Source organism: Cryptomeria japonica, chromosome 2 (assembly GCF_030272615.1).
Source record: "Cryptomeria japonica chromosome 2, Sugi_1.0, whole genome shotgun sequence".
NCBI lineage: Eukaryota > Viridiplantae > Streptophyta > Pinopsida > Cupressales > Cupressaceae > Cryptomeria > Cryptomeria japonica.
The window spans coordinates 643,328,661-643,472,839 of NC_081406.1; the positions used below are offsets into that span (position 1 = coordinate 643,328,661).

Here is a 144,179-nt window from a genome sequence, read left to right on the forward strand (position 1 = left end):
TATTGATGGTGGGTGAAGATTTTGTATCCTTAATATACTCGTAATAGAATTAGAAATATCTCAGGGAGGTTGCAACATAAAATATTGCTAGGGATGTTTTATCGTCTGTATACAATAGAACTGATTAAACCATAACTACTGCCTCTTTACATGGCTTCTTTTTTAATAACTCGGGGGTCAGGGTAAACGAACCCTCCAAAGACATGATGTCCAGGGAAGTTTTCGGATTTTTAATATCAATGTTTCAGATCATACTGCAATCTATTATCAGAATAACGAAAAAATTACACATTTTATTGTAAATTATGAAAATCTGATAATCTAAATCATAAATTGTTTCGTAGTTTATTCAGTTTTAAGTTTTATTATTTTTAAAATATAAGGACTTCATAGTTGTAGAAACAATTGAAGATGCACCATTTTAAGGTGTATTTTGAACGAAAAATTGTTTTTGGAAGTCTGTAGGAATGGGATGTTTTTTAAACTTTTTTTATCACAAAAGTTGAAAGGGGAGGCTAAACAAACAAGCATATTCCTATACTAAATGCATCATATCTCTTAACATTCAAAGAGCCTAATCTTTCCAAAATGGTTCTCCAGCTTCCCCCCATTTGATCGCTGTTGTCGGTGCCTCTGGTTCAACAATGGTTTCTGCTTCTACGGTGTTATCTGCTGCGGATGTCTGTGGCGTTGCCTCGTTTTTTGACTCCCCACCCCCCTTCCTCCTTGTGTGGGGGCTTCTCCTCTTGTGATTCACGGTTTGTTCGATGCTGCTGCTGCTGTTTGGTCTGATGCTCCTCAGGTGGTTGTTGCTGCGGCTCCCCATGTTCCCATGGAGATTTGCTTGGTGCAACATCCATGCCTTTCTCCGGCTGTGGGTCTTGCTGTTGTTGGCTCTCTGGCTTTTGGAGATGTTGCTTTGCTGATTGTTGCTGATGCTGTTGGTTCTTTGCCCAAACCTGCTAGCAAGCGTAGTTTTGCTCGTGTGGCCATATCTTCCACCCAATCCTCGATCCTCGAAGGGGGTCCATCCTCTTCCTTGTGCTAAATTCTCCCCTGTGGTGGTTTGTGGACAAGATGTTGTGGACAACATTGGGTTCTACCAATGCTGTGCTCTTGTGTGCATATTCTCTGGGTGGCTCTAGCCTTCTCTACCGGACCTTCATCGTTGGGTAAGTGACTCTTGGTAGCCTTTGGTTGCTCACAATATTGAGCTTTTCCCTTGTGCTAAAGGTTTTTTTGTCGCTTCCTTCACATCTTCCGCTGATCGGGATTTGGTTTTGGGCATGTTGTGGGCTTGGGGAGTGCACTCCCTATCTGTCAAGCCTTGGACAACTTCTTTTAACCCTCTCATTGAACCACTTAATGTGCGTCCAGTTTGGGTCCGACTAATCAATCTCCCTCTTCATTTTTGGGAGCACTCTTGTTATGAGGCTATCGGTAACTCTATTGGCTGTTTCTTGAAGGTCAATGAAGCTACGTCCTCAATTGACCACACTACCTTTGCCCGCATTCTTGTGGACATGGACATCTCCTCTCCTCTCCCATGAGATGTGGTTCTTATGGTGGGGGATAGGCCTTGGTCACAACTGTTGGATTTTGAAGGCCTCCCCTTCCGCTGCAGGAGATGCTTCTCTACAGGTCATCTTGCTTCAGACAACTCTATTTTATGCCACAAAGGTGTTTCTACCTGGTGGAAGAATGCTATTGCTGATCACTTAACAGTCAATGCTCTTGACTTTGCGTCTGTTGGCTCCTCTCATGAGGATGATGTTGATGTCGTGCCCCTCACGGCTATTGATGCTCTTGTTGCTCCTTTTGTGGCCTCATCTCATGTGGTCATCACTTTTGCTTCTCCTGTTCTGCAGCCACGATCGTTTGCTGCTGGATCTGCTTCTACTGTTGTTGTTTCGTCACAACCTGCTATTGCTCTACAACAGCCTCCTGCTGTTCTGTTGTGGCACTCTGTTGACACCATTGTTTGTAACCCTACGGGGTCCCTTCTGGTTGATCTCTCTTTTGAAGGACCTAATGACAGCATTGCCTGGATTGCGGTTGCTTGCAGGTGGAAGGGGAAGTCTTCTCCCCTGCCCAACCCCCTCTCGTTGGGGTTTGGATGGCTCTCCCCCCCTTGAGTGGGGTCTTTTTTGTTCTCCGGTTGGATAGGATTCCTTGCTTGTCTGTCTGTGTTTGTTTCTAACTGCCTTTGGGTTGTTGTTCTTTTAGCCAACATCATCTCTCTTGATGTTGCTTGTTTTCTATTGATAGTTTTTTACTATGTTAAGGGGCAGCGCCCTAGTTAACGCTACTTTACTAATAAAAAGCAAGCATATTCCTATAAAAAAAAATGTACAAAGATTTTCTTATATTCTGATTTATGAATAAATCGGAATCTAAGAATTTTTTTGTACAAAATTATTTTCATAAATCAGAATCTAAGAAAATGTTTGTACAAAATTATTTATAGGAATATGCTTGTTTGTTTGGCCTCCCCTTTCAACTTTTGTGATAAAGAAATTTAAAAACATCTCATTCCTACAGACTTCAAAAATGTATTTTCCTTAAAATCAAAATATACCTTAAAATGGCACATCTACAATAATTTTCTACAAATATTTTCTTATATTTGAATTTTTCTAGCCTCATTTACACAGTATCTCTATTAATTTGGTTTATAAATACATGACAAATGCACGCTTGCATATCTCCATTAATGTTCGCCCATAACATCCACAAACAAGAGAGCATCCTCCTCTTACATAATCATTAATCTACAGAAGTTAGATAGACTCTGAGAGTAACAATTGATTAAACTACTTCCAAGGGATTCAGTTTTCAAACTCATTCAATATAGTAAATGCCCAAGCCACAAAAAACTTAAGTCAGACACTGAAAACTTCATTCAGGCACAAAAAAACTTCATTCAGTTTTGATTCCTCCAAACAATCCAATCAAATTTCCTACATTAAAAGGTGGTTGCATTTTAATTTCTTAAATAGTGTGCCTTTTAGAATGAGGGAAGATTTTGTACATAGTGCACACTTTGTCATGCTACAACATAACCTAATTGGTGTCATTCAAAGCTAGAGGGTGACCCATATAATCTACTGAATCAACTGAATCATGTTTCTCTTGAATTAGGGGGGAATTATGGACTTAATCAAATTTTATTTACTCTTCTGGTTACTTGTATTTCAACCAACAAATATACCTTTTGAATCATATATGCAGCTACAAGCATCAACCACGTCATTACAACACCTCTCCAAATAGGTTTTGTGGGGTCCTTTGCCAACTAGGAGTAACACCTCAAATGAATCCAATTATAGCCCCACATAAAAGGAAGAGTATTAAATTCAAAATAACCAATTCAAATGCATTTAATTATGCTTTTCATGCCATCAAATGTTTTTCTTCATCTCTTCAATTTTTGTTTAAAAATAGTTTTCTTCATATTAAATAACTTGCCTTTGCTTTCTTGTTGTAATCTTCCACATTTATGTTCACTAGGTTGGATTAGATTTATATTTTTTAGGTCTTAGAATTGATGGTTAGACTCACAATTAATATTGCATGTTAGGGTCACATTTATAAGAGGAAAGGAGAGTTTTTATTGTTAGCCACATGGGATTTAACTTCAACATGGGTTGTCACTTTAAATTAAGGTTTGAGTATAAATGTCATTCCTTGGATAAGACACCATAGTTGTTATGTATTTAGGGATATGATATTATGTTGTATATAAATAGATGGAGATGTTGGCATGTGATAGACATCCATTAAGTTAGTTATATTGGGCCATGAATTATATGAAGTAATTAGGAGAACCAAATGATTTTAGTGGTTTACCCCTCCATTATGTTATTAGTAGGTCTCTGTAAATGAGGTGAATATCATTATAAGGTATATGATGAGTATGATATTGTGCTTGTGTTATCTTGGAGATATTACATTGAGTGGCTTCTTCCATAAGTATTATTGTGTGGTGTTACCTTACCCTAAGAGATTATTCTATTTCTACATATATTGGATATTAGGGCATCTTGGCCCTGCATGCCTCTTATGTTGTGTGAGATCTATCTTCTACATTATCTTATTGTTGTTATTATCTTAAATCTTATCAGTGGTGAATAATGAGACTAGATGCCATGTGCATGCCTATCATTCGCTAAATAGCCATAGGGCTCAATGGTCTAGAGTCATCAGATTCAAGATTGATCATGGGGAAAAATAGGAAAAACAGAGTTGTATGGTGCTCATTATGCTACTTTGCTAAAGGTGCCAAGCCTTTATGTAAGTTATGTACTCGTTGAATAACTTGGATAAAAGAGTGAGATTTGATGGTGTTAAATCAAATAGGTTTGAGCCATGGGTGACACATCCCCAAAATAGGGCTTCCCCCACATAACTCCCAAGGTACTTGCAAATACAATAAAAATCCACTTGGTCAGCTTTCGATGTGCACACATGGAAGTATTTTATTGGTTTTCACATAATTCCACATCAAATATGAACCTTATCCTCCTAACCAATAAGGGCAACCACATGGGGTTTACTATATTTTAATTAAGGTTAGCATGGGTGCATGATATTAAGTTGAGGGACTATGTGCACTTAGAGCTTATGTCCATATCAATGGAATTCAAGAAACTTGTTGAGATTGAAGGTTGGGTTCTCATGGGCTAAGCAAGGTTGAACAACATCATATTTATCCATTTTTCCTTGGCATTGACATATGGTTTAGACTTAAGTAGTAGGCTTATTACACTTTGGCATTCAATAGAATTGGGCCTTACCAATTTGTACACATTAAGCTAAAGCACATTAGATTATAGATGGATCCAACAATGCAAATTCATCATGCTTAAGATTAGGGGATGTAGAGCATTGAGAGGGTGCCAAACATGCTTTCTGTTGATTTGACCAATACTCACAACCAATAACAACTAGCCATTTCATCTCACTCTTCAAAGATTTGTGACACCATGGACAATAAACAAAGATTTACACCTATGGATTGTAGAGGAACAAATTAGGTTGTGAGTAGCTAAGACAACAAGTTAACATGTGATTATAAAATAAAGAACATAGAGTTTAAGGTAGTATAAGAACTTAGGCATAAAACAAAGGCTCAAAGAGCTCTATGTAGGTTTAAAACTAAACAAAGCTATTGTGGGCGCTCAAAAAGGACGAGAATACAATTTTAAGTTTAAGCACACTTTACAAAGGGTATAGGGGAAATCCATAGAGGTCATCAATTAAACAGAGTATTTTTACATTATAAATAAATGTGGCTACAAACGCCTAGTAAAGGACCATAAGGGAACACTCTTAGGACTGAAAATTAGAGAAAGTGATAAGAACCATACAAAAATAAGATTCAAGAGTTTGAATTTAATAATCTCGAGTCTAACTAAACTTAGGCATTATTGAGGCAACAAGAAGTCTAGATATGAAATATTTAAGAAAACACATTATTTTCCTTTTACATTTTGATGAACACGTCACCTCTTACAAAAACTAGTTTTCCTCTAGGGTTTTCAAATTCACAAACTTTTTAACATCTTATTACCAAATTAAATCCTTCTTTCATTCTCTTCCTTTATTGACACATTTCTATTCTAGGGTTTGGTATGTTATTCCCATAGCCCATCTTTTTCATCCACCCTAACTTTATGGTTTAGATTTTCATATTTAACTTGGGATTAGTTTTCTAATATACATCAGATTTGACACCATTTTTATTTTGTATCATACATATATTAGGGATTTGAGCCTTTATTGAATACTTTTGTGAATTTTACACTTCTCATCCTTATATTGATCCTTCTTTTTACCTCATAAACTCTTATGGCCCTCTATCCTTGGCATCCTTTCATTCCTTTCTTATTGTTTTTGACACATTCACACAATTTGTGTCGTGATTCATTTAGGCATTATATCACACAAACAAGATCACCTTGTCTATGGAAGCATTATATCATTGCATATGCACCTTTTCTTCACTTATGGTTTAGTTATTGCTTTCCCTTCCCTATTAGATACTCTTGCTTCACTTTTCTTTGATTATCATATGTTGTGTACTTCTAGAGAAAGTAAGTGTTATAAGCTTGATTCCAATTGTAGACTACCTTTAACCACATTTCCTTAAAATGATCCATTTCATGATACATCTATTCTAGAGGATACCAATGATATAATTATACTTTCTATTGCTATGGATGACACATCATGTGACAAAGGTATATACCCTCACCATGTTAACCCACATGATGATAATATTTCTATATGACATGTAGATCCTATTATACACATGGATTATGCTTGCTCAAATTTTACATCTAAAACTTACCTAGTTCTATTCCTAATATTCATGTACCTTAATTGTACCAATGTTTTATCCTATGATTATTATGTAACTATGGAATATAATACATATACTCAACCTAATGATATCCTAGTCCACACAATTTTTTCATCTAATATTTATCCCAAGTTAGCTTTGTCGTCTCGACAAATACCTCAAAATATATGAAAATATCATTTATACTTCATGTGCTACCACCTCCACATGTGATTAAGTAATAGGCCATTATACATTGTGGTCAAGTATGGGGACATTAGAGCTAAAATTGTATTGGTGTGCAATGGATCTATATTGAGTAATTGTAGCAAACATTTTTTTAGATGTAATCTAAGTGAACTATTCTAACTTCTTGAAATCCAAGTTAATCATGTAAATGGTTATTATGTAGGAAACCCTTGGCTACATTACTTTGTCTATCACTTTAGGGCCCATTACCAATTAACATGATGCTTAGAACATTTTGCAATATATTATTTTAGGGAATCCATGGATCCATGCAATGGGTGTTATCCCATATAAACTTCATCACCAACTCAAGTTTACTCATCATAACAAGCAATGTAATAACCCACTTAACTTAATCCAAAAATCTCAATTGGTTTTTTTTTATTGATGATTACTTATTCCCACTTAATCTTAATTGTGTTTGATTCAATCGCATACTCTGGGCATCTATCCAAATGGGATAGGCATTAATCCAATCGAGATGGGCATCTAACCATATGGGTTAGGCATATGTCCACACGAGACAAAGGGTTTCATCTATCCAATTCGGGATAGACATCTACCCAAACAGAGTAGGCATCTATTCAAAGAATAGGAAATGCTCTGGCCAGAGACTTTAGACTCATCGGGACCATCTGGGTCCTGAGTCACTCTCTAAAGACTACACTCCCCCTACTAGGAATGCACCGAGGTCGCCGTCTTTAGGAGTATATACAAAAAATAAAAATAATCAAGCTTGAGTTTCGCCTTGGAATTTGGCCTAAAGCCTTGGGAAGTCAAGCAAATCCATACGGGATCCCTTCTGAGTATGCATGAAATTACTTTTAATCTTCCAATTAGTGTTACTATACCCTTTGATTGAAAGACCAAGGAACTTCGAAAAAACATGATCAACTCATCCTTAACCAAATCCTAATCCCCATCCTCGAATGCCTGAGTACAAGGGACACCTTCGTCCCTAGACTGCCTACATACCCATTTCGGCACAGGATCAAGGTGTAGAGTATTTAGTTCTGGTTTCTAACTATGGTTTAATGTAAATTGTATGGTGGGTACACAACCCTTTCTAGGGTCAATGTCCCAGACAGTTTCTCTGTGGTGGCTACCCACAATGGTAGCTCTATAGCAAAAAGGCTCAAGGTGGCCTTTTGCTTGTGGCCTAAACAACTAAGTCCTATTTCCTATCAAATACGTCACCCTTAATCTGTTATCATCCGTTGAATTTTCCATCAAGATAAACAATTTTCAAACATCACTCACAACCAAACCCTAATGGGGGTTTCCTAAGGCTAAATTGAGCGGATGTAAATTCATTTAAAATTTATCTTTTAGATTATTGATCCAAGGGGGATTACCCGCCCCTTGGATTTTAACTTCCAAATGAACCTTATTTCTCCCCAGCGATTTAGAGGGACGATGCCACAAACGTTGTTGTTGCAACTTTATTAGGCGTTAAGTGCAGTAGTTCAACATGACAACATTACCCGTAAGCATGTCCCAAAGGCACCATATATATCGAACACTGCTAAGGTTTTTGGTTTCAACTCTTCTTGTTTAGTTGTCTAACTGGGAATTTAACTTTGAATTCATGAATTTTAAGTAAGGCAATATACTAATACAACTATGAAAAGAAACTATTACATACAAGGAATTATTGCTTGAGATTTACAAACTAAGATATAAATTTACGTAATTGAAGGGAACATAAACAAATCATCTACTTTGGAATAGTATTTTTATTGAAAGACAACTATGATAATAATTAAAACTCTGAAACTTGAACTAAATACATGAAAGTACTAAATTGTTTGAAAACTATGATAATTGTAAGAGTGCTTGTAGAAATGATTTCTAATTACTTATAAGATACTAAATGCTTGGAACAAAACTATTACACTTTAAATCCTAATATTTGAAAGGTACTAAATTGCTTGAAGGAAGATTAAATGATTAAATAGAAAGACTTTGGAAATGAATTAAACACTTGCCTATTTGAAGGGAAAACTATTCAATAATAAGTAACATTAATGATAATAAAATAAAGAGTTTTTGTGGGAAAATTGATCGATGTCTTCAGGCTCAAAACCCTCGGCCTCTTTGCAGGCGCTTGCTTTGGGCGCCTCCGCTTCAGTGGGGGGTACTGATGTTTCTGGTAGCGTCCATGCTGGTGATGAAATTCTCGATGTGCCTCCATTGACGTTTGCTAGTGCTCCTCATTGTGTTGATTCGGCTGCCTGTGTTTCGGGTGCAGATTGCTCAGCTTTTAGGGTCTCTAGGGGATCTTATGCAAAGCATTTGGCTTTTAAAAGGGGTAAGGGATCTGATCATGTTGAGACTAATCTTTTTCTTGTTTGTCAGTCTATTGCTATTAATCTGGAAGAAGAGACGGTTAAAGAGATTGATCAGGTTGCCTCTGATCTTTCTTCTACTGCGGTTATATGCTGGTTTAGGGGTTTTTGGCCCAGTCTCCCAGGACTCCATGACTGGATCTCTAAGCGTTGGGAACCCCTCATCTCGGATTCGGTTTAGATTTTCCCTTTGGCCAAGGGTTTTTTTATTGCCAAGTTTGATAAAGTGGTGGATAGAAAGATTATTCTATGTGACCATTTTTTTTGGGAGAATCGTTCCCCTTTGATGATTAAACTCGACATGAGGATTTTAATCCCTATCATTCCCCTTTGATGATTAAACCCCAGCATGAGGATTTTAATCCCTCATCTGAATCCTTTTGTAAAATGTCGATTTGGGTTAGACTCCCAACCTCCCACTTCATCTTTGGGTGGACCAGCTCCTTGAGGAAGTGGGTGAGGCATTGGGAGATTTTCTTATGGTGGATGTGGAGTCCTCTGATATCCTTCATTCCACCCATGCTCATATTTTGGTAGATATTGATGCTTCTAAGGGGTTGCCAGCAGAGATCAAACTTTCGACTCCCAAAGGTTTTTGGATTCAACCTTTGGATTATGAAGGGATTCCCTTTAGATGTAGAAGATGCTTCAAAATTGTGCATGTTGCGGCTAAATGTAATTTAGAGAAAGTTAAAGTGAAGAATCCCTCTTAATGGTGGAAAGGTGCCTCTTCTCAACATTATACGGTATTCAAGAGCTCTTCTTAGATGGTTGGGCATGATCTTCCCATCAATGGCTCTAAAGTGCCCATGGTAGATTATGCTCGATCTATCCCCTTGGTCCCTGAGACGAGATCTGATGCTGCTTCAGTGGATGTTGTTGAAGGTGTTGTCCCTTCTGCTGACATTTCAAATGGTGTCCTTACATCGATTCTTTCTGAGCCAACTAGTGGCCCTGATGTATTACATATTGTTGGATTTGCCCCTGCTGTTGGGTGTGACAGGATTTTGGATGGTACGTCTACTGGTGTTGTCCCTATACCTGTTTTTGCTTTTGATGCGTCTGTTGGAGATGTCCCATTGTTTGTTTCTTCTTCCAAGGATGTGCTTGGCCTTGGATCCGCTGGTCCTGTTGGCTTTTCGATATTTGCTGGCCTCTCCTTGGGCGTTGGGTTTCCTGCTTTGGATTTGCTAGATTTGCAAGCTGAGGTTGCTAAGGTTGCTAAGGTTGAAGAAGGTTGGATTTCGGTTAAAAGAAAACATTCTAAAATGTCTTTGCCTTCTTTTGACATGACCCTTAGATCCCAAAAGAAGGGATCCAAAGGGAAATCCTAATGATGGTTGTTTGCTCTAGGTTGGGGGGGGGGGGCTATTGTTAAAACCCCTTAGGGCAGTCTTTTTTATTGCTCGTTGTTTCTCCTTTTGGATCTCATGCATATGTTTTTATTTGTCAGACAACTTTTCATTTTGGAGGGGTCAGTCTATTTCGATCCCCTTTCTTGGCTTGGTTCCATCTCGTCTTAGTTCAGCTCCGTTTAGTGGTTATTCTTGAATATCTTTAGATGTGGGTTTCAGGTTCCCCCAAATTAATCTATTTTGTAGAGGGTTTTGGGTCCCTTAAAACCTGTTTTCCTTAATCAAAAACTATTTAATAATAAGCTCATGTGAAGTAACATAAATTTAATCATTAATTATTCTCTACAAAAGATAACCTTACTTTAAATATGAATCCTATTACTTGAAAGTAACTAAATTAAATTATCAAATAATAATACTTTGGAAATGAATTTAATACTCACTTGTTTGAAGGGAAAAACTATTCAACAATAAGCTTTAAAATAACCACCTTATTTTTAATTTTGAAAAAGAGATTAGAAAAGAGTCTATACACTTTCTAGTCAACCAAAGCTCCATAATAAAATTGAAATACCGTATTAACTTTATCTTTATCAATTTCAAATTCTTTAAAAAAAACTATCGTTTGCTCCTAAAATTTGACTCCATTAAAATTGTTATTTAATTTTATTTGAATTTATTAATAATTAATCACACTTAACTCCTTGTCATAATTACTTATGTAAGCTAAAGCTCTATCTTTAATGTGAAATTTTTCCTATAATATAATTATCTTAAACTTTAAGTATATCAATGGTGGGATACCTATTTATATTACCTAATCTAAATTCCTAACTCCTAAAAATCTCCTTAACTTGGACCCACTAATGGGAAATAACTTTTCTAACATGCACTTTTGTCAAGTTTTTCTTAAAACAACTTAAACCTAGGAAAGTCTACAATTGGAGAAGGCACGTGATTAGTCTTAAATCGGTTAAAATTTTAGAACTTAAACTTGAAGCTTTTCTCGCTATATTTTAATACAATACTGTTGTTCGTTTTCCAGCGTAGTAATAGGATAACCTTAAAATATGGTATCTATTAAAACCAAATATTTCTTTAATAGTGCGAAAATGGCCTTCCAGCAATTATTTCTTTAATTTAATATAAAACCCTTTAAATTTTTATTATCTTATAAAAAAAACTTTAACTAAAAAATATAATACAAACATAAATTATAAATTTAACAATTTCTTTAATTTAAAATTTATTTATAAAACAAAAATTAAATTAAAAATAGAAAGAAACGTATTTATTATAACCTTAGTTAAATTTTAATAAACATTGGTAATTTTTATTTGAAATAAAATTTGAATCCCCAAGAATACGGGGAGGGAAGTGGGGTTCCCGCAGAGTGGGGGGGTAATTTTAAATTGAAATTTGAAATCAACATATTAACTTAATCAATATTAATATTTTTAAATATAATTTTGATCATTAAAAAAAGACATAAATTAAATTTAAATCTTAAATAAATAAACTTAAGTTCAATAACAACTTAAATCTAAAAATCAAGAATATAATTCTAATTTTTATTTATTTATTACTGTTATTATTTTATTTATTTTTAATTAATATTTATTTTAATTAATTTATTAATACTATTTTTATTTGTTTATATATATTTATTTATTTATTTATTTTTGTTTTCCTTATTCTAATTTTTAAACTATGTTGGCAATAATATTTGGTGTATATTATTTTATTCTAATATATATATTTCATTTTATTAATCAATTTTTGAAAAAAAATAAAAATTGGCTTATTCAAGGAGAAGGGTTTTCAAAATAAAGAACATAATTATGTATACATTCGTGAAAGGAAATCCACTAACTTATTAAACCAAAACAAAAGTAAGATATACTCATTTATTTCATAGATGCACATATATTTATTTTATCCAAAATCTGAAACAAGGAGACATACATGCATAACTTCTCTATCAAAATCTGAAACAAGAAAATAATATATGCATATGTATTTCCTCTATTAAAATTTGAAACAAGGAAATAATACATGCATATGTATTTCCTCTATTAAAATATGAAAACATGCAAAATATATTTCCTTTATCAAATCTAAACAAGGAAGGGTATATGCAATTATATCTTCTCTATCAAAACTAAAAACAATGAAGGATGAGAATGCAATTTCCTATATTATTTAACCCTCCCTCTTTTTTATTTAATCAAAATATCAAGATATTTCTCTTTTAAACTACATAATTTTTCAAAGAAAACAACATGCATGCAAATAATAATCTTCACTCTTTTCCCATTTTCAAAGAAAACATGAAGGTACAAGTATTTTTCAAAAGATTAAAAGAGAGAGAATTCTGGATCTACATGATGAATGAAAACCTTGTAGTTGAATCGACTCTCATTTCCCAGCCAACCTTCTTCATTCCTCTTCCTGTAACCTGGTAAAAGAAATCTTCTCCCAAATCTCCAAAATCCTATCTCATGTAAAATTTCTACAAAACTTATCGATTCAAGACCACTTTCAAAATCAATAAACTCTCCCCTTTTTCAAAAATCTTGTATTCAATATATAGAAAATGAGAGCCATTTCCCACTACAAAAGAATCAAATGATTCACATATTCTTTTTCCATGCAAAAGTGGGGGTTACATGCATATTAAATTTGAATTTGAAATTCTTTCATGCAAAACATATTCCTTACAACTTGTCATAGTGATGGTTACATTTGACCATGCATTTTGAATTCGAAAATTCGTTTCTATAATCTTCTTATTTCTCCTACACCATGTGCTCAATTGGAATATTGAAAAAAAATAAAAATTTCCAAGTAAATTATGACCTCATGTGTGAGTCACCACTATTCATTCTTCTTTTTAAAATAATTCCATCCTTATTCAATTTCTCATCTCCAACTAACATTGCTCATAAAATTAATAATAATATTAATAGTAGTAGTAATAATAAAAACTACAACAACAACAACAACAACAACAATAATAATAATGACAAGTTTTATCAAGGTAAAACAAGAGGGTTATGACAAGCAACATGTGCTGATAGTTGATAAGAACTCATATAGACTTTTTCAAGTAGTCTATAAGATAAAACATTGATCTCTCCAAATCTCAAAGATGATAGGGATTCTCTATATTTTATAATAAATAAATTTTAAGAAAGACAAATGTTAAAACAAAGATTCTTCCCACTTTCCCATTGGTCCCGTTATACATAACAAATCATGTTCAATTTCTCATATTGATGCCCATTCTAGTGAAGGTTATACTTCTTATGGATCCAAAATTAGCCTTCAATATGGGTCTTATTTATCTTCATCCAAATTGGCTAGACATCATGGAAAATGATATACCATTGTAAAAAGTCTTGGATAAAATGGAAAAGGGTTAGGTTTGAACCAATATGGTATTAACAATTCTATCAAAATTCTTGAAATTAATAATACTAAGGAATAGGTTCTTCATTGTCATTAGTAGTGATATAGGCCCACCATTAACTTTTCCTAAATTGGTCCTAAATAGTTGTACAAATATGTTCCTATGATGTGGGGAAAATTGAATGATGGAGGGATCAAGAGGAAAGTTTTTCTTCCATCCAAGGAGAGATGAAAGTTTCATTGCGGATTTCCGTTCAAACACTTTATCCACATTAGATTAAAAGAGGGGAGAAATTCACTAGATCCAATCTCTTAGGGAAGAGATTGAATAAGAAATGAATTGATAATGAGATAGAAATGACAAGCTAACCCCTCTTTTAGAATGGAAAATGGTTGAATTATGTGTTTTGAGACTAAGTGTAAAAGTAGCAAAGAACTGATTAAAATTGAAATAGAAGCGTGAGATGAAGTTGTGCATCTGGATTTGGCTATAATATGTTGAGATGAAGCCGCCCTGCTAATTTGAGGAAAAGTTGTCGGGACTGTGCTAAAAGTGCACATGGTCCTCCGAAAAATCCGCGAAACGAAAAGGGTTTTTCCACCTCTACAAATGGAGTCCAAATCTGCAAACACAATTGTGCACCTGCAACCTACACACATAAAAGAGAGGAAAATGGGTTGGGATTGGGGGTTTGCCTTTAGGTCAAACCTCAGTTTTGGAATTAACCAAATGATGGAAGAAAGTACTTGCAAGTAAATAAATGAAAGACTTAAATATAATTCACCTCAAGGGAGGTTGTAGATAGAATTGCTTGAATGGAATTGAATGTTGAAAGTGATCTCCTCTTCAATGGTTGAATCCTTGACTTGAATGCAACAACTAGCCTTGAAGGGAGACTTGAGAATGCTCAATGCTGGAAAAGGATGCTTGAGTGCTTAAATGCTTGAACTCATGCCCACTCTTCGCTTATTGAACTTATGTAAATGTGAGGACAAATGCGACTTATATATATTCATCAATTAGGGTTAATTGACTGATTTTCCGTCATAGGCTGACACAGGGAAAGTTTTCCCGCTTTAAGTGCAAAGACCAATGCAAAGATAGGACATAGGGGGACCCAAAATAGGGTAGGATGCCCTTGTCCTAGGAGGCTACACCCCTATCCTAGGGGAGACAGGGGTGCCTCGCCCTTATCCTGCCGTTGTCTCAGGACAGGAAGCAGGTTCAGGCAGTGCAGAGGGCAGAAAAAGTGCACGTTGCTCGGACTAGGACACCTAATGCCCCTATCCTGATGAAAGGAGCTCAAATTTTGAAGAATGGAAGTCAACCTAGCACTTAGCGAGAATTAACCTTGCTTTCTCGACCCTTTCCAAAAAATTATTTCAAAAAGGTGTAAGTTGCATATAAATACAACTCCCTCTCTCATTTCAAAAGTATAATGAAGTTAACAATCTAATTCTACATTCTCAAGCGTACTCAAACAAGCGCATATATGTACTCAAGGAGAAAAGTAAGCATTCAAGTCTACTACAACAATCATGATTAATTACACTGTGTTTATTCATATCGAAAGCGTGCACTAACATGTTGCAAGACTTCATGAGAATCACATCAAGCCTTGTGTGAGATTCCATGAGAGAGTTTCATACTTGAGGTAATATCTTGTCATTTTAGCATTCTATTATTTGTTTAGCATCTACCCTTATGAGGGCACATACTCATATCTCATAATTAGCTATTGTGAAAGTGGAAACACTAACACATGGTTTGAATTAGGCAATCCCCTAAACGACACCACTTTTTCCCCCTTTTTTGTGTGTGTAGGTGTAGATTTGGCAATGGGAAAGCTACAAAAAAATAGATAATACAATGACATACTATGAAAAACTTTGAAGAAACAAAAAGCCTCACACTTGAGCGCCCAATGCTACTATCCTACTACTTTAAGCTAGATTTTTGTGAGGCAGATGTGCAGAGCTGCCTAATTGCATTTTTGACCATCTTTTGAAGCCTTTGAAACCTCTTGAGTAGGGCATCCAATGATTTTGTCCTACACATCCAACTCCAGATTTTAGATCCAAGTTCCTCTCCATGTCTCTATTCTAGATTTACCTTATCGTTTTTGTTTCCCATTTTGTATTTGTTGCTTGTTGTCACATTTAATCATTTTTCCATTGGTAAACTAGTTCACATACAAACACTTTACTATCTCATTTCTCATCACAACAAAAAAGGAACAAGAACCACAAGCTCCTACCTCTCCTTTTGAGGATAGTAGTTAGGCCTATTCTTGTTTCCCAATGTTATGAGAAGGAATCAAGATCTTTAGATTGCATTTTTAATATTAGGATTTCACTTCCCATTACTTCATTTTAGTGAACCTAATGCTTTACATTACTTCTGATTTGCATTTAATTAGATAGTTCATTCTTGCGATCATTTTTTATTGCTTATTTAATTACATTTAATTAGGTGGTTAATTAATTGCATTAGTATTGTTTCATATTACATTTGCAATAATCTTTTGTGCTAAACAAAACACTAAAAAAGTATTCCCTTCTTCCAGCTTTCGTCTTTCCATTGCTTTTTAGGAGCACGTGTGTGTTTTTTAAGCTTCTACTTGTTTATAATTTTCATAACTTGTCGTTCTAAATCTAAGATTCTTGTAAGAAGAATTTATCAACTTGTGGCTTCCCATGCTTTAACCAGTACTAGTGTTTAGCCTGAGTTGCATGTTGACTTATTCCTTAGGAAAGTCCAGAGATAAATTATCTCTTAATCCCATTCCCACCCTTCCTACAATACCTGAAAAAATAATTCCCCATACGAATCTCATGATGAGGATAACCCTACAATTCAAGTGTCTCATGAATAATTGAAGAAGCTAGACAATGAACTAGAAGGCTTCCAACAATTTATAAGTGCGAAATACTTGGTTGGAGAGGTTGTCTTTCTTATTGAGAGTAAGGATATTGATACATGCGGACTTGCAAGGTGTGGATATTCTATGGAGAATAGCTCACATAGTGGATGAAAAAATATGATGATAGCTAGTTGTGTAGAAGTGCTTGGATATACATCTCCTAAACCAAATGGGGATGCATGTATCGATACCCATGATGGTACCTTTTATTCCTACATTCACTTCTTTCATCATGTCTACTACTACACAAAATGGTAATGCCACTCACATTGGTCCTAGGGTTGTGTGTAGGAATCCATAAATCAATATACTTATGTCGAACCCTTCTCTACTCTCCTTTTTGTTTCTCAAAATGTCCACCATACCATTAACCAATTCCATCCACCCATTACTTATCATAATGTTCCACCACCTATCATTAATTCCAAACCACATTCACATTCCAACCTTTCACAAACCAATTCACCTACCGATTCTTGGGATACTACAATGGTATCACAATAGTGATCCTTCTAGAGTGTAGGTTTTTTTAATGATTTGTGATTCCAAGATATATGAACTTAGATGCCAAAATAGAGAACTAAAGAAGTTGTAGAAAGAAGGGACAATGAAATAACATGGAAAAGAATTTAGAGAAAATACAAAGACCATGAAGGATGTGACTGAAGGAAAAAATCACCTTGTGGATACAATTAACAATTTTTTTCATTGTTTGAAGAACAATACCAATTGTGGCAATAACAATGAAAGAGCTAGTACATTAGATGAAACTAACAATAATGGAAGAGGAATATGAGAAGGAGGTGTTACACAAAACTTCGGAGTGAGACCCATCAAGCCCAAGTTCATCCAAAGAGTAGAATAAATTCTAGATGTAGAAAATAAATTTTAAGATGATATTTGAGTTGATCATGTAGGAGAAAAAGGATTCAAGGGGGTGGAGAGCTTCTTACCTTCTTCAAAACAGGTGCAAAAAAGAAGAGTTATGGAATTGGAAGACCGAGAAGACTCTTTTTGGTTTGTTGGTCATGGCGATTGTCCTCTATGGGTGTGAAGTTTGGTGGAGTAGCATATCAAATCACAAGTGGAGGCAATTATAAAGAATTAAAAAACACTTAATCACCAACAATCTCAAAGTCTAGTCATTGGTACCATATGAGATCCTTTTAGCTATTGTTGGTATGTTCTAGATGGAAGCATCAACGATCATTTGTTTGCTAAGTTACTTTAAAAATGTTGAAAGCATGGATAAGTTGCATTGCTGGCCCAAAATGGTTGAAAAGGAGCTAAACACAAAGAATAAGACTTGGAGGATACAAAGCAAGAAGTGGGTGAACAAATAGGACATTAATTGGCATGAATGTCTAAACACTAACATCGAAAAAGAAAAGACGGTTTTAGAAAAAGTTCAAAATTGTCATATGGACAAAACAAAATGGCAAAAAAAGGCACAATATGTCAAAGAATTCAACTCCATGTGGGAGCACGACGAAAAAGCTTATTTGAGGGTTGTAATTAATGGGAAGGTAAAATTTTAAAGCTCTCATCACTTTAGATGTGAAATGGGTAGATGGGTTGTACCCAAAGAAAAGTGGAAAGAAAGAACTTGAGTCTTTTGTAGCAAAGACATGGTTGAAATTGACTGCCACTTCATCATAGAGTGTGTAGCATATGAGGATATTCATAGCAGTTTGAAAATATTTTGAAGGTAGATAGTCTAAACGAGCTTTTTGAGGAGACAAGGCTTCACAAATTACCAAGCTTCTTGGACAAGATTCATAAAAGAAGAGTTGACATTGAAGGAAATCTGAAAATATGTTGATTTTGTGGCTTTTAGACCCTTAGACCGCTTGATCTTGTACACATCATTAAAATACATTCCTACATTTACTCATTGTAACTCTTAAAAAAAACCATCGAGGAAGTTATGTGAGGTGGTGTGGAGTTGAGTCAAAGGGACCTTTGATGTCATGTAGATAAGGCGTATGGCATGTTGGATGTGAAAGTTGTTGAAGGGTGCTTAAATGTTGATATGGGGAGCTTATGTTAAGCATCACATTAGGCACCTTTAGATGATTTGCTTGTTACTCTTCTAGATTTGACCGTGTAGATTTTGTTGTTGCCAACATTTCAGATCAAACAACATGATGCATCATCAAGACAAAAGAACAAATGAAAGATCAAAAGAAAAAAAGAAAAAAGAATCTTAGATGAATCCACAACTGCCACTCAAAGACCTCAAAATGAATCAACTATCTTACAAGACTTTCTCACCTTTGTCGATGCCCCTTTCTATGCCATCAGAGTTGAGGTTGAATCTGACGACTGGAATAAAGAGAGCACATGGGGCCACGTGGATTCAAAGATCAATACACCTCTTATGGAGAGGTGTTTCCTCCTCTACAGTCATGGAAATATCTATAATGGGGGGTAAAAAGGACCGGTGACAGCTAGAATGGGCATGCAAACTCAAACACCAGAGGAAAACCTTCAACACACCCTGCAACTATACGAGTCGATGTTGCAAAAATGAATCTGACTTTGCAGACTTTCACCCTTGTTGGTCAATGGATCTATGGTGACACAACTTGCTCATAGGAATGCCACGTAGCAAACAAAATCCTCAATGTACATGCTCCACAAAATGGTCCCTGAACATACCTTTGCAAGATGGATCACCCTTCAGCAAGATTTGGAACATGCAAAAAGAAGAGGCACTTTGAAAAGATCTGGCCTGCTTAAAAAACACTTTGGTACGATGTTTGACGTGGACAAATATAGGAAGGCGGTCTGCAAATTATCAACAAAGGTGCCAAAATGGTATCATATAATAGAGGATATAAAGTGCACTCAGCTATAATGTCTAGCATCAAACTCTTGCCATCAAAATAACTTAGAGATCTCACCCCCAATGTTGCAAAAGCTTGCCCAAATGGCGAAGAAAGTTGATGGAGAGAGTAGTGGCTGATGTTGTAATGGCTCAACCAATCCAAAATTTTGTGAATGCAGCCACATGACCCCCAAAAAAATTCTCCACATATCGCATAAACCAGGGTGGGTATGAGAATGGAGACGTGATTTTGGGCACAAACAAGCGTACAATAATTTTTTTTTTCTTTTTCGGAGTTTGATTCCACGACACTCTCATGATAGAGCTATGTGCAGAATCCCTTAGATGTGAGAAGGAACATGCAAGCAAAACTCTAATACCATGTTGGGATTAGCCACAATCAGAATGCACAATAACCTTCTATAAGTGAAACCAAATCAGCACAAATAGCAATATTTATCATATAAATTGAGTGTAAGTCATGTATATAGAAACTTTGCATATATAGACAAGGGTGATGAGGTGAGAAGGTAGGAGACAATGACTAACTACCCCTCCATATATGGAACACTTGTGAGCTCACTTGACAAGTGTGTGAGTGAGCTCACAAGTGGTGAATAAACATGCAATAGGTCTCACTTAAGTGAGGACACATGTCTCAACCACATGATCTAAGAAAAAACTTAAAAGTTTCTAAGTGGAGACTTAACAAATGTGAATAGGAATCTCTCAAGGTAGGCTAATAGCTAATGGGTTTGATAAAATCACTATTTACACCAACTTAAGAAGGTGATTTGCATATAAAGACTTGGTAGAAGTATTGGTTTTGATTGCATGATTTTAGAATCAAATGTGATAGTCAAAGTGTTAATCTTTTGCCAAGAATCTACTAAAAATGATAATTTTTAATGTTGCTTTATATGTAAGAAAAGGTTTATAATGGTAAGTTCTTGTTAGAGAAAATTGACACTCTAGATAATGTTGTAGATTCACATTTGACACTAGTGACCATGTATAAGTTCTCTTGGTGGAAAAAGATCATGGGCCTTGATACTTGTACATAAATAAGGTCTCATTCACCTTGTAATCCTATGTATAACCCATATGTCTCCAAAAAGTGTCCTTGTACACATAGGGTGTAATTAGAAAATAATATATAAGTTGGATGCCCAAGAATTGTGTCATTAGTTGTCATATGTATTCAAGAAGAAGAAAGGTACAATGGCAATTGTTAAAATTGACTTTGGACTCACTTATTGCACTCTCCCCATTCTAATTGCTAGGATTGAGAATAGGAGAATCTTGTATGATAGATGGACCCATATTAGTTGGCTACTCCATTTTGGAGTGCTATACTTAGGGATATGATCCATCTAGGTTTGTAACACCAAAGATGCCTTTGTGGTTACATTTTCTATTCTACTAGGCAACTGATTGCACCCATGTTATTTCCATGTGAAGTCATTGATACATTTGCTATTCTCATAAGATATTGTCCAAGGTGGGCATAGGGTTCTTGAATAATAACATTATTTTGGTAAACCATTTATGGTTTTTTCCTCTATCTTTGCCTCTACATGAGGGTATGAGATGGTACTTCATCGATCATAGTTGTTGCCAAAGTGTTTTCAAAGTGAAGAGAGTGTTAGAGTGTTGGACGTATCTGATTCTTGAGCATTATTACATACTTCTCATTTTTCTTAGGTGGGTTTTTTTCGTTGAAAGAGATTCCCCTTGTAAAATGTGTTTTGATATTGTTTGTTGATTTATGTCTCATTGCTGATTTTATTAACCACTTAACAATCTTACAATAATCTTTATCTATGGAAGAAGATTTTATATTTATATACGTTGGAGCCACCATGTACTCAATTTCTATGGCGCATAAGAGGTCTTACCAATTGAGGTTGAGCTACCATCATTGTGCATATCCTTGAGAGAGTTTGTTTCTGATGAAGACTATAGAGTGGCAAGACTAGCTCAACTTGATCTTCTTGATGAATAGCGTTAAAAAATTAAAAAAATACAAAAAAAAAAAGAAAAAAAAAGAAAAGGAAATAGCAAAAATTGTAAAGAGAAATAAATTCATCCTCTGGCGAAAACCACTTCTCGTGGTGTCTTGGGCATGCACATATGGTGAAAAACTGGGAACAAGCACTATATGTAAAGGGTGGTTCCATCATCCCTTAGTTTTTCGCATCCACCTTCTGCAACATGGTATCCATCACTACCCACCCTCATCCACATCTCCATTACATCCATCTTTTTCAATGCGGTATCCCACATTACCCGCATTCCCTCATCCATAGTTCACCTCCATTCGATCCCCCTTGTGCTTCGCTTGTCCATGACCATTTATAAAAAGCTTCTACATTGGGTTCTATGTGCATAGTGTCATACTTGTCCTGTATATTTCCTTTGTCTTCTCCTGGGTCATTGTGTCGATTGTATATAGGAGTGCCTTGTGTAAAGGTGTCGTTGTACATATGCTTGTGTCGGTCATGTCCTTCGAGATCATATCCCATCAACTCATTCTTCAACAATTATCCTTTAGCATCTTTGTCATCACAATCATATCAAGTTCCTTTTGTAGGTTAGTCTTATCGATCCCTCATCCAATCATTAGTCTGCGCAGGATGTATCCTTCCTCTAGTCAAATAGCATAAACTCCCCATCCGTCAGTCATCCTTTGACAAAAGCTATCTAAGACACTCGTGTTGGCTTTGATTCTTTTTTGATCTCTGTTTATCTTTTCGGAGCTCCTTTATTTTGTTTCCTCTTAGTCGCCATGATCCCTTATATCATGGTGCACTAAGAATAACAAAGACAGGGGTGCCATCTTGTTGTTTTTGGTTTTGCTTGGCGTGTTTTTTGGATGTGTTCCTTGTTGTACCCTCATGAGGTCTCGACTATCTCATGTTACACTGGGACATGTCTTCTTCTTGTGGTTTCTTCTAGCATCGTTTCCTACAACGTTCTTTGTAACTTTGTGTGGTGTTATACTAGCCTTGCATGCTTGTTTATATGTGTCAATCCATGCATTGGTTGTGAACTTTCACCTTGGTTTCTTATACCCTGGTGCAGCACAGACAATGCTAAATCAAAATAAGTGCTCACTACATTAGCATCCTGTTCCAAGGGTGCTCAAGCTCCATGATCTTTTCATTTGCATATCTCCATTGCATTGTATTGGCCTGATTCTTTTCCATTTATCGATTGCGACAAGGAATGTGCATCTATCTCCTGATTCTTTTGTCCATCTCGCCATCCTCACCTAATATCCCTGGAGCATTCTACGTTCTTCATCATGGTAGTCTTGTTTCACACATGGGTTGGCACATAATCCATACATCACACACCACTCATAAGCACCACATGTGACATTACCTATCAGTTAGTAAATAGTGCATCATTATCCATCACATAAGCATCGCATATACATTTCATACTGCATAGTAATAACATAGTTTCAATCATGTCGTATGCATCCATACATCCATAATCTCACAAGGCATACATCCATGTCATACCATAAACATAAATCACATCATAATCATCCTGCAATCATCGCATCCTACATGACGAATGGGTTAGCACATAATCCATGCATCACATACCCTATGTATTCATACATCCATGATATCATTATGCATCCATACATCCATGTCATCACATAAGCATACATATGAATCATTACATCGTAATACCATCCCATCCTGCATCACAAATCCGTCAATGCATGTCATACAATATCATATCATAAATCACATCATGTAGTATAATCATCCATGCATACATCACATCCTACATCACAAGCATGTTGGTATCTCATCTCATGTGCATCCATACATCATAAATCATACATACATGCATCATAAACATAAAAGTATCATACATAGGGTCCAAATCAATCTCCATCATATATATAAGTATCTAAATGTATGTCACAGAGTAATGTACAAGTGTATCAATATATATGTCATAGCGTACAACATGAATAAAGAATAAGTACATCTTTGATCATGAATAAAAGAATGGTGATCACCTCGCATGCTAAAAATACTACATGGGATGCAAAGAATCATGAATACATCTTGTATATGGTACATCAAAAACAATTCTTCGCATCTGCATCAATCTTCGTCAAAATGCTCTAGGGTGGGTTCCTATCCAGTGGGTCCCTATCCCTTATCCTGCCCCTGGGATCCCTGTGTGGATCCCGATGCCAAGCCTATGTTATGCCCGCTACCTTGTGTGTAGATCCTCCTGCTAGATTCGTCGAAGCTATGGCTAGATCTCCCTTATCCTCCATTGGATCCCCTACTGTGGGATGAGTTTGATCCTCTAGCTCGGGGTGGTGGTACATATGTAGTCCATTGCTATGGTGGGATGACGCTCTCATACTGACACCTGTACCAACCCGCCTAATGTGAAAATGCTTCTATCTTTGCAACTTGGTGCTCTATTATCCCTACCAATATAGCCTCTGCACCTTCGCCTTGGCCTAGCGTTGTGCCTCATCTCTCTCTCTGGTATTTGGGCAACGGTCTCCTCTATCCTCCTCTACACGTGCTCAATTGCATCTCTCATAGCTATCGTTGTGTCTCTCTCTTGTAAGAGTCTATTTTTCTCTTCCTATAGCTATATTTGGGCTTTCTCAACTGTATCCCTTTCTCGATGAAGGCTATCTTTATCAGTGGTAACTATCTGCACTCTCTCCTCTACACTTGCCATGGCCTCTTAGAGGGACAAGATCCATGTGGTTGCATCTAGGGGCACCACTAATCCCTCTCCCCTCTCCTCTCTCCGCTATCCTCGGGGTCAGACTTGTCTCAATGTGCTACCCCTATCCCCATCCCAATGTTGGTGTTGGTGTAGATGCTAGAGCATCCACATCCATCGCCTAGGCCCCATCTCCTCTTGCCCCTGCCCCATCTCCTCCAGTCCTTGGCACATCTCCTCCTATCCCTGTGCCTCCTCCTACCATTCGTTGTCTCCTCTTCATTGGAAAAGTTAGATTCGTCGATATCCCTCTAGCCCTCCACAACACTGTCGTTGTTGATGCCTTTGCTTTGCCCCAAGTTGGCTAATAGACATCCAATCCCATGCCCCTAGTGCATGCCTCCCTCCTCCCTAGCGAAGCCAATCTTGTTCTCCCAAATACAGTAGGCTTGTGTAGTGTCCACCATTCGTTGTAAGCATCTGTCACCCTTGGGTCTGCCACCCCTGCTATTAGGTTCCATGTTGTGGGCACCAATCGAGTCCATTGATCTACGAGGCCCTATCTATCCTTTAAAAGTGGCCCCCATTATGCGGCCTTCTCCCTAGTAATCCTCCTAAACCTACGAGGAGCCTTTAGTATGTCCTAAACAAAACTAAACTGTCGTCATACCCTATCAAGTCTATATTTGTCTATCACATGTTCTTGTCGGTCGATAATATACATAAGAGTAATAACATATGGTATATGGCGAGGATCCTCTAGCCAGTTGCTAGCCCCATATATGGTCATCATGTAATATGAGTCGCATCTAGTCTGTCAAAAATGACCCTCCAATGGTCAACATCCTTCCTCTCCTCATAGTGGAGTTTGTCCCTGTAGCTATATACAACAAACAAGTTTGCTGCCCGATCCGCCCTACCAACTGGTCAAGTCACCACAATGTGCTTCCACGCCCATACCTATAGTAGTCACATATCCAAAACCGCGGCCTCGCAATAACATATCTGGTGGAGCTCTCTGTATAACTCTGTTAAAACTAGAGTCCCCAGGCCTTAGGTCGACCTCCATCTACCGCATCAATGCAAACCTGGATCATCTCGAGTACAACTGTTTGGTCGTGTCTGTCTAGCAAAATGAAGTTGCTAGCTAGTGCACATACAAAAAAGTAAATGTGGCGATAAGGTGGTGCATGTCATAGTGCTTGATCCAGTGATAGCTGTCCATGTCGCACCTGTACCCCTACTCGAACCAATCTCTATATAGCATCATCTGATGGTTCCTTCTCTGCGGTCACTCTGACCCCCTGATAGGTAATCAGAGGATGCGATATGCATCCTATCTTGTAATGGTCATCTCCCTCGTTGGCAAGTAAAATGTGGCAGTGTTGCTCTGTCATCTCTCTACTAGAACCATCAACATGGTTATGTGGAACCTGATATGAGGCATGCACGCTAGGTATCCCAATCCAACTGCGTCAATCTAAGCTCACTCTGTGGCTTCAAATCCATCAACGACCTAGAGAAATGATGATCGCCTCTCCCGGCTCACTAGGATATCCATGCTCCATTGCATCCAGACAAAGCAGTACATGTCAAAAATCTTTCCCCTTCCTACTCTTTTTCTTCCTAGCTCTGTCTTCCATACTTTCCCTTTCTTCTTACAATCCTATCGTTTTTTGGCAAGATCCCCTAGCCTTGACAACAAGATTGCATTCTCGTTGGTCTTTGGATCGCAGGAAGGATTCCCACTATCCCTCTTCGCGTACTTGTTATCACATGAATGCTATCCCGTGATCCCCGTGTCGGACGCGTTCTTTTCCCCTCCCCTTGGTGGAGGGATTGCAATCTCACTATCCCTAAACCAACGAGACTACATTCCCGCTCTTTCCTTATGCGAGCCCACTATTGCAGGATGACATTTTCGAACCCATCCTAATCTACCCTTTGAAATCCCAAACCGGCTACTTGTTTGTGTTCTCGTCACTTCAATGCACATTCTCGCCTGACATACCTCACAATTCACTCATCGGCTCCACCTAACACTTGCCACCACATCCACGCGATGCCTCAGAGGTCTCCCTAGCTGCCATCTCGTCCAATGCTCACAAAGCTATAGAATGCACAAGGCAAATGCTAAGGGGCTCTACAATGCTCTAATTCTCTCTCGTCTGCAGTCAAAGTGAATAGTAAATTTCCAAATTTGCTAATATAGGGCCTTTGTGAGCCCTACTTTTCATTGTCTCGGTCCTTTGGAACCATTTCCCCTCCCATTTCTTCTTACGAACTTCGTTTTGCATGTGGTTTTTGCTTATTCGTCTTCTTCTTTGTTGTCATCCTCTTCCCATGTTGGGGCAACCTTTCAATCAAGATGTGGCTCGGGTCTCCATTTCCCATGCACCCTCTCAAGGGGGCATCGCTAACCCATCATTCCTTCATTAGATCAGCTTGGGCATTTTTCTCACTCCCCTTTTTTTCGAGTCGCTGGTGTCTTATTGTCTTTGCACCAACACTATTCTAGTGCCACAACAAAGAGGGGCAAAATGTAGACACCTAAATTTGATTAATCTAATTAATTGAATTTAGCTTATCCTAAACATTTTTAAATTAAATAATCATGCATTATTTAATTAATTAGTGGTCCCTCCTTTTAGCTTAATAATTATGCTATAGTCCCTTTTTAATTAATTATTTGACAACCCAAAATCACTTAATTAATTAAATATCCCCCCTTCCTCTATTAAATAAATCAACATGATTTGATTATTTAATTGTTTTGATTAATTGATTAATTAGTTAAACCAATTAATCATATTTCCCGCCATGTCTCCTAACCTAAACCCCTCATCTAACCCTTATGCTAGTCTAACCCTTGGGTTCTAACCAACACTATCCACTTAACCAAGCTTATCCCATCTAACCTCCCCTTCACATGTGCATGCACATCACTAATTTTCTAAATATTTGGAAAAGAATATTTATTATTTGGGTGGTTACCTCCCAAATAGACGTGTCCATTTGTCCTTAGGGACACATGTCATTCTCCTCCTTGACATTTGTCCTTTCCAAGGACACTTGTCATCCTTGGTTGAGCCACATGACAAGTGTGGAATCTCCTTCAACGTGGCATTTGGAGTATTGCCACTTGTCCTCTCTAATTTTCAAGCCCTCTCATCCCTCATTCATGTCTATTTAATCCCTCCCATGTCTATGCAATTCATTCACTTTCATACAACCATACCCTCATAATGTCAAAATATCAACTAATATTTTGCATAATCAAGCTATTTTGCAACCTCGTATCATTATCATTTACACCCAGTTGAGCTTAGTTTTGCATTCACAATCATGGAGCATATTCAAGCACTCTTGGAATCATAGCAATTGAGCACACATCGAATCAAATCAAGGACAAATCCTCAACAAAAAGGAGCTATTGAGTTTGTGCTTCCTTGCTCATTCATTGTCTTTTTAGCTTTCTTTTTATTGTCCAATCTTGAGTGTTTTGCTTGATAATTGTGTAGTTACATTGTTAATTAATTTTTTTATCACTTTATTACTCACATTTTCATGCACACAAAGGCCCATGTCACAAATAAGGTCCTAAGCAGACTTTTGTCGAGGGATGTTGCTCAAACCCCTAGCATTCCATGATATCACAATCATTTTAGAGGATTTAAAAAATGAGTATCAAGTCCTAATGGCCCCTACCTCCACCAACAATCCCCCATCAATTTCACTTTATCATGATCTTTCTTCCTACCTGCCTTAACAACCTTCGTGTTCCTCCTCTCTTGATGGTTTTATGTTGCAAACCTAACAATGGGACTTGAGCCCTATTTTGGTCATCTTTTTTGTCCAAGATATGCATTGGGCTAACAAAATTGTCATCAATGAACTCCAATTGGAAATCTCTCTTAGGGACAAAGAAATACCCTTTTAAGTTGTTGTAAGGCCCCTTGAAGCCCAACCTCTTTCCCAATAGGGTAGTCTACTTCTTGCAACCTTGCCAACATCTCTAAAACTCATGACGAAACAAGAATATTGGGCATACTTGAATCAGAAATGACCACGTCATGTCCATCCATGTTGACATCATGTTCCATTGAATACAAACCCTATGAAACTTTCAAGGACATCAAACTTGTTGCTAGAGGTCACTTTGAAATCTACTTTACTCAGTTGATTTCTAGTCTTCGCCTTTGACCAAGGTTTCACAGGAATGAAAACATTTGAGACTAGCACCCCATTCTAAACAAAGGCCTTTCCTTTTTCTTTATGAGTGTGACTTCTCCACAAGAGGGGTCTCATGGGACTTAGGGTCCCAATTTCAAGCAATTGCTTTGAAGTGACTGTATTCATGACATACATGGCAATGAAAGGGCAAAACTTCATAATCAATTTATTGAATCTAGTTCAAGTTTTCTAATCTAATCTCCACTGAATCCAAAGGTGGGTTATTGAAATTGATCTCCACAAAAAGATAAAAAAAGGTCACACACATCATGTCAAGGGTTTGGTGAGAAGGGCCCATAGGTTTTGCAATAACCACCGCAATATCATGCAAGATGTCTTGGCACCAAAATTCTATAGGAAGTCAAGGAAGGTGAACCCAAATGAGAATATTGGATTGGAGCTCCTCCATAGGATCAAACCTCAACCCTACATGCTAGGGTTTGATAAATAATCCTATGTGGTTATGAAAAAAATCACCTTTTGAAAATCATGTTTTGATCTACAATTTGAGATAGCACAATGAATAGATACCCATCCATAGCTAGTATGATTTCCATATCACCTTCAAAGTTTCACTTATTCCTAACACACAACTCCAAAAAATATATGGAGATACATAAACCCATGAACTTGCAAATGAATGCATGCTCCAATAAATATAGCACTTCCTTAGCTATGAATTCAAGGTTAATCACCGCAACAAGGTGATCTTTACATTTCTCCAAGCATTTGTTAGGCCATGGATGAGATCGAAAAGTTGGGCATTTTCAAACTCCTTTGTTGCATGCAAAAGAAAATTAACCACATGTTCATGACCAACCAATGAAGACTTGCCTCCATTAAGAATATCTGGAGAATATAGGTTTAGGGAATAGTTTGGACCCCTAATGGACACCATGCAAGTAGCATTCACCAAAGCACAAAGCAAAAACCACCAAAAATATTAAAAAGTGGGAAAAGAACCACACCCACTTCCTTCAAAACATAGCATACAAAAGAAAATCAAGGTGAAAAAAGTGTGAAAAGACTCTAGCCATGATCAAAAAGAGCTCATGGCCCTATCACAACAATGACATAGACCTTGGACACAACTGTTGTATTTTGAGGGCCTCCCCTTCCGCTGCAGGAGATGCTTCTCTACCGGTCATCTCACTTCGGACTGCTCTATTTCACGCCACAAAGGTGTTTCTACTTGGTGGAAGAATGCTATTGTTGATCACTTAACAGTCAATGCTCTTGACTTTGCGTCTAATGGCTCCTCTCATGACGATGATGTTGATGTTGTGCCCCTCACGGCTACTGATGCTCCTGTTCTGCAACCACGATCCCCTACTGTTGGATTTGCTTTTGTTGTTGTTGTTTTGTCACAGCCTGTTGTTGCTCTACAACAACCTCTTGCTTTTATGTTGCAGCACTTTGTGGACACCTTTGTTTGTAACCCTGCGGGGTCCCTTCCGGTTGATCTCTCTTTCCATGGACCTAATGACAACATCGCCTAGACTATGGTTGGTCGCAGGCGGAACGGGAAGTCTTCTCCCTTTCCCCAAACCCCCCCTTGTTGGGGTTTGGGTGGCTCTCCCCCCTCTTGAGTGGGGTCTTTTTGTCCTCCGGTTGGATAGGATTCCTTGCATGTCTAACTGTGTTTGTTTCTAAGCACCTTTGGGTTGTTGTTCTTTTTGCCAACATCATCTCTCTTGATGTTGCATGTTTTTTGTTGATAGTTTTTTACTATGTTAAGGGCCAGCACCCTAATTAAGTTGTTTTACTAATAAAAAACAATGACATAGACCTGTAAAACCGACAACACAAGTCACCAAGTCACTCTAACAACGCCAAATCCTACACACAAACGCCCATTCACTGTCATCACTCTTATCTCCCTCAATTCCAACCAATGAACTCGATTCCCGTTACTGTTGTAGACATCTAAAATTGGTTATCGTCATTGCCCCACGGTTTCCTCTATATATGATTGAATCTAACCCTAATTCGATTAATTATTCAATTTTCATCCCCTTACTACTTAAATAATATTTTGTCATTCAATTAATCAAATTCACTATTCATCCACTATTGATCACTATTCACCCACACCTACTTTTAGCCTAAACCATTTAATCTCCTTTCTTCTAATGTCCACCTTAGGCAAATAAATTCAATTATTTATTCACCTAAGTTCCCCCATCCTCATCCCAAAAAATTAAATAATTAATGTATTTATTTAATTTCCTATTTTCCTCCATTTTTCATTTAATGGGTTGATCCAATTAGCCTCTTAATCCCCCACATCCTCCAATGTGTACATGTGACATGGCCTTGGTACCATTTCACATGGGTCAAGTCCTTGCCCATCCCTCAAATCTATTTTTAAATTCATCCAATGGTACTCTAAAGTACCCCTTTCATCTAATCCACCCATTTCCTCCAAGGAGAATATCCATCTACCCACTTTTTTACCTATCATAGGAAACATAATACAAGCCACATGGTCTAGAAGGGCAATACTGTTTATTTACTAAGCTGAGTAAACCAACCCTTTCCATGAGAATCTAAATGGATTTGTCAATCTATGAAACCAATATGAGTTAATTATTTTCTTAAAATGGTTGACAATGGTATGGATGCTAAGTATTTAGTGAACATAGATTTAAAGAGAACATACCACCCTTGAGAAAACAATATGTAGCTCCACATATGTAACACTCTACTAGTCAAAGAAATAAACAATGATATACCATCAGTCTAAATGAGTCATAAAATCCAGTCGTTTCAAATAATCTATACATCAATATTTATAGTAATAAACAATAACTGTAAAGCAATTTTTAAGTGTAACATCGTGAGAAATCGCTTAGCATATTTGGGATTCACCAAACCATTGTACAATCTTTTTCTTTAGAAGTATACTAAGTGCAATCATACTATTGGAAACTAGGGCAAAGGCAAACAAAAAAAATTACACATAATATATTTTATTCAATATTTTATGTAGTTCAATATATTACACACATATATAAGACTTTAAACTCCTACATTATAGGAACCACTCCGTAATTATATGAGTTGTTCTTCTAACAACTCATATACCTAAAATCTCACATATAACTAAGTATATTATTCTATACATGATATTATAAAAAACATATCTTAACAAACTCATGTGAATATTAACTTCTAACACCATCCCTTAGTGTACACATGGGAAGAATGTACATTACATGAATTCAAAACATAACCATATGCTTGAACATGCTTTTAGGTCTACATATCGCTCTCTAGATCTTGCTATGCATGATCACCTACATACAAGAACTTATCTCTCTTTCACTTTCAGTGAACTCATCACCGACTAACCATACTTCCAAGAAGCCTGACACTCCAAGGATCTTTGTAGTCAAATGATCTCCTATACAACTACTTACAATATCGATAGTGTCTACGTTCTCCTCTTTTTGAACTTAACACTTTCAACTACAGTAAGCCCAACTCTTCTAGCTAGTAATCTTGATTCAAATGAAAAGCACCTCTCATCAACCTTTCATAATTTTCACATAGGATTACCACAAACCTGAACACGAACAATAACACACCCATTTGCTCACCTCATATGGGTTTTTGGATTACCACTAACCTTTTGAAGATCTATGAACTTCATTGCACTAGTGGTTTTGTGCAATACAATACTTTACACTAGGAGGTTACATAAGAAAATAACACACATGAATAGAAATAGCCAATGTTGTTGATCATGCCACTTGATCTCCAACAACATAGAGAGCTATCATTGTCACACAATAGAAAACAAAAGGCCACCAAATCTGAAAAGCGACTTTGTCATTGGTGATTGGCAAGAGGACTCTCAATGTCCTCCAATCTCCTCTACCTCTACCCTCCAGTTAATTTGAAAGAAGGCCCCATAAACCATTGAAAGTTTTATGAACTATATGCTCTTCTTCGATTAGAGACAATCCTTTTTCCACTTCATGTCTTCTTTTTATTTCATACACAACTTCCTTAGCTTTGGCGGTCAAACTAAAATATACCTCAACCATACCATTGAATAGCAACATGAATTCAAAAGAAGAGGAAATCAACAGTTTCATAGCTTAGCTTGTCACTTGATGACCTTGTGTGATCAAATATTCTATGGCCATTCAACATACCAAATATTTTGCAATGGAATTAATTGAACATATCTAACAGCTCAAAGAGACACAACAGAGCATAGCAAAAAATCATCATACGATTACAATGATCACAAGTCAGCAAAATGATATCTTCTTCATTGGGATCACTACACACCTCCAACACTCACGTATGGCAATTGCTATCTCAACCCCCATTTGGATATCATATACTTAAAAGTCCTTGATTTCCACCAGGTCTATGGTGATTGTCAACATCTCCACAATCATCAATCATTAGAAGGCAATCACAATGCTCAAATTTCAAGTACTCATCTTTGACCACTAAGAATTTCACACTTGGTAAGCTTTCCATCTTTAGATTGAGAGTACTGTGATCTTCCAACGGTTGCATGTCACATTCTGTCATTGGTCAAGTAATCTTCTCAAACTTGGGAGCTATATGCAAACCACGGTAATATGTTAATTGCTGAAAAAACAAACACCCAAAGAAGTCTTTCACAAACATGAATCATACAAGCCACAATAGCCTTGAAAATAAAATACATACGAATCCTCAGATCTATGGTTCCTTTTAGACTTTCAAACCAAGTCACATGTTGTAGCGTCCTAAATTGTACTCACTTAAAATTTTGCCCCCACTTGGACCTCACTTTGGCGCTTCAACTTCCAAGGCCTAACTAAAGTGTCGATTTTGCTCACATTACCTATCAAACATGCTTTTTCACTATCTCCACAGTCTCCCCCCAAACCTGGAGCCCTAATCATAACGGTCACATAATTTAGGCGGTGACCTAGATCCCATGTCAGCCTACTCAGGAAAAAAAATTTGTTTTTCAAATAGACATGTATAAAAAGAGGTCTATGCCTCTCATTTAAAACATAACGAATTGAAATCAAGATCTACACTAGCAAATTCAAGTGCGCAAGCAATTAGTCTTTCAACAAGCATTGGAGCGGAACTGAAATTAAGTTTCAAACATTGAAAATGACATCCATGATCTATGTTTTATGAAGACAACATACATGAGACCCTAATTCCTTTGTGAAGGTCAAACAAAACTTCATTGAAGTATATCATTAGTGTTTCAAGCATTTTCAACCTTCCCTCGAAAGGAAAGTATTTTACTGTAGTTTTTCTTTACATTTATCAATTCAATTTCATAGTTAATTCAAAAACCGGGGTTTGACCCAAGGCAAACCCCTATTCCCAACATATTTCCCCTTATCTCTGTGTACAAGAACAAGTACGAAGCTGTACTCAGGAGGATTGACAAAGTTCATAGTGATGAACAAGTTAAGTTTTCAACGGCGGAAAAATCAGAGGACCGTGGCGAATTGATACTACTTGATCCCAAAAAATCAGGCTGAACTTCTGAAAACATATTCCAGACAACTTATTTTGCCCAAATCCAAGTCAATGGCTTCGTGGGACATCTATAGCTTACTATTTCTATCAAAATACTTCACCTATTTTGCCCTAATCATCAATAATCAAATTCAATTCAATCCAAGAAGAAGAAAGGCCTTACCCATAGAGTCTAGAATCTTAACAAAATCTCAATCTTGTAAGGCTAGATCTATTAAATTCCTTCTCCCTTATAAATGTGTTGGTTAATTAGGTCATTTAGTGGTTTTATTATCTTAATTTAACCCTAACCCTAATTTTCCACCAATGCACTTGTGAATAATCCCACACTTTTCTTATGGTGCATTTAGATTGCATTATCGATGATTGTGCTGCAACTAATCATGACAACACACTTTCTTGGAAAGAAATTGTAATCAAGCTTCTACTCTAGAGAACGCAAGAGGCTTAGATCCATGTCCTCTACGCTGTAGCTTCTCAATCAATCAAATGCTACCCTCGGGTCTACACAACAATCTATCTTCAAAACATATTTACCTCAAAATAACCTGCTCTAATACCATATTGGAAATTTGGGCAGAAAATTTTACACACAATATATTCGATTCAATATCTCATGTCCTTAAATACATTACACACAGAATTTTAAACTCCTACATTATAGGAACCACTCCTTAATTATATGAACCTAAAATCTCTCGTGCAACTAATTGTATTATTCTATACGTGATATTTTAACAAAGATATCTTAACAAAACCATGTGAACATTAACTTCTAACACAGAATCATTTATTTGATCTTATTGCACCAAGAATTTAAGGCAACATGATTCACATCGGACTATTATGTCTTGCTCTCATAAAGAAGATGAATATTGCACATATAAGTGGCCAAACCATGGTAATCTTTTCTTCTTTTTCTGACACGTAGAGTTCATGTGAAGTTTCTTGTATAAGATTTTGATACTGCAATCATTTAATTGAGTACTGTCTATTTAAAGAACTGGGTTAAATTATAAAGATTGCTATTTATCAGTTTGATAAAAAGGGTTATTTTAAAACTGAGATACATAGGTATATATATTAGTATCTTTTCGGGGTAGCATCACAGGGGTTGTAATAGATTCTTAGTTGAGAATTAATCGTACTCTTTTTGCTGTGTATGATATCATTTAGTTGAAACCCACCTAGGCCAAATAATGCGGGTCAATGTCACAGAACTTTGTGTAATAGAAACTGAGAATTGTAAGGCATAAATAATTACTTAATAATAGATAAAAGTTAAAACCATTAGTCACCTAACGCTAAGCTATTCTGTTTCCTTTCTCGAAAGTCAAAGACAGAATTGTCCTATAGTTACACTGGTTATCTGTCATTTTGAGAATCCGGTAATTTTGACCCCTAGATCAATGAAGCATTTGTTTCAATTTAGTGGGTTAAAGTTCACTTGTTTATCAAAATATAGAAAATATACTGCAACATATAACAAAAGAGTATAACTTTTTAGATCTAAGTAAATCCTCACCCCTCAAATCATAGATAGGTCAAAAACCAAGTAAAAGTGAAATAAACACTAGAAATTGGAACGAGGTAGAGCAAATGAAGAAAAGTTGGCAGAAACGGTCAAGCATTTATATTAATATTTTATTGATGTACAATGAAGAGGATAGATTTGTGGCTCCTCAAGAAATTGGTACCAAAAGATCAACTCCATTCACACAACAGCAGCAAAACTCAGTTCCTTTCTGCATGTAATTAAAGGTACAGTGTTCTCATTTCTGATTAACTTAGCAGACCCAGTCTCATCAGGGAACCCTCCTTTGTTTCAAAATTTCCAGTACAAACATAAAGAATGGAATGGATAAAAAAGCCCGATTTTGAATATTGAACATCTCAAATTCGAAAGACTTGCATAAAATTCACATGATCCTAGCTCCTAGGTTCTTCCAATGGAAATCAGATCTGTTCTCATCAAACTTCTTCACTGTTGTTAATTACTTCAGTATACGCAATAAACCAAGGCCAACAGCAGTTACAGAAACAACAGTTCCTGTATTAACAGCCAAACCGTTATTTAGTTCATGGAAGGAAAATATTGAAATACATAATCTGCGCACCTTTTTCTACTTTTGTTTCCCTTTATTGACAGTACATATTAGTGCAAAAGGCATCCATAGGAAGAAAGTCGTGCATAGACTGACCTATACAGTATTTGATCACTTCATACTTGCCAGCTTCTAGTTGCGTCTTTAAAGCATGAATCTCCTGTTCATAAGTAACTTAAGAAAAGGCATATTAGAAAGACTCATTAACCTGTGAAAACCTGATCGAGATAATAGTTTACTCATAATCCTGAATACGTGGCAGTGGCTTACCCTATTAAGCTTATTTGTAAGATCTGCAGTTTCTGAGTTCTGCTTGGATAGCTCTTCTCTTATGTGACTGAAAACAGAAGCAAAATGTTAGAACACATTTTCAACAAGAATAGTTAAGAGTTTAATGCTTCATGAAGAAATAAGTTAATAACCAATACTCTATCAAATTCGAAATGTTGGAGCAGAATGATGAGCTGTGTTAAATAAAAATAGAAAAGAACCCATTCATTAAGGATCCAGTCATTCACAATCAAGAAAATTGCATAAATCAAGGACTTTCATACATACCATACCAGCACATCAAAAACGTATACTAGTTATGCAACATGACTGTTCAAGGTGTAACACTACTCAAATTTCAAAGTAATGTTAAATATTCTGTTGCATAAAATCATCATAAAAGTAGATGCTTCGGCCAGTTTTCTCTGCCAAATAGATTAAAGAATTGATGTCTGAACTGCTCTGCAGATACTATGTGTCATTCCCTCAAAGGAGATTGAAAGTTGCAATAAAAACATGATTCTTCACTACCACTGCCCCGATTGGGTTTCATGAATATCATCATATCAGACAGGTTAAAAACTTAATATAGTCAAGAGTTTAAAAAAAAAGATAATCCGTGGTATATCAGTCAGAAGTATTGATATCTCTATTTTCAGACTGTTTTCTGTGTGTTCAAACAAAAATATTGTTTGGTTCCAGGAATGTCAAACTATGAGATGTCCTTTCAAAATGCCAACAGCAAATTTTACTGACAAACAAAATGATATAATGCCTAAAATAGATTCCACTGCCAAACATCCAATTGGTAAGAGCTGTGTGCATTGAATGTCTGAACTATTTTTCTCTGGGAAATCTACCATTAGCAAGTAAATGCCATTAAATTTTACCCTTTTATTGAAGAGCGACCAGTTCATCAGTATTTTAGCACTTTTCTATTTATGGGCTTATTCACGTATAGTATCTGCACATTCAATTTTTACTGAGCAATCTCGTTGCAGATAAACTGCACTAAATCAGTATTCATAAAGTTGGTGGTTGCATCATCAAAGTTTCAACATTGTGCAGAGCTAAATTAGTTTGTGAGGTCAAAATCATTTACAACTCTCATAATATGATAATACAGTTAACCCGACAAGATATTTAGAAAATTTCTTGCATCTCCTTTGTATTGGCCCTCTCAAATAACTGTCAAAGATGCCGACTCTTGTTCTGCACCTGGCAATGATTAGACTAAACCCTTCCTCCCCATCAACTCCCTTCTCTTGGCTCCATTGGCAGTTCTTTTTGGTGGATTTTTTTGGTGGACAGCTCATTTTTTCTAGTCATTGGCTATGATAAACTAGAGCCTTGCTCCCCATCAACTCCCTTCTTTTGGCTCCATTGAAAGTTCATTCTAGCATGCAATGTTTCTTTCACAAGACTGTATATACTATTTGCATATCTTCTAATCCAGCAGCTTTTTTTTTTTTTTTGTACGCCAGTGGTATCCCCGCGACCCAGCCCAGCGCTCCACCCGCCTTACCTTGGTCTTACAATTGCCAAGTTGGGGACAGGAAGGGGCGAGCTGAGGGGAGACTAGTCCACTGGGGATGTATCCAACTGCCCGCAAGCCAGGTGCATCAATTAAGTCCAGGCCTCGGAGTCGAACCTGAGACCAATGGGGAGCAAACCCACGGCCCAAGCCAACTCCACTACCCGTGCAGGCTTCTTGTGATGACACTTAATGAGAGAGGCATTGGCCAGGTTCACACTCCTGATTTTACGAGTGATATCAATAACAGCACTTGTATTAAACAGAGTTGTCTTCTTTCACCTACTCCTGTTGGTCTCTTCATAGATGAATTAAAGGAAAATATCCAGCAAAATAGATGATGGTTGTAATCTATGATTATAATATAATCATCATTATTTCATTGTTAGGTCACATACTATTGCAGGCTTACAACAACATCCTGATATTCTGAGCTTATTTTGTAATGCTCATGGTCTACTTGTGAAATTGAGTAAAAGAAAGGGCATGGTTTTCAATACAACTAAGGACACATCGACAACTAACCTTATTCACAATGTCTGGTTAATTTGGTTTCCTTTTACACTTACATTCATGCGCCTCCCATGGACCTCACCTGAATGTGCTTCATGCTGCAAAAGAGAAATTATGCAAGAGTTATTTTGCACTTAGTACACTTAAAAGGCAATGCTTTCAGCTCCAATTTCATGATGCAAAAGCAAAATTGTGCATCTTCTAAACTCTAGTTTCACAAACAATTTTCTACAACTGTAAGCTTTGGGGTCCTAGATTTCACAGTGCTAGTTAAGATCGAGTTAATATGGTTCTTGTTTCTATCTTTCCTAAACTTGGTGGGTAATATGGTCAATTCCACAAGCAATTAATCTGACTGAATTTAGCATTCATCTTTATATTTCATGTTATAATGATGTTTCATAGACTATGATGTATGGCATATACAACAATTGCACATAATAGATGAAGCTATGTTTGATATCCTAGCATATGTCTTTAATTTTCATCGCATGTCAAAAAGAGATCCAAAGAGGCATTAGGGATCAGACCTTTAAAGCTTACATAAAATAAACTTGAACGGAACCAGTAGAACTATTGTTGATAAAAAATGCATCACTACTTCAAGCATCGTCTCCAAATTGAAGATGGCAGCATTATTCTTCCCAAAGTACATTCTGTTCTCATTTGATTTGAGATTCCCCTTGGGCCAATTTGCAGTTGTGCTCTCATAAGCTTTGCATGGAGTTGGAAGTATTATATTTCCAGCTATCGATGTACTTGCACACTTTGCAACAATGAACCACAATCAAATGAGCGCTTTTGGGTGTCCAGTGTACTACACGGTCTATGGCAGGTTTTAATGTTTCTTCAGAGAAACTCAACAATCTTTATAAGCTCTTATTCATTATGAGGATCAGTGATGTGCGACACTATTCATTAGAGAGATGACTCAACAAAATTGGTCTTCTTAAGAGTCACCGGGAGGATTCCTAGTCCCGACCTTCAACTTCCTATTCACTATTCAACCTTTATTTAGAGGTGCAAACAGGTTTATTGCTTCCCCCAGCAATTGCAGTTTGTCAAGTATCAGATCTCAAGAACAACATAACATCTTGACTTGAATTATTGTTTTTATCCACTTCTTATTTTTTCATTTCTTTTCAAAACTTGTCCATGAAGTGCAATTCTTTTTCAGTCCCATTAACCTATTATGATAACTAGTAGACAGTGGACAATAATATAAATTTCAAATTTCATTAGGATTTTTGATGAGAAACATATCAATTTTTAAGTAGTGTTTCACAAGATTGCTTCCCCACAAAATCCCTATGTTTCCGAGATGTGGATGTCCTTGAGATACATGAACTTGAAGGGGATGCCCCTCGCTATCCCATTTTGGGATCACCTTATACTTTGCCCTAAATTCACAAATCCAGAATGAAACATGGGCAAAACATAGTTAGAGATATAATCTTCACTTAAGAATAAGATGGGATAAGCCTGTTTTGGAAACTTGCAACCAGACTAGACAACAATGTAGATATAAGTCACAAAATACATCCAATTCAAGGGTTAGGATATATATATAATAATATATAGACAACAATGTAGATATAAGTCATGAAATACATCCAATTCAAGGGTTAGGAGATACACACACACACACACAACAAATCTCAATGATTACATGGAAGCTCAACCATAGCAAGGGTTGTGATGGGAGACATGATGAGGTTCCCCAAGTATCCTCTACCCTAGGCCCAACAGCAGGACCTTATCCTCTATGGCCTCATGTAGTCCTTAACCAATAGTCCTCAACCATCATCACGAGGTGATGTACCTAGTGAGGACTGTACACCGTTCCCCTCCATCATGTCAACCTCTCACCTATTATGATTGATTCACTTCAACAATTAAACTATGGGGTGGTAGTAAATAAATTGAACCTACATCTGCTTCTTTGCCACTAAGGGATGGGAGTCTACAAAGTTCTACTTCTACCACTTTGCAAAGGCCACAAGGACATATTCTAGTTTCTTCTAGTTCAAGGGTCCAGGCAGCAAAGTTTTAAGGGGAAACAGAGGGTGACTACTGATTCTCTAAACTCGATTCCAGATCTATTCAATATGCAAGTGAAGGATGAGGCAAACAGTGCCATTGGCAAATTCTTCTTTGCCAAAGGCATTCCATTTCATGCGGCTCACTCTCCTTAATATAAAGAGGCTGTGACAAAGATAATAAGTGAAAGACCATCATATATGCCACCAGGGGAGACTAAATCAAGTACAACAATCTTGGATAAGAACTATATCAAGATCTATATTTTAATGCATAAAATGAAGGAATCCTAGGTTCCAAGTGGATGTAGCATAGTCATGGATGGGTGGATGAGTATTGGCAATCGTCCACTCATCAATATCATGATTACAAATATAGAGAGCCATTATTTTCCTGGGGTTGTTGATTGTTCAAAGCAGTGATGAAAAAATCGTCCGAATCGCGATTTTTCACCAGTCAGTAGGGCAAGAGATTTAATCTCCATTAAAATCGCAGACCATTTTTTAAAAAATCGCGAACTTTTTGTGTTAAAATCGCGATAATATCACGTTTAAATCGCGAGACACAAAAAAAATCGCGTTTTTTAAAGCGATTTCGTTTTAACTTCATAAAATCCTAAAAAGCGACTTTATTTTTTTATGCCCGATAAAGTTCGCGATTTGGTTTTAACTGCGCACGAGTCTCACGCGACGGCGGCAGGAAACAAGGAATTTGCAGGCTGAATCAATAGTCGATGGGACAGGTAAGAGTGGAAATTTGTCTATCAAATTTATTCCTCACAAAGCATGGAGGTCGTAAGACCCAGACCTGACTAATATAAAGATAGAATAATCTCCATTTTGTCGAACAAATATAAATGTCACAAAGCAATGTCACAAAGCATAGACTCTAAAATAACATTTATAACAGTTCGTGCTTTACTTATTGCCCCTGTCACATGGTGTTTAATATTTAAAATGCTGAAGTTGAAGGCAAATGCTTATTACTTAAAATGACATTTACAATAGTTTGTTTTTAACTAGTATACGTAACAAATATAAATGCTCATTATTGTGTTCTATAAATTTAGTGTATATGGGTGTTTTTTTTTTAAAATATTTTAAGAAATTATATATTTTCAAATGTTCGATAAATTTGCTGATTTATTGCCAAATTTTTCCCGATTCCTGATTTTTTTTTAAATTTCGGCCAAAAGATTTATTGCCGATTAAGAGTTTTTCATCTTTGGTTCAAAGCATCACAAGGATGTTGATCTTCAATTTCAAATCCTTAAAGATGCTATGGAGGAGGTTGGGCCATAGAATGCGGTGCAAGCAGTGACGAATGCAACCATGTGTGCAAAATTGCACGAAAGTTAAAAAGACAACCTATAGACATATTTGTTGGACACTTTGTTGTGTGCATGCTATGAATAATGCACTCAAGAACCTAGGAAAGTTGGATCAAAACAATTGTTACCGATGCTAAAGATGTGCAAATGTTTATTTGCAACCACATTTCTCATGAACTCTTTAGGACCTTCTCAAAGAAGGAATTCTTGAAACCTATAGAGACCAAGTATGCATCATATTTCATTCTCTTGGAGAAGATGCTTGAGTTGCAAGAGGCATTGCAACTAACAGTTATGACAGTAGAATGGAATAGGTGGCCTGAGTTCAAAATAGAGTAGAAGACGATGAAGGATTTGATGAAAAGTAATTTATTGGGGGTGATGTGAAATATATTGTCTCCATCAGTACTCTAGTCTTCAAACTGGTTAGATATGGCAATGCTAATGCACCTAGCCCTAGAGAGGCATATAAATGCATTGATACTATGCTTGACCAAATGAAGGTTTTTGTGCGACAGAAAGACCCCACATTACAATTCTACAATGAACATATTCAGCCAATCATTCATCATTGGGAGAAGCTCAACACTCTCTTGCACATGGTACCAGTCTCCAGAGTCTACATTAAGGAATTAAAAGAACAACAAGAAGAATATAGAAAATGTGAATATCTTTTGAGTTTTGCATCAAACTGCAAATAGCCAAACGGCAAATACTTGTGGTCTTGTAAGCTCGCATTGACTCCTGCCCTGTGTTGGCTGTTGTTTTCCATTCTGTGGTGTGTTTGTTTTCCAGCTTCCCAGTGCATTTGACTTTTAATTTTTAGGGATTTTTGTTTTATTTGTGTGGCAGTCGGCGCCTTTTGCATGGGAGACAGCAGAATTCTTCGGGAGACCGTGGTTGTAAGTATCCTACAATTGGAGACGTCTCAGGCAAGGTCTCAGGTACTGGGACGTTTTTTGGTCTCCGAGATGTGTCCCAGGGTATTGGAGAAGGATCTCCATGCAACTATGCTTATTCCTTGTGCATCTTTTTATGACTAATTTTCTAGTACCATATGTATTTGCACTGCCCCCCCCGCCATCCCCAAACTTAAGCCCTCGTCCCCCGTCCCACCTAGGAATAGCAAATTGCTTTTTGTTTTTCTGTTTTTTCATTTTTCTGTATTTTGTTTATTCTTTTTTTCGTTTTTTCATTTTGCTGTATCCTCAATCTTTTTCAAATCTTGGAAGTGCTGTATTTGAAAAGCTACGTGTGCATGATGCATACACCACTTACGCCACTTTGGCCTTTAAACTCCATCTATTTTTTTTAAGTACGTAAAAGTCAAAATCATTATATAGAATAGATGAAAAATTAAGAGTCAATCAGATTTTGTTTCACTACAAAGGAATCTGATGTATTAGATGCTGAGATCCAAGACTCATTCATTGAATGTCCTGGGAACTTAAATGTTTTTCAAATTAATGACATAACAGAATCGACTTCGGAGCTTAAAGCCATGACGGAAAATATGTGTAAAAATATGACTATAAATATTCATGATTCATAACCATATGATACAAATACCAGAAAATTTATGGGTGTTTTCAACATGTGCTTACTTCTGGTATAAGGCCATCTAGCTGACGCCAAAAGTATTGGACATGATTAACAAAGTAGTTTCTAATTCATTGCAGGTCCATTGGAGGAAGCACTGTGTAGTTTTGAATGGTGTTTAAACCTGATTTTGGAAATAACACTTTGGGAGGGCAGATTGTACCAGTGGTGTGTTCATGCACTGGTCAGTAAACTTGACATTATGTAACCTGAAGTAAACCCACCATTTTCTCCAACAAAATCATCAGCCCACTTCCACCACTTGTCTTTAAGCATCAACTAATCTATGAAAGCGAATCTTCGTCTTTGTCATTGGTTGTTCAGTATGAACTGCTGAAAGCATTTGCTAATGACAACATGTTGCAACATATCCCCATGACACTGATGAGTGTTTTAATTCCCATGTCCATGGATTGCAAAGTGGGGCAATCTGAGTTTGTAGAAGATTCTCTGAGTACAAGGACCTCTTCTGTTTTGTTGATTTTTGGCAATCAATCCTAGGGTCAACTACATTGGGAAAACCTCTAGGATTGATGTTTCCTGCTCAAAATGTGGGATGCACAAACCATTTGAAAGGTAGAGGAGGGGGAGGAGTTTCTTGTCATGCCCCCATCATAAAACATTTTCACACCATCCTTAAGCAAGAAGAAAACAAAAATAATTAATGAATTCATATATATATATATTCAGAAAATTGTCTTATTAAGACTTCACAATTTCTCTAATGTTGAAGTCGACAGTTACACAAAGGACTTAATCATTTGACGATATTATTTCCCTTCGAAAAAGGGCTTGGGGCTTCTTCACATGATTGACAACTTGTTGAGCATAAGGACGTTAATCTTAAACAAATCATAAACAAGCCTCAATCACATCAGTTCCAGGCAGCCACGTTTTTATGAAGGAAGAGATATTAATTTAGAAGAGATACCTCTTTATGGAGAATGATATCCTTCGCAAAACTTGTGACCCTACACCTCCTCTTGAAGGCTATATAAGGCACATTCTCATTCGGAAGAAGGCATCAAACCAGATCAGATCTTATATGAATAATCTGCATTCAGAAAACAACAGACTTGTGATCTAGCAAGTGATTGGTATGCAATGTGATTGAATATATTGTTTAATATATACTCTTTTTAAGTATCTTTAATCTAGTTATTAATGGGAATTGCTAATCTATTTAGACCCTTATAATTATAGATTTGATCTATTTATCTTCCTACAAGCAATCATGCATGGATTAGCAATGAAACACGTTAGGGAGAGGCAGTAGACCAGTTCCCACAATGTAAGTAGGCCACCTCTTGTTGGATAGACGGGAGTTCCTGCCACTTGTGGGCAAAAGGGTGTTATACTACTCTTGGGCTTAATTATGACGAACAATTTTCGGGCGCCCTATCGCGCTTTCCTCTCCAACCCCTACAATGATTGGTTGTTGGAAGTGAAACTATAGAATAGAAGCAATCATGGATGGGTTCGTAAGGAGACACAATTGGGAGAGGTAGTAGACCGGTTCCCACAATCTAAGTAAGCCACCCCATGTTGGATGGATGGGAGTTCCTACCATTTGTGGGTCAAGGGATGTTATACCATGCCCTTGAGCTTAGTTGTGGCAAATAGTTTCTGAGTGCCCTATCGCGCTTTCCTCTCCAACCCCTACTATGGTTGATTATTGGAAATGAAACTATAGAATAGAAGCAATCATGGATGGGTTAGTAAATAGACACGATTGGGAGAGGCAGCAGACCAGTTCCCACAATATAATTAGGCCACTCCATGTTGGATGGATGGGAGTTCCTGCCACTTGTGGGCCAAGGGTTGTTATACCACACCCTTGGGCTTAGTTGTGGCAAACAATTTCCGGGCACCATATGGTGCTTTCCTCTCCAATCCCTACTATGGTTGGTTATTGAAAATGAAACTATAGATTAGATCCAAATAGGTGATGTTATTCATCTTAATTGTTCATTTACTATTAAGTTCAACAACTTTTATATGATTTAATTATAGAATACTATTTGTAAAACGAATTATATTGTTGAAATTGTTGCTTTTGGGCAAAATCAGGCATACCCCAATCAAGGAACATTACATTTCGGGCATAAGGAACCAGAGAACCTAGATCACCAAGGTTCTGAAATTGCATACAGGAGCGAGAAGACTGAGAAAGACTAGTGTAAAATTCCCTTATTTACCTATTGGATTTATGTCCAGTTTATCAGTAATATCTTTTTTAACATGGCCAGTGAGTGATTGGCAGATTAATGGTTATGTACAAACAGTGATATTTTTCATAAACACAATCTTAATTTTCATTCCTTTGGCTAGTATACAAAACAAACATTCATCATTCTGGGAAAATATGTAATAATGCACCTAGTGGCCATTGCATAACTGTAGATGTCTTCAAGATTTCATCGTACGCATGATAGGCATTCTTCGTTCTGCTTCTGATCGCTGACCTCCTATGTTGAACGCCTTAATTACTTCTACTACTCCATGGTATAACTATATGTCACTGTCCTCCCGTCGTGGCCTCAAGAATACCCTCAAGTATTTGCTGTATGTTTTGGTTACTCCTTCGTGATTGCAAGGTACTGGAAATATACCCAACAACGGAACTCGATACAGTGTTACTCCCGATAGCCAACTCTATTCCATTTACGGTAGAGTATCTCCATCTTACCACCATCCACGATGCTTCTGTCACTTCCACTGAGTCTTCATAAATTCAATCGGAATTACTCCGGACGTCGAACTCTTCTGTCGCTCCTCTGAGCATTCGCGAATGCAATCGAATTTACACCAAACCCGAGCCTCTATTCCTCGTGGACGAACAAGAGTTCGTATTGCACTTTACCCGATATCGGTTCTACTGTCGCGATAGAGAGGATAGGTTTTTGTGTCGCTCCTGTTGAATCACGATAATCTCTACGATGAGTAAACATGGCGTGCCTCCCCTGTGAATCACCCGTGCACCATGCTTCCAATAGGCCAGTTAAGCTAGCGAAAGGAACCTACTTTCCCGTCTGATATCTCACGAACTATATCTTCACTCCAAATATTTTCTCCCATATCAAAATTCATAATCTTCCTCTCGAGTGCCCATTCTTATTAGCATCAATTGGTTTGAGAATTCCCGTAAGAATTCCCATAATAGTTAGTAATAGTTAAGATTAACTGTTGAGAATATTAATTATTTATATAAGTGAATGGGCTTTATATAAAGTAATTAATATCTTTATGCATTCAACAATTACTTATTAGGGGACATGACAGTCTCCCTGGCTTCATGTTGCTTGCCCTCAAGCAACTCCAGAACTCTTTCATTTTCTCGAGTGGCATCATCCTGAGGCAGATTTTTCCATTTGATGAGATATTCCCTGATAGTTCTGTTCCGCAATTGCCTGTCCCGTGTTTCCAAAATGACTTCGGGTATCATCTTGAGCTTCCCTTCATCATTCAAGGGAGGTAAATCTTCGAATACGGACACCTGCTGGCCCAAAGCTTTCTTGAGACAAGATACATGAAATACATTGTGTATTTTGCTATCTACCGGTAAATCAAGTTCATACGCAATTGTACCCACCTTCCGTACTACCTGATAGGGACCATAAAATCGAGGCTTTAATTTTTCAGAACCACTACGTTTGAGAGAAGATTGCCGATAAGGTTGCAATCTGAGAAATACCAAATCTCCCACTTCGAAATGGCGTTCAACTCGCTTTTTATCTGCATAGATTTTCTGTTGATTCTGAGCACATTGCAAATTCTCCTTAAGAGCTGTCAAAATGTCTTGGCTTTCTTGAAGCCAATCACGAGTTCTAGGTATATTGCTCTGTTCAAAAGCAAGGTCGAGAAAAGAGAGTACATCATAGCCATATAATGCTTTGAAAGGAGACATACCAATTGAAATATGAAAGGTAGTATTATAACAATATTCACCCAGATATAGCCAACGAACCCAAGCCTTCTGATGATCGGCCACATAGTTATGAAGATAACCTTCGATCCATTTGTTCACTATTTCCGTTTGTCCATCAGTTTGCGGATGATAGTTGGTTCTATGATTCAACTCTGTACCTGTCAATTTGAAAAGCTCTTCCCAAAATATGCTCAGAAATCTACTATCTCTATCACTGATTATAGTCTTGGGTAAACAATGTAAACGGAAAACCTCTCTGAAGAATAACTCTGCAATTTGAACTGCTGTAAATTTTGTAGTGATAGAAAAGAAGTGTGCAAATTTAGTTAGTCTATCAACTACAACAAAGATACAATCTTTACCTTGGGATCTTGGTAAACCTATGATAAAATCCATTGATATACTTTCCCATTTCTGATCTGGTATAGGCAGTGGTTGTAATAGACCTGCAGGATACATTTGCTCTACTTTATTTTGTTGGCAAATGGTGCATTCCTTGACATAACGTAGGACATCGTTTTTTAATCCTTTCCAAGTGAACCTTTCTCTTACTTGACGATATGTTTTGAAGTATCCAGGATGCCCTGCTAGAGGAATATCATGCATAGATTGGAGAATTTTTTCTTTCAATTTCGAACTTGGAATTAAATAAATCCTGTCCTTGTAATAAATAACATCATTGACAACTTTATATTTATCATCTTGTTTATTACCATCTAACAAATCACATGCAAAAGAATCCTTTGAATACTCGACCAGCAATAGAGATTTCCAATCAGCTGTTACTACAGATATCGCATTGATTTCGGGCCTTCTAGATAAAGCGTCTGCAACAATATTATTTTTATCCTTTACATATTCAATCTCAAAGTCATAAGCTTGGATCTTACTGATCCATTTCTGTTGCCTGTCATTTAAATCTTTTTGTCCCAAGAAATACCACAGACTGTTATGGTCTGTTTTTACTACAAATCTGCTACCCACCAAATATTGTCTAAATTTTGTTAGTGCATGCATGATTGCCAACATTTCTTTATCAAAGATGGAATACAATTTCTCAATGCTATTAAGTTTCCTACTTTCATAAACTATAGGATTCTTATTTTGCATTAAAACTGCCCCTATTCCATCACCCAAAGCATCACATTCCAATACAAAAGGCTGATCAAAATCTGGAAGAGCAAGTACCGGACAAGAACTCATTACCTCTTTAAGTTTCTCAAATACCTTTTGAGCTTCCTTAGTCCATTGGAATGCCCCTTTTTTGGTAAGATCTGTCAAAGGTGCCCCAAGCTGTGAAAAACCTTGACGAACCTTCTGTAATAACTACATAAACCAAAGAAACCCCTTAATTTTGTAAGGTTCTGAGGTGGTGACCAGTCCAAAATGGCTCTTATCTTTTCTTGATGAACTTGTAACCCTGTTGCACTGATCATATGCCCTAAATACAAAATTTCAGTCATTCCAAATTCACATTTAGATGCCTTGGCATACAGCGATTGTGATTCCATAATACCAAAAACTATATCAATATGTTTCAAATACTCCTCCCAAGTTTTTCTATAAATCAATATATCATCAAAGAATACTAGCAAAAATTTCCTTAACTGTTTGTTAAAAATATGATTCATACAGGACTGAAATGTTGCCAGAGCATTTGTTAGAGCAAACGGCATAACCAAGAATTCGTAATGACCATAATGACAATGGAAAGCAGTTTTATGAATGTCCTGTTCTCTTAGCTTAATCTGATGATACCCTGATCTCAAATCAATTTTAGAAAAGTAAACAGCACTATGCAATTCATCTAACAATTCATCAATTAGAGGAATTGGATACCTGTTTTTGATAGTTTTCTTGTTAAGCGCCCTGTAATCAATACACATACGAAGAGTTCCATCCTTCTTTTTGACCAACACAACAGATCATGCAAAAGGACTAGAACTAGGTCTAATGTGCCCCATATCCAATAATTCTTTAATTGCTTTTTCTATTTCATCTCTGAATGTTTTAGGGTGTCTGTAAGGAGTAGTAGTAACTGGTTTAGCACCCTCTTCTTATTCAATATTATGTTCAAATCCTCTATCAGGTGGGACTCCTGGAGGGATATTGCTAAAAACCACATGATCTGAATCTAATACTGTTAACAAATCATTTCCATAAGACTTGGATTCAAAACCTGATACCTTGTTGGAAATTAAACATTGTGCTGACCATGCCACATCTCCATGTCTGAAAATAGCCTCCATTCTCTTAGTACTAACGATCTTGGAGCCACTGTTAGACATACCACGAAGGACTACTTTCTTATCATCAATTTTAAAAGAGAATTCCATTCTTTTAAAACTCTGTGTATATTCATCTAATGTTTCCATCCACTCTATGCCCAAAACAACATTAGTGTCAACCAAATCAATCACATAGAAATCATCAGTAACAGTGTAATTGCCAAGAGTAATATTCAATTTAGGAACTTTATGAGTGCTAGACAAATTAGTTCCACCTGCTACTCTAACATCAAATCCTTCACGTTTTTCAGTTTGCAAACCACGTTTTTCCACAAGTGTTGCATCTATAAAATTGTGTAGAACCATTGTCAAGCATAACAATTACACGTTGTCCATTCAAAACTCCTCTAATTCTGAAAATATTATAATGTGGGGTTCCTGTCATGGATGCTATTACTCCTCCTTGTTTGGGACCTATTTCTGACTCAGTGTTTTGTGGTGCTCGTTCTATATTAGGGTTAGCATTCTCTTCATCCTCACTGTCAAACATAACCTCAATATAATGAATTTTCCCCTTCCCTAAACATCTGTGTCCAGGCTGTCATGCTTCCCTACAACTGAAACATAGTTTTTTCCTTCTGAGTTCTTCTCTTTCCTCTTTATCTAGCCTGTTTTTAGGAAAATCATCTTTGTTGAAAGATTGTTTGTCTTTTTCCGATTTAGGAGGTGGTCCTTTGTTAAAAAAATTTCCCTTTGAAGATAGTTCCAATTCTCTTGCTCTTTTGACAGTTGTTTGTAAAGTAAGGGGGTTTAAGGATTTAACCCACACTTTGAGGGAATCAAACAACCCATCTTTAAATATCACAATCTTGTGTCTTTCTGAAATTTCAGTAACTAAGACAGCCAATTTTTCAAATTCAAAAATATATTGTTCAACAGTTCTAGTTTGCTTAAGCTGAGTTAAATCCTTAAGGTGTAATTCAGGATCTTTAGAATCAAACCTATCAATAAGTTTCTCAGTGAACTCAACATAAGTGCCTATCAAATTATGACCCAAGGTTATTTGTCCATGATGCCACCATTCATGTGCTACACCGTCAAGATGTAACGTAGCATATTTAATTGCCTCTTCTTCCAACATAGGATTTAATTGGAAGTATGTATCTAATTTTTGCACCCAAGCCCGAGTAGTTGTCTTACCTGAACAATCAAAGTAAGGAATGGACATTTTCCCAATTTTTTTTTGTAATTCACTGTTATTCTCTCGCTGTCCTCTTGGCCTATGTTTCATTCTAACATCTAAATATTCTCTAAATGTCATCGATGATCTGAATTCTTCACCGGAACCTAACCAGTCCTGATGTATTTCTGCCTGTATTTCTCTTATTGTAGGTTCATTTTCAGGTGGTTGGTTTCTAGCAGTAAATGTAAGCATAAATGGTCTAGCTGTTATTGTTCTTTCTGGCTGATTATTAACTAACTGTTCATCTCTACCCCCATTGTTTCCCCCATTATTTTGATGTTGATTATTTTGTCTTCCATTATTTTGGTGCTGATTAATATTATTAGCCATAAACTGGGTCATCAAGTTGGTCATTCTGTTAACATTATCCTGCATATCTTGCTAACTTCTGATCAATGCAGCCAATAGATCCCTATTGTTATCCGGGTCTCCCATGTTGGTTTCAAAAATAAATTCCTCGTCTGTTTCTATGTGGCTATCCTCAATTTCAAATGGAATAGATGAACTATTTTGCGCTAAAGGAGAGTTTGCAAATCTGTTTTGATGGGCCCTAGTACTTCGGAAATTATAATTTCTCGAGTGCATACTCAATTGTGCATTAAGTTTTCATGAAGTTTCAATACCCTACAGGCTGGCAGGATACAAAAAGCTCTGATACCACTGTAAAATTCCCTTATTTACCTATTGGATTTATGTCCAGTTTATCGGTAATATCTTTTTTAACATGGCCAGTGAGTGATTGGCAGATTAATGGTTATGTACAAACAGTGATATTTTTCATAAACACAATCTTAATTTTCATTCCTTTGGCTAGTATACAAAACAAACATTCATTATTCTAGGAAAATATGTAATAATGCACCTGGTGGCCATCGCATAACTGTAGATGTCTTCAGGATTTCATTGTAGGCATGATAGGCATTCTTTGTTCTGCTTCTGATCGCTGACCTCCTGTGTGTTGAACGCCTTAATTACTTCTGCTACTCCACGGTATAACTATATGTCACTGTCCTCCCGTCGTGGCCTCAAGAATACCCTCAAGTATTTGCTGTATGTTTTGGTTACTCCTTCGTGATTGCAGGGTACTGGAAATATACCCAACAACGGAACTCGATACGGTGTTACTCCCGATAGCCAACTCTATTCCATTTACGGCAGAGTATCTCCGTCTTACCACCATCCACGATGCTTTTGTCACTTCCACTGAGTCTTCGTAAATGCAGTCGGAATTACTCCGGACGTCGAACTCTTTTGTCGCTCCTCTGAGCCTTCGCAAATGCAATCGAATTTACACCAAACCGGAGCCTCTATTCCTCGTGGATGAACAAGAGTTTGTATTGCATTTTACCCGATATCGGTTCTACTGTCGCGATAGAGAGGATAGGTTTTTGTGTCGCTCCTGTTGAATCGCGATAATCTCGCGATGAGTAAACACGGCCTGCCTCCCCTGTGAATCACCCGTGCACCATGCTTCCAATAGGCCAGTTAAGCTGGCGAAAGGAACTTACTTTCCCGTCTGATATCTCACAAACTATATCTTCACTTCTGATATTTTCTCCCATATCAAAATTCATAATCTTCCTCTCGAGTGCCCATTCTTATTAGCATCAATTGGTTTGAAAATTCCCGTAAGAATTCCCGTAATAGTTAGTAATAGTTAAGATTAACTGTTGAGAATATTAATTATTTATATAAGTGAGTGGGCTATATAAAAGTAATTAATATCTTTATGCATTCGACAATTACTTATTAGGGGACATGACAACTAGACCTTATATTATGAGCATCATGTAACATAGCAGTTACAGTGGTGGCAGATGTACTTGGTGGAAGCTAAATAAAATGCTTGAGGATGCATGAGTTTACAAACTTGCACTCATTCTAGTCAATTTTAATAGGCTTATTTTGAATTGCAGGCTACCAATCAAGACTTACAGCATGCAGCTAGAGGTTCACATATGGCTGCATCTTTGCCATAGGTTCCTTAGATTTTATAAATCTTAGATTTTGAAGAATTCCACTTACACTTAAAGAACTGACAAAAAGGATTTATAGGCAAATCCTTCAATCTTAGACTTTACTGAGAGGAGGCGTCCCAAACCCTAGATTTAATCTCTATGCAATGATGGCATGGAGAAAGGGAAGAAATATGGAGGGAGGATGGGTCTCCACAATGCACATTGTATGCTGATATATGTGAATATGTGGACTGTCGGATTAAACAGCAGTGTGAAGAGTAAATGGACATGTTGCAAACAGGCGAAATGATTATATGGATTTATTAGATATTGAAATCATGAATGGGGTAAGTCAGTCTTAAAAGGTGGTCAGTGAATTTGTAACCCTAGCCAAAGTCAGAAACCTAACAAGATAAAATAAAGATAAGCCAAACTTGGTAGAGCCAAATGATGGTGGTGTGCTCAACATTAACACGGGTAAATTCCTTGGGTTGAAGAATATTTTACAGAGGATTAAAAAGCATAAAAGAAACTCAAGCTTGGGAAGTGGAGTATGACCTTGTCTAGTGGTGTTTACCAAAATGGCTACATATACTCTTCAATTTATTCTGACTGATCATCATAATGTTTGTTTTACTTTTGATATTTGCAGGGGTCCAAGCTTACTCCATGGTAATTGAGACTCTCAGGTGCAATGGAACTATTAAAGTAAAATTGTCATTATTAGCATGTAATGGTCATCTAGTTAGTTTTAGGAACTTTCCTTTCCGTCTTTCATTAGCAACCGTTTCTTTTTTAGAAACATCATTTGTAATCTTTATTTAAGGAGTCTCTCACTCCTTTGTAAATAACAAATTACCATTTCATGGTATCAAAGCAGAGGTTAATTTTTTGGCAAATATTTTATCAATAAAATTTGTCGACTATTGTGAAATTTTTAGAAGTTTTTTTGTTCCATTTTTTTTTTAAAATAAAAATCATGGTTTTTTCTATGAAATTTGTGCATTTGATTCCAAGGATTTTCAAGAGTTTGTTATCTACAAATTTGCAGGTTCATTTAAGGAAAATCATGCGACTTTTCTAAGTTTTTTTTGGGACAAAAATCAAAAGATTTTTTTGGCAAATATCTTTCAAGAAAAAAATCAAGACGCAATCTTCTACAAGCGGTGAATTTTTTTTGAGATCACAAGCCGTCAAGATTTTTCCAAATCGTGTGACAAGTCTATTTTTTTCACGCAACAGATTTGTATCTTCTCCACGCAACGAGAGGGTTTTTTCCTACTTTTGTCTACTGGAGGGTTTTAATAAAAATTGCAACAATTCAAGGGCTCTAAGGTTTTGCATATGATTTGGGGTCTACTCTTGCACAAGATTGTGGGTTATGTTCTTGCACGCAACCCAAGGTTTCTACTCACAAGATAGGGTTCTACAATGATTCTTTTTATCTCATTTTTGGTGCCGCTTTAAAGCAACAGAACTATGTTGCATCTTGGGACATACTTTTCCTGTCTTTTCAAGTGTGCAACCTAGGGTTTGAAAAAAGTTATTTTTATGATTTTTTGGACAAAATCATTCTAATTGCCTAGGGATTTGTGCCAACTACTCGCTGAAGGGTTTGATTGATTTTGACCCAAAAAATCAAACTTTTTCATAAATCAAACTTCATTGTTGCAATTGGTTTTAACCTCTTTGTTTGTGTCATTAGAAAACAGGAGGGATGGCGTCTTTGACCAACAACATGTTGGAAGGAAATCAACAATTTAACAGCACAAATTACAACACCTAGGAACAGCGGATGCTCACCATTTTTGAGTATCGATGCCTTGACCAAATTGTCCTTGGTGCATACATTCGTCCAATTGTTGCAAATAAAGACCAAGACAAATTCGATGAGTGAAATTGAGAAGTTGTCATGCTCGTCAAGTTATTAGTCATAGGCGAGCTTCTTCCAGAAGTGACATCTTAACAGACTACTATAGAGATTTGGACACACCTAAAGAGTCTGCATGAGATGCCTGACTAGGGTAGAGCATGCTTTCTTAAGAATATGTTGTTCTCAATTATGATAGATAACAAGATGTCTTTGCAGGATCATCTCATGAAGATCAAAGACATTCGCAATCAAGAGGCCATTGGTCGCAAGATGGAAGAAGACGATATGGTGTTTATCACGCTGAAAAGCTTACCATGATCCTATGAGAACTTCATCAAAACTCTCAACATTACATCCACCAATGTTGACTTGAAGTTTGATGAACTGTGCAACAAGCTCTTGCAGCAATACCAGTAGAAGAAGCAATTTGGGAGCAATAGCAAAACACCCACTATAGAATAGGCTTTTACTACCAAAGATAAAGGCAAAGCCAAGTCCACTTAGCAGAAAGGACTAGGCAAACCTGAGGAGAGTTCCAAGAAGAATATCACATGTCATTATTGTGGTAAGCTTGGTTACATGAAAAAACACAGCAAGAAGAGGTTGGCTGATTAGAAAAACAACTAGGGAGGTGTTGTGATGTTTTCACACATCGCCCCATTGCAAATGGGGACCCCCTACTTTTTAGGTTCTCTTGGTGTTTTGATTTTGGTTCTTTGGGTCTTTTCATGGCAATCCCTTCGATCTCCTTGGTCTGCAAGTGTTTTGCGTGAATTTGATTAAGTCTGCAAGTCATTTGAGCAAATTTGGCTGTCTGGAACTCGTTTGGTCCATTTTAGGGTTTCGCCCTTCAAACTTAGATTTGAGGTATTTTCCTTAGGGTTTTGAAAAAACTGAACATTGCATTGGAATTAGACCCTTCAAGGAAGCTACCAGTGAAATTTGAGCGAATTTTGAGCAACTTTCTATTTTTAGAAAGTTCTTATTTTTTAGGGATTTCAATACCTCCCGAATTTCTTTAATTTGCTAAAAATCAAACTTACTATTTTTAGCAGTTTCTATTTTTAATTAGTGTTGTCTTGTCCTATTTTGCCCTAATCTTAACATTTTGAAATACTTACTATTTATAGTAAGTCTATTCTTGGCAGGTTCATCAACAAGCAAGGGCCCTGACACTGACGACTGAGTATTCCTGAACATTTCTAAATTCGGAAAGTTTGAAAAAGCAAGCTTCTAAGTGAAAAATGTCTGTGGTAATCATTCTAGAAGTGGATAGGCGTTGAAAATTCTCCTAAGGCAAGAAAAACCACTTCATTCCCAAGATGGCATTACGATCTGAAAATGAGAAAAAATTGACTGTCTGGAAGATAACCAAGCAAAATCCTTCACCCCATTGAAATGCATATCAAAAGTGGATGGGCGCTAGATCGCGGTCATTTTCCTCCATGACAAGTTTTCCTCCACCATAGTGTTTTAGCACCCAAGAGTCAAGTAGAGCGCTCAAGCAAGGGTGTTTCCTCCACACCACTTTTTCCTTCATCATGCCAAAATAGCGCCCAAGTTGAATGTAGAGTGCTAGGTGGGTGGTGTGAAGGAAAAGCAAGAAATTCAAAAATTCCTCCACACTAGCATTTTAGCGCCTGTTGTCACAAAAGCTTGCACCCTTGTTGAACCTTGTGAAACATGGAAACAACCCCGACGTGTGGGACCTTGCGCAAGGGGGTTGAATCTCTGAAGGCAGCTAACTTCCTTCTCAATACAAGAGCAGGTGTTGAACCAACTCAACACTCCAAATTTTACTTCTAAACCTATCCTAACAACTTGCAAAGGAAAAGGGAAGAGAGAAATGCTTCAAATGAAAGGAGGCGATGCACTAAATAAGAGATGTTTCTCTCCCCACTCGAAATGGCACAAAAAATCAACTGAAGGGAAGACTTAGGAACTCGGGCTTCCGGGATTCCAAATAAGGGAAGGGCAAGGACTTTCCTTCTGACAAGACAACACTTCACACTTCACAATTCTATTGTTTTCTCTTTGATCAATTAGGGCAGCACTGGTCCATAGAACATATCTCTGATCGGTTCTCACTGATTGACCAAGGGTGTCATAAAATAACAACAGCGCCCAAGTTGGAAGATGAGCGCTAGGTAGGGGGTATGCAAGAAAGTCAACGAAAAGTCAAATTCCTTCACCATATAGAAATCACGCCCAAGGACAAGATAGAGCGTTGGAGAAAGGGTGTCAAGGAATTCTTGTCCATGGAAAATTGCTCCATGTGGTCTAGATAGTGCTCAAGTTTGTAGAGGGGTGCCAAACTTAGGTGAAGAAGGATATATTTAAAAAATTCAAAGTTCCAGCTTGACTTGGAAATTGCGCCCAAGGATAAAGCAGACCACTAGACAAAGGGGGTGATGGAAATTTGTCTCCGGCATAAAATTCCTCCACAAGGTCGTTCCAATGCCCAAGGTTGAAGATGGAATTCCAAGGCATGGATATTTGGGGTCAAGGATGAAATTGAGAAAAGGAAAATCCTCCTAGGGAAAAAAATTTTAAAAATCCTCTTTCGGGCATGAAAATTCGTCCAAATTTCAAGATGATGACAAAATTGGCTAAGGGAGAGAATTTTCCTTCTCTTAGACCCTGGAACTCAAATTTTGAAAAAAATCCTGAAAAAGTAGGAAAAGTGGAAAATTGACTAAGTGTTGGAAATTCCTTCCTTCTGGACAAAATTCCAGGAAAGTAAAAATTGAGTAAGTGTTGGAATTTCCTTCCTTCGAGACAGAATTCTTGGAAAATGTGAAATTTGGCTACAGATTGAAGAAATTCCTTCAAGTGTGCCCAACATCAAGAAATTCTTGGAAAAAGTGAAAAATTGACTCTGTGTTGGAAATTCCTTCCTTCAAGACAGAATTTCAGGAAAGTGAAAAAATTGACTAACTGTTGGAAATTCCTTCCTTCAAGACAAAATTCCAGGAAAGTGAAAAAATTGATTAACTGTTGGAAATTCCTTCCTTCTGGGTAAAGAATTCCTCCACGTGATGAAATTGGTATTGGAAGAGGGGCATGGAAATTAAGTCAAGGAAGAAAATCAAAATTCCTCTCTCAAGGTAGAAATTCGCCTAAAGGAAGAAATTTCAGGACCCAGAAAAATTCGCCAAGTGAGAGAAGTCTTCTCTCTCCTCAATTCCGGAGCTCAAAATGGAAAAAGTTACTGAAAAATAGGAATGGTGATGATTTGATCAAAACTACCGCCTAGAACAAGATGAACTCAAAAAACGCAAAAAAAATTCTTACAAAGAAGATTTTCTCTCTCCGGGACTTAGGTTGATAAAATTTCCTGAACATGGAAAATGGTTAGTGGTCAAGAAAATTTTCCTTCGCGACGAAGTGTGCACAGAAATTTTCCTTTAGCACAAAAATCTCTCTGGAAAGATTTTCCCTCTCCAAAATTTCCAAGCGTACAAAAATCCTTTAGAAGTGCAAAAGAATCTTAAATTTCTTCCAAGGCAGGAAAATCTTCCAAAATGTCTTTTAAAGGATGAGTTGGCGAAATGCAAAGAGGATATTCCGTATTAATGAACCACAACCAGGAAAATTATAAATGACGACGGGGTCCATTTGCATGGAAGAATCTACTGAGTACATGAAGGCATAGTGGATTCAATGATGGAATATTTGACCAAGGTGGCAACTAATTCATTGCAAGGCAGCCGTCGTACTTAATGCAGTGGTGGAGCATCTTTTGCATGTAACCAATTTTGGAGGTGATGGTGCATTTATTACACAGGAAGAATTTGAAAGAAGTGCATTTAATGCACAGTGGACGCCATTTTTGGCATAATATAATTTATGGATAATGGGCGTGATGGGTTATCAATGTTTATTCCCACCTTGTTGCATCATGCGTGGGAATCTTTTAGGGAAAACCCTAATTAGGGTTTTGCATGTAGCCAGGGCTTGAATCTTATATAAAGGGGTGACCCCCCTCATTTGTAGAGGAGGGAGTTTTGTATGAAATTGTTGCAATAAGTTTTTGAGATAATAACAGTGAAACATTGTTCTCTGATGATGTCCACTTAAGTTATTTTTCAAAACTTGCATGGTTTCACCTTCCTCGCTTAGAGTAGAAGTAGAGTAGTGCTTTGATTTCAATGGAGAATACAATGGTGTTTGATGAATTTCCATGGTTCATACTTTTTGCATCTTCTTGATTATAAGTTGCAATGTAAAGTTAGCTCAAGCCACTAAATTTGTGCTAAGTTCAATTGTGGATAGTCGTTTGGATTGCACCATTATAGGTATTCAAATGCACTATCTCAATGTGAAAATCCTTCAACATCCTTGGAAGATTGCACCAGTTCTTGTGGAGTTGTAGTTAATCTTGGCGAAGCAGAACTTGGTTTATTTGAAATTCGTCCATTAAAACATTACCTATTGATAGCACTGCCCTTAGGAGTAGATTTAGATCCTTCTAACCCTTTCCCCTTTAATTTGAATACATTCCAATTCAATTCATTCGAAGTAGAAGAATCACAAAATTGCTATATCCAATGATGAAGTATCAGCCACAACAAAGAAGTGAAAGAACTGTTGCCGGGAATAATCATTATGTTATGTTGTTATATTATGTTTATGTTGTCGTCGGTAATAATGAGTTACGGCGGTCAGTTGGTTAGCCGACGGGTAGGTAGTTCGAGTTGCGACGGTTGTGTCGCACCCCTTCGGGTATTATATATGGTGTACCTTTTCTTTGAAGTAGGATCATGATAGTCGTGTCAGATGTAATGTTATAAGCACTTATTGTACATGGACTGTGGAATTAATACGGAGGCTGGTTATTTAATATATTTCCATTATGTTCTGTGCATTTACTTTCTGCATTTAACCATTTACCCGAGCGGGTAAACATTTGGCGCCGTTGCCTAGACGTACTCGGGAACAGAAGACACGGATGGCGCACAAACACAATGGGCCTACCCGTTGGTGAAATAAACCCAGAGGCCGACGACGCCCGAACAGAACTTTACACAGGAGAAGACACGGCAACGCGAGAATTTTCAATTTTGCTCCAGGTAGCCATTCAGACCTACGTCCGACGAGAGGCGGCGGAGGCAGAAATCCCACCAAGTGCCATGTGGACAGCGTTGGAGGTTAACCCGGTAGTAAACCGGTTGATGAACCACCTCCCCCGGTTGCTTGCACAGGCATAGCTGGCACAACAAACCCGCCTGGAGTAGATTGCCCAGGAAGAGCGACGACAACAAATCCTGCAACGCTACGAAGAGAACAGCCGACAGGTAACGGAACGAGATGGCGCCAGGCCAGGTGGAAATTGAACCTTGTAATAATCCCGACACACTGCTGATATAAATTGTGGCCGAAAGACAAAATAAAAATAAAAATAAAAAAAGTTTTTTTGTGTACATGGCGTGTGTTTGCTGTGTATGGAAGTGACTTATGCCCAATAGACTAAATAAGGACAAAAATAAAAAGATACAGAGTGACGAATGGGAAGTGGCACAAACCGCGTTGAATCTCAGACAGCAAATAGAACAAAGGCGTAGGCTAAGGCAGCTTGCCGAGGGACGACCGGCTAAGGGGTTGCCCGAAGGGAACCCAAGAGGTGTCACGGAGGTTGCGGAGGCAGAGATAGACGGAGAGAACTACACTGTCTACACTGTTGTAGGGCTGCCAGAAGGAGTCACGGAGGGTGCCAAAGGAGAACTCTACAGTTCGCCAGAATACCACCGTAGGGTAAGAAGCCGCGAAGAGTTGGTGGAACAAACAAGGCGAAGTCTAAACCTGATCGACGATACCAGAGACTTGCTAAAGAATTTGTCCATTTCAGAGGACAACCGGAGGGAGACAACCAACCGGAGGGAGACACCGGTAGGTGACGGCACGACCGAAGGTGCCGAGGAAGCACAAGGGTACCGTACGGGAGGCAATTTGTTTGGTTCGGTGTCAGCAACTTTTTCCGGAGGACCCACGAGTGGAGGTTCAGTTGCAGGAGGCGGAGGATCGCCAGGTACAAGCACACAAGGAATTAGAGGAGCGAGACCCAGCGGTGGGATGGCGAGTAAACAAAAATTGCCAAAGTTCACAGGGTAGGGCAAGGAAGACCCCTTACGGCACTGTCGTACATGTGAAACCATTTGGTCCACCAACGGAGTAACAGACCAGGATGACTGGGTACAGCAGTTCCCAGCCACGTTACGAGGAGTTGCCATAGATTGGTACTCCGATGTGGACAAGCAAAAAGTGGCCACGTGGGCCAATCTACAGAAGGAATTCACGGGGGAGTTTCGATTGCTCCGTGATGACAATGAAATTGTAACGGAGATGTACAGTACCAAACAAGGTACCAAGGAGACAGTACGGGCATACAGTCGGAGGCTGAAAGAACTCTTGGGTAAAATGGAAAGCCAACCCGTAGATGGATTGAAGAAACGATGGTTCGTTGAAGGGTTGAAATCCTCCCTACGGAGGAAGATGAAAATTGTACCCCCGACGTAATATGATGACGCTTATAATAGGGCGATGGACCTGGAGAGCGAACACAAAACATCAAAGAAGAAGAAAAGTAATAAATCCTCATCCGAGGATGATGACCCTTCACAGGAAAGCAGCAGCGATGACGAGGCTGGCAAACGGGTGCAAGCGCTCCAGAAAGACATGGAGCGAATGAGAAAAGAATTCAAAATAATGAGAAGCACTGGTCGGAACGAAGGGGACATATGGTGCACTGAGTGCAAAGAGGAAGGGCACACAAAGGGTACTTGCCAAAAGAAGGCATTCTGCGAGATTTGCCAAGTGATGGACACTCCACCAAGGAGTGCCCATACAACATGAAAACCCGAAGTACGCAAATGAACCAGGTGTTGTTCACGGAGCAGGCCACAACATCCGCACCAGCGGGTACTGGCCAACATACTAACACAACGGCATCATCTGGAGGATACCGGGACAACAGACGCGGCGGCGGAAGGAATAGCAACAATAACAATAACGGAAGCCGTATCCAGTATGACGCCAAGGGCCGGCCAATTATCCAATGTAGGGCCTGTAATCAGTGGGGGCACTTCGCCCGTGATTGCACGAAGGAAGCCACCCCTCCGCACCTCTGTCGTTGGTGTGGGCCAGGCGACCATGAGGACGCAAATTGCCCGCAGGCAGGGGTTAATCTCCTCAACATTGAGAAGGCTGAGAAGACTGGTGAGAAAGAAGTACTGGTGATCACTCGCGCCCAGACGAAAAAAGCCACTTATCCCGACCCCCGTACGGAGAAGGAGAGATTACGGGAGGCAAAGGCCAATATTGAATGTGAGATGACGACCGAACGACGGGACAACGAGGTGGCGAGTACATCATCCCATACGGAAGCGGAAAATAACATCATTGGGCAAATCTTGCAGATAGAGGTGCCGATAAAGGTAAAAGACCTTCTAGACTCTATGCCACAATTGAGGACTGCCATCCTCACCAATGTGCAAAGCACCGCATTGTCGAGTGCACCACAGGTAGGGGTTCCCGCCACCGCATTATCGAGTGCACCACAAGTAGGGGTTCCCGCCACCGCATCGTCGAGTGCACCACAGATACGGGTTCCTACCACCGCATCGTCGAGTGCACCACAGGTAGGGGTTCCCACCACCGCTTTGAAGATTACACCACAGGTGGAGGTTTCCGTCAGCCCTTCGACTGACCCGATGTTACTAGCCTTGAGCAGTGGTAGACACCCAGCTGTGGTAGAAATGGGTATCCGTGGGACCATTTTGAAGGACACCATTGTGGACGGGGGATCTGGGGTGAATGTACTACCAGAAGAAACATGGAAGCGGCTGGGGAAGCCCACCCTGTGGCCACCCACATTCAACCTGGTGGGAGCGGACCAACACGGCATTAAGCCACTCGGCCTGTTGATGGCCCAGCAAGTGACAATTGGTACGCAACCATTCTTGTTAGATTTCATGGTTATTCCCTCGAAGAAGAAAGGCTATGACGCCATCCTGGGGAGAGCGTGGTTGATCAACGCGAGGGTAAACCACAACTGGAAGAAAAATACACTTTCCATGGAGAAGGGAGGGCGGAAATATACCATTGACCTACACACCCAAGATGTTGGCGAAGAGCTCGCCTCTTCCGACTCAGACTCAGAGGACTTTAATAAAGGGGAAGGGGGTCCCGATGAAAGCAAGGGCAAGAACGCGATGGAGCCGAACAGTGAAGGGGTGCTCGAATTGGAGGGATGTTCTGAAGGTGAGGTATGCTCACTTGACGGGCTCTTCCACTAGCAAATGGAGGATTACAAAATGTTCCAAAGCTATAGGCTCGAAGTAGAGGAACCAAAGCAACCAATAGAGGTGTACTTGCCGGAATACAAAGAATATTGGAAGGGAGACGCCCCAAACCCTAGCGACGTAGATAATCTGAAGAGTGTTGGCAATGATTGGAACCCTGTGTGGAAGACCGTAGTCTTCAAAATCTTTATTATTCTTCTTCTTCTTATGTACGGGAAGGAGACCGTGGTCCCTGTAGAATTTGTGGTTCCAGGTCTTCGGATGGCCATGGAAAATAAACTTGCCACCAATAGGCCCAAATTGAAACCCTACCACGCGAAGTGCGCAAGGGACCCGAGAGGCCGGACGGACACCCGAGAGGATGGAAGGGGACCTGAGAGGCCGGGCAGGCGACTCGAGAGGCACGGGACAAAAGGAGACTTTTGGGCGAGGAAAACCAAGAAGGATGAAGGGCGATCCCAGAGACAGGGGACCCGAGCCGAAGACTCTCTAGACAACTTTGAAAAAAAAAAAACCGTACGGTCATACGAGACAGTTAACTGCACAGCAGGAAAAAAAAATTGTGAAAAAAAAAACACAACCGTACAGGGCCGTACGGCAGATGACCATACGGTTGGAAGAAAGAAAGAAAAACGTACGGTCGTATGACAGGCGACCGTACGATCAAAAATTTATAAAAAATGAAAAAATCGCACAGTCGTACGACAGCGACCGTACAGTCAAAAAATTACAAAAAAAAAAAGGAAGAAAAAAGGGGACGGACCTACGGTGGGACCACCGTGCGGTGGTAATACCGACGGTGACCACCGTGCGGTGGGCCACCGGCGGTGGTAACACCGACGGCGACCACCGTGCGGTGGGCCACCGGTGGTGGTAACACCGTATGGTGGACACCGGCGGTGGCGCCCGCAGCCGCACAACTCACCCGCCCGCACACTCATGCGCCGAACAGCCCACAGCCGCAAAGATTAAGATGCACAACCACGCAACCGCTCCGTCGTCAGTGGTCCGCCGTACGGTGGAGGGGTGTTGATGGCACGGGAAGGTGGCCGCACGATCGGAGGTGCCGGTGTTGTTGTTGACCGTACAGGGAGGTTGTATGGCCGGGGTGCCATCAGGGACATTATAGTGCCAAAAAAAAAACGACGATGACCAGATTTAAAATGATTTGCTGGAGTTTGAAGCCAGGACACTGGAAATTCAGAGTGGAAAAGAAGGGTTGTTGGCATCTTAAAATATCACTGAAATGCTGTGCGCCATGGACTTTCGTATGGTTCTGAGGGTTGTAAATTGGTGTTGGCGGCGGGGGCGCTGCCCCTCGACCCCGCCCTGTACTGCGTGCGCTCCCCAGGACCCCGCAGGGGCGCTGCCCCTCGACCCCGAGGGGCGCTGCCCCAGACCCCGCGAGGGGCGCTGCCCCTCGACCTCGCTGGGGGCGTTGCCCCCAGACCCCCAGTTTATTTTTGAGCTACAAAGTACCACGAGAAGTGTTGTGGTTGTTCATACTGTGAGAAAGAAGCCTGCAGCTAAGCATTGGCGGGGAAGCCATAAGCCGTAGAGGGAGACAGATTTGGAGGTTGCGAACAAACAGAGTTTGAGGGAAGGCATTGCAGGTCCACGCAGTTGTATGACATCAAGGAATTATTCAGTTCAGTTTTTAGCCTTTGGGGAGTGTGATGGAGGATTTGAGGTGTCTCCTAGCATTTGTGCCAACGGATTGTGGCCACCTCCAGACATGACGGGTACGCTTTGAGGAACTCGGAGTATGTCTCGGTTGGACGTGAGGTTGTCTTGGTGGATGCACAGAGGGCTCGGGAGGAGCTGACCACCAGGTTGGAGGCAATAGTCACGTGAGACTTAGTTCAGCGTACCCAGGAGTTGGATGCCGGGAGAGCAGCACGGGTGGCTATCGAGGACAAATTGGCTAGGGAGACAGTATCATTTGAGTAGCGGTTGGTGGAGGCTGAGATTGAAAAACGTGTTTTGCAGACGAGTTTGGTTTAGGCACAGGAGGACTGGGATGTCAAAGGAAGCAATAATGGTGAAATCCACACTTGAGCATTGAATGGTAGCAGAAAAGGATTTTCAGGCGAGGACGCAGCAGGTGTATGAGTTCCGGGCTCGACTGGCGTCAGCAATTCCTGCAGTTCTCTACCTTGGTTTTGTTTAATGTCATCTATATTTTGTATTAAGTCGTCCGGAGTCGACTTCTTTTCTTGGGGGGGGTGATGTTGTCAGGAATAATCATTATGTTATGTTGTTATATTATGTTTATGTTGTCGTCGGTAATAATGAGTTACGGCGGTCAGTTGGTTAGCCGACGGGTAGGTAGTTGGAGTTGCGACGGTTGTGTCGCACCCCTTCTGGTATTATATATGGTGTACCTTTTCTTCGAAGTAGGATCATGATAGTCGTGTCAGATGTAATGTTATAAGCACTTATTGTACATGGACTGTGGAATTAATACGGAGGCTGGTTATTTAATATATTTCCATTATGTTATGTGCATTTACTTTCTGCATTTAACCGTTTACCCGAGAGGGTAAACAAGAACGATCCAAACGTAAGTTCCTTTGGATTACCAACATATCACATCAAGCCAACTGAGTCACATCCATTGCATAATTGGAACCTTGGAGTCAATCATTTGAACTTACTACAATCTTAGCATACGATTGAACTTTGATCAAGAGTAAAGTGATCGTTGGGAAACTTTATTTTGTGTTAAATGTTGTCATAAATCAGCAAAAGGCACATGTTGCAGAGCATATTGAGCAAGAGTCTTCCTTTTATGCCTTTATGGTCAAAAGACCAACAGATTATATCAAATCTTTTGCATGGTACATTGATTCTGGAGCTTCTCAACATTTTACGCACAAGAAAGATTGGTTCACAGAGTACAAGGCTTGCCCCGATTCAATGATCTTCGGTGGTGGTGAAGAGTATACAATTGTCAGCAAGGGCAACGTTTAGATTACATCTGGAGGGAGAAATCTCATATTTCTCAATGTTATACTATGTTCTGAGCATGTCAATCTGCTCTCTATGAGTCGAATTATGCAAAACTATCTAAAGTTGGATGTCACCTTCAATGCACACAAGTGCCACATTGTTGACAAGTCGTCCAAGAAGACAATTGTAGTTGGGCTCAAAGATCATCGATTGTATTGGTTGGTTGATACTGGAGAATCTCAAGAGCATGCAATGGCTGCAAAGAGTTCACCTATCAATAGTCTTTGGTATCAACATTATGTGCATCTCAACCTATCATACCTCTCTCAAATGGCTTGAGAAAATTTGGTAGAAGCCTTACCTCAGATTCCACAACAGACAAATGGCGTGTGAGGAGTTTGCCAAGCAAGGAAGAAGCATTGAACTCCATTCTCAAACGAACAAGCTTGGAGAGCATCCAAGGTCTTGCAACTAGTTCATGTAGATGTTTGTGGACCAATGAATATTGCATTGGTCACTGGTCCAAGTATTTTCTCTTGTTTGTTGATGATTTCAATGCGAAAATGTGGGTGTTTTTCCTAGAGGCAAAATCAGATGTGTTTAATGAATTCCACAAGTTTAAAGCATTAGTTGAAAAAGAGTCAAGATGTTAGATCATAACTCTTAGGTCACATATGGGGGTCAATTATGTTCCAACAAATTCACCAACTTTTGTGGTAAACACAATATTAAGCGTCAGCTTACCACACCCTACACCCCTCAGCAAAATGGTGTTGTTGAGCGGAGGAAGCATACTATTACAGAGATGGCTCGTTGTATGTTGGAGAACAGAAATGTTCCTAAGAAGTTTTTGGCTAAAGGAATGTAGGCTGCAGCGTACCTTCTTAACCGGTCTCCCACACATATCATCAAGAAGATGACCCCAAAGGAAGCATGGTCTAGGAGGAAACCAAAAATCAGCCATCTCAAGGTTTTTGGTTCGACAACATATGTTTAGATTCCAGATGCAAAGAGGACCAAACTAGATTCCAAAAGTCAAAAGTTGATGCTTGCAAGCTACAATGACAATCATAAAGCCTATCAGTTGATTGATGTGGACACTGATCGTCTCACTTTTAGTAGAGATGTTTTTGATGAAGAAGGTGGGCCCTTTCTGCTCTCTTCTCCCATCACAAATCCTGAAGATAGGCTGAAGATTTGGGTGTTAGGCTTCCATTAGCTCCACCAAAAGGGAGGGATTCTAATGATTATGAACTTGTGGAATCTCCTAGGCATGATCCTATTCCAACAGATTTCCCTCAGGACAACCTAGATCAACATCCAGATGATTTCATTCCAAGCAGCCCAAGTCATGATGATCGTCCTAATTTGGAAGAAGATGCTTCTACTCCCTAACCTAAGTGGTGGGAGAAGCTCGCCAATGATGTTTGGGATAATGAGCTTGTTGAGGGTAGATCATCCAAAGGCAAGAGCAAACAGAGTACTGTCAATTTTGCTCTTATGGCCAATGTTCAGAGTGTTTATGAGCCTCAGGATTATTCAGAGGCGAAAGGTAAACCCAAATAAGAAAAGGCTATAGAATCTAAGCATCATAGTCTTTTGAAGAACACTTAGGTTTTGTCAAATCTTCCACCAGGAAAGAAACCCATTGGTTGCAAATGGGTCTACAAAGTAAAATACAAAGTTGATGGAGCTCTTGATAAATACAAAGCTCGGTTGGTGGCTAAAGGGTTCTCGCAGAAAGAGGACATTGACTATGAGGAGACCTTTGCTCCTACAGCAAAAGTGAGCACCATCTGGTTGGTTCTAGCCATTGCAGCACAGTGAGGTTCGAAAGTCCATTAAATGGACGTGAAGAGTGCCTTCCTCAATGGTGATTTGGAGGAAGAGGATACATGACGCAGCCTCAAGGTTTTAAAGTTGTGGGCAAAGAGCACCAAGTATGCAAATTAGTGAAGACTCTTTATGACCTAAAGCAGGACCCCAAGGCATGGTACATTAAGATTGACAAGTTTTTGGATGGACGGGGCTTTCAGAGAAGTCCTTCCAATCCCAACTTGTACATCAAGAGAAATAGTAGTAACATCATTCTTCTTGTCATCTATGTGGATGATATGAAGTTGAACATTACTGGTAGTGGGGCACATTTGCTTGAGCAGATAAACTGAATTTGTGTCAGGCTTTTGATATGATCGATTTGGGTCTTCTGCATTATTGTCTTGGTGTAGAGGTTTGGCAAATAGGTGGCAGTATTTTCATTTCTCAGTCGAAGTATGCCAAGATTTTGTTGGACAAGTTCAAGATGACAAATTATAAAGTCTCATCTACACCTATCCAAAAAGCGCTAAAAGTATTAGCCAATCAGATTCACCAACAGTGAATGAGTCCGCATTTAGGCAACTAGTTGGCAGCCTCATTTATCTTACAGCCACTAGACATGATCTAATTTATGCTGTGAGTTACATTTCTTGCTTCTTGACAGCCCCTTGTTGGTCGTAAAATGGGCTTTGTACTACTTGTTAAGCTACGTTGGTTAAGTATGTTAGTGTCATCGAGGGTAGTTGTCTGTTGCACGACGGTTCCCCACGGGTGGTAACCGCAACCCTCGACCGTGTCTTTATATATGCTCTTGTACTTGTTGGATAAACTGATGCAGAGAATGATTATTGTACTAGACATTTTGGCATTAATGAAAGCATTGCTCTGAATTTTTGGTTACTATTCTATCCTATGGTTGTCATCTGACTGTTGATATGCAATATTAATAACACACCCCAAGGGGTAAACATCTCGCACCGTTGTCGTCTGAATCTGGGTAGGCACGGAGCGTGAATGGCCTACGGAGGATAATGGGCCAGCCCATTGGCAATAGCATCGAGGGGGATGATAGCCGACTAAGAGAACTTTACGAAGGGGAGAACACAATGACAAGCAACTTCATGATCCGGTTCCAGGCGGCTATAGAGACTTTCGTACGAGGGGAGGCTACACAGGAAGAGGTACCTGAGGGTGTTGTCCGGGACGCTCTCAACGTCAGTCCGGCGGCAAATAGGTTGTTGTACCAACTCCCGCGTCTCCTAGCCCAAGCAACCCTTGCCCACCAGCACCGAAGGGAGGAAACCCAACGTGAGGAGCGACGCCAATAGGTCCTCCGGGAGTACGAAGAAAACAACTGTCGCTAGGAAGAGGAGCGTAATGGCAAGCGATGACGAGAAACTTGAACCTTGAGCCTCAGGGGCAGAATAAAGAACACTCCTACATTATGTACGGGAATTAATGCCCAACTTATTAAATAAGGATAGAAATAAGAAGGCACAAAGTGAAGAGTGGGAGGCCGCATGGAGAGCCCTGATTCTGGAACAAGAAGCAGAACGTAGACGGAGGCTGAGGCAACTTGCTGAAGGACGACCTGCCGAAGGGTTGCTCGAAGGGAACCAAGGAGGTGTCACGAAGGGTGCAGGAGCAGAAGCCGAAGGAGATTTCTATGTGTCGCCAGAACACCATAGGGTGAGAAGCTACGAAGAATTTTTGGAGGAAACAAAGCTAGGAAGAAATCTGGTCAAAGAGACCCGGGATCAGTTCAGGAATTTATCCCTTACACCGCGCACGAAGGACCACCGAAGGGAGCGAACAGACGACGAGGGTGAGAACGGAGGGGAGGGCAACCGTACAACCGTAGGTGCGGAGGAGGCACAGGCACACAGCAAGCAGGACCCCCTCTTGGGACCCATCACACCAAGCACGCGGGTACAAACCACCGTACCCCCAGTCACTCAAACAGCACACACCACCGGCGCGGGTGGGAGTGGTGCAGATGCACGACAAGCGACACGATTCCCATCAATGGCCAGTAAACAGAAGCTGCCAAAGTTCAACAGCGACAGGAAGGAAGATCCCGTCCGCCATTGCCGCACTTGCGAAACCATATGGTCAGCGAACGATGTTACCGACCAGGACGAATGGATAACACAATTTCCAGCAACCTTAAGGGGAGTGGCCATCGACTGGTACTCCGATACGGATAAGGCCAAAGTCGACACATGGCCCAACCTGAAGAAGGAGTTCGAGATAGAGTTTCACCTCCTCAAAGACGACAATGAAATAGTAGCCAAAATCTATGGCACAAAGCACGAGACGATCCGAGCCTATAGTCGACGGCTCAAGGAACTATTGGGGAAAACCGAAAATGGAGAGTCAACCAGCAGATGGGTTGAAAAAGAGATGGTCCGTGGAGGGACTGAAACACTCCCTCCGCAAGAAGATGAAAATTGTTCCACCAACCTAGTACGAAGATGCATATAATAGAGAAATAGATCTCGAGAGCAAGACCAAGACATCCAAGAAGAAAAAGAAGAAGGATAGCTCATCCGAGGATGATGACTCTTCCGAGGGAAGCAACAGCAATGGCGAGTCCTGCAAAAAGGTGCAAGCCCTGCAGAAGGACATGCTGAGGATGATGAAAGAGTTGAAGGTTATGAAGGGAGGTTCGAGCAAGACCAACGAAGGGGAGCTTTGGTGCACGGAATGTAAGACGAATGGCCACACGAAAGGCTCCTGCCTAAAGAAGGCCTATTGTGATATATGCCACTTGATGGGGCATCCCACCAGGGAATGCCCCTACAACATGAAAACACGAAACCAACAAGTATTGCTTACGTAGGAACAACCAACTACATCAGGCGGTACCGGCAGCTCCCAGGCGAACAACAATGCAACATCGGGAGGCTACCGAGATAACCGGTGGGGAGGACGAAACAACAATAACAACAATAACAATACAAGGAGCCGGATACAATACGACTCCAAAGGCTGACCGATGATACAATGCAGAGCATGCAGCCAATGGGGGCACTTCACCCGAGACTGCCCGAAGGGAGAGGCCACACAATATTTGTGTAAATGGTGTGGACCGGGAGACCATGAAGACGCCACCTGCTCGAAGTCCGGCGTCAACTTGCTCAATATCGAGGAAATCAAAGAAGAGGAAGTGTTGGCCGTAACCCGCGCCCAAGCCAGACAAGCAATGTGCCCAGACCGGAGATGGAGAAGCAAAGGGTACGAGAAGCACGGGAAGAAATTGAGAAAGAGATACGAGAGAGGGCACAGGAGGACTGTGATGTCAAGGAAAAAAAGAACTCCTTGTGGAAGCAATAATGGTGAAATCCACACTTGAGCATCGAATGGTAGCAGAAAAGGGTTTTCAGGCGAGGACGCAATAGGTGTATGAGTTTCGGGCTCAACTGGCGTCAGCAGTTCCTACATCTTCTTCATCAGCGATGCAACTACCTCCTTCAGGGACACCCCCTCAGCCTCTTCTTCTCAGTGATTTTCTTATTGTATACAGTGTACTTCATCCCCATTTTGTTGTGTCAGTCCCGGATTTTTGTCCTTGTCGTCCGGAGACGACTTTCCTTGGGGGGGGATGATGTTGGTCGTAAAATGGGCTTTGTACTACTAAGCTACATTGGTTAAGTATGTTAGTGTCGTCAAGGGTAGTTGTCCGTTGCACGACGGTTCCCCACGGGTGGTAAGCGCAACCCTCGACCGTGTCTTTATTTATGCTCTTGTACTTGTTGTTGGATAGACTGATGCAGAGAATGATTATTGTACTAGACATTTTGGCAATAATGGAAGCATTGCTCTGAGTTTCTGGTTACTATTCTATCCTATGGTTATCATCTGACTGTTGATATGCAATATTAATAACACACCCCTAAGGTACAACATTTAGTTGCAGCAAAGCGTGTGCTGAGATATGTGAAAAGGACACCTAACTTTGGCATTCTGTATGGCAAAAGCAAAGATCCTCAGCTGATTGGTTTTACAAATTCAGATTGGGAAAGTTCTATTGATGACAGAAAGTCTACTTCTAGGTATGTCTTTAGTCTTGGCATGGGTGCAGTCACATGGACTAGTAAGAAGCAGCAAGCACTAGCTCTTTCCTTGACAGAAGCAAAGTATCAAGGAACTGTTAAAGCAGCATGTGAGGTAGTTTGGCTTTGTTGGATGCTTTCTGACATGAAAATGTCTCAAGTAGGGCCTTCACGCTTGTTCTGTGACAACCAAGGGGTGCTAAAGCTTGCCAAGAATCCAATCTTTCACGAGCAAACAAAGCACGTAGAGATTCATTGTCACTTCATCCGGCAGTATGTTGAAGATGGATTTGTGGTGTTGTAGTATGTTCCAACTGAGGATCAAACTACAAACATTCTAACCAAGTCTCTATGCCTAGACAAGTTTGTAAAATTTAGAGGGCAACTTGGTATAGCTAGTAGAATAACCATAAGGGAGGGTATTAAAGTAATATCACCATATTTAGCATGTAATGGTCATCTAGTTAGTTTTAGAAACTTTCCTTTCTTTCGTTCACGATCATTTCTGTTTTAGAAACATCATTTGTAATCTTTATTTAAGGAGTCTCTCTCTCCTTTGTAAATAACAAATTACCATTTCAGGGACTTGTAAGCTGTATGATATGCAAGACGAAAACTCATCTCAATAGTTGCACCCAACCCAACAGACCTTGATTTCATGATGTTAGAAATTATCATAATGCATTTCAAGTATTGTCTTTCCTCCAATTAGAAGTTCTTAGTCTAGCCCTAACTTGGTACCTAATTTTATATCTATTATATTTGCCAATCATTTTCAGTATTTCATATCTATTTTCATGTGGAATGGTAGTTTTTTAAGATCCCTATAATTCTAGAAGTAATCAGACAATAACCAAACTCTAATTGCCAACGATATCATTCAGGGGCCCAAGCTTAATCCAAGGTAAGTACAAGACCCAAAATCTATATGGATAGCAATGTGACAATTGTCGACAGTTACTACTAAATATTGTGTAGCTAAACATTGTTATGTATTGATCAATTGTCGACTTACATAATCAATTTCAAATATAGTTATAAATAGTTAAACCATTGGTTACGTTTTAAGTTTTAACAAGCAACTATAGCAGCAAAAATATTTCTCACGATTGACTCAGCCAACCAGAAGATATGGATATGCTTTGGACTACTAGTAGATTTTTTGATCACACATGCAAAAGGCCTGCAGAAGGGTGTGGTTAATGACATTACTCTGTCAGTTTAAGGGTGAAAATTTGTAAGTGCATCCAACAGCTGAATGATTTCCAAAATATTGCTATGGATAATAAGAAATAGGAATCCCAATACGAAATGTTCATGAGTAGAAAACTCTAGTATTTCAAGCATTCTGGAAGAATTAATTCTACAGTTACAGGCTAATATCAGCAACTTCAATAGTTTTGTAAGGAGTCACAACTGACCTTTTTTTAATAGGTGAAGACTATGTCATTTAAAGTCAAGGTAAACTAAGGTCACAAGCAACCCATTCATCGACTAGTCATGAAATATTACAGTAAATTGTCATGTGTGGTTATAAACCAAGATGGCAAACATTTGGTCATTCAAGTAGCATTCCTTATTTAAAATTATCTAGGGATTAAACTAAGAGTCAAAGTCATATTTTGATTCAATATTTAGACAATCTTGAATCATAACGTGACCCTCCAAATGAATGGCCGTATCCCTTCCTCAGTACTGAATAACTAGAAAACTACAAATCATAACTATGAAATATGAAATGATTTATTAACTTCTAGGTCCACCTCATATGGTGCCATAACAAGGTTGTCTTGTAAGTTTGTAACATTGTACATTCATCTAGAACCATTACATAAGCATTTTGAAGAAAACAAAACTATAAATCTCATTATTGTCTTCTTTCCATACCTAAATCTAACATAGGCATATCACAAATTCTCATAACCAGTTTCAAACGTATTTTCTGATTATGTAATCCCCATTTCAGGATTGGTCAAAATTAAATTATCACTATGACATCACAGTGACGCTTGCCGAGTCCTAGGGTATTTCATATTTTAGATGTACTTGTTACGTTTCATTTCAATGTCCACAACATGTTCCACTTTATACAAGGGCCTTGGGCATTTTCAATCATGGCATGTGATGAAGCATGCATGCAATAATTGAAGTCCACATGTTCAGCTATAGATCCAAACTACACAGCATCCCACTTTAGAAGACATCACTACTCTTCTTCAATGCCAAAAAAACAAAGATTTAACTACTCTGAATTTGCTATAACCTAAAGAATTGATATTGAGACTGCAGACATTTACGAATTTAGTATGTACATGGCATCCAAACAGAGAAGTTAGCATCTCCCTTAAAATGACCTACAACATTCAAATATTTTCAGTCATCTTGAGTCACAAAAAAAAATAGTTGGTTATCCTACTGAGGTCATTCTGCAGTTGTACCACAAATATCTGCTCAACTTTGGTGCATCCTGTTAGGAAATAAGGTTTACATTCCATAATTTAATTAGTTTGTAGTTAGGTTAGTTGGGAACTTCATTTCCGTAAGTTTTGTACAGGAAAATAATGGCTTTATACAGCCAATACATTGGATGTAATGGTGGAACCGAATGATAATAATATACTATCTTTTTAATTTATTTACAATGTAAATCTTTATATTGCTATTCTGTTTTGCTGCTCTACATTGGTATCAGAGCAATTATTATTTCTGTGTTTGTGATTGAGGAACCATGGCTATGAAGAAGAAAGAAGGTGCAGTCAAGTTTAGTTCAGTTGGCAGATAATGGGTTCCACTTTATTTCTTGCCGCCACCATTTTGCTAGGTTTGTCCATTTGTTGATCGCTTAAATCTATTGAAGGTTTGCATTAAATTCTGCAAAATATTTTTCAGAGTGACATTTCCATGTTTTGAGGCATTTTAAGGAAGGTGATTGTGAAACTAGCAAGATCAATATTAATCTGCTGGAAAATTTTGTTTGAATAAAGGCACTAAAAGGTGAACCGGTACCTCATTTTAAGTCTTTTTCTATGAGAAAAGAGTTTCAGGCATCTAGTTCTTTGCTGCGCACCACACAAAACATTCATTTTTATTCTTGTTTTTATTTCTACTGTGCAAGAATCTTGTATAAGCAGTTTGCAAATGAGACTATTTTGAAATTGTATTGGTGTTTTCTGCCTCAGTTTGGATTGGGAGTTGTGCAGCATAGAAGAGAGCAGTATTTTTTTTTTTATGAGGCCCTGAATATATGCAATATTTTTTATATGAGGCTCAGGAAGTATTGTTTTGGAATTGCAAATAAAGAAATATTTTTTGTGGTCATTACAAGGGTGTAATATCAGTTTCTAACACCCAATCTCTTGTTTTTAATATGGTCATATGGTACATTGGTTGATTTGTATAATGATTATATTCTCCAAGCCATCCAAGTTATGTCTAACAAAGATTTCAAATTCACATGCTTGTGCTATTGGAGTGGTTCATAGTTTTGCATATGTGTTACTGTGGATGATAGAATTTGTCTCAATTCACAGGAGTGGTATGCTTGTGGATAATGGAGTGTATGGATTCACGAGTATTGTTGGATGATCACAGTATTTACCTAGACCAAGAAGTTTAGGTTGATGCTGATGAAAAGTTTGAGATTCAAGAAATTTACCTAGGCATGGAAGATTAGGTTGATGTTCATGAAGAAGAATTGGAGATTCAAGACATTTGCCTAGACCAAGAAGTTTAGGCCAATGCTGATACAATCTTTTTCTTATTTTTCTTCATAATGTAAACCTTAACTGGGGGTTGTTAGGAAATAAGGTTTACATTCAATAATTTAATTCGTTTGTAGTTAGGTTAGTTGGGAAGTTTATTCCCATAAGTTAGTTTTGTATAGGAAAATAATGGCTTTATAAAGCCAATACATTGGATGTAATGGTTGAACCAAATGATAATAATATAATATCTTTTTAATTTATTTACAATGTAAATCTTTATATTGCTATTCTGTTTTGCTGCTCTACAGCATCCTACGATTAATATGATCTCTGTTTTTTTTATTTACAACTTGTAATCCTTATACAATGTTCTTGAGGCTTTCATTAATGACCTTAAGCATCTTAATCTTAGCATTGACACCTGTTGTTGACTTAAAGTATGTATCTACGTCTTGTGCATTTATTGTTTTAGGCCCTCTAATTTGTCTTATAACAAGGAGGAGCTTCACATGATAAGGAATATGTATTTACCTTTTAATGCTTATCGAGCTTTATACTATAAGCTATGTAAATTTCCATCTTAATTTATTGCCAGCTTTAATATCCAGATATACTCACCATCATAACAATTTCATAACTCAATTACATTTGTCCTACTAAAATATTAAAAAATGCCATTGATGCATCTTTCATCTCAATATGCTTTGGGTCTTCCTTGAAAATTAGGAATAATGAAAACTCATAAACCGGTTAACAACACTGAAACCTCAACCCAAAAAATATAGATATGTTGCCTCTGCAAAAAATGCCCTTGATCTTCTCTATCATCTTAAGTATTGAACTTAAATTAAAGGAATTAGACAAAAGGGATAGCAGGTTGGTATTTATTGCCAGCTTTAATATCCAAATATACTCACCATCATAACAATTTCATAACTCAATTACATTTGTCCTACTAAAACATTAAAAAATGCCATTGATGCATCTTTCATCTCAGTATGCTTTGGGTCTTCCTTGAAAATTAGGAATAATGAAAAATCATAAACCAGTTAATAACACTGAAACCTCAACCCAAAAAATATAGATATGTTGCCTCTGCAAAAAATGTCCTTGATCTTCTCTATCATCTTAAGTATTGAACTTAAATTAAAGGAATTAGACAAAAGGGATAGCAGGTTGGTATGATAAGCTAAGGGAAGCATCAGCATGACAAATAGACCATGAGCAAAACAATCTATTGACAAGACAAAAAAAGTTATATAAAAGATAGAGACTAGCATGTACCTTACCCCTTTTCCAGATTCAAATCTAACCTCTGCCCAGCAGTCACCTTGTCAACTTCATATCTGCAAATTTACAAAGAACGAAATTTTTCATAAGAGTTCCAAATCATTGCCAGAAGACAAAGGGAAACAGAAAACACAATGTAAACAGTGCCATAATAAAACATTTTTATGCTAAAGCTTCACAAATGAAAGCAATTTTAATTCAAGCACTAAAAAATGATCAGCCTCCTTAAATAACTTATTGAATAAACACACTAAACACCAAAAAAAACAAAGTTCAATAGAACCTATGCTAGCAGAACCAAACTTAGGTAACAAACATGACAAGCCATGTCTTGAAAAAAGACAATTGATCATCAAAAACAAAGTTGACAACCAATGTACACAAGACTTCAAAGGCCTGAAAAAACATGACCTTTGCAATAATCAATGTGAACAAAAATGCAGAAGTAGTCTGAACAGTGAAAACTCAATATGAGAAAACAAAGTCAATCTTACTTGAGTTCACTCCGAAGTTTTTCTATATCAGTTCTTAATCTTTCAGTTTCCCGCTGGAGCAAGGAGAAATTATGATCCTGCATTCACCAAACACTAATGCATTTGTTACTGACCAATAAACATGGTGTCATATTGCCAACTTATAAAGTTAAATCAACATCATTAAATATCAGCAATCAGATATTGACAAGACAGATATCAGTCAGGTGCTTTAAACAGGAGCACATGGTAAGAATGATGCTAACAGGGTGGAGGAGCAAAAATTATTTATTTCTTATTATTAAATGATTGAAGGTATCACCAATATTAGCTGTCAGGCTGAAGGAAATTCAAATGATCTTTCATGTACAAGGTGCTAAATGCCCTTTGAAACAAATTCATTGGCAACAAAGTCACTAAACAACTTTACTATAGGGACAAGGATACAAGCATACATACATATTTATGTATGATGCATACATGTGTGTTTTGGTGTGTGTTGTATGTATCTGCACCCTTATCCATTTACTCATGTACCTTTATTTGGTTTGGTTGACATCCCTGTATCAGTACCAGTACCCTGGCTTCTCCAAGTGACCATGGTTGGTAACTGTGTCAAGAGTTTCCAAATGAAGATACATTAAGCAGTGGAGCAATTTACCTTTGCAGGCTCAGAAGACGTAAACCAATCAGAAAAATAATGTAAGATGTATATTGGAAAGCTTCTCATCAGTACTTGAAAAGAAGTATATTGGAAAATAATTTATTGCATTGATGCTATCAAATGTTCGCCCTTCCTTGAAAAGAAGTATATTGGAATATAATTTATTGCATTGTTGCTATCAAATGTTAGCCCTCCTCTAGGTGCAAGGAAATCAAATATAAAATTAAATAAATAAATTTGTTGCCAAGGGCCGATCCTTAGCCTCTTGGCACCCCCCCCCAAATGATTTAAGAATTGCAAAACAATTTTTTACTTGACGTGGTTGACCCCCTATCCATCTTGGTGCCCATTTCCATATGTCAAGAATAAATAAAACATTTTTATATACTATGGGCCCATCTTCCCAAGTGTAGCGCCCACCTTTTGTAGCATTTAAAAATTAAATAAAAATATTTACATGATGCCTAGGCCAACCAAGCATGAAGGGATGTAACCGTTGATGAAGAGGTGCTTTAGCATGCCTAAATAGAAGATCACTGACGATTAAAGTGCAACAAATTAATGAAGATCTTTCGCATTTAGAGCATATTTATTGCAGACCTATGAGCAGGATTTAAGAGCAATTTTTGCAGACGTATGAATAGAATAGATTGAAGATTATATGCAGACTTCATGAAGGCTCTTGAAGCAGATTTTGGATCAAATTTGCATCACTTTGAAGTAAACCTTATTGCAGATCTGGAGCAGTTGTATAAGGTAGTTTTGGAGCTAAGTTCTAGATGTGTTTTGAGCATATCTAAAGGAGCCTTTTGTGCAGATTTGACAGCAGATTTAAAGAGGTTTTTGAGACAGATTTTGGCAAAGTTTTGAGCTGATTTGTAAAGGAGAATTGGATCTGATTCAAGAAGATCAAGTAATCATCACATTATTCTTTTCAAGGTTGGTGCCTCGTATTCAAGGAGATTGGTGTCTCTTGCTGAGTTGGTGCTCAGTTGTGGCGATTGGCATCTCCAGTGAGTTGGTGCCTAGGAATCATCTAAAGGGGGTTGGTCTCTCCTATGAGATGGTGCCTACGAAGAGTGTAAGAATTTTCTGATACAAAAGCAATATTTCGTCGTGATTTTTCCTGTTCATCCTGTGTCTCTACTTACTAGATCTTGCATGTGTGTTGATATTATGGTTAAGTTTTGAAAAGTAAAAGTTTATTGTTATACTGATTACCTCCCCCCCCCCCAACTCTTAATATAACTGAGTGCTCTTCAACTGGTATCAAAGCCAGTTCCTTCGTATTTAGCCTAGCTGCTCAAAGGAAGATCTAAAAAAGAGCACATATGGTCGGGCAAGAAGGATACGGATCCTCATCAAACAAGGCATCATTTCTTGATGGGACAAATTATGCTGTTTGGAGCATAAGGATAGAAACCTATTTGAATGCCCTAGGGTATGATATTTGGTAATTGATAGTAAATGGCTACACAACCCCTTCAACTCCCCCAACAAATCAAGTAGGGAAGAAAGAAAATGAGAACACCGTGAAAGCCAAGCATGCAATTTTGTGTGGTTTATCTGAATAAAAGTTTGTGAAAGTTATGCATTGCAAATCAGCTAAAGACATGTGGGACATGTTGAAGAATATCTATGAAGGAGATGATAAAGTGAAGAAGGCAAAGCTTCAAACCCACCAAAGACAATTTGAAAGCCTCAACATGAAAAAAGAAGAAAACATAGCCTCTTATTTGCTTCGTGTTGATGAGATCGTGAACACAATAAGAGGTCTTAGTGAAGAAGTTGAAGAAGTGTGATTGTTCAAAAGGTATTAAGGTCTTTTTCTCTAAAATTTGATTCCAAAGTCTTGGTTATTGAAGAAATGAGAGATCTAGACAAATTGACAAAGGACAAGTTGCATGGAATTCTTACCGCCTATGAAATGAGGATTAAAGACAAGCCATCAAAAAGGGAGGCAGCCTTTAAAGCAGTGAAACGGATGAGGAAGAAGCTCACCTTATGAGAAATCCAAAGAAAGGATCTAGGAAACATATGTTGGAGCATCAACAAAAGAATGCAAAATTCAGAACTTCCACAGATGAATCAAGCACAATGCAATAGCCAATAATCTCCCATAAAATATGTGTAAACGTACAATGAACTCCCCTTGTATGTATGGAGGAGAAAGTAGGAAGGTGAAACAGAAAGACCAACTAACCCTCCAAGAGGTGTGACACATAGAGAGCACTTGGGACAACTGTGAAGGCATGTGTCAAGTGTCTATGAAGTATGAAGTGAGACAACTAAACAACAAAGTGAACTTAAGCTAATGTGAATAGGATTACTAGGTGTAGGAACTAGATAAAAGATTATTAGATGCAAAAAGACACTTTTCACACTAACACCTCCCTTGAAATGATACTTTGTAATGTCCCCTTTCTAGGCAACAAGAAATTAGTAGAGGTTTGACCTATCATTCAAGTTCCCGTAGGCCAATGGTATGGTTAGGGGACTCCTTCAGGAGTCATGGAGCCTTGCAAGGGGCTTTGTGAGTTGATTCAGACGTTCAGACGGCAATTCCTACTTTTTAGGGAGAATTGGCAGTTAACAGGTTGACCACTCGGGGCACCACGAAGCTGAGCAGGAGCCTCTTGGACACTTTTTGGCACTTTGAGCAAGGTTCCTATTTTATAGGGTGAGTTCCTATCTTTTAGGAGCAACTACCAGTCAGCCTGTAGGGGGTTCAGTCATCAGCAATGATCATAGCACTTCAAACAGAATTCCAATCTGAGTCCCGGATCTCATTTTATTAATAAATAAGGAAATATTTCCTAAGTTTGGATTGAATAAAATAATAATAAAGTAATATTATAATCACTTTATGGGGAAATAAGTTACAATAATTCATTGGCCCTCTTACTTTGGCGTTTTAGCAAATATTATTATAAATTTATAATAATGAGGGGGCCAAATATAAAATAATGTTGGCCCCTTGTGGTTCGTTTTTCATAAGGAGGCATAAATAAATAAAGTTATTTTATTAATTAAAAGGAGCAAATGAAACCCTAATTCGAAATTAGGGTTTGGGCTGAAAATAAAAGGTGTTTGGGAGCTCATTTTGCACATCTATGATTGGAAAAATATTATTTTTTAAGAGCCATTTGGTATTTGCAGGTCTGCAACATCTATTGCAAGTGTCTAAACTGGATTTGGAGATGGAAACCTTCAGATTTGGGTGAGAGGACAAAATCCCTCTCATATTTAAGCTACCAATTTTGCCTCGAATGTTCATATTTTGCCAATAGGGGCCAAAAACCAATATTTGTTAGCAGCTACAACAAGGTTATAGTCTGATAATCAGATCTGAGCACTTTGGTTGACACTTTCGGCAGGTTATTGTTTATTCATGCCAATCGTACCTCTCCTAGGTCAGTCGTACCATCCCAATCAGCCTATGGGATGCAAATAAATTAATAAAGGGAATTGAGCAGCAGCTATTGGTTGGAAAATCATTGTTGGGAGGTCACTAGGGCAGATCAATGATCTCTTCTGTGAATTCAGGGCACATTTGAATGATATCAGCAAATTAGAGGGGAAAATAGGGTCAATTTGGTGATCTCTCTTGGCAAGATTTCCGAATTGCCAGTCATCCATTCAATTGTTTTTGATAATTATTGTTTAGAAAAATAAAACTCATTGGAGCTGTTGGTGCACTTCAGAAGCTCCTATAGCAGTATTTTCATTCAATAAAGTCAATAAAGAAGCCCTCCAGGCAAGGCGTTGGACTCCTGAACAATTGTTTGATGATATTCCTTGTGTCATATGAGCATGTTTTCAGTATAACACGCAAGTTATCCTGTAGTCCAGAAACCGCATAACACGTAGGTTATACAGACTGGGAATCAACAAAGCAGGTTGACAGCATTTTGTTTGACAATATTCCTTACATATTTAGTCATTTATGAGCAAGGGATATTACATACTTAGGGAGTAGATCGCTAGAAAATGAGTCTCAGCTACATAGCCTAATAAGGTATTCATGTACAAAATAAAAGTCTCTCACGAAAGGAGTAAAGGAGAAAACCGAGTGGGAAAAAACTCCTATCCAAAAATGGGAACTATATACAAAGGAACGAGGACTCAAGACCCCCCCAAGGACAACTTCCTTCACCCCAAGCAACTGGTGCAACACAAGATAGAGACGTGATGCTAATTTTTTAGTGAAGATGTCTACAACATGATCCTCAGTGCGCAAGTACTCTAAGGATAGAACATCATCATGGATAAGTTGTCAAATGAGATGCATATGAATCTTGATGTGCTTCATCCACTGATGCTCAACTAGGTTGTCTTGAATATGAATGGCACTTTGGTTATCACACCAAAGTATAGTAGGATGATTTGGTGGTTGACCAAACTCTGTCATAAGTTGTTGAAGCTATAGTACCTTCTAGCTAGCAAGAATTGCTCCTCAATACTCAACCTCAGTGGATGACAATGTAATAGCAATTTGCTTCTTGCAAGGCAATGCAACTGAACTAGAACCAAGACAAAATTTCTTGTATGTGTCCTACACTCTATTGCTTTATGACCAAAGTGGTTACACAAAACGCAATAACCAAAGAAAGAATGTTAAAACCTGGTTATGTGTGCTTGCCTTGGAGGAAAGGACAATCTGAATTTGTACTTGCTAGATTTCTAAAGGACATGATTCTCCTTCTTCTTGTTGCTTTCCTTTTTTATAAGACTTTTGAAAGCAATTGCATAGCTTTTTGGTTTTTCCTCATTTTGCATTCTTTGGTGGTTCTTTGGAAACTAGATCTTCCTTTTCATCATAACCAAAACCTATCTTTATGAATGGTGATCTTTGTCCATTGATGATATCCTCTAAGATCTTGGTACTCTTTTCAAACTTGAGGCTTCTATTTAACTCAATGGTTGTCTTTTCTAGTTCCTTCCTCAAGGAAACAATTTCGTACTCTAACCTCTCACAATTTTCTTCCTTTTTCTTCAAATGGATTCTTACCTCCTCTTCAATCCTTTTTGCTTCTTAAATTTGAAATTTTAGATTGATGATCATCCTTTCGGATTCTTGAAGACTTTGCGATGACTTTGTCGGTTCATTGGCCTCTTGAAGTTGTAGTTTTTGTTTCAAGTTCTTCTTAGGTTTCTTAATTTCACTTAGGGCACAAACAAGTTCTTCCAAATCTACTTCCCCATCAATTTTGGCACTCTCTTCCCCTTTTGATTCCTCTTCCTTCTCTTTGTCTTCACTTTTCAAGATATCATCTTTTGTTCCCAGACTCGGACTTAGCTCAAACTCGGCAAGGCCGACTCAACTCATGACTCGGCTATGACTCGGCAACGACTCGACAAAATTAAAAAAACCCTTGAAATTTAGAGATTTTTAACGATTTATAACTTGTTTCATGCACCCATTATTGAATAAAGCTTAAAGACACTATAACATCATCAAATAGAAGCTAATTTGATCACATACATAAACATACATCCATCACATGCATAGAAATGTAAATTGTAGCTGAAGGAAATAGAAAACATAGATATATAGAGTTATAAATGTTGTCAAATGTATATAAAATCCATGACATCAAATGTTCCCAAACATATATGTAACTGTAAACAAAAACAAGTCTATGGCTCCGGCTCTAGCTCATCCTCAGCCTCAGCCTCAGAGTAGTCTATCTACCTCCTACAAAAGTGTCTAAGGTAGGTCCTCGATGACTGAGTAGCCATAGTCTCCGCCTGTGAGGTGCCACAATGATCAACATCAGTTGTGCCTGTGTCGGATCGTGCTCTATCCTCCTCCTCTGCCATAGCCACAGCCTCAGCCTCTTTGTCTACCATGTCTGACATGCCGCGGTGCAAGTCTTGGAGCTCAGACTCGGCGAGTTTTTCCATAACTCGCCTGACTCGCCCAAGTCAGGCGAGTTATGAGCAAAACTCGCCGAGTCTGAGACACGAGTTGTCAAAACTCACCGAGCTTGGCTCAACTCGCCTAACTCGCGGCGAGTTTTGATACTCTGGTCATGAATAGAATCTCCTCTATCACCAGTGGAGAAATTCTCTTTGGATAAACTAATTTCCTTTTTTGAATGGAAGCTTTTCTTGCATATGTGAAAGCTCTTCTTTTTCTCATTTTACCATGTTTGTAGCCCTTTTATATTATGATGTTTGCTATCTTCTTCATGTTATGCTCTTCCTCATCATTACTACTTTTATTTTCATATAGACATTTAGTAACAAATGTGTCCTACTTTTCCACAATTAAAACATTTAAAAGGCAAGTTACTTTATACTTGTCAGATCCTTTCTTTGCTTCCTCACAAAATGAGCTTCTTCTTCATTTGATTCATCATCGAAGCTATTTCTTGGCTCAAGCTCCTTATTTTTCATCTTCTTTGAGGCTTTGAAGGTTGCCTCTTGCTTAGATGATTTCTTCTTTTCGGTCCTCATTTCATATGCCATGATGATTGCATGCAATTCATCCACAGTGAGTTTATCTAGATCCTTTATCTATTCAGTAGTAGAAACTTTAGCATCAAATCTCAAGGGAAGAGACCTTAATACTTTTTGCAAAATCATTTTGTCTTTAGTCATCTCACCAAGACCTCTTATGGTATTGACAATTTCATCCACATGAAGCAGATAGGATGCAATGTTTTCTTCGTCTTGAAGAGCACACAGGTAATACTGAGAGGGGGGGTGAATCAGTATTGCAGATTTTTAAAATTGGAAACCACAAATACAGACATAAAATATGAGTAATAAATCAAAGAGTCGGACACCGAAATTTCTCGTGGAAAACCCTTTCGGGTAAAAAACCACGACATAAACAAGCTCTTATTAATCTCAACAAACGGGCACCAACCCAGAAATACAAAAAGTGAGCACCAACTCACAGTGGGTACCAAGCCAACTCTAGACAGTGAGCACCAACTCACACACGACCTGCACTAAGGAAATACCGATTCCACCTGAGGAGAGGCACCAACCTCAAATTGAAAAATAACATGTAGATTCTGAAAACGCATCTGAGTCATAAAACTAACTTGGATTGAATGATTTTCAAACCTTTTATCTCTGGACATACATAGCTGTACTTGATAAGCCAAATAACAAATGTCAAGCACTCTATGTATATTTGAGTGATCAGCTTGCTTCAAGACTTTGTCCCTTTTTGCATCTAACGATTCAGCAACAGTGACTGAACACTTCCAGCAACAATACACAAACCTCCAAATCACTGTTAACTCCTTTTCACACCTCAATGCACAACCATTTTTCACATATAATATTCCAGAGAACTCAGAACGTTTTTTAGAATAATAAAACCAGCTACAAATTTTTAGCTCTGCAATCTTCTTCACCCTTTTTACAAAGAGTATTTGCGCAAACATCTTAACACCTTACCGAACAAAGCACACATTCCGAAAATAAGAATTTCAAATCCGTTGAGAACCTGAAGCATACATATTCCGCTATGCCATACATCAAAAGGACTGTCCTCTATCGCTTCAAAAAACTCTGCTAGTTTTTTTAATCACATCACCCCACAATCTGCAAAGCCCAATAAAAAATATGTATCACCCAATACTACCCTTCAAAACAGTATTTTGAAAAAGCGGCCCAGAATAATAACGATAGACGTTATTTTTAAATACAGCTTCCTTTTTCTTTTTTAAACAAACTTTTGACGGTGCCTATATATATATATATATATATAAAATCGAAACTTTTATTTTCCACCATATATGTGAAAACACGTAACTAATATTTCCAACGCATGTATAAGAAATGTGTTCCAATTTTTGGACACCACAAATTCTCTCTGTCTTTAATACCTGGTGCATACTGCAGAAAAATTTCAATGCAAAGAAAAATGACCTCTCATTGGTACACATACAGCCCCACGTATTCTATGTCAGCCCAAAAAAGAGAAAAAAAAAACGACCATCCCAGTTAATCATTTGAACATGGTGTCAGTAATCCTCCTTAGAAACCGACACTAGAACTGCCTACAGCCTGATATGCAGTGGCCACACACACGTATTTAAAAGTAATGCCTCCTTTCCAAAATATATATTCATCGCATTCCCTTAATAACCGCTCCACACAAAGAATAGAGCCACTATAATAAAGCCAGCTGGAGGTATGAGTTCTACACCTCACGACTTCAAAAGCTTCATAAAAACACATAGCCTCCTTTTAAAAATCAAGTGAAGTGGCACAAAATCTGACTTAGCAGTTCACTCATTTACAAGTAAGCACACAGGCCGTTGATGCAAACACTCAAGCAGCTGAAGCAAGCACACACGCACCTCAAGCAGCTGAAGCAGGCAAACACGCACCTTGAGCACGTCAAGCACCTCAACCAAAATTGAGAAAACTTAATGAACAAACAGTAGCTTGAAAAGCACTTCAAACTCAGTCCAATATTACTTTGAGTGATCCTCTAGCTTGAAATGACACAAGCTTGACAAAAACCACTTGACATCAATGACAAAATGTTTAACACGTTCTTCATCTTCAAACTCTCAAATTGTCTTCTATGTGTTTGAAGCTTGGCTTTCTTCACCTTGTCATCTCCTTGATAGATATTCTTTAGTTTATCCCAGATTTCTTTGTCAATGCACAATGCATCACCTTGACAAACTCTTACTCTAATAGGCCACACAAAATTGCATTCATAGCATTATTTTTGCTAGCCCTATTTCCCGCTTGATTTGTTGGTGGAGAATTCGGAGAAATATAGCCATCCACTACTGATTGCCAAATATCAAACCCAAGAGCCATTAGGTAAGTACGCATCCTTATGCTCCAGAAGGCATAGTTTGTTCCATCAAACAATGAAGCCCTGTTTGAGGAGATTCCTTCTGGCAGGCCATGTGTGCTCTTTAGATCTACCTTCTAGCGGTTAGACTACACTTGAAGGAACCGGCTCTAATATCAATTGATAAGCACACTCTTACACTGAGAGCAAGTTGGGGGAGCGCATGGGAGGGTTGGGGGTGCGAGGGGGCGAAGAGGGGGTGTTGAGGGTAAATCAATATAAGGCAATATTTTACTTTTTTAGAGCTTCTGGGGTAATTAGATTGTTCTTTTACTTCTTTTGGCACACAATCTAATCCAAAAGCTCTAAAAAAATTATAATATGGATTGTGGAAATCTGATAGCATTAATCTTTTACTTTTCTAATTAATAATCACAATATTATCAATCACACAACATCAACAATTAAGAACACAAGATTTACAAGGAACCCTTCCGGAAGAAAACCATGGCAAAATATTGCTTGTATAAAATTCTCTTACAAACTTTGTAGGCACCAACCTACTGTAGACACCAATCTCCACTTATCTTTGGAGGCACCAACCCACTGGAGACACCAATTCCCACTGCTAAGCACCAACCCAGCAAGAGACACCAATCTCTTCTCTTAAGGGGCACCAACCTCTTAACACAATAATTCTCCTTCAAAAATCTACTATTAATCTGCTATAATTCTGCTCATAGATCTGCCATAATCTTGCTCTTAGATCTGCTACAATTCCTTCTCAAAATCTACCTTGACTAATCTTCTAAATTTCCTTCTCCTCAAATCTGCTTGTGCTTGTATGATATATCTTTTATTCACCACACTCACATCTTCTCCACACTTCATAAACTTTAATCATATCTTCATGAAGATGACTTCACCAAGGGACATGTCATTTACAAAGGAAGTCGGCACTTCATTTATATGCAACCTTTCATCACAGCACTTGGGTGCACACCATAAGGGGTTGGCCCCTTCAAATAAATACAAATTTATTTATTTTTAATTTTCAAGGAGGGGCAGCTCTATAAGGGGGATCGACCCATTAAACAAATATAAATTTATTTATTTTTAGATTGAGTTAAACTCCAATGTGGATGCCAAAATGGGTCAGCCCATTATGAATAAAAGCAATTAATTAATTCCATCTTGCCAAGGTGTAGTCAGCCTTTGAAGGTCTTCCTTGAATGATGATCAGTAGACTTTGGCCTTCGATTTGCTTCAGCAACATGATGTCCTTTGATTTGTGGCAGCAATCTGATTTCTCCTTTGACATCAATGGCATTAATCCAACAAGGTTGTTGAATAACTCATGTTTTTTCAAAATAAAAAACCAGGTTTGACTGATAAAGGCAGTGCCAATTTGACCTGGCATGGCTCAGGTGCAAGACGCCAATTAAATGTTCCCTTTTTTGCTTTCATGATTTTAACCAATGTCAAAAAAATCACTTTCCAGCAAATAAAAAAGGTAATGGCTCCCAGCCCTATAGTTGCATTTTAGATTTTTACAGCTGTTTTAAGGGGAATGTGATGTATCAACAGATCGCATAACAGCAGTTATCATGCAAAAACCAACCAACTGCTTAATTTTAGGAGTCGGAAATTAAAAAGACACTATTATTTATCTCAGATATAGAAATATTGCCTCAAATGCATGCAATAAAAAATTCAAGCAGCATTTAATGTGGAAACACTTAACCATCCAGAAAAACCACTAATCTTGAAATATTTTTTAATAGCAAATAACCTTGGCTGAGAAACAACAAAAGCATGTAAATAGGCCACATAGTATTGCCATTGAAATATTATACTTGATTGATCGAAACATCCATAACTGAACATAGATGGAAAGATAAATAGCATATTGGCTGAATAAACCAAGCATGAGAGCGCTGCAGGCTGCAGATATGGTACAAGATCCAAAGAAGGTACTTAAATATAGCAGCTTATATGCATTTCCATGTGGTTTAATATTCTATAAGAATTGTATATTCACTTGCATGAGCACCTAACTCTAGGTTCAAAGATAATGTCTTAACAAATTTACTATTTAGCTCTTTACCTATTGTTGGTCATACCTGTTATGCTCTGCACATCACTCCCCAACGGGGACCCCCTTTCCTACAGCCTGTCGGTGTTGGAAATAAGCCACACCTGGACTGACGATGGACTGGTCCAAGAGGGGCAAGTAGCTCAGTGGTAGAGTACTCCAGCAGCGTATGGAAGGTCCTAGGATTCGAGTCCTAGCTGGTCCATGTCTCAACATGGTATCAGAGCCAGGTCTAGGCTAGGAGCCCCGAGCACACGACAAGTGTGGCTTAAGGGGGGGTGTTGGTGTTGTTGTCGGGAATAATCATTATGTTATGTTGTTATATTATGTTTATGTTGTCGTCGGTAATAATGAGTTACGACGGTCAGTTAGTTAGCCGACGGGTAGGTAGTTGGAGTCGCGACGGTTGTGTCGCACCCCTTCGGGTATTATATATTGTGTACCTTTTCTTCGAAGTAGGATCATGATAGTCGTGTCAGATGTAATGTTATAAGCACTTATTGTACATGGACTGTGGAATTAATATAGAGGCTGGTTATTTAATATATTTCCATTATGTTCTGTGCATTTACTTTCTGCATTTAACCGTTTACCCGAGAGGGCAAACATTTGGCGCCGTTGCCTAGACGTACTCGGGAACGGATGACACGGATGGCGTACAGACACAATGGGCCTACCCGTTGGTGAAATAAACCCAGAGGCCGACGATGCCCGAACAGAACTTTATACAGGAGAAGACACGGTAACGCGAGAATTTTCAATTTTGCTCCAGGTAGCCATTCAGACATACGTTTGACGAGAAGCGGCGGAGGCAGAAATCCCACCAAGTGCCGTGTGGACAGCGCTGGAGGTTAGCCCGGCAGTAAACCGGTTGATGAACCACCTCCCCCGGTTGCTTGCACAGGCATCGCTGGCACAACGGGCCCGCCTGGAGGAGATTGCCCAGGAAGAGCGACGACAACAAATCCTGCAACGCTACGAAGAGAACAGCCGACAGGTAACGGAACGAGATGGCGCCAGGCCAGGAGGAAATTGAACCTTGTAATAATCCCAACACACTGCTGATATAAATTGTGGCCGAAAGGCAAAATAAAAATAAAAATAATAAAAGTTTTTTTGTGTACATGGCGTGTGGTTGCTGTGTATGGAAGTGACTTATGCCCAATAGACTAAATAAGGACAAAAATGAAAAGATACAGAGTGACGAATGGGAAGTGGCACAAACCGCGTTGAATCTCAGACAGCAGATAGAACGAAGGCGTAGGCTAAGGTAGCTTGCCGAGGGACGACCGGCCGAGGGGTTGCCCGAAGGGAACCCAAGAGGTGTCACGGAGGTTGCGGAGGCAGAGATAGACGAAGAGAACTACACTGTCTACACTGTTGTAGGGCTGCCAGAAGGAGTCACAGAGGGTGCCGAAGGAGAACTCTACAGTTCGCCAGAATACCACCGTAGGGTAAGAAGCCGCGAAGAGTTGGTGGAACAAACAAGGCGAAGTCTAAACCTGATCGACGCTACCAGAGACTTGCTAAAGAATTTGTCCATTTCAGAGGACAACCGGAGGGAGACAACGAAAGGTGACGGTACGACTGAAGGTGCCAAGGGAGCACAAGGGTACCGTACAGGAGGCAATTTGTTTGGTTTGGTGTCAGCAACTTTTTCCGGAGGACCCACGAGTGGAGGTTCAGTTGCAGGAGGCAGAGGATCGCCAGGTACAAGCACACAAGGAATTAGAGGATCGAGACCCAGCGGTGGGATGGTGAGTAAACAAAAATTGCCAAAGTTCACAGGGGAGGGCAAGGAAGACCCCTTACGGCACTGTCGTACATGTGAAACCATTTGGTCCGCCAACGGAGTAACAGACCAAGATGACTGGGTACAGTAGTTCCCAGCCACGTTACGAGGAGTTGCCATAGATTGGTACTCCGATGTGGACAAGCAAAAAGTGGCCACGTGGGCCAATCTACAAAAGGAATTCACGAGGGAGTTTCGGTTGCTCCGTGATGACAATGAAATTGTAACGGAGATATACAGTACCAAACAAGGTACCAGGGAGACAGTACGGGCATACAGTCGAAGGCTGAAAGAACTCCTGGGTAAAATGGAAAGCCAACCCGCAGATGGATTGAAGAAACGATGGTTCGTTGAAGGGTTGAAATCCTCCCTACGGAGGAAGATGAAAATTGTACCCCCGACGTCATATGACGACACTTATAATAGGGCGATGGACCTGGAGAGCGAACACAAAACATCAAAGAAGAAGAAAAGTAATAAATCCTCATCCGAGGATGATGACTCTTCACAGGAAAGCAGCAGCGACGACGAGGCTGGCAAACGGGTGCAAGCGCTCCAAAAAGACATGGAGCGAATGAGAAAAGAATTCAAAATAATGAGAAGCACTGGTCGGAACGAAGGGGACATATGGTGCACTAAGTGCAAAGAGGAAGGGCACACAAAGGGTACTTGCCAAAAGAAGGCATTCTGCGAGATTTGCCAAGTGATGGGACACTCCACCAAGGAGTGCCCATACAACATGAAAACCCGAAGTACGCAAATGAACCAGGTGTTGTTCACGGAGCAGGCCACAACATTCGCACCAGTGGGTACCGGCCAACATACTAACACAACGGCATCATCTGGAGGATACCGGGACAACAGACGCGGCGGCGGAAGGAATAGCAACAATAACAATAACGAAAGCCGTATCTAGTATGACGCCAAGGGTCGGCCAATTATCCAATGTAGGGCCTGTAATCAGTGGGGGCACTTCGCCCGTGATTGCACGAAGGAAGCCACCCCTCGGCACCTCTGTCGTTGGTGTGGGCCAGGCAACCATGAGGACGCAAATTGCCCGCAGGCAGGGGTTAATCTCCTCAACATTGAGAAAGCTGAGAAGACTGGTGAGAAAGAAGTACTAGCGATCACCCGCGCCCAGACGAAAAAAGCCACTTATCCTGACCCCCGTACGGAGAAGGAGAGATTACAGGAGGCAAAGGCCAATATTGAATGTGAGATGACGACCAAACGACGGGACAACGAGGTGGCGAGTACATCATTCCGTACGGAAGCAGAAAATAACATCATTGGGCAAATCTTGCAGATGGAGGTGCCGATAAAGGTAAAAGACCTTCTAGACTCTATGCCACAATTGAGGACTGCCATCCTCACCAATGTGCAAAGCACCGCATCGTCGAGTGCACCACAGGTAGGGGTTCCCGCCACCGCATCGTCGAGTGCACCACAGGTAGGGGTTCCCGCCACCGCATCGTCGAGTGCACCATAGGTAGGGGTTCCCGCCACCGCTTCGAAGAGTACACCACAGGTGGAGGTTTCCGTCAGCCCTTCGACTGACCCGATGTTACTAGCCTTGAGCAGTGGTAGACACCCAGCTGTGGTAGAAATGGGTATCCGTGGGACCATTCTGAAGGACACCATTGTGGACGAGGGATCTGGGGTGAATGTACTACCAGAAGAAACATGGAAGCGGCTGGGGAAGCCCACCCTGTGGCCACCCACATTCAACCTGGTGGGAGCGGACCAACACGGCATTAAGCCACTTGGCCTGTTGATGGCCCAGCAAGTGACAATTGGTACGCAACCATTCTTGTTAGATTTCGTGGTTATTCCCTCGAAGAAGAAAGGCTATGACGCCATCCTGGGGAGAGCGTGGTTGATCAACACGAGGGTAAACCACAACTGGAAGAAAAATACACTTTCCATGGAGAAGGGAGGGCGGAAATATACCATTGACCTACACACCCAAGATGTTGGCGAAGAGCTCGCCACTTCCGACTCAGACTCAGAGGACTTTAATAAAGGGGAAGGGGGTCCTGATGAAAGCAAGGGCAAGAACGCAATGGAGCCGAACAGTGAAGGGGTGCTCGAATTGGAGGGATGTTCTGAAGATGAGGTATGCTCACTTAACGGGCTCTTCCACTGGCAAATAGAGGATTATGAAATTTTCCAAAGCTACAAGCTTGAAGTAGAGGAACCAGAGCAACCAACAGAGGTGTACCTGCCGAAATACAAAGAATATTGGAAGGGAGACGCCCCAAACCCTGGCAACGTAGATAATCCGAAGAGTGTTGGCAACGATTGGAACCCTGTATGGAAGACCGCAGTCTTCAAAATCTTTATTATTCTTCTTCTTCTTCTTATGTACGGGAAGGAGGTCGTGGTCCCTATAGAATTTGTGGTTCCAGGTCTTCCGATGGCCATTGAAAATAGATTGGCCACCAACGGGTACAAATTGAAACCCTACCACGCAAAGCGCGCAGGGGACCCGAGAGGCCGGACAGACACCCGAGAACCCAGAGGGGGACCCGAGAGGATGGAGGGGGACTCGAGAGGCCAGGCAGGCGACTCAAGAGGCACAGGACCACAGCAGGCGACTCTCGGGCAAGGAAAACCGAGAAGGATGAAGGGCAATCCCAAAGACAGGGGACCTGAGCAGACGACTCTCTAAGACAACTAAATTAGGAGATGAAAAAAAAAAAAAAAAGTACGGTCGTATGGCAGGCGACTGTACAATCAAAAACTTATAAAAAATGAAAAATTATAAAAAAAAGGAATGGACAACCGTACGGTGGTGACCACCGTGCGGTGGTAACACCGACAGTGACCACCGTGCGGTGGGCCACCCCGGCAATGGCAACACCGACGGCGACCACCGGTGGTAACACCGACGGTGACCACCGTGCGGTGGGCCACCCCGGTGGTGGCAACACCGACGGTGACCACCGTGCGGTGGTAACACCGACGGTGACCACCGGCAGTGGTAACACCGTACAGTGGATGCCACCGAAGGTGGATACCATCGTGCGGTGGTCAACCGCACACCCAGCATAAATCCCCGCACAGTCGCACACAAAGCCGCGCAGCGGCTCCGTCGTCATGGTCCGCCGTACGGTAAGAAGGGTGTCAACCGCACGGGAAGGTGGCCGCACGATCGAAGGTGCCAGTGGAGGTGTATCCGTATGGTAAGAGGGGTGTAGGCCGCACGGGAAGGTGGCCGCACGATCGGAGGTGCCAATGTTGTTGTTGACCGTACAGGGAGGTTGTATTGCCGAGGTGCCATCGGGGACATTACAGTGCCAAAAAAAAAAAAACGACGACAACTAGATTTAAAATGATTTGCTGGAGTTTGAAGCCAGGACACTGGAAATTCAAAGTGGAAAAGAAGGGTTTTTGGCATCTTAAAATATCACTGAAATGCTGTGCGCCATGGACTTTCGTATGGTTCTGAGGGTTGTAAATTGGTGTTGGCGGCGGGGGCGCTGCCCCTCGACCCCGCCCTGTACTGCGTGAGGGAGCGCACCTGGGGCGCTGCCCCAGGACCCCGCGAGGGGCGCTGCCCCTCGACCCCGCTGGGGGCGTTGCCCCCAGACCCCCAGTTTATTTTGAGCTACAGAAGGCCACGGGAAGTGTTATGGTTGTCCGTATTGTGAGAAAGAAGCCTACAGCTAAGCATTGGCGGGGAAGCAATAAGCCGTAGAGGGAGACGGATTTGGAGGTTGGGAACAAACAGAGTTTGAGGGAAGGCATTGCAAGTCCGCGCAGTTGTATGACACCAGGGAGTTATTCAATTCAGTTTTTAGCCTTTGGGGAGTGTGATGGAGGATTTGAGGTGTCTCCTAGCATTTGTGCCAGCGGATTGTGGCCACCTCCAGGCATGACCGGTACGCTTTGAGGAACTCGGAGTATGTCTCGGCTGGACGTGAGGTTGCCTTGGTGGATGCACAGAGGGCTCGGGAGGAGTTGACCACCAGGTTGGAGGCAATAGTCGCGTGAGACTTAGTTCAACGTACCCAGGAGTTGGATGCCGGGAGAGCAGCACGGGTGGCTATCGAGGACAAATTGGCTAGGGAGATAGTATCAATTGAGTAGCAGTTGGTGGAAGCTAAGACTGAAAAACGTGTTTTGCAGACAAGTTTGGGTTAAGCACAGGAGAACTGTGATGGCAAAGGAAGCAATATTGGTGAATTCCGCACTTGAGCATTGGATGGTAGCAGAAAAGGGTTTTCAAGCGAGGACGCAGCAAGTGTATAAGATCCGGGCCGACTGGCATCAGTAGTTCCTGTCGTTCATCTCTATTTTGTATTAAGTCGTCGAAGTCGACTTCTTTTCTTGGGGGGGATGATGTTGCCAAGAATAATCATTATGTTATGTTGTTATATTATGTTTATGTTGTCGTCGGTAATAATGAGTTACGACGGTCAGTTAGTTAGCCAACGGGTAGGTAGTTGGAGTCGCGACGGTTGTGTCGCACCCCTTCGGGTATTATATATTGTGTACCTTTTCTTCGAAGTAGGATCATGATAGTCGTGTCAGATGTAATGTTATAAGCACTTATTGTACATGGACTGTGGAATTAATATAGAGGCTGGTTATTTAATATATTTCCATTATGTTCTGTGCATTTACTTTCTGCATTTAACCGTTTACCCGAGAGGGCAAACAGGTGTTGGAAATAAGCCACACCCGGACCGACGATGGACTGGTCCAAGAGGGGCCAATAGCTCAGTGGTAGAGCACTCCAGCAGCGTATGGAAGGTTCTAGGTTCAAGTCCTAGCTGGTCCATGTCTCAACAAGCCTGCCCGTATGAAGAGAGAAATGAGATCCCAATGCAGTATCAAAGACATTTAAAGCATCAAGAAAATGAAATTCAGACCCTTCTCAAAGCAAAAGAGCTACATATGAAGTGTGTTTGTATCATCGCCTCTGCATAAGCCATCAAAGGCACCAAAGTGGTTCAGTGACATTCTGAAGTGAAGAACGAAAACATTCTATCAACACCCTTGTCTCAGCCAAAAAGAATCCCAGAATGAGTGAAACAAAGCATAGTCAAAACAAATGTGATCACTTTTGATCATTGTCTCTGTTTTCCCCGAAAGAAACACCGAAGCTGGTGTTAGTGCATCTTCAAAGTGCAAGGGCGTGAAATATAGATTGAGCATTTAACACAAAGCGAATTCGTTTTCTTACTTTCCTTTTGCCGAATAAAATACCGAAACTTCCTAAATCACTAAAAGTATCAAAGAAATAACCACAAGGGAACCGATTTTAAAAGGGGAGAAGTTCATAGGGTTTTAAAACTAAAACGACGCCCTTGCAAATACCGAAGAATATCTCATGCCTGCCAAAGAAATAGTAATAAAGGAGAGTCAGCTCGGAATAAAATTTGTAGCATTTTAAGCATAAAGCGCTTTCTTCCCATCGTGCCTCAAAAGGCCAAGAAAAATGCCAGTCACCATTAAAAGGGGGGTCGATTTAAATCAAAGTTTGAATTGTTTGAAGTGAAGCATTTTTTTTCACCTCCTCACATTGCCAAGGAATATGCTGAAACAAACAACGAAGAGGGGTGTAAAGTAACGTTTAAAATCAAGTGAATAAACATAAGTTCGGTTCTCCTTTTTTTTAGCATCGTTCCTTCTAAGCCCGTGAAAAATGCTGAAAAGGCCAATACTTGAAGTCCAAACTAAAAATGAGGTTTCATGTTGAAAGCAATGTGTTTTTTTTATCTATCATTTTGTTCCCGCCTTGAAGAACACCGAAATGGTGTCGAACGCTTCAAGTGAAAAGATAATGCAAGGTTCAGTCTTTTTATTTTTCAAAACAAAGCCCTCCCCATTTTTTTCAAAACACCTAGCAAAATACTGAAAGGGGTATGATGTTTAAAAGTCAAAGTACAAAACAAGGAAAGAAGTTAAATTCGGTGTCTTTTAGGGTTAAAATTGTTTGTTTCTTCCTTTGATATAGCCAACAAGACACCGAGGATGTTTTCAATAAGGCATTGAGGGGCCTCGTTTCTTGACGGAGTCGACAAATGAAATCGATAAAGATCACCAATGTGTGAGAAAGGGGGGAATCTTGAAGTGCCAGTGTTCATGTTTTTAAATATTATTAATGTTGGTTATAACAAACTTTCATTTTTGCAGGACGATATTGACAAATATTTTTAACATGGGCAGTGATAATGAAAATTGGTTTCCTCGCAGATATGATAAGGGATGATTGGTCACCGAGGGAGCCAGAAAGAGGGGGGATCGTCTACAGAAGAGTGAATGATTGGCTCACAAAATGACTCTGATGACAGGTCTGATGAAGAACGTGTTGCAGGATGGAAGGTGAAGCACGACAATGATGAGGAGCAATTCAACCAGATGGGAGATATAGCTGCAGTGCACAAGGACCAAAATTATTTTATTCCAAATTTGTGGAAGGCATCAGCAAAACACTCAGAATGCTACCCAGGAGTATGCAGAATAAAAAATAAACAATTGGAATCAAAAAAAAAAAATCATTTTGTTTGTATAATAGAATTACTGTTTGTAAAAGACTACCTGTGGCCCCTGTTTAATGCAATTTAAAACAAGGGGGACACAGTTATTTCTCAGCTACTTGATGTACCTTGAGCCTAGAAAAGTCATGTCTTCTAGCCAAAAACTGATTGAGAACAATCGCAAGTAGCTGAGGTGGTTGAAAAGGGATAGTTGAGAAGTTATGAGAGTTACTAGGCATGGGTTAAAGCTATCAGGCTTCTAGAAGGCAGATCACAGCCACTGGATGGGTTAAATCCTAGCCTTTGATCCAGAATGTAAAATCTATAAAAGGTCGGTGCCTCTCTCTTTGTAAAAGGCTAGATAGTTAGAATTTTTAGGAGTTAGAACAGTTAGATAGCTAGCAGATTAGGAGTAGAAGTAGAATAGGAAAACTGGACAGAAATTGTTGAAATGGCAATTGAAACAAATAAATAAACATTGAAGTATGGTGTTTGTCATTTTGTTTTCTTCTGTTTGCATGGTTTCTCTTCATCTGATTAGTTAGAGTTCACTGATTTTAATGGTGAAATGCGAGGGTATTTGATGTGATTTCAGGTTCATACCATTGAGGGCTTGTTGATTGTAGGTCTTTGTGCATGTTAGTTTGAACCCAAAACTATTCTTAGTTCAACTGTAGGTGTTTGTCTCAGGCTGCGCCAAAATTGGGTGCCTGAATGAGTATCTACAATCTGAAAATCCTTTATTTCCTAGGAGCTTGCACTATTCATGTGGAGTTGTGAGTATATCTTTGGCTAAGCAGGAGTTAGGTTATGTGACATCTGTCTACCCACAGCACTAATTGTTACTATCATTGTCCTTAGGATCCTTAAACCATATCCCTTTTGCTTTTATTTTCTCCAATTCGAGAATCAAGGCATCAACAAATGCAGACCAGCTAGTTGCAATATTCGTAAGTCCCCTCATGTTTATCATCAAAACACATTACCGCTGAGTTATCCTAAGCCGTCAAGCCTTGACAGTTGGAACCTAAGGTTATCCCCTTTGATCAACCCGAACAGCATTAGGGATTTCCTTATTCAAGAGAGGATAGGATACTTAGCATTATATTCTGTGTTGACAAAGGATTAGCGTGTACTTTTCCCACATCAACAATACCCAATTCTTTAAGCCTTACTCCAAGGTAAGAAGTAAATTACTTAATAGAAGCATAAATAATGGGTGATACACTTTGCTTGAGCCATCCCCTCTTCTCAATCAAAAATGGGATTTCATTAGGGTGGATTTTATACATGTTTTCCCAGAGTGATAGATAAAATATTAAAAATTATGTTGACATTGTAGCTGATGGACTGAGTGTGCTCATTTTATTGTCATAGATTACAACGATAAAGCATACCAACTTGTTTTGTTGTTTGTGTGACACATACAGAGGTTACTCTGAACTCCAAAAAATATTGTAGCTGAGATGTACAATTTAGATTTCTGTCTCTTCATCTCAGATTCAAATTTTTCAGACCTGGGCTTTTTGATCAATAGTTTACAGCTGTCATCGCAGGTTTGCATTTGAGATCATAACATTTGTTCCCAAATCTCTTGTACCCTGGGACTGTGGCACACAAAGTGTTTACCTTATTAGTAAACACAACCAAGCTTCCAAGTGGGAGAACATCTGCATATACCTCTTCTTCAAAATGTATCAACATACAAACCAACAGTCAATTGGTGCATCCTACCTCATTGCAAATAGCTATTATAGAAATCACACGTACATGATGATAACGATTTAAATATCGATCATTTAGTAGTTTTAGTTTTGCCAGTTAATTTTTACAAAAATGATTCATTAAGTAAATGCAAATATTCAATACTCCGCTGACCTGTGAATGTAGATTAAAAAGTTACCTGAGAGCTCTTGACTTCTCCTTTGTATTTTGATAAAGCTGCTTCATGAAGCATTTCACTCTGCAGATGAAAAATATCTTTTGTTGTATTATATGGCAGTATGTGATATTAGAAAAATTAAAAAAAGAAATGTATAGACTGCAATCTAGAAAGCTCTTCCCATCAATATTTACAGCTCTACACAAGATATAAATGAAAGGAGTTACTTTAAAGCTTTTCAGCAAGGACCAAATGTCTACAAGTAGTAATATAAAATAGTTTAAAACATTTAATAGACTTCATAAAATAGGTTAATAAAACATTATATTAGAAATATTAAGATAACATAAGAAATCCTAGGAGAATACGCAAGTAAGAACTAAAATTACTCAAGGTTCTGTATAATATTGTCTCTGTTCATAGCTTAAGCTAAAAGAGCCAAAAGAAGTTTTAAAGATTAATAATCTGCAAGGTTCAAAAATATTAGTGTCCAGGCTAGTTCCATATCTAGGTTTAGTTTCAATAAAAGAAAAACTTAGCTTGCCTCTTCTATAAATTATTAAATAATTACAATAATGAACTGAAACAACTTTTCTCATTTCAAGTAGTTTGAGAACTAGCAGTGTATGCCTCAAAAGCTACTTTAATCCTTGTTGCAATACAAAAGTACAAAAAATCAAAAGGTTTCCTAGTGGTACAGTTAAAACTTATAAGACAAAACAATTACATTTACAGTCAAAGGCATGTTTCTGAAGTACATCCGAGAGCCAAAAATACAACAAAGTAATAACATTTCAACAAAATATGGAGGTGTTGTTATTAAAGCTTTTAATATGTTATTGTAACATTACGTAATTTTTCATAAATCCTGCTGGAGACTTGCACCACTCTCAACATATGATATAAATATTACATGCTATGTAAATTCATCACCATCCTATATCTTTTTATATTTCATATATTGCTTACCAGATGTAGAAGCTAAAACTACAACCATAAGCAAGAAAGAATTTCATCAAAGGCAACTTTATTACAACCTATAAAGCATAAGAGTGCACCAATGAAATAGATTGAAAAGAATCAATTATGAAGATACATTTTGATAAATCCAATGAAATAAAGAGTGGGACATCATCCTCAACATGCTTCAATGAGTAAGGGTTGCTCCTCCTTTCACCCAAGATTTAGATGGAGTCAATGTTAACAAAAAAATCTTGAGGCGGGTTTAGCAGCAAAGATATCTGAGAAAGATGGTCTTTTACACCATATTTGTATGTCTTAGAAACTGAGGCAATTAAGTATCTTCTCACAGATGAAAGGATTTGGAGACAAAACAAAAGGATCCTTCTTTTAGGTGGTAAGCAGCTTCTGAACGTGCATTGTGTACATGGTTTTGCTCTTACCCCAGAGCTCACTCCAAAATGCACAGAAGGCCCAATGCAATTTGTCAAAGCCTCAGGATGCAGAGATTGGCAAAGGAAAAAAATTAAGGCATTAAATTTAGTCAAGTTACAAAACGAACCTGTTTAAACTGTCACAAAAAGACTAACAAGCCAGGCCCGATTATTGGATATCTCAGTATTCCTTTTGTTATTGATGTCTCCTCAACTAGCAAATGGAAATTGACATCAGACAAGTGTGAGAAAATAAATAATCCATGTGGCACATCAACCTAGGAAGTATTACAGAGCACTGTTGTTAAGTGCAGTGTCTACAACAGAATCATTTTATATTTTCCTTGCTCCCCTTGTGAGATCAAATATCAGAGCCTATTTGCAAGTATAGCATTCAAGACTGAAGATTCAATTATTAACAAGGCCCTAAGGAGCAAGGGTGGTATAGGGCCAAATAATCTAGGATACTAAAGTCTAAAATAACTTTCAACCGCAGACTTTTGGGTTTGCTATGCCTTGAAGTTTGATGAAGAAAGGGTTCAAGGATGATGCTTGCATTACATAACAACATGAAGAAATGGTGTTACATATCTTTTTGCAATGCACTGCAGCAAGAGCCTTTTGGTTGTTGACCTAGGGAAAATAAAGAAAACATTTGTGGGACCCTTGTATTTGGAAAGGGGATCAATTTCGAGATCCTTGCATAAGAAGGTGCAAAAGGAAAAACAATGGAAAACTTCAAAACTGTGCAACTTGGAAAACTAGCTTTCTGAAAGATCACCTTCATATACAGGTACAAGAGTTAAGAATCTTTTTGGAAGACCTAGAAGGCAATATTATATCTAGATTAAAGCTTCCGACAAAATATCAACATTTTACAGGATGGAAAAACAGAGATGCTAGCTCGCTTTGCCTTTGTGGAGAGAGCAACACTTTAGAATTGCAAACTCTACTGAGATTAAATTTCCTGACAAAGCCAAGGCAAATATTCCATGTATGCCTAGAAGGTAGGATGCACCACAAGTATTTAAGGGTTTTACAATGACTTTTATTGGAATATCAAATACTATGACAATTATAACATATCAAACCTACTACATGTAACATAACTAAAACCCATATGATCAACAGCCCTTGATGTTGATCGTTGTTCAACCTTTCAATTCAAGCCAACTAATTTATTGCTCTACCAAACTTTACACCTATCCTTAGCTATGATTTCAAGTCTATAATCTTGTCCCTCTCTAATTAGTTAATCTTAAAATCATCGTGACCTCCTTGTAAGCCCTGATGTAATGTCCCTTTTCTGGATTACCTTGTAATTTACCCTAAATTCACAAACCCAAAAGAAACAAGGAACATAATATAGCTAGAGATATAATCCCTGCTCATGAATAGGATGAGATAAGTCTGCATTGGAAACCTGCAAACCAAGTTAGATAATGACATAGATATAATTCATAGAATACTTCCATTTCTAGGGCTAAGGAATATGCATACTTATAACACATAACAAATCTAAATGATTATATGGGGGTTCAATCATAATGAGGGTAGAGTTGGGTGACATGATAAGGTGCCCCAAATATCCCCTACCCTAAGCCCACGGGTGGAAACTCCAGCCCCCCTTGGCCTCATGCAGTCCTTAACCATTCTAATGAGGTGGTGTACCTAGTAGGGTTTGTACATCATATCCCTTTATTGTGCCATCCTTCTCTTCTCTTATGATTGAAGATCCCTTCTAGCTCATGTCAATAATTGAGCAATATGGAGTTCGTAGAGGGGACTTGCAATCGGGTGCCCCTAAACTAACCCTCGACCCTAGGCCCAAGGGTGGAAACTTTGTTCCTCTTGGCCTCGTGCGGTCCTTAACTGTTCTCATGAGGTGGCATGCCTAGAGAGGTATGTTAATTTTGAGCAATCAGATGTTAATTTAACAATTAGATTATATCAGACTGTGAATAAACAGTAACAGCAATAAAGCACAAGACAAAAGACACCAATACCCTGGGAAAACCTCCCTTTCGGAGGTGAAAAACCCAGCCTTAAATATAATATGTATTATCTCAAATGTAGGCAATTACAATATGGCGAACTTATCTCAGATTGCTGTCCAAACAGCAAGTTAGCGGAGCAATGAAGGATGCAGCTCTAATCAACAGCAGATGACTAAAGGAGATCAGCAGCAGATGTCTGAGATAGGCTGGAGCAGAATCGCACAAGGAGAGCCTTCAACTTCGCCTAACAATATCCTTAAATAATTTCGCACAAGTAAAGGAGAGTTCGCTGATATAGAAGAGCAGATTATATCGGTGGTATATGTGATTGTAGAATGACTTCATTTGTTGATAGTTTTATATCAACCTTTTGGCGCCAATTACCACCAAGTCGGCTTGCATGTTTATCTAAATCATATTACATTGTCATTATACATTCCTAACATTACATTTGGGTCCAGACCAATAATTACATTTAATTGCCTTCCATGCTACCTCACATTACACATTTGGGTCCAGCCCAATAATCACATTTGATTGCTTTGCACGTTATATGCTTGGGTCCATCTTAATAATGCATTTACATGAGAGATAATACATATGAATTTTAATTGTCATTGACAACATTAAAATTCAATAATCAGGTATCCGAGCTAGCTATTATTTTCAACAAGGTATCCATTGCCATTCCCCCTCCTCACATTCCCTTCCTTTCCCACAGCGTGGTCGATTATTGCAAACAGAAATTCACATTATTAAATACATAGATATTTATGTTAAATTCAGACATTCAGATATATATATATATATATATAACCATACAACAAAGCAATGGAAATAGAAAATGACGACAAGATGTCTTCAACATCCAAATGAAAAATTAATGAAGATGGTGTCTTGGATGCAAGTAGTGAAAGTGGATTCAGGTCAATACAAGAATCTTGGAGAGATATGCTCCATATAATGAAGGAATTGAAGGCAAACAAAGAATTCAACAAAGAGCCTAAATATTAATAATAAACGGATTGTAGAGTAGAGAGCCAAACCAAAACAAATTGCCCTAAAAAGATGTTTTTGACATTTTTCAAACAATGGACCATTCAACTAAGAAATGACCGTATAGTTTGAGGTGTAGGAGCAAACAAGTACTCTTTAGAACAAAGCAATGGGAATAGAAAATAAGGACAAGATGTCTTCAACATCCAAATGAAAAATTAAGGAAGATGGTGTCTTGGATGCAAGTAGTGAAAGTGGATTCAGATCAATACAAGAATCTCAGAGAGATATGCTCCATATAATGAAGGAATTGAAGGCAAACAAAGAATTCAACAAAGAGCCTAAATATTAATAATACATGGATTGTAGAATAGAGAGCCAAACCAAAACAAATTGCCCTAAAAAGATGTTTTTGACATTTTTCAAATAATGAACCATTCAACTAAGAAATGACCATATAATTTGAGATGTAGGAGCAAACAAGTACTCTTTAGACAAGGAGAGTAATTGACTCTGCCATGGCCACAAAACAAGAAAGCATCTCCTTGCAGCTATCGAAATCCAAGACACAATAATAACAATAGTGTGCGAGGTAGAAATTGAATACAACATGACTCAAGTGTAGGCCTATCATACAACATCACGAGTGCAATGAATAGAGCCACTTTGCAAGGGACTACCTAATATCATTGATGTAGAGAGAAATAACAAAGTGTTGGCCATTACTCAAACCCAAGTAAAGAAGGTTGTGTAAAGCAACTGCACGAAACAAGAACCAAGGTGAAGCACACTATGGACAATGACTATTGCCACTCGAATGCACATGTATGTATGGTAACATATATCAATTAGAATCAAATAATACTATTGAAAGGCAAAAACTTCAAGCCACCATACCAATCAAAGTAGTGAATTTATTGCATAGTATTCCTGAATGTCATGTCCCCTTTTTTATGAAATTGGATTTTGGCAAACATTCCCATTTTGTTCTCCTATAAGGAGATTATCTGATTTAATATTTAGTATTGTCCAATTATTTCCAATTTAATGAGGACAATTAAAAATTAAATTGTACAATATAATTTACGTAAACGGCAAAAATCAGGAATATAACAAAAATTGTACAATATAAAATATGTAAACGGCAAAAATCTACAGCATGTGAATCACTTTTCCTCGATGTATGCACCTTAGTATGGGGCAATCCCAATGCATTGAGATGGTATTATTGGTTTCCAGTTAACCTGTACAACAAGTTTAAAAGGTACAGTTATCATTGTCGGTTGTCGGAAATATCTTGAACTCTATTGTATTCTCTACTGAAGAATCCTCTACAGTTTATCCATGTTTAAAACTTAAAAGTAGTTGTGGTGAAACCCTACCTTAATATTTTATATTTTATATCTCATACTCAATAATTATGCAAATATATTCTAACCTGCTATTTTTGTATTTCAGGTATTGGTTCAGTATATGTTTATTGTAGTTAATTCAAACTGTACTACTTTAGCATTTTCGTTAATATAGCAGCCATATCCACAGTTTCAGTCTCTAGATTAGAGTTTATTGTGCATAGCTACTTTAACATGGTTATAAATATTATAACATATTAGGAAGATGATAATCACCCTGACCTTCCTGGTCTCTGCATATTAGATGTAATGTTCCCAGTTGGGGATTGGATTATTTGGCGTTCAAGTCCTACAAACAAACGTTAGTATACAAACAATATGAAAGATAATTAAACATATATATTTATTTGTGCAATTATACAAGAAAGAATGTTATACGTTATTCTACATATTTAACAAATAATGTTAACTGATTTATTGTATCTATAAAAAAAAAAAATACAGTACTCAGTTGGACCTTACCTGGATTGACCCAACCCTCCATTGAGAAATATTTCTCAGTTAGGAGCAACCCAGGATGTCGTCCTCCTAAGGTCTCTATTTGGAATCTCTATTAATGAGTGAAATCATTAATGTTCTCAAACTTCTCTATCTCTAACATATGCATATGGTTAACCTCTACAATATAATATATATTGTCTCTAAGAGATTCCCTATGAATCTCTCTCTGGATTCCTCTTGGAATCTTGGCATTCAATTATGCCCTCTGGTCTCTATGGCTCCTTTAAAAGGAGCAATCATCGTAGACATTATCAGGGACTTAAATATAATTCTGCTCTAAAATGCCTCAATGATCCCTAGCTCTGTAAATTGCCTCTGAAGCAATCTCTATTTCCTCTATTTTAATTCTGAGTGTATCTCTACAATCTTATGGTAATTGTTATTTAACATCACTAATATATCACTATTATATTATAATCCTGAGTGTATCTTTGTCTCTAGAAGTGTCATTACAATTCTGAGTGCATCTCTATTATGCTAATTCTGAATGTATCTCTGCAACATTGATTCTAAATGCATCTCTGATATATTAATTTAGAATGTATCTTTGTTATTTACCGGCTATTCTGCTTTAATTTATCTTGCGGTATGATTCGAATTCCACGGCATTATTCATGAAGTATTTCCTACGGTTTAGGGCAAACCACTTACCGTTCACTTGCCGGTGGTGTATCCTGGATATGCTGGGTACGCTCTACTCCTTCCACGGTTTTTGCTTCCAACGTGACTATCCCTGTTAGCACTATCCCCCCTTTTTCTTTCTATCTCTTAATGTGAGGGAGAGGTCATACCTCTTCATCATGTATGCCCTTTGGCAAGGGACACACCCTTTCACTATTAACACCCTTTGAAAGTGTGCAACTCTTCATTATTTCTGCCCTTTGAAAGGGACAAAACCTTTCACAATCAGACCTGCACTTCTTATAACTCTTCATTATTTCTGCCCTTTGAAAGGGACAAAACCTTTCACAATCAGACCTGCACTTCTTATTTAAATCAGATCTGCACTTCTGATTTCCAAGTTATCCCCCTCCCAAATGAGGTTCTCTTCTCCCTTTTATATCTTATTGTTGAGGGAGTCACAACTTTTCCTTCCATGTCTTTTAACCATTCATTAACTTAATTAAATTTTAATTAATTATATTCTTTATATTATAATTTAATTTTTAATATTTTAATTTTATTATTATTATTTATTATTAAATTCTATTTCAAAGGGGGGACATTACATTAGATTACAATTATTTTAAAAATTTGCAAGAAAATGCCAGTGAGAAGACAAGACCACACAATACGATTATTGTCGTGACTCTATAAAACCCACCATGCACAACACGGTACACAAATGGCACATGACATATACGTTCTCTATTAGATGGTTAAAATCACCAAAAAGTTCTCTATGTATTTTTTTAGTCTTTTTCTGTCCTAGTGTTCTAAAGGTCCCAACCGTGGAGAAACAAATAATAATCCTCAGGTAGCATACAATAGCTATTTACCATGGAGAAAGAGTCCAATGCTCTGAATGTGGCTTGCAATAGTTTCTTGCCACAAAGAAACAATCTAAAGTTTCTCGAGTACTACATCATACTTCCTTACCACAGAGAACAAATACAACGTTCCTCATAAGGATTGTGATAGTTCCTTACTAGGGAAAAGCATAGTTATGCTCCTCGTCTAGCGCGTGCTAATTCATTAACACAGAGAAACAATCCAATGCTCCTCGGGGAGCACATAACGAAAACTAAATATCAAGGTAACTTTTGTTGGAAGTTGAAGTCCAACGGACTCCTTCCTTGTTTGCCGCCAAAACTCTTGGCTATTCATATTCTCTTTGCTTGCTCTTTAAGAGCTGATTGTAATTCATTAATGAAGGTTAAATGCTGGAGCTGATTGCAGCTGTGTATATGTAAACCAGATTGGTGAATAATAGAGTGATTCCCCTGCTTCTAGTGTGGATGTAGGCAATTGCCGAACCACAATAAATCTGTGTGTCTCTTTGTTTGTGTTGTGTCTTGTTAATTTTGTTTATTTGCTGTTTTCAATTCGATTTTTCATCCTAACAATTGGTATCAGAGCGAGATTAGATCGTTGTTTAGATTTTGGTGTTTGAATTTCTAGAATCATGGAAGAATTGAAGATAGAGAAGTTCTCCGGTCAGAGCTTTGGGTTATGGAAAGTGCAAATGGAGTCTTTGTTGATAAAGCAAGACCTTTCACTCGCGCTTGAAGGGAAAGCAAAGAAACCAGCTCGGATGGCTGATGAAGATTGGGAAAAATTGGACAAGAAGGCGAGAGCGACAATTTTTCTCTCGCTGTCCAATAATGTTCTCTTCAATGTCACAGGAGATGCAACAACAAAAGATGTATGGGATAGACTCTCAGCCATGTATGAAATGGCATCGACTGCAAATAAAGTTTTTATTATGAAGCGCTTGTACAAACTGAAAATGAAGGAAGGTTGTGCTATGGCAAACCACATCAATGAATTCAATACATTGATTAGTCAAGCAACTTCGGTGGAGATGACACAAGATGATGAAAGCAAGGCTGTTTTATTATTATGTTCTTTACCAAGCAGCTGGGATGGTGTTGTAACAGCAGTTAGCACATCTATATCCGGTAAAAATAAGTTAGTTTTTAATGATGTAGCAGCTACTCTTCTCAACGAGGATTTGAGAAGAAAGAATGATGAACCTTCATCCGGTGAAGCCTTAACAGTGGTTAGCACCGATAATAGAGGTAGAAGTCATAATAGAGGCAAAAATAATTACCATAGACGTTCGAAATCAGCAAAGAGATCGAAGTCTAGAAACAGAAATGGTGAATGTTGGTTTTGTGGCAAAGTTGGTCATGTGAAAAAGGATTGCAAAAATTTCAAAAGAGCACAAGAGAGAGTGCGAGACAGCGAAGCAAATACAGTTTATGATAAAGATGATAGTGTTTTAATCCTTTCAACAACCGACACTACTCCGGATTCATGGGTGCTTGATTCCAGTGCCTCCTATCATGCTACCTCATGTCTTGAAGCGTTCATTAACTACCATGAAGGTCATTTTGGCAATGTTTTTTTAGGAGATAACAAAGCTTGTGAAATTACAAGCAAAAGGGATGTATTGCTGCCATCAAAAGGTGGTAAAACATGGCTGCTCAAAGATGTTCGCCATGTCCCCAAATTGAAGCGGAATTTGATATCCGTTGGACAGCTCTTTGGTCAAGCTCTTAATGTTAATTTTCTCCCGAATACATGGAAAGTAACACACGGTACCATGCTGATTGCAAATGGTAACAAAGTGGGAAGCCTATACATATTTAAGACTCATGGTGAAATGGGAGCTGCAATGGTGATTGAGGACAGCAAAGCAAATCTTTGGCATCAAAGACTTGGGCACATTAGCAAGAAAGGTCTCCATGTTATGCATACAAGAAATCAATTACCGGGCCTCAAGCTTGTTGACTTAGCCTTTTGTGAACATTGTCTTTATGGCAAACAAAAGAGAGTCAGTTTTTTGAAAGGTGGGCGTGACACAAAGACAACACCGTTGGAGCTTGTATACTCGGATGTTTTTGGACCAACCGAGGTAACCTCCATCGGAGGAGCTAACTATTTTGTAACATTTTTTAATGATTGTACAAGAAAAGTATGGATTTATATGCTTTCTAGAAAATCTGAAGTGTTTTCAAAATTTAAAATTTTCAAGGCTTTAGTTGAAAATCAGATTGGGCATAGGATTAAATGCTTACAAACTGATAATGGTGGGGAATTTTGTTCACATGAATTTGATAATTTTTGTGCTGATAATGGGATTAGAAGAATCAAGGTTGTTCCTTTCACTCCTCAAGAAAACGGTGCAGCCGAGAGGATGAATAGAACAATTCTTGAGAAGGCACGATATATGTTGTCTAATGCAGGTTTAGGAAAAGAATTTTGGGCAGAAGCATGTAACATAGCAGTATATTTAATCAACTGAAATCCATCATCTAAATTGGATTTTGGTATTCCGGAAGAGGAATGGCAAGGGAAGAGGATTTCATATTCGCATCTTCATGTGTTTGGATGCGAAGCCTTCTCGCATATACCCAAGGAAAAGCGAATGAAATTAGATCCAAAGTTGCTGAAATGTATCTTTGTGGGGTATGGAGAAGAGCAGTTTGGTTTCAGATTGTGGGATTCAGTTCACAAAAGGATTGATCGCAGCAAAGATGTAGTCTTTCATGAAACCTCCTTTCCCACACTACAAGATGCAAATAAATCAGAGACAGATTATGTCCCTATGTCTCTATTTCAGAATTTGACTACCAGCGCTCTGCCTCCGATCTCTCATTCAGTGGGAGCTCCTATGACATCTACATCAGTTGAATACAATTCTCAGTCTGCGAATGATGAAGAAAGTGTTGAAAATGTTTGGTCTTCATTTAATTCAGAATTTGGGGGTCTGCCAAACAGAGCAAATCCTCCCCAAAATAGCACTGATGTTGGAGGAAACTTGGTAGATCACCCTTACGGTGAGCATCTTGGCTCACGTTATTCCACATTGTTTGGGCATCCTCCACGGTGCTCTGCACCTCCACCGCATTCTGCAAATTGTGATGTATACTCCCCATGGCATGCTGCGCAGTCTTCACGTGCAACACACCCACCGCAGTCCTCACACCCCGCAACCTACAGTTCCTTGTGTAAGCTCCCCGCACCTTCCTCCACTCCTCCGCAGGCCCCTAGCAATCCCCCCCGTGAGTCTCCCACAATCCCCTCACCTCTCCCGCGAGCTCCCTGCAGGCTCCACCTCCGCAGTCCACCCGCAGAGTCTCCCTCCCATGCAAGCCTGTGAGGATGTTGCCACGGCCTTGCGCACCCAGCCCTCTCGCCCATCTCACACCGTGGATAAAACTTCTGCAGGGTTCCCCTCCTGCGATCTGCGTGCATCAAACGTGGATAAAAATCCACAAGTTTCTGATTACCCTGCAGACAGAGATCAAACCAGACTCAAAAACAGAGTCATTAAAGGGGACATAACCAGAGACAATGGGAGAAATGTAAAATTGCATAAACAAGGATCACAAAAATTGAATGACTCTACTATTGAAACAGAGAGTCAATTGAGGAAATCAACCAAACAGAAGCGACCTCCTGCAAAATTTTCTGATTATGACTTATTGTTTTGTGAAGAAGTTGAACCTTCTTTGCTCATCTCTGATCAAACAGAGCCTGCAACATACAAAGAAGCTTGTAAAAATGCAGACCGTGATAACTGGCACGCTGCAATGTGCGAAGAAATGGATGCACTAGTGAGAAATCAGACATGGGATTTGGTGTCACTTCCGCCTGACAAAAAAGCATTAAGAAATAAATGGGTATACAAACTAAAAGATGAAGCCGATGGTCACAAAAGATTTCGAGCAAGACTGGTTGTAAAGGGATATGTTCAGTAGCAAGACCTCGACTTCAAAGAAATTTTCTCGCCAGTAGTTAAAATGACTACCATCCGGGCAGTATTGGGCTTAGTTGCAGCCTGGGATCTTGAACTTGAACAACTAGATGTAAAGACGGTTTTTCTCCATGGCGACCTTGATGAGGAACTATTTATGCATCAGCCGAAAGGGTTCATTAAAAAGGGGCAGGAACACCTTTATTGCAGATTGAAATGCAGTTTGTATGGGCTTAAGCAAGCCCCCCGGCAGTGGTATCTTAAATTTGACAAGTTCATGATTGATCACAAGTTTACTCGCAGCGAGTCTGATCCTTGTATCTATTACAAGAAGCTTCCTAATGGCAAATTTGTCATTCTTCTCCTTTATGTGGATGATATGTTAGTGGCCGGCACAAGCATGAGGATTGTGAGTGAACTTAAGACTCATTTAGCAAAGGAATTTGCCATGAAAGATTTAGGGGCAGCAAAGAAGATCCTAGGAATGACAATTTTTCGGGATAGAAAAAAGAGAGAACTCAAACTATCTCAGCAAGACTACATTAAAAAAGTCTTGGATAGATTTGGTATGGCGGATGCTAAGTCTGTTTGTGTACCTTTAGCCTCTCATTTTCAGTTGTCTTCTCAATTGTGTCCTAAAACACAAGAAGATAAGGAGTTTATGGATAAAATTCCATACAAATCTGCAGTTGGAAGCCTCATGTATGCTATGGTGTCTACTCGACCGGACATTGCTCATGTCGTGGGTTTGGTGAGCAGATTTATGGCTAATCCGGGCAAATCACATTGGGAGGCGGTTAAGTATATCTTGAGGTATCTCAAAGGTACTTCTAATTTTTGTTTATGGTTTGGAAAGGACAAGGCAGTTTTGCAAGGGTTTACCGATTCTGATTTTGTCGGTGACTTAGACAAAAGAAAGTCTACTTCTGGTTATGCTTTCACATTTGTCGAGGCAACGATTAGTTGGGCTTCAAAATTGCAACATACAGTTGCTCAATCAACCGCGGAAGCAGAATACATAGCTCTTTCTGAGGGAGCAAAAGAGATGGTATGGTTGCAACTCTTGTTCAGCGAGTTGGGTTTGAAGCAATCAGATTTTGCTTTGTTTTGTGATAACAGCAATGCAATTTTTATGACTAAACATCAGACATCTCAGCCGCAATCAAAACATGTTGATGTTCGCAGTCATTATGTTCGCCATATGGTCGAAGAAGGCAAGTTTCATGTAGATAAGATTCATACCGACCTGAATCCAGTTGATGTGCTCACTAAAGTGGTTAAGTGGGAGAAGTTCAATTTCTGCCGAGCTTCTCTCGACCTTTCCAATAACTAATAGTAGAACTGAGTGGGAGAATCTACTTGTTGTAGCAGTTCGTTGGCCTTCGGTGGGAGATTGTTGGAAGTTGAAGTCCAACGGACTCCTTCCTTGTTTGCCGCCAAAACTCTTGGCTATTCATATTCTCTTTGCTTGCTCTTTAAGAGCTGATTGTAATTCATTAATGAAGGTTAATTACTGAAGCTGATTGCAGTTGTGTATATGTAAACCAGATTGGTGAATAATAGAGTGATTCCCTTGCTTCTAATGTGGATGTAGGCAAATGCCGAACCACGATAAATCTGTGTGTCTCTTTGTTTGTGTTGTGTGTTGTTAATTTTGTTTATCTGCTGTTTTCAATTCGATTTTTCATCCTAACAACTTTCACCTAAGCACAACTAGGCTTTGACCCATGCAGGAACGCTCATAAGATTGACTCTTCACTCCACCTTATCCCAAAAGGCAATAGTGCAAACTAAGTGATCTTACGCTTAAATATCATCCCGCTTATTAGTTCCCCATCTCCTTCTCGCACTCATTGTGCTTAATTCAAATATCAATCATAGGGCTGCAGGAATACTTTTAGGCATCGCCATTTCAGGTAACTCTGCAAGATTGCTTGGTGGAACATGGTTCTTTTAGAAAGAAAAGTTTAGATAATTCCAAACCTACCTTGATCATTTCTTCTCTGGAGACAAAGGAGTGAGCAATGGTGTCCAGACTGTCCTGAAGAACCTCTGTCACAACAGCCGTTATTGCTTCTGCTTGTTTCTGTGTCATGCCCTCTCCCTCCAACCTCTTTACCTTCAAAATACGTAAAAGAGAAAAATTAAATTAATAACGAGAATACAACAAGACCCAGTGAAACAAATTAAACATTCAGGGAATGAGCTAATAGAAGATACTTTGAAGACGCAAAGAACGATACTAAATGGGCCATACCAGGGCCATGGTATCGACTAAGCAGGCTCTGTTACCAGGAACTAGATCTGACATTCGACGAAATCGAAGCCTGCATATTTGCACAGCGAGTATTCGCGGATGCATTGCTTTTCAAATTCACTGAGTCACTTATTTTGTGTACTGGGTATCTATGTTTTGCGTATTGTTCGTTCTCCCCAAGTGTCTCAGTGACGAGGAGTCGATATTTTTTTATCTTCCTCTATTGTTTGGAGACGTGCTATTTTGGGTTTTGAATCTTTCTTTTGTTTACAGTGTTTCAAACTTTCTAGAGTGTTTTAAACTTTTTAGAGTGTTTTAAATTTTTTAGTGGGTCAGTCAATAGATTTTTGGTTTCTTGATGAAGTTGAAAGGTTCTTGATGAGTGCAGTGAGAATCAAGTCTTGTTGAGTGGAAGGTTTTTCGTATGAAAAAGGGATGAGGAGAATCAAAATTAAAGAATGTTGAGTGGATGAATCTAATCATTAAATATTAATTTTTTAAAGGATTGAGAAAGTAGAACAGATTTTAATATATGAGATTTAAAATAGTATAAAGAATAGTTAATTTATTTATATTATTTTTTTATATTGTTATCTTTTAATATTTATTTTTTTAAACATTTTTTATAAAAAAATTATTTCAATAGTATTCATTTGTTTGATTCATGTGTCAATGTAAGCTTGGCAATCTAAAATAAAATAAAATCTTCTCTTATAAAATTGTCTTATTTTTACAAAAGATGTATAATCTCTCCTCTCGTTCTTCTTCTTGTCTTTTCCATATACTTGTTTCATATTGAAAATAATGTGAGTTGGCTATCAATTGAGTTATAAGTATCCTTGTTCTCCAGTTGATATTTTTCCATATGTAAGCTTTTTAGTGATGATTATATATGAAGCTAGACTCATTAAAATAACATTTCCTCTCTCTCTGTACTCCTTTTTTCACAATTGTAGAATTTATTCACAGTGATATCATCATCTCTTTCTTATTTTTTATTACTATTGGATATACATTCAAGGTGATGTTGCATTTGCTTGTAATTTGTTGTTTTGTTTCATCCAAGTACTCTTTCTCTCATTCAAACTTCTTTGATGACAATCTTAGGTCATCTATTTGTCCCCATCTATCTATTTTTTTTCAAATGTTCTAAGAGATGAACCATAATGATTGCCTCAATAGGGAAGGTACATGTTTCTACCATAAGATTAATATCATGGAGAACCAAGGGTTTTGTTTTGACTTTGTTTATAATCATGTGTTTTTTTAATCCTCTTTATTTATCTCCATTTGATTTTTGAAGTGTTGTTAGCTCATAATTCACACACATAAAAGCACCACTAGAATTATTAATAGCTCGAATAGAATCCAAATATTTTTTAATCTCATAACTAAGCCCTTTACTTATAATTTGTAATGCAAAAAGTTTTCTCCCACCTCCCAATGTTTTCTTTCAAGTTTCCCAAATGAAATTTTAGGAAAGGTGTATTTACCTTCCATCTTAATGTTGAGAATACTAAAATATAAATTTTAGGTTGAAGAGGTTATTTTTTTACTCCAAAAAGTATTGAAAAGGTTTTTAACTAACTAAAGTAAGTCATGGTAACATTGAACTCTCCAATATATTCAACATTTAAAAATGGACTCAATTGTCTTCTTAGATCAAAACTCATGGCCCTAAAATTCTAGTCCCTTATCTCAAAAATGTAAGAGCACTTATGACATGCACAAAAGAGTTGCATGCATTTATCAAGAGCATTCACCAACCTATCACATGGTGTTATGACTAGCATAAATCGTCATTAAAGAGTTTGGATAAGAGAAATTAGAGAGCCTAAGTGGAAGTTTAGCTATTGTATGTTATGATGGATTTGTATGATGAACGTAAGTGTTGTATTTAACATAAGGGCTTTTCTTGGGATTTAGATATCACTTTTGGGTGGTATTATCTCATGGTTTTGTGATTCCCCTTTGAAAGTTTCATGTATTTGTTTATCTATTTATTGGGTGCTTTAGGATGGAGTTGGCATAGTGTCTTTTGTAGGTATTGATATGCAAGTACTATTACTCTATACTTGAGAGCTAATGTTGTCTCTTATGAAGGATCCTTGTCTAGATTGTATTTTAGTTAATATTGTCATTGATTACTACATCGATTGAAAGATTTTGGAGGCTAGGTTTTTCTCGTATGTCATTTTATGCATGTCCTTCAGCATGCCCTCTTTACGTAACATGAGTTTTATTTTTGCATTCTTCCCAACTACTTTGAATCCTTATATAATACCTTTTAGAGTCTAGTAGATACAACTACTATAACTTGAAAGACAACCAAATATTATCTCAATGATCCATAGCCTTTGACACCAATTTAAGAAAGGGATCATATACTTTTTCTCTACCAACTCACTTAATGCCAAAGGCATCAAACCTTTCAATTGTATCTCATGTTGCATTCCTATACATTCTTAATATTTTTGTTTAGCAACATATGTGCTCTTAACCTAAGACATAAATAGATCTAAATAACCATGAACTTTTAATCATTTAATTACATACCTGGAAGCCATGTTCAAACCAAGTAACAATTCTTCATACTTGGCCACATTGTTGGTGCACTCAAAGTTCAACTCGAAAGTGAACATATAATTTGTGTCATCCAATGATACTAATAAATTACCTGCACCATTTTCTTGTCTTGAACGTGCACCATTACAATGCATGATGCATATGCCATTGTCTTTCAAACTTTGAATTTGAGGAGACACACCATAGTTCTTAGACATTTATGGAAACTCTTGTACATCGACATCTTTTTATGTTTTTATTCACTTTGCACCTAAGAATGGGTTGGGACTCAGTCTTGTAGTGTCAAATTCTTTATTGAACCCCTATTTGTTTGCCCTCTTAAGTTTATTTTTCCCTTGTTTATAATCAAATTGAGAAATGTTTGTATGAGTTTTCATACTCATGTTTGCCTAAGTGTTATCTTTTGCATACTCTTTTTGGCATAAAATAAATATGTAAGCCTTGAAAATTATTTGGGATGTTTTCTATCTTTCCTTTATGTTCTATCAGAGTTTCAAAGTATTGGTATTTCCCTTATCTTCATGTTGTCCACCTAAACCATGACATCCTAACCTAATCCCTTAAAAGATATCATCAAAATATTAAACTTTACTCTACCCTGCTATTTTATTTATCAATATCTAATCCTTCTATATTTCTACTAAAATGCCTAAGAATCTCCTTTTCATCATGTCATTATGATGGTATGATAAAAGAATAAGGATCCAGTCAACTACTAAGAGGGGGGGTGAATCAGTAGATAGAAAAACTGATATAAACTTTCACCAATCTCAAAATCAACCTCTCAAAGCAAACTCTAAACTAACAAGTTAAACCATTGAACTACAAATGCAATATCACTGTCAAGTTAAAACGGTTGACTGTTATAACAGATTAATAGTAAACAACTTGAAACTCACAAACATTCAAATACTTTATTGACATAAGTAAAACCTAATTTCAGTTTGATGTCGATTAACGTAACTTATCAAAGTGGATTAATCAGTTAAGTAATTCAACCATAGAAAACATAACCACAAAAACATTCACCACTTGACACAATATTTTTTACATGGAAACCCAAATGGGAAAAACCACAGTGGGGATGAATACCCACAAGTATTATGAACTCTTATGAAGTTTGTCATGTTAGGAGCCAAGCCTGTTAAAGCTTTACAAAAGTCCTGTTAAGAACAGATCCTGTTAGGGACCACTCAGTTAAGGGATTGACTATAATGCTCTATTAGAAGCAATACCCTGTGAGGAGCAACCTCGGTAGAGGATTTGAAAGCCAAGCTAATGGACCACCTGGTTAGAGGATTTGAATAACACTAATCTTGTTAGAGTTTACCCGGTTAGGGGATTTTACTGTTGTAATTGTCAGAAAACAACAGGGGTTTGTTGATCTATTTGAATAGAACTACACTTGCTTGTTCAGATCCTTTTCATGCTCCTATCTGCCTTTACACAAACTACAGATACATCATCCGGTTCGACAACTACACTCAACTATAATTTTTGCCAACTCTGAAACAAAACAACTCATCGACCTTATAAACAAATCATCAGGTCAGTAACACAACACTAACCTAATTCTCTCATAGAGATTACTAATAAGTCGGTTCAAGTATGACCGTTGGATTACACAATAATCATTGCACATCATTCAAGATAGCCTCGGTCGCTCCTTGATCACCGCTTCATCGAACTCAGTACCTCATCACACGGTTTGCATTACATGCAATATACTTGCTCATTCCCAAGATAAAAATTGTTATCTCAACGTGCCAAAAACACTTTGAAACTCTTCTCATACGACATGCATACATGTCATAATCATTACCGCTCATCATCAGATCATAAACCAATATAACCAATTCACCAAACTTAATCAGTTAGGGTTTATCAAATCAACAAGTAGGGTTAACCAGTTCAACTCTCCATATCTTAGCAATACCGGTTCACTCCACAAACTCACCTGCCAGTTACAATTCCCTTCACTAGCTCTTTCTACCGATTACAAAACAACGTTATAACAATATCATTACTGTTTAATTGACATCAATGACAACATAACATTTCATCAATGCAATCTTCATGCAAATGCCAACACATTGAGCTTCACCTTCCCTAAGTACCCCTTCCATCTTAGCCTCATCATTCCATGATTTGTTATCAAAATTTACTTCTTTCAAACTAGTGAGTCAAACCATCCTTAATTGCAATACCTTATTTGGTTCTTCATTCAATATCAACTCTTGACTCAAAGTAATTTATTGGAGTTGATGTTGTAGGTTTATTATTACTTGTGTATCATTTTCATGCCATCCCTAGAATCCCAATCCCCGCCTTAGGAAAAATTCCTATGTACATTTCTTAAAACATTGGAATAATTTTATTTATATGCCTTCCCTAACCCTTCAAAAAATTGTTGATCCATTTTTATTTCCCTTAAGAGTTGGACTTTCACCCTTCTATTCACCTTAGTACTTGTTACGAGGTACTCCCAAACTATGAACCCCAACATTGTGAAAACTATAACCTTTTATTAGGACTACTTGTTTAAATTTACCTCATCTCTTACACCCTAATTTACACATTAGTTGGAGCAAGCAATGGTAAACTTGTTCTTTTGTATGCATGTATTCAAAGAGGAGAAAAATTAAAAATGGCATGCCTAAGCTAATGTAGACATTAGGGTTTTCAAAATATGATGTCTTCATGTCATGTCCAAATAATTTTCCACTAATTTTCAAAACTATTTTGGCTCTACACACTCAAACCCTTCTTCCATTATTGTTCAAGATGACATGGTTCTTGGAATGATAAAGGTTTTCTTGCCTTTTTTAATATTTTTGTAGATCTTGATAGTGTTGTACTTGTTGAGGAATTAAATAATACAATAGAAATAGTCCAAGGGACACCCGCATCATAATGTAACTACATTTCCTTTGTGAAAAATTGATTTTCAAGGCTACAGATTTACATATTTGGCTTTTTTTCTTGTAACGATTAGTTCTTCGTATTTTCACTTATCACAATGCAAAGTCATGTAGGATTTCAACTTCTATTAGTTTTCTTTCTATTCAAGCTACTCTTTAAGTTATTGGCAAGTATCTAATATAACAAATACATATAACAATGTGTCTTCTTCATTGGTTGTTAATATTTTAGAGGTGTTTAGTGCTTAGAGGTGTGACAAACCCTCTCTTGTAAGTTATCTTCCACCTACAATTATCATGGAAGAGATTTTACAAGAGAGGGGGCATCTAAACTTCATTAAATTTAAAAATCCTTTGATTATTATTCCCCAAATGATACCTACATCCATATATAAATATTTCTCCTTGAGCTATACCTAAAAACACGATTGAGGACATCTATTTGTACATGCAAGGAATGGATGAATATTATTATATGATATGTAAATATCCTCTGTATTAATGGTTGAAGGGATTGAAGTAACACAACATGAAATAATGCTTACAAATTATATAGGAAGAACCCTATAAGGTTCCACACCATTACTTTCGCTAGTTGGAATGTTTTAGATTTAAAGGGAGTATGTGAAATAGTGCAATGTGTTATGATTTTAGAGAGTCACGGATATTCCTAATAAAAATTCAGCTCTAAGGGGAACATAAGAAATGGATTCAAAAGGCAAAAATTATTATAAAAAATGCTAGTTGAAATGCATTATGGTGTTAATTATTTACATTTAAAATATATTTTTATCACGAGCTGGAGGGAGGGACATTGTATATAGTGAAATTGCAAGCAATGTCGAAGAAAAAAATAAATTTAATGAACATTACCAAAGGATGTTGTAGAGGAAGTTGAATCTCTAACCCTCGTGGGCATGCCCCAGGGGAGAAGATATGTAAGACAACTAAGGCATCCTACAGAGAACACAAACATTATGCAAAAACTTTTACAAACAATGTGTTAGCTAAAAAGACATCTGCTAAACAAATATAGTGTAGAGCAAACATTCATGCAACCAAATGAACATATAAAGACAACACTCAATTGTACATAAAGATTGAATTTAATTGGAAACAGAAAGAGAGACTACAACAAGAGCATGGAATAAATGATTTAAAAAGAATAGCTAGAAAGTTTTACTATGATAGATTTCATATAATATTTTTTATTGGCCATGGTTGTTGCAAGATATGTTTTAGGAAAGCCATGAAAAATGTAGGACCTAAGAAGACCCCTAGTCTAGAAAACTACATTATGCTAGATAGGTCATATGTTATTAAACTACTATAAAGAACATAAAATTTATTAATAATTTGAAATAAAAAAGTGATATGTGCATTGTGATAACCCCTCCCCCCTAAAAATAATTGCATGACACAGGGAATACAAATTATTTTAAGGAGAGAAGAGGAAACATAATGCTTAATTAATAATAGCATCAAGCAAGATACCATATCATGAAATGCATAAAATTATGTACATGGGATGTTATCACACAATACAGTGATGCCATACAAGAACCACGTCACTTGCACAAAAATCATCAAGGGATCCACATACTTGAAGCCAATATGGATGTATGGTAATCATGTCTATCATAAAAATTAGGGTTTTGTAGAGTCATCATTCCCCGAATAAAGTGGAACTACAAGCATAAAAGAAGAATGTCACTTAAAAATAAAATAATATTTTTTTGGGTCAACATGGAAGATGCCTAAATACCCCAACACTTTGTATCATTCCAAAAAATAAAATAGTTCAATACACAAAAAATAGAATAACTTACAATGCTTCATATCTCGTGTATCCATTTACCTACTAGGGTATCATGGGACCTCTAGGAAATATTGACAAATTATACAAGCAACTATAAGGGAATACAAAACAACCATGCAAACTTCTAAATCCTATAGATAAAGAAGAGTATTATTGTAAGGATATTCCTTTGATTGATAATTGGTATCTCAATATTGATTATATGAGGATGGAGGTTGAGATTGTAGAGGAAATATTGCTAAATAAATACTAGGTTACTCACATGAAACAAGAGTTGAAGAGCTAGCTATAATTGCAATGTCATCTTGGATATCTTATGAGGTGAGTATCAACAATATTGTGAAGGTCATGGATAGTACTTGAATGTCTCAAAGTGAATCAAATAGGCTATCGTGGCATAGTAAATATAGTGATTCACAATTAGAACATGCAACAAAAAGAGTGTCATTGATAATATCATAAACATGAGTAGTGGAAAGTACATAATAAATTATTGCTTCTTTCGTAAAAGTAGCCAATGCAAAATAGTTATAAGGAGGTGGAGAAGGTGGATTAAAATTTTATTTTCTATATGAAGGGGTGGGGTCATGCTTAAAATTCTTCTAGCAGGAGGTTGGGGGATGTGTCTGTTAATGGTAGTTATGTTGAAGAATATCAGGAAAGACCCAATGGTGAGCACACTAAGATGGGGGATGGCTAGCAAGAGAGAAACTAGATACAAACTTTGTATTTTAAATATCTAATAATTCATGAAATAATGGAATTTTTGTTTTAGGATTATAGGAGGTCAATCTAAGGAGCTAGGAACACTTACACCCTTTTTGAGTGAGGTTCGTTGGGATCTGAAGAAGCAATGCAAGGTGGCACGTAAGAAACAATAAATGAAGGTTGAGAAGATGACATTATTGAATCGGGAGGTGGTCACATAAAAGGATGGTATTTAGTATCAAACATTTGCATAACAACTTCCCCATAGGTCAATGTACGTCTGACACTTGCATTTTCACATAAGTTGGTTTCGACAATTGCAAGAGTTAGAAACAACTATATTCAATGATTTTCAAGAGAAATTATCTTTGCTCATAAAGCTATATTTTCTTCTATAGTAGGATGAAGAATAATCTCTATAAGTAAGCATTGGGTACCTAATATTTACCTTACATAATGGGTGTTTTTCCTCTTTTTGTGTTAGGGGTGGTTGGACAAATTGAAGGTATCACTGGAGAAAAAGGTATCAGTGGTGTATGAGAGTTTTTTCACCCAATGGTCCATGCTTTCCCTTTTATACCTATGAGGTAGGTCTATGAATAGCAAGATCCATTAGAAGACAAAAAAATACGAGAATATATAGGCAATATAGATGTTTTTCCTCTCATTGTCATATTGATTGGAGGAGGAACAAAAGATATCATTAAAGATTGTGATATTTTTTAGGGAATGAGAGGCATACCAAACGGAGCATGTTTATCCTTAGCACCCAAAGAAGAAGGTGTGGGAATGAGAACATGTTGATGTGACTTGGTGACTGAAAGGAAACAACCATCAGGGGGAATAAGAGGGAGCTACAAAAGAGGATGCCAAAAAACTTGATTTAAATTTAAAATATGATTTGAATATTAAATAATCATGAGGTTGTAGAGGTTCTAAAGGTAATGGGGAAAAAATTGAGAGAATTCCCCATGAGATACTAATGGTTTGTACTCAATGTGCTAGACAGTATGAATTGTTCCAACATTTGTGCACTATAAAAGAGTTCGTATTCATGGAAGTTAGCCATGGAATGCCTAACTTCACCTTGAATAGGTCAAACACTAGAATAACAACAAATCCGGTTTTCACATGCTTGGGTCCAACTTGGACTATCGAGGTTGTGGAACCCATTGTAGGTTGATAAAAACTACAGTGTGTATGAAATGTCACTAAAGTGATATTATATTTATCTTTACAAAATTTATTAATAAAGAATATTTCCTCTATTACATCATTGACCGTGGTAGTGGGATCAACAAGAACACCATTATTGGTCTTCTCGTTGAAATGAGAAAGTATATAAAGAGGTTCAAGTTTTGTATCATAAAATAGATCACTTGAATAAAATGATAATTCAATCATGGCGATGTCATGCATCTGAGGTGGTTGGGTGCAATATCAACCATGTTTACCATTTCACTTATGTCATTTTTAGGAGATGTAGAGGGTGAAGGACCAAGTGAGATGGTGTTAGTGGAATGTGATGGAAATGGATTTGTATATACTTGTAATTGTTAATTCGTATTTGCAATCAACTTTTTAGCACTTTCCTTTTTATAGCAAACCTAGATAGAGCCTACATCGATGCAGTCTTACACCAAATTTGGTGAACACACATGCAGTATTCAATATCATGACAAGGACATGATTAAATTGATGGAAGGCCTTTACTTTATAGGAAGTTGGAAAAGGTTAATTAGTCGAAAGTGGTCTAACCAGAGGAAGTTTAATCATATTGTTTTTTAATAGATTTTGCATTTGTAGTGTATAAATAATAATATTATTTTGTAAATTATTTTCACTTCAAAGGTGCTATAGTCAAGAAGTCGAAAATTTACAATGTATTAATTACATTAGCTTGTTGATTAAAAAAATGATATTTTATAACTTGTAGAAGAATAAGCACCTCCTTGGTTATCAGAGTGAGTAGATGAGGATGAGCCCCCATACTAAATTACAATCTATTAATAGTCTCACAAAGCTATATAAAGATGAACAAAATATTTATATTTTCTCGATAATATTTTTTCTTATAGCATTGGCTACAAGTTTCCAATGAACAAATGTTGTACATTAGAAAATAAGAGTGGTTAGGAAGTTTGTGAAAACAGTATTTTTTATATCTAAAAAATTAGATTAGTTACTTTCTTGATAGGTCCTTGCTTCCAATTGATGAGGGTTGGTAAAGGTGATATGTAATATGATGTATGCCTAGAAGTGTTGGATAAATTGAATAATTAATTGTTCAAATATATGGATAGAGTTTTCAAGTAATAATAAAATACATTCTAACATGATGTCTTCTAGAGACTGCATAAATAGATTTACTTATAGTGCACATTGAAACAAAAAATCACTACACAAAGTAGGGAATGTAGAAATGTGATTTTGGGATCTCTTTTTCCCATTTTCTTTTTAAATCAAGGTGCTTCAAAGCCCTATGGGAGAGGTGTTGTAAGAATTTGTAGTGCTAATTGACTACATCTATGATATTGTGTGATTAATGGCCATGAAGAGTTGGTGGTGAGATTACTAATTTGATTGTACTGACATTTTGTAGAAGTTTGTTTACAACAATACCTATAGCATGTGTATGGACAATGGAAGTTTGCGACATGGTAAATATAGATGTTGTAGAAATAAAGGGTTAAGAAGCACCAATATTTGATCCAAAAGAAAATTCACTCAAAGACACATCCACTATAGCCATAGGTGTTGTTTTCATCGTATGGATAGTTAGTATTGGTATTCACATAGATTCTAGTAATGTTAGATTCTACATCTTGCGAGTTTTCACAAATAAAAGTATAGAATGAGATATTTTTGTGCACATAATGTGTGTCAAGCCTTAAAGAAAATTAATTGTTTTATTATTTACAATTAACATACTATAGTGTCCTAAAATTGCACCCCTTTGCAATTTTGACCGCATTTGGGACCCTCACCTTAGTGTTCGCATCCATATGACTAATTAAGGCTTGATTATTCTTATACCATGCAAATTGGGCCTTGTTTTCACTTCATCCACCACATAACCTCTTAGTCTGGTCCTAAAAAGGGATAGGACCAGGGTGTGGCACTTTGGTCATCATTGGGACCAGGGCGCCACACTTTGGTCCCCCTTAGATGGCCCCTTTATTGGTCCCCTCTTGCCTCTTAAAAAATGAGTGGGAAATCTCTCCCCGTGACGACCTATGTTGGAAAATTAATGCGTTTTTCAATAGGAAAGTATATAAGGAGGCTTTCCCCTCACATTTGCATAACACACACACACACACACACACACACATACATCATAAGAGAATGGCTGAATTGTCATCATCAAGCATTCAAGCATTCATTAATCATCTTTAGAGGTTTTCAAGGTTGCATTCTTCATTAATAAATTGGGGAGCAATATTATATCATTCATTTGCAAGCATGTGTGTATGAATAGGGTTTTATCATGTTCATGGCATTTCATACAACATATGTGACTACATACAAGAAGCAAATCATCATTATCAGTCATTGTAAATCCAAGGTATATCCTTCCATCATTTATTTCAGTATTTACAATATTTAAATCAAGGTTAATTCCTAAACCAGGGTTTGACTTAGGCAAGCCCCTATTCCCAACCTATTTCCCTTCTTCTTTGTGTGCAGGAAACAGGTACAAAGTTGTACTCTTCAAAACAGGCATTATTTGCAAAGATGAATCAACCCTCTTTCGCGTGCAAAAAAAGTAGGAGGACCCGGGCGATGAGCACACCAGTCCTGATATTTTTAGAGCTTTTTCTAGGATCATATTCAAATCTGCATATATTGCTCAGATCTAGGTGCATGCAAAAATTTGATGATTGTAGCTCGTTGTTTTTGTATTTTTACCTTCATTTCCAACACTCTTTCCTAATTTCAACATTTCAACTCACAAAAGAGGGAAATCAACATCAGCCCCTTGAATCTAATTAGTATTTCAGTCCTCATCATTACTGATTTGTGACTAAATCTATTGGATTCACCCCTCTTTTGAATGTAATAGCAAATTACTGTAGATGATATCTACAATAGGTGTTGCTTGTGTGAAGATATTATTAGCTATAACATTTTTAAAATTAAGCAATTTTTTATCTAATTATTGAATTTGTTTAAACAATACATGGGAAGCAACCTCATGGTCAAATCCCCTACTTGAAGAAGGAGGTAAATAAGAGCATGAAGTAGGGTTTCTAACAATATGAGGAGGAGAATTGAGTATCTCCATTGTGAACTATTCTTTGGAAAAATCTAGTCCAATCTAGGCAAGTGTGTTATGAGGTTTGGATTGTGATATATTGAAGTTTTCAATTCTTCTTCTCATCATTTTATCAAAATAAAGTGATTGGGTGATAAGGTTTGTAAAAATTATTTATGACATACAATCTAATTGTCCTTTAAATGACAAAATAAATAAGAGATTCAAATAAATATTTTAAAAAAATCCTTTTTGTCTGCAATTAAAAAGAACGTTTATGTTTAGGAATGTTAGGTTCACCAAAATGTAGTCTATCAAAAACAATCCTTGCAAAGGAATAAGGCTTCCTTGAGAATTAATGATCTACACTAAAATTAAATTGAATCAAAGGTTCTCTAACTTATTTGATCCATCATTTATGCAAAATGATTATAACCAGAAAATAAAATAAAATATTTAATTACAATGCAATGTATATCTGGTTATAATAGATTGTTGAAGAGAATTATCTTTGTAGCAATAATTACAAAGTTGATATGAATATAAATGGAAATTACAAATCTTAAAGATGGCTATTTGAATTTCTGAAGGTCTCAACCATAGACACTAGCACATAGCACAAACATTTTCACAACTCGTAGTGCACCCATAATGATGCACAATCAAAAGTAGAATAACTCATAACCAATGGTCACATATGTGCATGATAGAATTTATGAGATAATTATATACAAGAAATATCTATATGACAAACACCAAGTAAAATGTATTGCACAACTTAAACTACAATAACCACACATAACCACTTAAAATAATAGATATCACTAAGTTTCACTTTCTACGAATCTTGATTAACCTACACACAAATGGAAAGAAAAAGAAAATGTTTGGTTGGGTTGTTTAGGGGCTTATCAATCAAACACCTATTTCGATATTTCCACCTCCATGAACAACCATAATTTTGATAATATTGAATGATATACTAAAATTAATTTATTAATAACAATATGTAATGACAAAGATATAACAAGATATCAAATGCACTTCAAATGTAATATGCTAACACTAGACATATCTGACTATTGGCATAGAAAAGTTTGTGTAAGTAAGAAGGAGACAATAAAATAGACTAGGATCACCTAAAATTGTGCATGACCTCCAAAGAGGATTCCAAAGCTACACCAAAGTTGCCTTATCCAATCCTACAATGAAAAGATAATATACAATATGTCAAAATATTATTGTTCACTCAAAACTTGAAAGCTTCTTCAAGAAAGTTGTAGAGTGGTAATGTGAGAGAATTAGCATGAACACATGCTTGTGAGAGAAAATCAAGACCTTCTTTTAAAATACCAAGTCACAACTTTTCTATTCAATGTGTGTACCATGAAAAGACATTGTACCTTTAAAATATTCTTGAGAAAGTATCACTTGAATCACTAAGTTTCACATGATGCTAGTGTGTTATGTAGATATTCGTGCATAGTGCTCTTATCTCAAAAATAAACTCAAAAGCCATAATCATTAGAGAATCGCTAGTTGAAATCTATTCTAGTGTTGATTATTTACATTTAGAATAATTTCATATTATGAACTAAAGAGGGGGACATTGTGTAGTGTGAATTTGCAAGGGTATATAATGTATACAACTACATGTATAACACATACGAATATAATTCACAACAATGAAAGGATGTTCAAATACTTATGATTGGATTAGGAGATATCACATCCTATCTAATTTTCCTACACTACAACAAATTTGAGTCCAAATTTTTTAAGCACATGGATATCCATCATTTTATATTATTACACATTAGGGTTGAATGGATGATTATATAATATTATAATTAGCTCACCTTCTATAGATGTTTATGGTTAATCTCTATGCAAGTGTGGATCGATCTTCCAACATTGGTATTTGGCCTTTTATTAGTTAAAATTAAAGTTTACAATCTTCACACAAGACTGTCTCCATATGATATATGAATGGCACTAAGTGTCACATGAAGTAATTCAAGTGCTTGTATGGGTTTGTGAAAGGATATTTAAGTGTTTGCATTGATGTATGAAACAATGTAGGTGTTTGTGTGACGTCATGATGGGATATTCAATATTATACAATGATGCAACATGACATGCACTTGCTTGCATGATGGCATAAGGTGGTGGATATTTTATTTAGTTACACGAAGTCTTACAAGAAATGCATGAAAGTTAGTATTAGAACTACAATAACACACAACGGTGTACAATCTTTATCCTATTGTAACACTAGTGTGCAAGTACCTTTTCCAAGGGATGCACCCTATGCATAATACTTGAAAGGTCCTTCATGTCATATGATGTCTTGAGGTAGTGATTGCGTTAATTGTCAAATAAAGACAACCAATTGGAACAGAGACAATCTAGACTAAGTCATTTTAATGACACTTAAAATTGAGATAGAATAATGAATGTTGTGTAAATTGTACTAATATTATATTGTTCTCAATATGATCATGTTGCACTTGTTTGTTGAACTATATAATGCTTACTAGATTGCACACGTGTGGAGTAAAATACTCTAACTATAACCAAGAATGGTTAAGGGTACCATGTATAGAGAGATCCCTTAAGGTACCCCCTAATGTTAAGATCATTCATCACTCTTTTGAGAGTAAATGACCCCATTATACTTATTTATTTGGGTCTCAAGTGATCATATTGAACCAATGTTCTTATTTTGGACACCTATGAATATCGAGGGATGTTTGTTGTATCCCCATAACACTAAAAAGGGGGGTGCATGTATATCCACACTACCTCCTCAAGGGATGTTGAAGACTCCCTAAGTATGAGAGGGGATACATATATGAAATTGATACCAATGTTGTGGTGCTGCCAATTCTAGGGTAATCAAATCTAAGCGTTGTGAAGATGATGTTATGGTGTATATTACGAGTTAGACTAATAAAATTACGTGGAGACATTTCTAATGATATAATATTATATATTATGAGGTAGACCAATTGGAAATATAAAAATCTAAACATACAATACCCAAATTCTAGTATTGTTCAATTTAAATGTTGTTTGAAGCACACATATAGCTCAAGTGAGTTTACTATCCGTCATTAAGAACTTTATTGATTATGCAAAATTATAAAGTTGATGGTGCTCTAATTTGATAATAATATGATGGTAAATGTTTAATAAGAAATATTATTAGTAAGCAAATTACTAATGTTGAAATATTTGCACTATAACCATGTTGCAAAGAGAAGTTGATACTTTCCAAATATCTTTGTCCATCCACCCATAATGGTATATCATTGAATAAGTACTAATCCTTTGTATACGAATATTTGAGAACCAACAAGTCTACTATGAATGGTTTGTTCTTCCATAAAGACCACATAGATCAATATCCAAACACTATTAAGTTATATAACTCATGTCACGACAATGGTTGCACATAATTTAAGTGTGAGTTGTCCATCTTGATTAATAAGTCCTTCACATGTGTAGTGATTAACTCATGTGATTTTATTGCATAACAAGATGTATATGCTATGCTTGACATTATTTTTTTGTTGGGTGTAGTTGACAAACCTACACACATGTTTGTGGTTTCTTATTTGTTGAATATTATTGAGGATATTATGATTTGAATTTTTTTGAAATATTAATACAAATCATTTTGATCTCAAATAAATGTAGGATGGAAATACTCAATGTGCAACACTTCAAATTCTTGTTGCGAGGTATTTTTGTGCTTTATTATGAAAATAAGTTTGTAAAAAATTCCTTGCTTCTACAATATCTAGTGTAATATAAACCAGTAATTCATGGTCTCATCTTCATCTACAGGGAATTTATGATTCATGGGCCATTATTATTGAGGCCTTGAACTACATAGCACATTTAATTTAGTGGATTGGAACCAATTTTTTGGGGTGTGTTTCTCAATTTAAATACCAAACAATTATATTGAATGCAACTACAAAGAATGACAAGGGCATAAAAAATTCTCATTTATCCTTATTTGTTTATCTAACATCTTAGCTAGGACTCGTGGCAAGCTAATGTTTACTCGATCAAGCACCTAGACCCATGTGTTGTTGTATTTGATTTGCATGAGTTTCTTATCTTTTTTCAAATGTTATTGTTGTATTTTATACATGAATTTAGTACATGTATCCTCGTTTCGAGAAATATTTTCTAAGATAGAGTCAATGAAATAAACACAATGTTTCACAAGACATGTTAGATGCTCCATAATAAGGCATAAGTTATAAATGTTAATTTTGATGTTATAAATGTTGGACCTATTCATGTAGGTGTTTGTTCTCAACACTGAAAGTCATGCTTTCATTAGGGGCTAGTTTTATTCTTACCCCAATTTACTCACAATTGTAAAATTAGAACTTTGTGCTTGTGTTTATTGTTAATACTTTGTCTCAATGTCAATACTAATAATATGCAATATAACAAACTCTGGAGAGAATATTTAAACAAGAAGGATACTCCTCACACTTCATTAGAAAGAAAATACTTAAAGAGAGGACTCTTCAAACTCCCAATACAAATCCTTGAACTTCTTATTAAGGTTAAGGTGCCACTTGTCTTACAATCCCATTTATATTTTAAGTATTTCTAACACTCCTAAAAAACTTCATTGAACACTAAGGGTGTAATTAAAAAAAACAAGTAAATATTCTTTAATCATATTAGTATTAGTTTTTACATGAATGCATTCATGAAGGAGGTGAAGTTAGCAGTGGTGGTTTCAAACATATATTTAGCAAATTGCTTAACTCAAGCATCTGAACTGAGTAGTGAAGTATCTTGAATGTTGTTGATGGGTTCCATATGAGTTGTATGACGATTTTGGACACCTATCTTGAAATATGTACCATTATGGAGGAGTTACAAGTCAAAGTCGTTGTCTATTATTCATATAGAGGTTACTTTTACCCTTCGTATGAGTTATATTTATTATTCTTAGAAGAGCTTATTCATTTTAGATTTGGTATATTTTTTCACTTTATCTGGTCTAATGGTCCTCTCCCATTTCTTTATAAATAAGAGGCACAAGATAGTATTTTCATGATTTTTTTATAGGCACACAAGTTGTACCAAAGTGCTATTAGAGTGAAGAGAGTGTTAGTGTGTTGAATGTATCTCTTTGTTGAATATTTCAATATGTACTTGTCCTATTTCTTGCATACAGATTCTTTGAAAAGGGTGTTTTCACTTAAATATTATGTTTTTATTGTTTGCTAATTTTATGCAATCACACAATAATCATATAGTGATCCTTGAATAAATTAATACATTTACATATGCATATAGTTGTAAGAGATTTTACTGTAGTAGTTTCACCTTGTTTCTCAACACTACCTTGAAAGGATGTTAAATTTAAAAAAAAAATGCAAATCAATAAAAAATATCTTGTACATATCAAAAAATTATATCAAATTTCTACAATCCATAATTATAATTGATGGTATTTTTTAATTTTTGGATTAGACTATGTGTAGGTTTTTTAATAAAAAACAAACACATAGTCTAATTTAGAAATCCAAAAAGAACACCAATTAAGATATCAAAAAATTAAAATGTCATAAAAGAAATAAACACAACATTTGAATAATTAGGTTGTCCTCTATAAAACACAAAAATGTGTGTAAACATATCTACAAAGAACACACTCCATGATGCACTCTGAAAAAATTGATTACCAATGTTTGCATGCCCTCCTAAATGCCCATTAGCTCACACAACAATTTGAATCTTCTAGCCTACCTAAATACTACCCTCGTCTTGAAAGACTATCAATGACACTCTTGGAATAGATAAAGATGGACTAAAACAACTATACAAATGAGATACAACTTGACAAAAGTTGTGGGATAACACTTTATGGCCTCCCTCGAGTCAACCCATCCTAAAAAATGAGAGGATCAAAGGATGAAAATCCTTTGAGTTCCATGTTCTATCTACATAATGCTTGACACAATCATTAATTCCACTAGGGATGAACATGCATTCACCAACACAATTTGTAATGTTACTTTTATCCCAAGTTAGTTTAGCATTTGTGGTCAATTTAAATATAATTATAACTAAAGTTGAAATAATTTCAAATATGTAATGCTATCAAAATAGATATAAATAGCTTGTATAAACTAAACATGTAGTAATTCAGTAAGAAATCTAAAGAAAATAATTAATATAATACACTAAATAACATGATCAAATTAACATTAAAATCATATACTATTCTCTACATCTTTTTTTAATCATTAATAGTTTATAATACCTATATGAATTAGAACACTTGGAAAAGTTACTCTCACTCTAGGAATATTTTCTAGTGGTATGATCCTCGTAGATATGATACACTTCGTGAGAAACCATTTTATTAAAAACTTAGCATGAATAAATTGCTCAACATTATTGCTCTAGAGTCATAGTCAATAGCGTAAACACTCAACACAAGTGCTCAAGAGCCATGCAACATGCTATAGAGAAATTACTCCATGTGCATAACACAACATGCTCTAGAGTAATAACTCAATATATATACAACACAACATACTCTAGAGTAATTAATCAACATGCATGACACACCATGCTCTAGAGTAATAATTCAAATTGTACAATTACCCCAACCAAGGTAATTTGAGTGTGTCGTATACATCAAATATCCATAACCCACCAAATCACCTTCTTCTTCATTGAGTGATCTCCACACCCCTTTCCAATTCTCACATAAATGCTTTATTCAAGCCTTAAGTGGTGGTTTCCAAACCATCACACATTTTCAAAATTGTTCTTTAATAATTATTTAAGAAATACATATTTTCCTCCTTGTTAAAAAATGTCTTTTATACTTATTTTTTATTAATTTAAATCTCAACTAAAGGATCATATTATATTTTATTTTTCTATATTCTTTTAATGCTTAAGGGTTGTTTCATAACTTTCATTTCACCTTGGGGAAACAGTCCCATAACACAAGATCAATCAACAAATGTAGTATTAGAGAATTCATTATGGTATTAAAGAGTTTATCATGGTCTTCAAGCATTTATCATGGTAGATGGATCTCAAAATTTTTAGTCTTAAAGCATTTATTGTGGTAGATGGAAAGTTCGCCATTCTATGTGGCAACTTTACTTCTCATACAAATTGGTGAAACTATAAAGATGAGGTTTTAAGGGTTATGTTGAGTCTTAGAAATTTGGTGTAGATAAAATTTGGAGATATTGTTATGGTTTACTGTCGTTCATAACTCCTTTCTACAAAATAAACTACCAAGAAGTGACAAAGTATATCCCCTAGCTCCTTGTTAACACCACTTGAACATGAAATGACACAATTCAATATTTCATTATGATTTATCCTAATTTTTGAGACCATTCAAGTTTACAACAATCATAATCAAACCAAGATAAACAAAGGTAACCCCCTTGGAGTAGTGCTTGACTTCAATGTTGTATAAAGAACCCATCCAACATGGTGTGTGTCTAGTGTTCATTCCCAAGGACTTTATTGATTGTGGATTGTGATAGAGGTGATGGTGATATGAGATAATAGTAGTGTATGCATATATGTGTAATGGGACATGCCATTATCTAAGACAAAATATAATACATTGGAACTATTATACACAATATATACATTGTCTTTTATCTCTTTAAAACCACTTCCATTTGAAAAAAAATTATACATTTGGAATTTAGATGAGTAAGAAGATGTGAAAGAGTTGTGAGAATATGAGCCATACGTAAGCACATTAGACATCTAAGAAATTTCAATTTAAGATTAGTGTAACAAGTACATGTGTGCATAAATGATGAAAAAACAATCTAAGTACATGTTATTTTTAGAGGGGGTGAGTTATTTAATAAAGATGGATTGTAATTCATTATCATCTAGTTTATATTTTATTTTACCATGCAATGATTGTAAGCAAACGGCATAGCCATTGATGGGAACATTATGTCTTTGGGATAGTTAAATTAGTCATGGTTGTCTTCAAGCCCATAATAACATAGAAACATGTTAAGGAAGTCATGGTTAATTCATCAAAATAATGAATAAATCTAAGAGCTACATAGTAAAACCACCAATAATATAATCTCTTAAGGTTCATGGAAATAATTTAGCCATGACTTTATCTTCATATATAAAATTAGAGTATTCATCACTAAATTCTTGTAAAGGGTAAGAATATCTCAATTTCCATGATATAACTCAAATCTAGGTGGAGCAAATCTAGTAGGAAATAACTATTTAACAACCTAGAAAATAAGTGGTGTGTGATGTGAAGAATTGTATGTAATAAATCTGATGTAGATAATGCTTAGATTTTGCAAGTTAATAAACACATCCTCTATGTAACTGTAGTGTCATAAAATTGTGAACTTAGCAATTTTCGACTGCATTAGGGTCCTCACGCACACGAGTTCGAATCCTTTAGCCTGATCGAAGACCGGAGATTGCTCAACCCTCAGAAACATATTCTTCCTTGGCCTTTACATCACTCTGTCCACACTCTTTCCTGGAGAAAGGGGTAGGACAGGGGCATGACGCCACTGTCCCCCCTTGGACAGGGGCGTGGTGCCCTTGTCCTCCCAGGACAGGGGAGTGGCACCCCTATCCCTGCCCTATTTTGGGGTAGGACCCTTCCTAAGGTTGCATTGTTGGTTGTGCATTGGGTGGTAAACTCCCCTGATGCTGATCTGTGATGAAAATCAAATCCACTAACATGTATTTAAGGGGCATTCGTCCTCTCATTTGCATAAGTTGAATTTGGATAAGATTGGAGTGTGTTAAGTTGCATAAGCGATCAAGCATTCAAGCATTCTTTTTCAGCATTGAGCATTCTCAAGTCTCCCTTCAAGGCTAGGTGTTGCATTCAAGTCAAGGATTCAACTATTGGAGAGACTGATTCCAACATTCAATTCCACACAAGCACTTCTATCAACATTGCTATCACAACCTCCCTTGAGGTGATTTACAATTTAGTCTTTCATTTACATCTACTTGCAAGTACTTTCTTTCATTACTTGGTTAATTCCGAATCTGGGGTTTGACCTAAAGGCAAACCCCCAATCCCAACCCATTTTCCTCTCTTTTATGTGTATAGGTTGTATGTGTGCAATTGTACTTTCATATTTGGGCTCTATTTACAGAGGCAGAAAAACCCTTTTCGTTTCACGGATTTTTTGAAGGACTATGTACATTCCCACCAAGGTCCGGGCACCTTTACCTCAAATTTGCAGGGCAACTTCATCTCGACATATTACTGCTGGATCCAGGTGTACAACTTCATCCCATATTCCGATCTCAAGTTATAATCAATTCTTTGTCACTTTTGCATTACATAATTCAATCAATTCCTTTCCATTTTAAACAAGGAAGAGGGGATCAACTTATCATTCCCATTTCATTGAGAATTAAATATGTCATCTTCATGTGGAGAGATTGAATCTAGTGAATTATCCTCTCCTCTTCCAAATGTAACATGGTGAAAAATGTTTAAAGGGTAATCAATAGTGAGATTCTCATCTCTTTTCGAGAGAAAGGGTAGTTTTCCTCTTGATCTATTATTCACCATTTTTCCACCATTACATTTTGGTGAACCCGACATATTGCATGCTTTCCTTTGAACAAAATTGCATATTTTTTATTTACAAGTTTCAAATTTTTGCAAACTTAGTGGTTAAATCATTAAAAACCCTAGTTTTTAATTAAAATTGAACTTGTAATTTGTAAAAATTGCTTGTGGTTATCTTAGATCTAAAAATTGTTTTGTTTGTCAAATTCAATTTCCTCCTTGTCTTGTTCAGTTTGCAAATAAAATTTACAAAATTAACGGGTTACTTATTAAAACCCTAATTTTCAAAAATCCTATTGAACTTGTGCAAAAATTTGATTTCCATTTAATTTTTAGATTTATGATTGTTCTCAGATTTGTCTTCAATCCTTCAATTCAAATTTTTAATTCCCTCCCCTTTTCCCAAAATTCAAATTTTAAAATTAAGCAGTTAGGTCATAAAACCCTAATTTTCAAATTTAATTGGATTTTGTGCAAATTTCAAATCAATTTCATTTCATTTCAGATTTCTAAATATTTTCCAAGGTGTCCCTATCCATTGGGTTTGACCTTTTTCAAAATTGCAATTCAATTCTTCTTTTTCTTCAAAACCCTGATAAGGTCCTATCTTTACATTTGTGCCTTCATTTCGCCCATATAGAGATCGTAAAATTTGCCAATTTTGGGGGGTTAGCTTTAAAATCATCGTAATATCCATCCCTGAAAATTTCAAAAAAAAATTGGTCAGACCATGTGCGTTCCTGCCACGGTCCTCGACTTTTTTCCTGAAATTTTGGGAGACTATTATGACTATATTTACTAGCCTAAATCCAGAAGATTGGCTGATTTTATCGATTTTTGATCCCTCTAGAATCGGAAATACCTTCAAAATTCAACATTTCAACTTTCAAGAAAAAAATTAAAATTAAGAGGTTAATTATGGTCTGCCCTGATTTTAAAAATTTTGATTTTAAAATTAGGTGGCATTCCCTTGGCCCTAATTTTAAAATTTCAATTTCTTTTCATTTTTGGAAATTGTATCATCCCCTTCTTCCAACAAAGTTCAAATTGTGTAATCATTATTTTCTTAAATTTTGCATTACTCAATTTTGTAAGCTTGGTTCCACAATTCAAAATTCAAATTTTCCCTCTAGTGCATGGGTTTTACCACTATTAGTCCTACCTATCCTATCCCCGTTAGTTGCAGCATCATAATTAAGGCTTCCCAAGGTTTAATTAAAAAGGAGATGGAGCCTAATTTGGGTGACTTCTTTAGTGACGATCATGATAATTCTTCCCATCCTAATCATGTGCCTATTCACCCCATTAGTGAATCCCATGATGAAGAAGAAGCTTTAACTAGGGTCTCTATAGATCAACTTTCCACATTGGATAATTAATTTGTTAACTTTCAACAATGGATGTCCCAAGAATACCCTAACAATGAAGCTCTTCCATTAATTGAAGGCCTTAAGCACATGATTCAAAGTGATGAGAATGGAATTGATATATTGTGTGGCATTGCGCATATTGTTTATTCTAATGTCATGCCTATCAAGAGTTGTTCTGAAACCATAGGCTATTCACAACCTTCAATATAAGTCAATCCTTCAATTCCTTTGACTACTCATATGACTAGTATTCTTACTTTCACATCCACCGTCATGGCTACTTCAACTCAAAATGTCATTCCTACAACCATGGGTCATGGGGGAAATCCCTCTTCTTCATTTAATCCTCCATCTTTACCTATGTCTCCCATGAATATTCCTATTATTCCTCAACCAATCAGTGTGATACAAGGGGGCAATTCCTTCAACAACTTTATTGCTCCTTTAAGTGTCCCTTTTCCTACCCAATCATCACCCATGCCTACTTACCATAATGTCCCACCACCTTATTTTCAGTCCATGCCTTCTTTCAATAACATCACACCACCTTCCCAATCACCTATGTCTAACATCAATTCTTCTACCGAAGCAACAATTAACAATCTTGCTCAAACAATGTCTTCTTTACAACAACAAATTGATTCTATGAGTCAATCCAAGTTTAGTGTGCCTACCTTTGATGTTGTTAGCCCACTTTATCTTGATGTTGTTAAAGCCATGCCACCTAAACATGTGGAGATCCCTCAATTGGAACTCTATAATGGAAAAGGTGATACTCTTACGCATGTCAAAACATTTCAAACCTTGTGCATTGATTTCGCTTATGATCAAAGATTGCTTGTAAAATTATTTACAAGAACACTAAGAGATAAGGCTTTACAATGGCATTGCTCTTTTCCTTCTTATTTTATCACTTTCTTTCAACAATTGGCAAATTCTTTCATCCAACAATTTCAAAACAACATTGGCCCTAAAATCACGTTGACTGATTTAATGCAACAATGTGAATGCTACAACAGGTGTGCCTTTTATTTCAAAAAAATCCAAAGAGAAAGACAATTCACTCCTTTGAATGAATCTTTACATAGTATTATGTCTTAGTTGTTGCACATAAATGTTATCAAACTTCCTCATAGAAAACAAATTGATCCTTCTAAACTTGCATCCCCTTATTTTGATAACAATTCCTTTTTCCAATTTCATTGTCAACCTAGTAATGATACTGAGAAATGTTTTGGATTGAATAATGAGATTCAAGACTTGATTGATAATAATACTATATATGTGGCAGGTGTGAATGATAAAGGAAATAAATCAACAACTCCTCCTAATCAAAATCTTAAGATTTTCACTGATCCCTTGCCATCTCATACCTCTAACGTTATTGAAATTGTGCCTAATTCTCTCTCTTCTAAAGAATTCACCTCCATGGCTCCAAACTTGGTTAATATGGTAGAAACAAAAAATTATCCTAAGGATCCTTGTATTACATTTCACCCTAGAGACACCATTAGAGCACCTGATGGTCCTTTATACATAGTTGCGAAGGTTAAGGATATCCCTTGCCGTGGTGCCCTGATTGATCCCTCTTTCATGGTTAATGTCATAACTAAAGAATATTTTTTCACTTTACGATTGCATAAACCAATATACGAGGCTTCTAATGTGGTTGTGAAGATATTTGATGACTTCTCTTGTCCTACGATTGGCTCTATCACTCTTCCTATTGAAGTTCATACTAAATCCATGGATGTTGACTTTGTTATCATACCCTCTTCTGAGCAATTCTGTGTGAAGTTGGGCTATCCTTGGCTATCTTCCATGAAGGCTATTACTTCTCCAATCCACAAGTGTCTGAAATTTCTTCACAATGGCGAAATCGTAACCATGAACCATAGCTTATTTCGTCCATTCAAAAAAAGCCCTAGTGTTCCTATTGATTTTCTTTGGCCTAAACAATTTCAATCTCTTCCATCAAGGAGAGATGCTCTTTTTCAATCTTATAAAAAAATGGAAGAACGATATGATTTCATCCTTAAGTTAACCTAGATCTCCAACACTTAGCATTCTTATTATTCTTCAAGATGAGGTTCTTCCCCTCACGGATAGAACTAACCTCCTAAGGAAAATCGTCCACCTATTCTTGTGGATGTAACTTTACCTCCTCTTAAGGAGAACAACAATATTCTTCCTAAGGTTAGACCTACACCTCCTGCTCATGATGGATCTGGTATCCTTCTAGGTACACCTAATATTCCTCCTTTCTATGGTGCAGTTCCACCTCCTCCCTCTTATCAAGAGAAGATGCCTACTTATCCTCTTGTGTGACCAAAAATACCTCAACCTAAACTTTCCACTATCAAGGAGAGAAACATTCCTACTTTTTCAAGTGTTCCTCGTCCTTCTCAGCCTTCCATTAAGACTCGATAGAATCGTTGTGCAAGAGAACGCCGATGAAGACGCTATGTTCGAGGTCGTGTATCTATCCTTCAAAATATTCAATCTCCTCAGACTTCGACAATTGACACGATTCCCTTTTCTCCCAAGCAAGATGTTCAACCAACATCTCCAAATCATAAGTTGCACAAAACACGTGATGGTTTCACTCCTATTCGTGTACTTGATCCTCTCTCTCTAAACTTTGATGAAGAAATGGGTGACAATGTTATTCATAATGGCAATACAACTCCTAATGCTTCTGATAGTGAGTATGAGTATGCTGATGTGGACAAGCATTTATCGGATGAGTTTTCACAAACCCTCATCCTAGCTCCTAGAATTGAACAAAGTGACTTACAACATGAGCATAGTCCTTGTTTAGATCTTATGATACCTCCATCTGTTGTGCTCGATGTCGCTCCTCCGACGTGTTGCTCACCTTCCCGAAATAGTATTTAGCAAGATCAGGAGGCGGATGTTGTGCTAGATTAGCAATATTAGCACTGTAGATCTTTCTCTCTCCCCTTTCTTTCTCTTTTGTGACCATTCTTGTATATGTGTCCTTGTTCTTATATTGTTCCCTTGATGTCTACTTGGGGATGATGCAAGGCATTGTGATCTGTTCTTGGTCTTTTTCATGTTGACTCAAAAGACATCCTCTCTTCCCTTTCTTTTAAGGTAGTGTACTTCTTTGGGGAATGACAATTATTATATGGGGAATGATGATTATTATATGCACATACATACATGATATACATGAGTTAACATACAACATACTGACCCTGAGGACAGCGACACTACCTCATGTTTTGTGTTCATTATCCTTGGATTTATTCCTCGATTGGGGGCTAAATCCTTGCGATAATGTCCTCCCTTTCCTTTCTCTCTCTTGGGTGTATCCTACCTTAAAGCAATCACTCCCGATAAGGCGCACATGATTGCTTTAACATGGGGGAATACACTACGCTCATATTTTCCTTATTTGATATTTATAATTACTTAGTGAACTTTGTTTTGCTTTGTAATATTTGGTATCCTTGCTTTCATGAAGGGAACTTTGCTACTTGTAGTCATGGTTTTCCCCTTCTTGATCTTCCCTTTTACTTTGTCAATCGAAGTCGTAAGATCCTAAGTCCACTGGGGGCTTGGCTCATCTTGCCTCCTTGACGTGGTAACAGTCTTTCAATCTTGTTTCCTTATAATTTACCGACAGTATTGGCATACACTTATACTCTTGCTAAAGTGGGGGCTAAATGTAGTGTCATAAAATTGTGACCCTAGCAATTTTTTATTGCATTAGGGTCCTCACCCATGCAATTTCGAATCCTTTAGCCTGATCGCAGACTGGAGATTGCTTAGCCCTCAGAAATAACTTCTTCCTTGGCCTCTGGATCACCCCGTTCGCACTTTGCCCTAGAGAAAGGGGTAGGATAGGGGCATGGTGCCACTTTCCCCCCTTGGATAGGGGCGTGGCCCTGCCCTATTTTGGGGCAGGACCCTTTTCATTGTTGGTTGTGCATTGGGCGGGAAACTCCCTCGATGTTGGCCTGTGATGAAAAATCAAATCCACTAACATGTATTTAAGGGGCATTCATCCTCTCATTTGTATAAGTTGAAGTCGGATAAGATTGAAGTGTGTCAAGTTGCATAAGCGATCAAGCATTCAAGAGCATTCAAGCATTCTCAAGTCTCCCTTCAAGGCTAGGTGTTGCATTCAAGTCAAGGATTCAACCATTGAAGAGGAGACTGATTCCAACATTCAATTCCACACAAGCACTTCTATCAACATTGCTATCACAACCTCCCTTGAGGTGATTTACAATTTAGTCTTTCATTTACATCTACTTGCAAGTACTTTCTTTCATTACTTGGTTAATTCAGAAATTGGGGTTTGACCTAAAGGCAAACCCCCAATCCCAACCCATTTTCCTCTATTTTGTGTGTGTGGGTTGCAGGTGCACAATTATATTTTCGGATTCGGGCTCCATTTGCAGAGGCGGAAAATGCTTTTTGTTTTGTGGATTTTTCAGAGGACCGTGTACATTCCCGCCACGGTCTAGGCAACTTTTCCTCAAATTCGCAAGGCGACTTCATCTCGACATATTACTGATAGATCCAGGTGTACAACTTCATCCCATATTCCGATCTCAAGTTATAATCAGTTCTTTGTTACTTTTGCATTATATAATTCAATCAATTCCTTTCCATTTCAAACAAGGAAGAGGGGATCACCTTATCATTCCCATTTCATTCAGAATTCAATCCACCATCTTCGTGTGGAGAGATTGAATCTAGTGAATTATCCTATCCTCTTCCAAATGTAACATGGTGAAAAGTGTTTGAAGGGTAATCAATAGTGAGACTCTCATCTCTCTTTGAGGGAAAGGGTAGTTTTCCTCTTGATCTATCATTCACCATTTTCCCACCATTACAGTAATAGAGACAATAAGCACAATAGAACAAAACAACAAGAATAGAGGGTTTCGTATTCCTTGAAATCTGTTTTTTGTATTCAATATTTTCTAACAAGATTTAATTACATAGATCCAAAAACTTATTCCTACAATTCTTGCTATCCCTTTTTATTCATTAGTAGACTCCCAAATTACCTCCTAAACAAAAAAAATTAACTCCTATGAAACATGCTAAGAAACAATAGTCTTAAACAAAATAATTAACTCCAAAATGAACTCTTACAAAGACTGAAAATTAACAATAGTCCAATCATAAAAATCAACTCCTACTTTTGTGTAGTTAGTTGGTAGTTAATCTCCTGATTTTCAGGAGTTTGTTTGCATCCTCCTCTTCTTTTAAGATTATGAACCTTTTGGTCCAAATCCCATTTATACAAACCTCAATAATTAAAATACTAAGAATATCAACAACCCAACTATTACATTTTTTGGCGATGTAGGCTGCATCAAACATCTAGAAAAAGAGATTGGAATAGATGATAAAACCATCCTTTTGACTTGAAAAAAATAAGCCACAACGTTCCCTTCCAACAAATTAAACATCTTTTCAAATCATCACATTTTTTCTTTCTTTTCTTCCCACCACTTGTTGCAATAGAGAGCCTCCTCCCCTTCCATTTGGTTTTCTTCCTCTTTTTCCATCTTCTTGAAGGCTTGAGAATTCTCCTCCATTGAAAACCACATCGCTTTTTACACCATTTGTATCGGCTGCAGATAAATCATTTAGGATAGAAATAAAGTCAAGGGAATACAAATCTCAAAAAATTACTTTATTCTCTTTTGCATTATGTCATTTAGGCATGCTTTACTTTTCATATTTTGTGTGGGGACCTTCATTTTTTAGCTCAATGTGATGTTTTTCAGTAAAATCCATTTGAACAATGTTCTTTATACCATAATTGTTCATATCTTTACTCTCTCCCTCAATTATCCTTGTTCTCTCCTTAAGGAAGTGATGATCTTCTACTCCTTTTTCATCACTAATAGGATCCAGTAAACATTATTCTAATTATTTTTGACAAGTTGTGTTCTCTAAAAATATTAAATCTTCATCACATATGGGGCTCCAAAGATCTCCATCTTTGTTGTGACTTCTTCTCCAACTTGGACTACTTCCACTGCTACCACAATTTGGGCCTTCTCTTGTGATAGGTTGCATTCCTTCTCATCGTAGTCTGTCAATTTTTCTCTCTCTGAATTGTAATCTTCAATCTCTTCCCCTTCTTCGTGGTAACACAACTCAACAACTCCATCAAACTCAACTATCTCTTCATCTTCATCTCATTCAACTATTTTTGCTTTTTGTGAATCTTGGAAGATCTCATTCAAAGGCCTTATATCCATTGATTTTTTGGCCAACCCTTCAATGGATTCTATCTTTCCCTATTCTAGTAGTTCCGCTCCTTATTTGATCCTTGATTCAATAAATTTCCTTCTTGAGAACGACTCTTTTTTATGAGGTGAATAATTTTCCTCACCCTTCTTTATTGGCTATTCATAAATTTTTAGTGTCTTTGATGTAGATTTCTTTCTCTTCGGCTTCTTATTGTTGCATGCCACATAATCTCCCAACATGCACCATAACTCCTTCAATTCAAGCTCTAATTATTGCAATTCCTTTTGTTGGTCCTTTATTAGATTTCGTCGTTGCCTTTGTTTAATATTTTCTTCCACTTTGGTTATCCTTTTTCTTACATTATGATATAACTCCATATCTAGATTCACAACCATATATACATCCCTAAAATAGAGTTGCAACTATTTCCTCCTCTTTTGTTTTGGACGGATCATTCATTTATCAAGAACTAAGATTCTTTGTGCTCTTCATCCTCTCAAAGTAAATAGCACAAATTTGAAGAGTAGATCTGCAATTAATCATACCCATACAAAATGACCTCTACTAAGGCAAGCACACATGACAACATAGATACCAATAAACTACTACAACATTCCCCCATTAGCATGGTACTCTGCCAATTTCATGTTGCTGTCAACATTTGTCTCATTGAATTCAATACAGAGCTTCCACCTTGTGCTTATGGCTACTCACATTCCCTTCATGTTGCTATAATAATAAAGGGACAACTTCATAGGAAATGAAGAAACACAAAGACAAACACTGCTAAATAACACAATGGAGGCCCTTACAGTCACAAGAGCAAATTGCTTTGATACCAAACTGATGCAAACAATCCTAAGATTTTACAAGTTAATAAACACATCCTCTATATAACAAAGACAATAAGCACAACATAACATAACAACAAGAATATAAGGCTTCATATTCTTTGAAATCTCTTTTCCGTATTCATATTCTCTAACAAGAAAATTACATCTCCAAAAACTTATTCCTACAATTCTTGCTCTCCCTTTTTATTCATTAGCTGACTCCCAAATTACCTCCTAAACAGAAAAATTAACTCCTAAATTAACTCCTATGAAACATGCTAATCAACAATAGTCTTAAACAAAATAATTAACTCCAAAATGAACTCCTACAAATAATAGAATTAACAACAATCCAATTAGAAAAATCAACTCCTACTTTTGTGTAGTTAGTTGATAGTCAATCTCCTAATTCTCAGGAGTCCGTTTGCATCAAAATCTTTTGCTAGTATGCATATCATTCTACTTTCTTCTTAAGTTGATCAAATACCTTCAATAATGTATCCAACACAAAGGTGAAAATAACAATGGGATGTCGAGCACATAAAATAATAAAGGATGTGTAAAGTGGGTGGGGGATAAGAGGTAATTATTGGGATTAGTTATCTTCCACCTAGTGTTCCTAATATTGATATTTATTTAATTTTGTATTAATTATGTGTCCACATAGTAATGTGCATCCTACTCTATAATTTGTACTTGGTAAGTTATAGGTGTTATTTTGAGGGTCAAATTCTCCCTACTCGAACCTCTATGATGATCAATTTAATGAATTCAAAACAACTTTTTAGGACAAGCAACAATGCAATAAACTTGGGATGATGTGATGGTGCTATAATATTTTGACAATGCTACTATATTCATTTTATTCCTTTTGTAAATCAAACCTATGTAAGCTTAATAAAAATGTCCCAAGACATCATTAATGATTTTCAAATGAATGGATGAATGCCCTTAAATAAAACAACTTAAGTCTCAAATCAACATCAAACTTGTACTAGGTT

At 37.7% G+C, this 144,179-nt stretch overlaps 1 protein-coding gene across 2 annotated transcripts; it reads right to left on the reverse strand.

Moving 5' to 3' along the window:
- Positions 1 to 35,539: 35,539 nt before the first annotated feature.
- LOC131054980 (protein FMP32, mitochondrial) lies at positions 35,540 to 113,111 on the reverse strand. 2 transcript variants are annotated; one of them, XM_057989588.2, is made up of 8 exons: positions 112,825 to 113,108; positions 112,555 to 112,686; positions 98,864 to 98,923; positions 77,164 to 77,240; positions 76,669 to 76,725; positions 36,305 to 36,371; positions 36,131 to 36,194; positions 35,540 to 35,979 (listed from the first exon to the last, which is right to left on the reverse strand). In XM_057989588.2, exons 1-8 carry the CDS (start codon positions 112,927 to 112,929, stop codon positions 35,924 to 35,926), a joined length of 618 nt encoding a protein of 205 aa, XP_057845571.1. In that variant the 5' UTR covers positions 112,930 to 113,108; the 3' UTR covers positions 35,540 to 35,923. The 2 variants fall into 2 exon arrangements, with proteins under 2 accessions (XP_057845571.1, XP_057845577.1); XM_057989594.2 differs by having other exon boundaries at positions 35,895 to 35,979; positions 36,131 to 36,208; positions 112,825 to 113,111.
- Between the last annotated feature and the right edge of the window lie 31,068 nt (positions 113,112 to 144,179).

Coding starts and splice junctions, on each gene's coding strand:
- LOC131054980 (XM_057989588.2), bottom strand. CDS start 112,929: ATGCATCCGCGAATACTCGCTGTGCAAATATGCAGGCTTCGATTTCGT. Junction 112,687..112,824: donor TAGTCGATACCATGGCCCTG/GTATGGCCCATT, acceptor CGTATTTTGAAG/GTAAAGAGGTTGGAGGGAGA. Junction 76,726..77,163: donor AAACTTCGGAGTGAACTCAA/GTAAGATTGACT, acceptor GTAAATTTGCAG/ATATGAAGTTGACAAGGTGA.